Source organism: Diuraphis noxia, unplaced genomic scaffold, assembly GCF_037042655.1.
Source record: "Diuraphis noxia isolate RWA-SAM2 unplaced genomic scaffold, SU_Dnox_SAM2 contig0001, whole genome shotgun sequence".
NCBI classification, from domain to species: Eukaryota; Metazoa; Arthropoda; class Insecta; order Hemiptera; family Aphididae; genus Diuraphis; species Diuraphis noxia.
Window position 1 is genome coordinate 59,486,818 of NW_028301711.1, and position 138,145 is coordinate 59,624,962.

The following is a 138,145-nucleotide window of genomic DNA, read 5'->3' on the forward strand; positions in this document are numbered from 1 at the left end:
TATACATATATATAGTTTTTTTTTCTACATTATTATTCAATATGAATCATTTACATGACCATAATTATGTTTTACTTCTTCCCAATCTTCCAGAAGAAATTGTTGTAGATGTGGATGTAGATGAAGAAGTTAACAGTAAGTACTAAGTTATATGCATATATTTATATAAAAGGTAAATATTACTTATATTTAGCAATAGCCATAAATTAAATGTTAATTTATTTACAGTTCAAGAACATGCGACAACATACACAATAATTCCTGGTGTTAGACTTAAGTCACAAATATTTGTGGACAATTTAAGCTACAGGTATTCTAAAAGTAGAAGTCGAAATAAAAATATGTGAGTAGAAATAATATTATTATTATTTTAGGATTTGGTTTTTTTGGCTAGCTAGTAAAATCTTAATTTATAACTATTTTGATACGTAGTGTGTGAAAATCAAAAAAATCGAACAGCATTTTGTCCTGCAACTGCGAATGTTAATACAAATATAAATGACAATACAATAACAGTACCTATTAGGATTGCACAACCATGCACCTAGGTTAGGTAGTCGATGTTCCTATGGTTCATTTAAGAAGAGCTATTGGTACAGCTGGAACAAAACCCAGAACTAATTCCACCTCATTTAGAGAAATTTATAACAGAGAAATAGTTGAGTAAGTAATAGAAAATCAATAACCTAACCTAAGACCAATACAAAAGTAATATAATAGTAATAATAAAAAATATGCATAACTATTGTAACTACCCTAACCTAATTAAGTAAGAATGTTTCATTACTGCCTTAGAAATCCAGAAGGTGCAACAAACTACACCTATTTACAATCTCAAATGTGTGTAAAAAAAATGCGTCGGCGCCGTCATCCCGACAATCCATTTACAATCGAAGAACTGATAGATACCTTAACTATTATACTACTTTAAAAATCGGTATCTAGTCACTTAATGTTTAAACAAATTTATATTGTTTTAAAGTAGTATATCAATTCCAGAAAGTAAATAAGTAATGCTTTCTTTAAATATCCAAATTATATCTACAACTGTTTCTGTAGTACTTACCTATATCAACCTCTATGCATCCATTACTAAAGAGTAAAGGTGTTAGAACTTGTATCTCAAGATGAAATAAACATAGATGATATTAATTTTATGGAAATTGAACCTCTTGAGGGTATAAATAATACTATGTACTGATATACTGATATACTACTTTAAAACAATTTAAATTTGTTTAAACATTAAGTGACTAGATACCGATTTTTGGTATCAATAGGTATCTTGATAATACCTACCTTCATTTAAATTGATCAATGCCTCACATCTGTCTACCCCTTCATCTATACATTTGTTTAAGCCAATTATAAATAGATGATTTGTAAAATATATGAATTTATATGAATTAAAAATTATAAATTAACAGTAAGTTATAAACTTATAACTTACTGTAGTATAAAACTGAGATCAGAGCTACGGTAAGGTTACCTACTAATATAATATGTAGATATGCATCATATATATATTATAAATTTTAAAAAAACTTTTCATTGTTTGTGTAGTGGTATTTTATTTTTTATAGTAGAATAGGTACTTAATTAATTTTAAATTTATAATAAATAGATAAAGTTGTCTATAATAACTAAAAACATACCTATTAATTTTTAATTTTGGTTGATAATAGAAGGTACCTAGTACAAATGCTGTACTAATATCTAATAAATGTTAATAGATTTATTGTGTATAATTAAATAAATATACATATATTAACAATCAATGTAATGATTTAAAGTAGTTATCTATTAATTAGGTAGGTAATATTAAGCTTTTACTATTTACTGCCAAAGACAAAATGTAGGAGCTATGTTAACTATTATAGTAATATGTAGGTACCACAAATGCTCATAAAAATCATAATATAAAAACATACATGTACAAAATGCATATATTAATTAATAATGCAGATCATAAAAAACAATAATTTTAAACTTTTTAAAATTTAATATAAGTGGGTAAACAATATACAGGTAACAGAATACCTACCTTCAAATGTTTCAATCAGCATCCCTATATTGGCCATATTCCATTCATGTAATATTTATTTATTTTTTTGTGAATTAGTCTATCATGGTCTATACATATAAAATAATAAATTATACCTATCATTCTTAACAATGAATATACAATATGTATATCCTATACAATTTTTTTTAAATAGTAAGCATAATTACTTACTTAACATTGAAATTGAAAATTCACAATAATTTAAAATAGGGGTGATAACAATGTACACCACTGCTATAGACAGTAATAATGTATTTAAAATTTTTGAGGCTCAAGCTACTAATTTTTCCCGCTCCCATCCCTGCAATATCAACCTATTGCGCCATTAATTATTAGAATAGTATTTGTATAAGTAAAATTTATAAAAGAATACAGTAACGTAGGTATATCATTAATAATACTCTTTATAAAAAAAAAAAATCACAATTAAAATTTAAAATATCCGAAATATTTATAACTGGTCATAAAAATATGACAAAATTTAATTGTACAAAAATCTAACAATATATCAAATATTAGTACTTTTTTTATGGCGGAAATGCGGAATTTTGTACAAGCAAATTTATTAATTATATCATTGGTTATAAATATTTATAGTATTGTATCTTTATGATCAATTTTTCTGTAATTTTCTTTTTCGGTGTTGAGTAAAAAATGCCAAAAGTGTTAAAACAATCCTGTTAATCGCGATAGCGATTTTTAATCCTTATTAATGTTGAGAAGGACCTTTAATCAGAACAGTTTGAGAGATTGGAAAATGGTTATAACCAATTTAATAGGAATTCGGATATAAAATTCCTATAAAAATTGTCTATTTATATATTGTGTAGATATTCGATATGATTATAATTTTAAATTTCTGTAATAAGAACAATATAAAAGAAACCTATTTCAATTTCAAGCCGTAGCTATTAAAATTGAAAATAATTGTATGAATTGTTAACTACAATATAATTGTGTTTTTTTGACGAACTGTGTCAAAATTTGAACTTTTAAACTTTATGATCGGGAAAAATGTTTGCCACTAAGTCCAAAATTATTAACAAAAAATTAAGGAGCACAGTTTTTCTACAAATTCGAATTATTCAATTTATTTTTAATTGTAGATACCTACCTACCTATAAGTCCTATACATATAAGCTAAGATGATCAGTGAAAAACTACACTACCATGTTATACATTGGTTTTAAATGTTTTGATTAATCATTTATGAAAATCTTTGGGAAAACATATTTTGAAATTTTAAATTTCAGTCGGCGAAACGGTGGCGGCGAGATGTCCGTCGGCGAAACGGTGGTGGCGAGATGTCCGTCGGCGAAACGGGTGGTGGCGAGAATGCTCGGCGGCGAGGCGGGTGGCGGCGAGAATGCTCGGTGGCGAAAAGGTGGCGGCGAGAAGAGCAGGTTCGTAGGGCCAGACACAACTAGCGCTTTAGTTCACGCGGCCACCACCCTTGGTCGTTCTGTTGTTCAGTACAGTATAGCACGAGTTACAACCTGTGTAGATAACCGTGACAAAGACAGAAGAGTAGCTCTTCTTAAATGTCGTATTCCATCTACGGCAAATCGTAAATCAGAGTGTAATTTGGTTGTAAATAAACAGCATAATATTGAAAAAATAATACAGAATATATTGTCTAAAAAACAATTGAGTTCTAAAAGAGCAAAATTAATTATTTCTAATGAATCGAAAGATCAACATGTTAAAAAAAAGCAGAGTAAACTGTCTAAAAAACAATTGAGGTCTAATAGCATAAAAATATACCTCTCCTCTCCCAAACAAATACATTTCATCACCACTTGAAATTAATTACATATATCTAAAATCGTAATTAAAAAATGAGTGATATCTAATCAAAAACACTCCATGTAAAAACATCGCTAAGTAAAAAAAATCGCTTAAATTACAAAAGTTGTGATATCAAAAATTGGCGAGGTAATTTCATAAATTTCATTAATATAAAAGTATTTATAACTGTTTGTATTTATTGTACCTTGTGAATTTATTTAGTGCAAATAATTTTACTTAGCTTGGCGGCTACTAGAAGAATGTATTTAAATAGAAATGAGAATGAATATAAAATACCTTCATATTACATTAGGAATAATAGGAATGATATTAATCATTTTTTTTTATTTGGTATCTAAATAAATGTTAATTTTCAAGAACAAAACAAGTGTTTGTAAAATCAACGACACTTATAATAGACTGTAAAAGAAACTAAAATGATGGTTCACTTTTAGTACCAATGAAAAATGAAAAATACATTCCTTGTTCTATGACTAAAAGATATTTACAAAATATAATTTTAAATAAATCATCATATTTACAGATTTTCAATGAATTAATTGATGTGAATATAACAACTAAAAATAACAAAAATCAAGGAAATGAAGATAATGGGCCAATGAACATCTATGTGAAGACAGTAGGTTCTCGTTGTATTGAGAATTGGGCATCATAATTAGCAGATGATTGTCTAACTGAAGTTGAAAAACTTTAAGGCGAGTTTAACATTATACAGCTGAATTAGCTCCTTTGGTGATTATAAATATATGAAGTTGTATCCTTGTGCATTTGGAATTATGACAAAATGGTTTGGGTATGAAGAATAAGCTACTGTTTCAACTAATTAAGTTGAAATCAATTTTAACCAGGTTAAAAATAAATTATTTAAATTGGAAAATTTATCTGTTAGAGTCTACTTAGTACAAAAATTAATATTATATAATTACAAAGGAGATAATTCACTGTACAAATTCCGTAAATGATAATAAAATCAAAAATAATGAAGATATTAATTTTATAGAATGTTGAAGATATTTATTTTGAATTCGATTTGGATGATAATGATGATTTACATTACAAAATAGATAAAGTGAATAATTTTGAAATTCATACAGAAACAAGTATATAAGGAAATAAAGAAATACATACAGACAGACATGGATATAAATGAAGACATATAGAAAGAGAGTTTTAAAAGGGTAGAGAAGATATTCATATAGAAATAGAATTAGAAGATAATAATAAGCTTTGTTTAGAATGTAAAAATGGGAATTTTCTGGCAAGAATACATAGGTGTATTATATATCAAGAATCTGTACATTTATTTGGCTGTTCAGTCAAAATAAACACAACAAAGAAGGTAATGGAAATTCGCTTGTATGTTTATTGTGTGCTGAAAAAGATTATGAGAATGTGGCTAGAAAACATTGACAAAAACGAAGAAAATTTTCTTCATTATCTTACTGAAAATCTTATCTGGTTTTGCTACATGAATTAAATTTGAATCAAAAAGATCAAGGAAAAAACATTTAAAAGAAATAAAAATGTACTTCAATATAAACTTTATAGTTTACCCAAAGTTAGAAAAGTCTTACTAAGTAATTATGTAAGACTTATTGGGGGTAATATTGATCAATGCAATGGATATAATAATTTTAACAACAAAGAAACTTTTACATCAGATACCATCAAATGAATCTTTGCACCAATTCTCCATTCCCAGAATTTGTGATTTAAAACAGCTGTTAAATAATAACCTTAAGTGCTTTAAATGGATGAATCAACAATCAAATGGAAATTAATATTTTACAAAAAAAGAAACAATAAAATGTCCCAAGGGTGACTTAAATAGAATAATCACAATAATAATGAAATCACATTTATTTTAATTTAGTAGGTTTTTACACCAAAGTTTTATCAAGGTAAATCTATCTTTTTTTTTATCACTTTAAAAGCATAAAAATAAAAAAAGGTCTTTTTTATGATTTGGTTTATCTACCACTGTCTGCAATATCAATAATATAGATCTAGTATAATAAAATTATACTGGTGAAGTTATATTGGCCAATATACCTAAGATATCTTATCTAACATGTGATATAAAATATAAATGGCCTAATTATTACTCCTTAATTCCTTATATAACATGGTTCGTTCCAGGCTCCTTAATTAACTTCATATTAATATAATAGGTACTATGTATATACAATATTTTATCAACTATTATTTAATGAATATGGTAAATTAACCAAAAACAGCATATTCTATAACATAAAAACAGTTATTAATATAAATATGATTAAAAATTTATAATTTTAAAAATTTTTCTCATGTTACTGCATCTCTTGGTATAGAATTATCTTCATCAAGGTTCAGTTATGGCATTACAGAATAACCTTAAAATTATTTTTAAAAAAATTAAATCAACTATTTGTTTCTATAACTATTTATTTCTTACTTAAAAAATCAGGTTCGTTATTATCATCATCAATTTCACAGTCGATATCTGGTCCAAAACCTTATAAAATAAAAAATAAATATTTGAAAGTAAAAAAAAATAACTATAAATGTCATCTTACCATATGGCAAAAAAATTTTGTTCACCAGGAGATAATCTTGATTTATTGGTCTTTTTACAACATGTCCTATAAAATAAATCAAAATCATTTAGTGTAAATAGTTATAATGACTATATAATAACTTAATTATACGTGGTACATTCTACATACAGTAGTCACTCGATAATTCTAAATTCAAGGGACTGAGTTAAAAATTTTATTTACCGAATGTTTGAATAATCGATGGAAAAAAAGGTGAAAAATTGTATGTATGTACATATTACATTTATTTGTTTATTTATTCTAAATACATATTATTATATTTTACATATTAAAGAGATCTGTTTTTTTTTTTTTTTTTTTTGAGTGAATATTATAGGCCATTATCTGGTTTACAGCATTCTCTAACTTACTGATAGCAAGATTTTGATTGGATTTATAGAGTGTGTTCCACCGACAGATATTTTTAATTATCGGGGGGATCAGAATACATGTATTTTCTTCTAATTATAGAGGTTTTCTCAGGGGACTTTGTGTTTAGTTTGATTTATGAAGTTTTTCGAATTATTGAATGACTACCGTATCTTAATTTGTCTCAAATTACAAAAGCAAGTTATATTAAATAATTATACATGAGATATTTGAACTTATTACAATTTTTTTCTTACTTGAATTATTGACTTCATCACTGTCATTATTAATTTTATTGTCAATAACTGCTCGTACACCTTGCAAAAAAAAAAAATATATATCAATCAATTTAGTTATATTATGTCATAAATTAATAACAAAAATATTATTATATATTATATTATTGATACTATACATTATTATGCTTAATTATATTATCTTAAATTACAAACAAAAAAATTATTGTTTAATTTCTAATTGTTTATACAAAAATAACAAGAGTAATGGTATATTTGAATTATAAGCTTTTAAAAGCTATAATCAATTTCAGATCTTTGTGAATTTCTTATATAATAGCGAATAATTTAAAAGTTGAAATTTAATTACTATTCCTATGAGCTTGCATCAATTCTGCTAAAATTATATATTTTACTCATTTTTATTAAGCTTATCAGTTATATTGAGCAATATACAATACTTAACCTCAACATAAATATTGATTATGGTTTTATAAAGAGTACAGACAATTTAAGCAGCATTATGAATGAGAATAATTTTGAGTTATTGCAATACAATTATTATTATTATTAAATTTCAAAAAATTTGGAGTAGTAAATATTAAAAAACATAGTTTAACTACTAATGGATCTGATGCAACTTATAAATTAGGAAGTTTTTGCTATTGGATGATTAGTTTTACTAAAGATACCCCTATTACGTGCAGGAGTTGTCACCCTCTTGCATAAGTTTTTAATCCTATTCAATTTCAAAGTAAGTTATGAGTATTTTAAAATTGTAATATTTTACATTGGTAACACAAAACAAACACATCCCCCTAATGTAAATAAAAATAACAAAATAGTTATTTAGCTCGTTGAATAGTAAATTTATCATGATTAAAATAATAAATGTTACATAATTGGAAAATACTGATGTTAATAATAAAATTTGGTAAAACACTTGGTAAAATGAAGCATACATGTGCAAATATTAAAAAAAAATGTTTAGTTAGAATATTTTACTTTAGCAAAGACTTTGTGCAAGGTTAAAGATAAAACAAAACTATTTTTGAACTCATATACTTAATGATGCGAATAGTTAACATTGTGTTAAGTAATCAAAAATCAAAAGTAGATGAACTTGCAAAAGTGGTTCACAACAATAATTTTTTTTTTATGCATATCCAATGAGTTTTTAGAATATAAGCCAAATAAAATATGAATACAAATGTTACCTTTTTTAATTTGACAGAAACATAGATGAACCATTGGCCCCAAATAAAATATTTAAATTAAATTTTTAATCCTGGATATAATTAATTAGGTACCTAACTCGATTACTAATTTATTTAAATTGTAATTTTTTTGCAAACAATTACCTGGAAATCCAACTTTTTGTTCATCAATTTCTGGAGCAGAATCCCAACTGGATTTACAACTTTCTTCTTCCATAATTATCTTTATACAAATAATAGCCCAATTAAAAGAAATTAATTAAAACAAAACATTATAAAATAACTACATAACACTTATTTTTATGTAAAATACCCATATAAACAATAAAACAACAAAGATTATATAAGAATGTTTTATATGTATTTTATACTCTCAACATACTATTTTAAAGGAAAATATGAAAGCTTAAAGTACATATAATGACCTTTGACAAATGCACTATTTAAACAAAATAAACATACATTGATCTTATATAACAGCATAAAAACCTCCTTCAAATACATAACTTATAATAAGTGTTATTCATACAAGTTAAATTAATTATTTATTTATTTTTTAACTATATCTTACAGTACATTTATTAAATTATCTTTTATCTAGAGGCGAATGCTAACACTGGTGCACAGGTATAATACTTATTTATTATATTATTTTATAATATTATTCATTGTATTACACATTTAGATATACCAACATAAAGGATTAAAAACAGTTTACAATTTACTTACACATTCAGTTTCTATGAAACCCATAAATATTATATAAAATAATATATTAATATTTAGAACTAAATAGTAATAAAATAAAATAATGAAAAACAGATTTAAAAAAAAGTTTTACTTTTATGCATTGTACAGTTGAATATTAAAAATGTTAATCAATGAACAATTGTTCAAGTGCAACAGAGAGTGCACACACAAAGTGCTTAGTAGTTTAGTACCGCGGTCACTACCTAGTTAAAAAGGGCTCTCATTACAACTGGTATTTCTTTGTGACAGTTAACTTATAGATAAATTACACTACAGCTACCATCAACATATACTCAATATGATGAAAAAACTACTAAGAATTTATGCAAAATATTAACAGGTTAAGCGTCACAAAAAAAAAAAATGAGATTTTGCATATATATCGTCACGTAGGATTTATTGACCCTGCTGTGTGAGTTGTCAAAAGCGCTACAAAAGCTTTGTCTTTAACGCCACATAGTTTCAAAACCTTAATTTTACGTGTTATTCTGTAGAATTCAAATAGAGCGTTCCTTGTAAGGCAAGTTAAATTTTAGAAAACCTGCTGAATCTGATAAGAAACATTTTGACATGTAGTATGTTGGGTTAAACCAACGTAGGGACCCTACGTAGCTAAACCTGTTAACCCAAGCACCTGAAAAAGTTAATTTGAATATTGCCATCATACTTGTAAGTTTATATTGGAAAGAAATTAAGCAAATTAAAAATATTATAATAATTGATGATAAAAATACGAAACTTTTTATGACTAGTTTAGTTTCTACTATGCTAAAACATACTTCAATTTATACAAGTACAGTATACCTAATTTAAGACTATTAGAACTACGCTAATGCTGTGTTTGATATACGATGTTATTTACTTACCAGCTAAATGGTTAAGAGGACACTACACCCGCATGTGTTGTCTCCGTCTTACAAGTGTGTAACTTTGCAAAAATTGTTTCGCGCGGGAAAGAACCGAGAAAGTTACAGTTATAACTAAGAAACGAAATTTTCACCACATAAAAAGGAGTATTTTGTCTGTGCAATATCATTTGTATTTTTTCGATATCAGAACTACAAACAAAGTTATTCAAGCTTAAAAAACACAAAATTAATATATTATAATACAATAAGAATTTTTTTTGTATAAGCGATATCAAAAAAATAAAAACGATATTTCACAGATAAAATTCTCCTTTTTATGTGGTGAAAATTTCGTTTCTTAGTTGTAACTGTATCTTTCTCGGTTCTTTCCCGCGCGAAACAGTTTCAGCAATGTTACGCACTTGTAAGACGGAGACAACACGTGCGGGTGTAGCGTCCTCTTAAACAACTATAAAATATGACTTATAATTTGTTGTGGCTTATTGGGAGTGGTACTCACGCACCCTCACACATTGTTCATAAAATTTAGATCAAATACCATATACTTACAAATCAATCGCCGGCGATGTACGAAACTATGAACCACGACAAATCGTTAAGCCCTCTTATTGACAAGCGAAACGAAACAACCCTGAATTCAATTGAAAATTAATAATTATTAATTTACCTTCAAAAAATTAATCAGAAATCGACAATACTAACCGAAAGTTTATTTACAAGCGTAATAATATTTGGGCATAATTACACTAATACACTAACACTGATTTATCAACACAATTTAAGATAGTAGTACTATCTAGAATCATGGACTCTTAACTTAACCTAACCTATAGACGCCGTGCAGCCACCGGAAAACAGCGCGCTCTGGTAGTTAATAGTTTAAATTGTCACAGGATACAAATATTCGAATGAAATAGGACTAATACTTTTAAAACTTTAATACTGGTAAAACTTTTAAAAAATTTTACTTCTACTTACATATTTTAGAATGATTAATATTTAAACTTATATGTTATTTATTGACATATTTATATTTGTTGTATAATATTTTATACCTAGTTAACTATAACAAACTGGTAAATAAAATGAATAATAAAAATGTTCTAATTTTGGTATTGTATCTGATAAAAATTGTTCATCCTTTTTAATCAACAATAATTCTGGTTTAAAATTGTTGTAAATAAATAAATCACATTCATTTAACCCTGTAGTGAACATTAATATCTGGCATTGTGTGTAGTATATATGACTTTTTTTCAGACTGACTTGTCCATCAATCATTTTTAAATAGCTTAAATTAGGTATATTAGTAATGGGATCAATAATGTCCTTATCTTTAAATGAAATTGGACATTTAATTTCTAGAACATTTTGTGGTGTACCATCAACTATTACTATACCATCTGGTGTAGCACAAATCCATGGTTTCTTTATATGAATGACTAGTCCACATTTTATTACCAATAAGTTAACAATCTTGGAATAGACTTCAAAAGCTATATCTTCAGTTTGTAGTCCATAAGTTACATTTACTGCAGCCTTTCCTGTTAATTGTTTGTTATTATATAAACTTTTTGCTAGAGCCAGTTTTTTTCATCTGTTGAGGTTTTTGAAGTCTTGATTTTATGAGCTTTATTACTTGCTGAAATCCTAAATTTTCTATTTTCTAACCAAACATGACCAGATTGTTCTAGAGTCTTATTAAAAATATATTTTATATCTTCTTCAGAAATATGAATGTAATTAAAAAAAATTCTGATGATTTGAAGTCTAAAGGGAAGTTACACTCTTCAAGTTTTAAAAAACAATTATCTTGGAATAATTTTTGCTTGCATATGATAAAATTTAAGTATGAATTATAAAAATCAAACTTAATTGATTCTTCAATGTGGTTAATGATGAATTGTATTGTATCTTCACACACTCTTTCTACTTGTGTTTGTGTTTCAATTTTCAAATTATAACTCAATGGACAAGACAATGACAACAGATTGGAATTTTTGATGAAATAATTTTTATCAACAGGAGCTACATCTAATCGAGGTTTTTTTGGATTAAATAACTCTGCAATTTGTTTGCCTTTTTATATTTTTCTTCACCAGCTTTAGACATGTTTGAGGTAAATCAGTTTTTGATGACGATTCTTCATTGTTAATATAGTAGTAAACAACACCAATGTGTTTACATTTTTCACCAGCCCCAGCAGCACATTCACAGTTTGCAGACTTGATAACCCTTGAACCATCAAGCTAATAAAATAAGCAAAGTAAACATTTGTTGACAACAATTCAAAATACAAGTATTAGTATTTAGTATCAACCTAGATACTTGTCTTAATTATAATTGTAATAAAATAGTTTTGGAATATTTTTAACTAATGTGTTTAAAATTGGTAGGTATGTTTATTTTGTTTATCTTTCATATTATGAGTTTATTTTAAAGTAAAAAAAATTGAAAACTTTAAATTAAAAATTAATAATATATTTATATACTAACATTTTTTAAATATATAGTATTAGGTACTTATTTCATAAGTAACACGCAGAACACTATTAATAAAAAAACAATTATTGTTGATCTTACTTCAATCTTTACTCTGTAAGGTGGAGAAGTAACAGAAGCTTGTCTTATAACTTGACCACTTATAAAACATGGACCCATAACAGTTTTGAGTTCTTGGACATTTATGACATGTCCACTTTTGAGTAAATTTAATGACTTATCTTTATTATATTTTTTATTAGAGAAAATAGTTTGAAAACCATAATGTAATATTAAATCACTCATTGTTTATTTCAGTTTTCACAAATAAGTACCAAATAATAACTATTTAAAAATATTAGTTGTTTGATACTTTCAGTTAGTATATGCAGAAGCAGAGTGCAGACATGCAGTACGCCAGTACCTATACTGTATAGGCAATATAGCTGATAACAACTTTAAGCATTGTTTTCAAAATATTGATTGAACTTATTACATTATTTGTGTTAAAATTTCAAATACGAATATCAAATAACAAATATTTTTTCTTAAAATACCATTGAAACGTGCGTAGTAATATCCTGTAAGTACTTAATAAATAGTCAACCCGGAGCGCTAGCTGTACTCCTGCACGGCGTCTATAGGACTGGAGACGACAGCTGGTAGAATGGTATGGGAAGGTTAATCACAAAATGTCATTGGTTGGGCGGAGTACCTACAGGCTACAAGGGAATATGACCTTCTTTTGATACGTCGTCTTAGTGGATACTTATGGAACTAGATCAAATTATCACAAATTTCCAATGCGCCACTAAAAAGTAATTTTTTATTGATTTGAATTTCAAATTACAAATAAAACTATACAAGTTATAACAAATTAGTATAACCACTAGTTACTATATTGATGTAAGTAAATCTGATAAGCTTGTTTAATATCATATTATCATATTGTACCTATTCATGTTAACTGTTAAGTGTGAAGTATTAAGGGCCAGTTGTACCGTCTACGGTTAAACTTCGATTACGCTTAACCAGCTGATAACAGATATTTAACCGTGCAAATTCGGCCGATTAAACTCCGGTTAACTTTAATCAGAGACGGTATAACTGGCCCTAAGACTTGGACTAAATATAAATTATAAAACTATTAAGTTAAAAGTAAAAAGTAAAAACCAACATGACTTCTGTAGTATGGAAATTTTTTACGAAGTGCTCTGATGATGTATCTAAAGCACAATGTTCTATTTGCAACAAGAAAATATCTAGGGGTGGACGTAATTCTCGGATTTTTACACCTCAAAACTTACTAAAGTTGCATCTTATGCTTGAGCATAAAAATGAATTTATGAAAGGTAACGCTAATAAGAAGAAAATAAAATTGCTACCTAAAAGTGATTTAGAAACTGTTGTACTTGACCTATCTAAATTAATCATTAATTCGGTGAACACTTATTAATTATTATTTAATATATTTTAATTAGTTTATTAGTAATAATGATTAATTTCTGTATAGTAGTTATAGGAACATAACATAATGGTTCTGAATGAAACTTGGTACTTTGTTAATTTGATATGTAATAAATAATAAGTAGTTAATTAATAATTACTTTTGTTGGAAGAAGTAGATTTAACTGTTGTACAAACAGCTAAAACATGTCAAGAAGTATCCAAGCCAAGTTCATTGCTAAATAAAACTTAACATTCAAAAGTACATCAGCCCACAATAAGTTTCATGTTGGAAAGCAAAACTCCATTAGCATAATTATAGCTCAAGATCCTTACATATTACTGATTTGATTGCCAAAATGATAGCTAAAAACCAGTTGCCTTTTCATCAGGTTGAAAAACAAGGTGATATCTTGGTTTGGTTTACCCTTAGTTTTACTTTACTATGATTAAAGTTGTAAACTTTAAACTTTAAACCACGGTTTGCAATTAAATTTTTTCCAATAATTTAAATTGTATGTTTCAAAAACTTAGTTAAATTCTTAGAACCTCGATACACCCCATACCTGATCGGACAACAATTTCAAGAAATATTATTCCTAAATTGTATTTAAAGGTATCTCGAAAATTTGTGACGTCATTGAAAATATGGAATTTACATCATTTACAACAGATCTATGGTCTTCAAACAATAATACAGATTATCTGTCATTAACTTGCCACTTTATAGACAACTTAAACAACAATTTTATCAGAGAGAATATATTATTAAAAACCATTCCTTTTAAGCCTATATATCACCTGGGGGAAGATATTTATACATTTACTACCTATTGAAACATTGGAAAAGTGGGGAATTAAGAAAAACAAATCCATGTTTTTTACGAGACAATGCTCCAAATATTGTGAAGGCTTTTTTTCTATTTTTTCTATAATATATATTAGATATTTACTATTTAGATCATAGAAAATTGGGAAAGGACTACCGAAAAATAATTTTATAAATAATAATAATAATATAATTAATATATTTATATATTTATATATAATTTATTATTTTTTTCAAAATTGTCAATTCAATCAAATGATATATAATTTATTAATTATTTGTGATATTATTATTTTAATTTACAGGTAATAACTGATGTTTTATGGAAGCAAAAAGATCATGAAGAATTATTAAAAAAGTTAGACAAATAGTTGGCCATTTTAAACATAGCATTTCAGCTAACAAATTAATCAATAGTTATCAAAAACAAGAAAAACGGCTTGAACGAAAATTTTTTCAAGATGTTACAACCCGCTGGAACAGTACTTATCTTATGATCACTAGGTTTCTAGAGCAAAAAAAGCCTGTCGAAATTTCTCGAAAACCAAATTGTGAGCTAGATAGTAAATTATTTTTATTTAAGAAATTTGTTATTCTTGTATAAATACACTTTTCAAAGATTTTAGCAATATTAGATATTAAGGATATTGGTCGATAATTATTAGGATCTAACTTGCTTCCAACATTTTTATATATAGATACAATATCAGCGTGTTTAAATTCACTCAGAAAACAATTTTTTTCTACAAAAAAATTAAACATACACGATAAAGGAACAGATATAGATTTTTGTTTGGATTTTAATAATTCTACACTAATTTTATCGGAACCTGGAGCTATATTATTTTTGAGAGAATTAATTTTGAGTATTATTTCATCTGGAGTTATTGATTCGAAAAATATAGAATTAACAGAATAATTGCATTTAGTTTTAAATTTGGCTTCCACAGAAGGTATTTTAGAAGCAAGATTAGGACCTATATTTACATAATGATTATTTAATATATTACAATCAATGTCGATAACAGTTTTCTTTTTATTAATTTTTAAATAATTGCAGAGTAACTCCCATTGTATTTTAGGATTTTTTTTGTGTCTTGATTATATATTTTAATATATTACGAAATATTATGAAAAATATAAATTTATTACCTAATACCTACTATAACTGTGTGAAGATGGTAGCTATATTATGTATAAGAGACACAATTTCACTCAAAGGAGTTATACTGTTCTTCAAGCTCTTGAAAACAGTCTATATGTTATTATTGTTCTTAACCCAGTGTTTATTACCTATCAGTCAAAATGTTCAATTGTGATGTTTGTGAGAAAATTTTCACTGTGAAATCTAATATGTTAAGACATGCGAAATCTCACAAACTTATTAAATTTATATGTGTCAAATGCAAACAAATTTTCAGTCGTCGGGATGACCTTGTAAATCATGTACAGAAAAAACATGGTATGTATTATATTCAATATTATGTAATTTAAAAATATTTTAAAACAGATATAATCATTAATATACATTTGTTGAAGTACACCAGATACACAGAAGCTAAAGGTAAATAATAATAAGATCGGATATATGTAATAATACAATAATATGTATAATTGATACGAATAACTATAGTGCTCCGAGGCGTAATATAAAACAACGACTAATCGTCCTACAGGCTACTACATAGAACGAATATGCTAGTAATACAAAATGCCTATTCAGCGTCTGCTGTACTACAGTGTGAATAATTTTACTTATAATCTACATACTATAGGGTGTGTTGTTTACATTCAACAACATTTCTATAAAATAGTATAATAATATATGAATGTAAAATTGTATAACGAAAAAAAAAATTAATATTTATATACATATTATGTATGGTATAGAAATATAGAATATAATTTTTATAATAATATTATAATTAGTTTATATTACCGATTAAGAATTATTCTATAAAAAAAGTATAATATTATAATATAATGAATACAGTTAAATATTAAGGGATAAATAATTGAATATTACTATACATAAGTTATAATTGACAAGAACCTTCGATTCTGCAATTATTATTATCCTTTATTAGGTCTCATTAAATATAGAGATGAATACAATTTCGCGCGCTATGGGTTTCCCAGTCAGACAGCAGTCATTAAGTGAGTAGTACTAATATTATTAAAATTTATTAACATCAATAATAATAATAATTATTTTTTATAAGGTACAGGTGTCGTAGATAGTAGTGTAGCATCCTCCTCAAACAATAATACAGATTATCTGTCATTAACTTGCCACTTTATAGACAACTTAAACAACAATTTTATCAGAGAGAATATATTATTAAAAACCATTCCTTTTAAGCCTATATATCACCTGGGTGAAGATATTTATACATTTACTACCTATTGAAACATTGGAAAAGTGGGGAATTAAGAAAAACAAATCCATGTTTTTTACGAGACAATGCTCCAAATATTGTGAAGGCTTTTTTTCTATTTTTTCTATAATATATATTAGATATTTACTATTTAGATCATAGAAAATTGGGAAAGGACTACCGAAAAATAATTTTATAAATAATAATAATAATATAATTAATATATTTATATATTTATATATAATTTATTATTTTTTTCAAAATTGTCAATTCAATCAAATGATATATAATTTATTAATTATTTGTGATATTATTATTTTAATTTACAGGTAATAACTGATGTTTTATGGAAGCAAAAAGATCATGAAGAATTATTAAAAAAGTTAGACAAATAGTTGGCCATTTTAAACATAGCATTTCAGCTAACAAATTAATCAATAGTTATCAAAAACAAGAAAAACGGCTTGAACGAAAATTTTTTCAAGATGTTACAACCCGCTGGAACAGTACTTATCTTATGATCACTAGGTTTCTAGAGCAAAAAAAGCCTGTCATTGATTTTGCTCATTACATACATATTATGTATGGTATAGAAATATAGAATATAATTTTTATAATAATATTATAATTAGTTTATATTACCGATTAAGAATTATTCTATAAAAAAAGTATAATATTATAATATAATGAATACAGTTAAATATTAAGGGATAAATAATTGAATATTACTATACATAAGTTATAATTGACAAGAACAACCTTCGATTCTGCAATTATTATTATACTTTATTAGGTCTCATTAAATATAGAGATGAATACAATTTCGCGCGCTATGGGTTTCCCAGTCAGACAGCAGTCATTAAGTGAGTAGTACTAATATTATTAAAATTTATTAACATCAATAATAATAATAATTATTTTTTATAAGGTACAGGTGTCGTAGATAGTAGTGTAGCATCCTCCTCAAATGTGAATGTTATCATTCCACCGCAACAACCCCACCGCTCTCACCCCTTCAGTAAACGAAATAAAACCTACTCGGTGCATAATATAGTAAAATTTAAAAAAGCTCGCATAGGAATGGTTAATACGCAGTGTTTTATCGAGCTAGACTCTTCGCTAGATAGGGCTGTAGTATGGTATTATAGGGGTAATACCGTGTTATGGTATTTTACGCACAACACAAAATAAAGCGTACGCACCAATTTAATTTTGAAATAATTAATGTATTTTGCAATTTATTGTAGTAATAAGTAAACATCATACCGTTCATAACCCTAAAATGGTTTAATCCTAAAATTTCCACTTATCTCTTTGTATGTATTAGATAAATATTGTCTAGTGTTCAGTTGGGAGTAATTTATTTTATACATACGAAGAGATAAGTGGTAATTTTAGGTTAAAACCATTTTAGGAATTTCCCAATTTAAAATTTTTTTTATGTATAAGTTGTATTACTTCAGCAAATTGCAAAATATAGGTTAATTTATTTATAAGTTTTTTCGATAATTTTCATTTCCCGATGAAAACGATGATGTAACCGTATGTTGTACATCCGCAGGGGCGTCATTTGGTGGGTGGCAGTGTGTGCGGTTGCACCCCTTACTTTTAGAATGTTACAATTAGCCTGCGCCTTGCTGAAGCCTAACATAATGCACCAGCCTCGAATGCACAATTATTTATATGATTAAAATCAAATTGTAATAACCGGTCTATAATGTATGGAAATAATTGAATGCATGATAATATACATATACGTATGTATATCTATTTTTATATGGCCTGGTGAAATTTCAAAATGGCCTGCTTGAAACTTCGCACACCCGAAAAAAAACCTGAAATGACGTCCCTGTGTACATCACAAACAACGGGGAATAATGACGGATTACTACATGGTTACGTGTAGGCTTACGGTTTTGTCTGTCTTTCCTCGGGAAATTGTCAAATTTTTATGTAAAATTGACGTATTAGGTGTAACAAGGTGAATCCATAGACATATAAAATAACTAGTTGGCCGACTAAGGTAATATTGAAATCAGCCGCCATAATATGCCTACAGGGTAATTTTTACAAAATCACATGGTTGTTATGAATATTTAATAATGATAACAAAATTAATATCAAAAAGTCAAAATGAATTGTGTAATTACTAATTATTTTATATTTTAACTATTTAAAACATTTTTTTATACAAATTGTGAAAATAAATACATACAAGATATTAATAAATACATTATACATTGCAATATAAATTATAATAAATATTATAATAATATTACATAAAACAGTAAATAATGTAACAAAATTTTAAAACAATACTGTTATACTAATTAGAGACTACCTACTGATTTGAAAATTAAATTAGTTTAGAAAGTTTATGTCTTTGGTGTAATGGATTCATAATACCTGAAGAATAAATTTTTAAGGATGATTTTAAACTTAGTGTTAAAAATTTTTTTGTTGATAATGTAATTAATAGAATCTTATAGGGCCTATTAGAATAGATATATTTTCACAATTTAGATATTTAAATATATTTTTATCTGTCTGTTTTTTTCAGTATTTTTTAAAGGGAATCTAAAATTCATATTATAACAATGAACAATTATTAGATTATTAAAAATGCTTTATATAGAGTATATTTAGTATACTCAGCAGTGTCTCCTTGGCGCCGATAGTTCTAAACAAAGTACCTACATAGAATATATTAAAATTATAACTATTATGTGGTACCCATACATGTAAATTCTAGTTTTAAAAAATGGGTATTACTTTGCCTTCGATTATAATCCAGCCACAAGAGATTATTACCGATATTTGACCAAAACTCGTCTGATTCTGTGCATCTTCCACGACTACACACCACGATTCCATCACTACCGGTTGTTCTGCATGCATGTGACGGCACTGATCTCTCGTGGACCGAAGTATAGTACAGGTGTGGCGGAACAAAAAACTGGCATCTTACTCACTTGGTACCGTAGTATATTTTATACTTATTACTACTTAATGTAATTTAATTTGTATTTGATTATAGAATATGAAAATAAATTCGTTTTTTCATCATTTAAATTATTATTTATTAGCAGTATAGGTATCTATTGATTAATTATGTAAGCATTGTCCTATTGGCATATGTTGGTCCGACTACAATGTTCCTATGGGAATTTAATATTATACAGTCGGCTATCTATTTTATATATATCTGGGTGAATCTGATAATGTTTTTGAGTAATATAACACTGTCCATTAACGCAAGTTGGGCATGGGCCATGGGGTAACGGATTGGTAACCGGTGGCATCGCTCCTTTGTCACCATATTATGACGAAGCGTGGCCAACTCAAAGCCTCGCCTATTCACTTGAAGGACACGTTCACCAATGCTCCTACTGTCATATTTTAATTAATTAAATTACCAAAAAAAAAAAAAAAAACAAACTAATAATTCCTTTTCGATGTTTACGAAACGTGACATCTTTATTTCTACCACTAACTTTTCTATTTCGGGTGGCATATATTATGGATGAAGCCTCTTTTAATGCTTACGACACTATCGTAATTGTGAATTATTTTATTTATCTATTTGAATAATTAAGTTTCCATTAATATCGGTAACTATTACGAGCCATAAAAATGGGGGTTGTTTATTTGACATTTGGTTTACGGCCTATATAACTGTTGTAACTTGTTAGAAATAAATGAAATTCCATTTAATATGGATTGCTATGACTCTAAACGAACCAGCGTTAACAGATAAAATCACAGTATAAATATAAAAACTGTAATATGAAATAAAATTAATGTTCATTATTACATATGAAAATTTTATTAAAATTTTTAAAACTGAATACGAACGATTTAAAAATTATAATAATAATTTTAGGGTTTAATTTTAATAGTCCTAATCTAATGTTTCTTCATTTTAAAACCGGTTCCTTGGGCATATGTGGTACAATATTGTGATAGCCCCCACTTATTTTCAACCACTCGCCACAAGGTGCGCTGTTAGCTCCCAAACACGTTCTGGAATCGTGACATATTGACAGTGTATAGTTGTTAGCGAAACGTCGTCTGCATTGTCTCTTATTCGAGATACACTCATCTTGTGTCATGGCGAGAAATAATGATTTTTCAACTGACTTTACAAAGTTTATGATGGGTACCTATGAGACGACTCCAACACCACCAGAGACACCGTTGCCGACAGTGGATGATGCCTCACACCAAGACTCCATGATGAAAAAATATATGGATGAATTCGAAAACCAGGACCTGTTCGGGAGCAAGAATGTTGACATGAAATACACATTTTTGATCAAAATTGGCCAAGGAACTTACGGGTAAATATAATATAATTTTTTTTGCTTTTTATTGCCATCATTATTATTTTTAAATGTGCATGATTTAAATTTCTGACTTACGATTAATTTAAAAAAAATTGTTTATTGATTATTAATATTGTTATTAAACGTTATAATCTACAACACCGTCAAAATTCAAATTTATCGCATGACAAAAATTGACGCTCTATATTTGGTATTCTTCTTAATCTTAAATAAATATAACCATGTATGCATTAATCAAATAAATATTTTTAAAAGTTAATTATTCAAATACCAATAAGTATAACAAAAAACAGACAAAATATAGGTAGGTATGTGAGTTTGAAGTTTGGAACCACCTTTTTTTCACCAGGTCATAAATTATCGTGTCCCAATTTATCTACCGCATCTATACATATTTGTTTGAGCGTCTTCGAAATTTCCATTTGTTTTACTAACAGGTGTAAGTGAAATAGATCCATTTAGGGGTTTCGATAATTAATAGACGACTACAATAAAAAAATGACTGGGTAATTGATCATTATATTCGTATCTTTCCAAATAGTTCGGTCATTAAGTTCTACATTATGTACTTACTACTAATCATTTGATAATTTTACATAATCTTTCGATAACACGGTAATTCGGTAACCCTATATTAAGCATCATTGTTCCATCGAAGCTGATTTTCTCGTAAATTGTACAATTATAATTTTAAATTATTAGAAAAATCAATGTTCCATTTACACGTTTTGACCGAATTTAATACTTTAAAAAGAATCATGTTTCTAGTTGATACAATTTATTGTTTTAGAATAATTCAATTTGAAAAACGATTGTTCCTGAGTAAAATTAAGATAAATGTATTATTCATTTTGATTTTCGATTCCAAATTTTCAATCATGAAATTGTTTTAAGATTTTATACATTTTATTTTAAAATCAAATGAAGATAAAACATAGGCTCATCGTTGTAATTGATCAGCTCAGAATGGAATACCTTTTATTATCATCAAAAGTATATTAACAGTTTAAGATCAGTTTCTAATGTAAAATACCTACTATAGTCATAACTCATAACATTTCATATGACAGTAGGTACTAGTATTGTAAATAATTAAGAAGGCTTCCATTTAAATTTGTAAAAAATTTCACTCAGACTCAGACAACACTATTGAATATTGATACCTAGGCTAAGCAGGGCCGGATTTAAGGGGGTCCCGCGGGGCCCCAACAAAATGATAACCTTTTTTTTTTAAATTTTTCTAGTTATTTGCAAAAAAAATATTCTATTTTAGATAAGAAATTAATAGCATGATAAGGGAATAATCCATCAGTTAAATATAATTTTAAAGTTAAAGTGTTAAAGCATGTAGATTAACTAAAAATTCTTATATTTCAATCTTATGTTGGCCCTGGGGTCACCAAAACCTTAAATCAGGTCCTGATGCTATGTGTTTTTCTGTACGATCTAGGTATACATGTTAAAGTACAGCATTTAGTGCATACTGCATACGATGATGAGTTTATTACGAATTAAATTGAAATTTTATGCTCATAATAAACGGATACCAAAATTAAAATTTGTTTAATTTCGTTAAATATTTGGTCACACTTTGATGTCCATTTTCATTTACATCCATTGCATGAATGTATGTGTAATGCTTTTGAAATATTTTCAGTGATTGGAATACATTTTAAGTAATACGTAACCAAACCTAAAAATGATTTTAGAACCGTTTTATTTTCTGAAACAATAATGAGTAATGACTTTTATCATACTATCAGTGTGATTCGTATAGTTTATTCGATAATGAGTTCAAACAATTGTTATCTAGCCTGTGATCCAAATACTCAATTGATTTTTGTAAAAATGTACTCTTTTACTCTAACGATGAGACAGATGCTTATCTCGAATGATGTATGTCAGGTTAAGGTGATTTAATCTAAAAAATTATTAAAATTTACATAATATTTATAAATATCATAATACATTTTAAAATTATTTATATTTGAAACCTGTGAATTTGTTACTCTGAACAACCAGTTTTTAAACAATATTTTCGAAGTACCTATAACCTTCAAAGATTATCCGAAAGAATATTTTCAAAACGATAAATTCATCTGTCCTTAACTTTTGAAATTAGGTACTTATGTGTATTCTTGCAGTAATTTGTCGATTAATAATTTAACGGTGCTGGGACAATTTGCAATTTTTATACTTCTAGAAAGACAAAAATATGGCAAATTCTAAATATCACATATACCTTCTCATTAAAAATCAACTGAGTAGAATATAATATTATAATCCGAGTTTGATCATTTACGGCTTGTTCCATAATCTATGTTTTCCTATAATTGTACAGAAATACAATTTACCACATAAAATGTACAATTAAAAACTATACAATATAAAATATACATAATATATTAATATATGATATACAATACACATAAATATTAATTTGTGACTTGTGTGTATTATATTTGAAATATTAAAAACTGCACTTATTGACCTCTATGGCTTTATAGGTTCCTACTTATAACTTATAAGAACATCACACAATGATTTATTGGATTCAATTGTGTCAGAAAAACCATATCTGAGGTAGTTTAGTATTTATATAGCTTATGTTTTTATATTGGTATTTCAGGATAATATTTATACATTTTATAAGTAGCTGTTAATTTAATTATGAAATTATATTATAAAATAATGCAAAATATTACCTGCTTGCTAATTAACATTAAGTTCATAATTCAATAATAAAATATTATTAACTGTAAAAATTTTGGATATACTTTAATCAATAAAATAAATTTGATATTTTGTGTATGTCATTTTTGATTGGTATATCTAATAAAATTCATACATATTTCTAACTACACATACAATTTTACTAACATAATAGGCAATAGTTCTATACACTGTAGGTACCTTCTTTGTCCTAGTCTACTACCTACCTACATTATATACCTACACATTAAATTGACCAATATCAATGTGCTATTATCATATTATATTATTTACATATCTAAATAAATAACATTTACTGTTGAGGTTACTAATTAGGTGAAGTTTTACTTAGTTTATTATGTTTACCTACAATTAATAATTATTTATACTATTTATTAATTTAAGTAAATATTGAAATGCATAAATGTATAATATTTTATATTATTTTCAGTGAAGTGCACAAAGGACAACATAAAATAAATAAAAATTTTGTGGCTCTCAAAAAAATTATTACTGAGCGTGAAACACAAGGAGTAAGTTAATGTCTGTTTGTATTTCATAATATATAATCTAAATTCTTAAGTATACCTAATAAAAGAAAATAATTTCAGGAGTCAATAATCTTTTTGTTATGTATAAGTCACAAAAATAACAGTTACTTTGACTTAAATAAACTTACCTACATTTTAGTGAGTTATTAAATAAATTCAATTACATCCAATTAATATTTAAATATTAACAAAGAAAAAATTGAAATCGATAGGTTAAAATTTAAGTAGAAAAATAATACTAAATTAACTCAGCTAAAAAGAAGTTAATTTTTTTTTAGCTACAATATTTAAAATCAGTATCATAAAATGCCCTATTTTTGAATTTACATTAACATTTTCCAAGACATTTAATACTACAAATATCATAGTATTATGATATATTTTAAGAAAATAAATTACCAATATCTAAAATAAGTCAAATAATCAATAAATATTGTCTGTTGTTTCTGCTTGATATAAAAATAAAAATATTTTAGTTGAGAAATAATAGTTATTTATAAATATTTAAATATATTTATTTTATTCTAGTAATCTAGTCTTATGAGAATCCATTATGTTTAGGAAGCAATCTGTCTTAATTTGTTCTAATTTTATTAAATTCAGTTCATTATGGTCAACAAACCAATTACATTGAAATATTATAAAATATATAATCTACTAGTTACGTAATAAAAACAAACCAATATAATAAATAAAAAATATAATTAATTTCACATAAATTTGTCAATAAGTATGTTCCTAAAATAATTGACTGTTAAACTTATTTTAGTCAAAAACATGTTTATTTTCAATGAATATTAATTCTCTGAAATTTTATATTTTGAACAATTTAATAAAAAATATTTTATCATGAAGTAAATAAAAGTAAGTATACAAATTTAGAATCTAAATAAAACAAAACACAATAGATATATTTTTAGTGATACCTATTGAATATTTTGTAATATTAATTATGAGTGTTATATATTTTTAACTTCAGTTTCCAATCACTGCTTTGAGAGAATCTCGAATCCTACAACGTTTAAAAAATGAAAATGTTGTCGAATTGATTGAAATTTGTCATAGAAAAGGTAAATGTTATTAGAGATTGATAAAATGTTATACTTATTTGAAATTAATGTAATACAATTAATGTTTAATAGCATGTAAAGAAAATGAATATCGATCATCATTTTTTTTTGTATTTGAATTTTGTGAACACGATCTAGCTGGGTTACTAAGAAATACTACTGTACGATTCAACTTATCTGAAATTAAGGATATTACCCGTCAAATATTCAATGGCCTGTTCTATATACACACGAATAAGGTGAATTTATTGTCCAGATAATGAAAATTATATAAATTTATATAAAATTAAACTAATAATGTATACCTACCTAAATAGATTTTACACCGTGACTTGAAAACATCAAACATATTGGTTACAAAACAAGGAATTCTGAAATTGGCAGACTTTGGTCTAGCCCGTGAATTTAATGAACCTACAACAGATAAGCCCAATAAGTGAGTAAAAAATCATTCATTTAATATTAGATAATATAGGTACTCATTCATCCAAAGCAGGATAATATTCATTATACAACAAACAACCAAGCGGTGGTATACATTACCGTTATACTATATTGTCATATTACATACCTATACCTTTTTAGTTTTTTACCCAAAGATAGAATATATTTCCAATGTTTAATAAATAATGGCACAATTATTATTTTCCAATTTTATCAAAAACTCGTTATTTGTACAATTTATCATTATTATTTCTATGCTGGTTTACCAATTATGTCAATCTATATTCCATGTAGTTATACTAATCGCGTAGTAACACTCTGGTATCGCCCTCCCGAGTTACTGCTCGGCGAACGTAATTACGGACCAGCTATTGATATGTGGGGAGCTGGATGCATTATAGCTGAACTTTGGACTCGTTGTCCAATAATGCAGGGTTCGTCGGAGGTGGATCAATTAAAATGGATATCATTTTTACGTGGAAAAATCACGCCAGAAGTTTGGCCAAGTGTTGTGAAGTACGATTTGTATAGAAATATAGTACTACCAGAAAATCCTCAACCGGGAATAGTAAATATTTTAAATCATTTAAACTTTGTTTCTTAGACTTAGACCACTTAACGTTTATTTACAGATGTGGAATCGTCTTATGCGTCGTATTTCTAACCCTCAAGGATGCAACCTCCTTGAACAATTACTTTTTTTAGACCCGGAAAAGAGATGTACTGCCAACTTAGCTTTAGACCATGATTTTCTTTGGACAGATCCCATGCCAGATAAATTAACAAATGTCATGTCCAGAATTCAAACATCTAATTTTGAGTACACATCTCAACGTGCTAACAATAATCGGCCAATTGTCAAACAGACAGGAGGTATCAACGACGGTGCGTCAACTTCAGGTTTTCCCGATCGTATTTTCTAATTTTTAAATTAAAATCAAAAGATTCAGTTTTATAAAAAATTTTAAATAGGTTTAATGTTATTAGTAGAGTTTATTCGCATGATTTTACTAATGACAATTATTAATTTCTTTACAGTTTATTATATTATGATTTGTATGTGATACATTTATGATTTATAATTGTTTTACATATGTTTTTTTTTTTTTTTAGTCTAATGTAACTATTAGAATTAAGATAATTCTATTGAAGAAATATGTTAAAAATGTTAGATTTAAGCATATTTATCATAATTTAGTATACATTTTTGACAATACATGGTAATATTTTTAAGCTTTTAATGTACCTATTTATTTTATTAGTTAGGATCTTAAACACTTCCATAGAGTTTTGAAAAATAAAAACTAAAAAATGTGTACTACTATTAATTGCCTCTAAGCGTACAATACATAGGTCACATACATACATATTCGCATTGCAATCGTGAAATTTGCGGTGCCAGCCAGATGGTAACATATAAATATAACAAATATAAATATTCAACAATACATTTTACCTATGTCAAAGTAAATGTATTGTTGCTTAACGTACCTACCCACACACATAGTCGTATAGATTAGGGTAAAAGGAAGTCGGACACAATTTTACCGCCACAGAGGCGACACCGCTAATACAAAAGAATTCTTCTGCCTGCTGCAGCAGTGTGTGGCCACGGTAACCTAACCTTTAGGCGTGCATATCAGGGTTCCTATACGGATTACAGTGACACCAATGACCACAGTATATAAATGTCTTTATATACAGGGTGAAACAGAAATATATAACATGAAACATATAAAAACATATAAAAGATATGACATTCGGTTAGGTATATCTTTCTGTTTCACAATGTATATTGTATACTTTATATGATACACCATATACGTATACGACAAACATGTGATATTATATGTATTGTAGGTTAGTCAGTACGGATGATATAATTAAAGTAAAAAAATAGCAGTAAAACACATAGAAGAAAAATATAGCATAATCAATTTAGTAGGAATTTACAGTAATAACAATCTAATCGCAATTATATTTTTTTATGGGCAATCAGCTTAGGCACCTATGTTAATTAATGAATTCAATAAAAATATTGAGAACTGAGTAAAAACAATATTAATGAAATTTAAAAATCAACAGGATGAGTATCAGATGACTTAAAGTTTAAAATTATTAGTATTAGCCAATAAGTAGGTACACTCGATTGCCCCATTCCACTGAGGCATAAAAAACAATGTATCAAAAGTACATAATATTATAAATACGGGACTGATATTATATTTGCCCGATACTCGAATAACAAGACACTTTATATGTGGTATAGGTTGTAAGTACAAATTTAGTACAAATTCTACTTCTTTCTTTAAATTTTTAAAAATACTATAATTTTGATTTCATTCCGTTTGTTTCTATTTTAATAATTTTTCTAATATAAATCGGTAGATGACACAAATTCGTGAAACTATATCATCAAATAGTGATTAAATATTAGATTGTAAATTTTATAAAGAACCTATTTATTTAATTAAATATGTAAATATAAAAATAATCTAGTAGGTACAGTAAAGATATCAGATATCTATGCATTTATTAAAGACCTAGCCAATAGCTGCAGAAGGGGCGTATCCCCCTTGCGAATGACTATGATTGTATTTTATAATCATAGGTGCTAATAGGGGGGCTTAGGGGGTATAGCATTCCCAATCACCCTTAAATAATGTCCGTGTTTATGTATCAAAAACATATTTAAAAAAAAAAAACTAAGATGAGAAAATACATAATAGCTTAAGCACATTATTATACTATTCTAAATATTGTAATTTAATAACATTTATATTATTATACAGCAGAAACCACTTTGGGACCAAGGTGAAATGTGTCAAATAACCGATTGTTTCTAATATGCGGTTTCTACAGAATTATAGTATTATTATACATATTGTATGCATATTTTGTATATTTAAATGCACTTATTAATACTTAAAAACAATATAAAACGGTAAGAAATTATTTAAAAAAATGGACAAACGAAAATGGTTCAACGAAAAAACAAATACAACTATTTTTTTTTTTATCGTAACGGTACCAATAAATAATAATAACATAAAAATGTGTACTTTGAAACGGTAATTAAATCATAAACATACCACATGTTTATATGTTTAAACTTTGAATAAACATTTGTTTTTTATCTGTCAACTTATTAGTCCATGCGAGTTAATTGAGTATTTCGATATATTTAATAAGACATCGATCATCCAAATAAACGGAATAATCATTCTACATGTGTGCAATGATGGCAATAAATACACGTCATATACAATATAATATAAAATCATGTTTAAATATTCACATGAGAGCTCAAATCACGATGGGTACCTATTGTACCTATTGTTTAATCTATCCATCATTAATGCTCAATCCCACATTCTAAACATTGGGTTTACAAATACAAAATGTATTTACTAAATCGTTTGATTAACAAATTTGATGTATCATATTATGTTTATTCGTAAATATTGGTTATTCTATAATAGGTATTGGTCGCCCGAAGTTCAAACATTATACACAATTAATAAATTCTATTCTATAAAAAGGGCGTAGGCACGTATTTCATGACTCATCATTAGTCATAACTCATAAGACATGAGTGAAAACCAAGATAGTTAATGATTTATATATATATGTAACATAGTAATTAGGTACCTATTATCAATTATCATAGAAATTATTTCCAATTAAAGTGCCATTAAAAAAATATTTTTCTTTAAGAAAAATTCTTTAAATTCATTTGGCGAACAATAAGTATTTAGTTTATATAATTAAAATATTTGGCTTCAGACAAATTCTGATCGACTGCCACTAATTGCATTTCGATTTTTTTTTCGTGTAGGTACCGCCTACTTCATATTTGTGTATAAACTGTCAGTTGCAATTATTGTGATTTATTAATTAGTTACTATCATAATTAAATTAAAATATTAAAGCATACCTACATACAAATGTAAACGAGAACTGTTTAATGAATTGGAATCTGCTAATTTGTTTAGATTGAAAATCTGTCACTATACCTGTTTTAAAAATTGTCTTTATTTAATTGAGTTGTTGCACATTTGAATAGTTATTTAAATTAGGGTTTCATTGTATAGTATAATTATAAGTTTGTAACCACCAGATGATTGGTTGGGATACAATTCGGACGTGCTGAATAAAACCCTAGGACCTCATAAGTGGGGAATTGTAAGTTCCTACATGAAAAAAAGGTACGTGTGTTAGTTCCTACGCGGTAAAAAAGTTACATATGTAAGTTCTAACACAGTGGAAAACAAGTACATACCTATCTAAAAAAAATATTCTATATTTTGTATATAGTATTATAAGTTTTATTATATATTTTACTTTCATAAATTTTAATAGTAAGAAAAAAAATATATATTTCAGTTTTATAATATTATAACTATAATAAGTCATCAAATTGATGATATTAAAATTATATTTAGAAAAATATAGGTAATAATGTGGGGTAAGTGATGAAATGATATAATCACATTTGTTTCAATCGCTATACATAATGGTGCCTATAAAATTATAAAAGTATAAAATCTATGAATATAGATTATCGATAAAGCTGACAAGATAACTTTTACATTGAAAACTTATAATTATAGATTATATTATTATTACCTATATTAAAATGTATGCCGATATCGTATGATAAATTATAACCGATGTCTGATATTAGATTGATAACTTATAAATTATGTATAATATTTTATAATATAATATATTAATATATTATAATTATAAAAATAATATACGCAGTATGGGAACTTACATACGTACCTATTTGATATATAGTGTTGGAAATTACATAAGTCTCTTTTTTAACTGTTAAATCTCATTTAAGAATTTACATTCGCCCTCATAAGTATTATACCTTTTTATTCCTTTTTATTTGGGTTGCAATAAAAACGCAGCATAATCATTTGGTTAAAGATTTACTTATTAAAATATTATATTAATTATACTCACTAGACACTTGTTAGCTAGTGGAATACAATTAATGTGGGTAATGTTACATATAATATTACATTTATATTAAAAAGACGACACACCAGCATATGCGCTGTCTTCGTCTTACAACCGTAAAACTGTAGATACCTAATAATAGATAACAACTATGTATCTGTCATAGCGTTGTTATATTTTTGATAATATGAATATAACTAAAGTTATCAGCTTTAGAAAATACATTTATTTTTTATTTTTTCATATTTTAATTATTAAAAATTATTGGCTTGTGCCATCAACAAACTAACATATAAAGCTTTTACCTATGTGTTGTGGAATTCTGATAATGCTACCATAAATACTGAGGGAGAAAAGTTGTCATGCGCAAATACAGTTCTTAAGTAGATAGGTATATAAAATGTTGTATTTTATTTAATATTATAAAAGTGTATTCTTAAGGTGTTTGTGTGCATCCGTGCAGAATACTAACTTTTGTCCATTGTGTGACACATGTATAGAGCATGTTATTATACACAATATATATATATATATATATATATATATTCTAAAATGTATATACCTCAGGGATTCAAACAGATCCTACAAAAATATTTTTTCCACCGATACAATATAAATGCCCATCACAATAAATTATACACACCTAAGACATATGTATAGACGTTTGAGATGTTTTGTTAAGTGAAAGGTCAAAACGAATTATTTTGTTATATTTCATTATTTGGTTTTAATCAGCGGGGGGTGAATTCGGGTCGTTTGGGATTATAGTACATTGATATACAATATAATAAAGACACGAAAAAATAGTGCGCAGTGTCTTATCGTATCGGCATGCATCGGTACAGGCAGTAGGTACAGTCTATTATAAAATACTGAAACGGAAATGGACGTCATGCCGTTACCTAAATGTATACAAACGAGAAAAAGTAGAAAACCTATAAAAGGTGCCATTCACTTGTATTTTGTAATTCATGGCAATTTGGAATTATGTTGTTTATTATTCTGGTCTGTCTACGGATAAATTTCGGCCAGACGTATTGTTTACGTGGAAGACCGATATATTTCGGTTCTATAATCCACTGCATACGAATTCTGTCACGTATAATAAAAAGGTATAAAAAGGTATAAAAAGATATAAATGTATAATACTACTACTATTGTCTACTGATGGGTTTTTCTTAGCCATACACTCTGTGTATACGACTCCAAAAAAAAAATTATAAATAAATGCTGGCTTAGTTTTGATACTTAACGGAATATCAGAAAATACCATGAAAATAAAATATCAAGAAAAAAAGTTATTCACTTATAATATTCAAAATGTTGATATTCAAAATTATTCATAGTTACAACTATCAAATGAGCTATTTATTTCGGAACTATTATTTTCCTGCTCAACTATTCAGTTAACATTCTATTCACCGGAGTAGAAGCAAAAAACGATTTTGTTTGAAATGTGAAGTTATTATTGTATGAAGATTCTGCAGCGTTTAAATCGATAGTATTATTCCTATGCACAAATAAAAAATCAAAAAAAATTAAATCTAAACCTGCTATTTCATAACCTTTAATATTTTTTGTATCAAAATAAGTAATATGTGTCTTTTGCAGTAATTGGAAATAATTGGCTGAAATTCGAATAATATAATGTTATTCTATACTTATCTTTATTTATTTATTGTAGCTTTTTATATAATATATGACTAATAGCCTAATTCTACCTTTTACTATTAAATAAAAAATATTTTAGGCATTTTTTAAAATGCTATGATTTAAAATTATAGTTTAAATATAAGATTTTTAACTACAAAAAATTGGTAATGTTTTGACAATTTTGACAAATTTCGGAAATATTTCAAACCCTTATAAAAAAAATTTTGCGTATTTTCTAAATTCTTAATTTTCTATAAGACTCACTTTTGTGGAACCTTGTATTACATTTTCAAGTACTTTGACTTAAAGTATTTTAATATTAATAATTATACATTATTTTATAATTTGTGATAAATAATATTAATCACTTGATAAATTAATGCAAACTAAGGACAAACATATCATCATGGCTAGTTTAGATATAAATTAGTAAGTAGGTGAGAAAGTGTAAAAAAAATAGCGCATACTACTTGAAGATTTAAATATATATTGATTAAGGTAAAATGAAAAGGGGTAAGCTCAAATAGTTTCATAAAAGTAGAGGTTACTCTATTCCCCACATCCCCTCATAACAGAAGTACTGCTTTAGACTGACAAGCAGGCTTGTATAAACGGGGGGTTTGCAGTTTTGGGGGTTCGACCCCTCCTACATTTATAATTGTTTAATTTATTCATATATAAAGACTATGACCCCCCCCCCCCTCCCGGAAAACTACTATGAACCACCCCGCACCAGATTTTTTTTTGTATACGTGCCTGGACGCAAGTGATACAAAACATGTGCCATAGCAGACTCAAATATAATAAATTACGAACAAAAAATTAAATATTTTATAAGTTACATCTTTTTTGTCTGTTATTATAATCGTCGATAAAAATAATATAGGTATATAGAATATTAGTATATATAACTACTACCTATGTTCTACAACGGTCGTCTGTCATTTTACAATGAATAATATCCATAATAAATGTTTTACTTACCGAGTCCCAGTAGTAAGTTCTATATTGTTATCTGTCAAAACATTTTCAGATTCTGGTAAATGTGTATTTTCCTGTTGCAAATAAAATATAAGAATACAGTCTGAATAATCTTCAATTTTTAGAATATTATTCTAAATTTTATATTTTATAATTACCTGATCACTGCAGTTATTATGTATATCACTTTTTTTATTCTGTAAATTTTGCAATCGATGTTTTTTTATTTTAGGTGCACTTAACTTACGTCTAGCTTTTCTCCCATAACGCCAATCTTTACCCATTTTGTAAAAATAAAAATTAAAAAGAACACAAAACTTACAGACAACCTTACTGATCGGCGTGCTGTGTTGGAATCAAGTGATTCTTAAATCATAGGTAGTGTTATTATACTTTGTATTTCCTTGAAATTTAAATATATGTGGGTTGTATTAAATTTGGAAAAATATAATTATTATTGTCGCCCATTAGTAATGTTCTATACCTATCCAATAATCTTTATCGGCTAATTGTTTCCGACTTCCGAGAATCTATGACGGCCGGTCGGCAGCCGCGAGCAGCCGCAGAAATAAACTCTCGCACGCGCAGGAACATGTCAATACTTTACGAAAAGTGAAATATAATATTCATGTTTGCAATGCTATAAAAACTACTAAAAGCGGTAGTAAATTAAACATACTTCCTGAAGGCCGATTGTAATTTTGAAAAAATGGTTGAATTTATAAACTTCTAGACTATGCTCTTTAGGAATCACTTTTTCGATTTAAAATTAGATGTGCCAAAAATAAATACAAATGTAACGTAATTATTTCACGGAATTTTTGAAAAAAAAATCGTTATTTTAAGGTCTTTTAAAATTGAAAATTGAAAATCGACTTCCTAAATAACCTAGATATTTTGTCAAAGAGTTCATACATGTATAAAAAATTAAAATCGGACATTCCAAAGTATGTGTAATTTACTACCGCTTATTGGTCTAAAACGCTTGAAAAATTCGTCTGCTGCGACCCCCTTAATAATGATAAAATGTGATAAGAGGGAACTATTATGTAACAACTTTATAAGGAGTGATACTTAGGCAATATGTATGACATATACATTTGGGCTATGTGTGTGTGTGAGTAGTACATGAACATCAATGTGTGTTTTCTATAAAAACTACTAAAAGTAAATTTTAAACATACTTCCTGAAGTTTAGTTTTAATTTCGAAAAATTTGTTGTATTTAATAATATATGCTTTTTATAGAATATTTTATGGACCAGCAGCTTTTAAACTTTTTTGTTCGTGGAGCCCTTGGGGCTTAGGGCTCCGCGGAGTGCACAGTTTGATCACTGATCTAGATTATTCTCTTTTGGAATCGCTTTTATTATTTAAAATCAGATGTGCCTGAAATATAACAAATATAATGCAAGTATTTCATGGGATTTTCAAAAGTAATTTCTTAACTTTAAAGTCCTTTAAAATTGAAGATTGAAAATCGACTTCTTAAAAAGCATAGATATACATTTTTAAATTTTTATTCATAAATATACTAAAAATTAAATCAAAAATTTCGAGGTATGAATAATTTATCACCAGTAATTCGTCTAAAACGTATGAAAAATATGTATGCTTTGATTCAACTAATCAAATTGGTAGAAAAAAATATGCTTTAATTGTTTCAAAGCAACAATAAATTGACACTAATTCTGAATTAACTTATTATGAAATAAAATATACAGACATAAATACACTTATAGTATATGTGTATCTATACTTAAATCTGCAGCATATAAAATTAAGCAGCCCATTTTTTAACAATCGGCCAAATAAATGTTGAATAGTCAAAATTATAATTATTGATCATATTATACACAGTCAGTGTTATTGTTACCTAAGTGGTTATAATAATATCATTTTTTTTTTAACAATTAACAAATGTTCACATACAAAATTTAAGAAAACATTTGTTCACACTACTTTTGAAAACACCAAGTTACAATTACTATCAGACTTAATTAGTTATAATATAAAATAATTATATTATTTATGGTTCACATCAATTTTATTTACTTATTAATTATTATAATTTATATTAAATAATTAAATAATGAATTGCCCCGACCGGGCCGGTACACTAATCAATCGGCCCAAAAAATGTGGCAGATGCAGCATATGAACCTTCTGCTGCACCCGTGCGCACGCCTATGCTCCACTTCAACCAAAAGAGATAATTGTATATTTTGGTACAATTAAATGTAAAGTGTTCACTAAGTGCATACTAATGCCCGGTTGCACAAACGATCAATAAAAACAGTTCAATAAACTGTGATAACGGTTCAATAAACAGTCGGATAAATAACTTTATTGGTTCCTTAAAGTGTTGGACTGTTGCACAGAAAATTCTTTAACATTTTGATGGTTAGTGCTCTAACCATAGTTTAGATACCATAGTTACAAAAAATTATCATTCCATCATATATTTTTAATGTTATCAGTGTTAATTGTTATCTGTTTTATACTTTAAAATTAAGTTGAACTGGTATCAAAAATATTTGATTAAATGATAAATAATAATTTACCTTATCACAAAATAATTCGATATTATCAGATCAATAAAGTTATAGAACTCTTTTGAATATTTATCGAGCCGAATTCGGGTCTACAACTTATCGAACCGATAACACAATATTTATTGGATTGATAAAACTTATTGATCCTTTGTGCAACCTGTCAAATTGTTATCGATTCGATAATCCAGTTATTGGTCCGATAGCTAGTTATTGGTCGTTTGTGCAACCGGGCATAAGAGCTATAGATGTGTGTTTTAAGATTATACATATTACATTTATTTAATTTAGAGTACCCAATTGAATCATGTGCTGTATGGCAATTTATACAAAAATATTTGTATAATATTAAAACTATATTTGATAAATCCCACCTCAGTTTAAATCAATTTTTAATTTATCTTATTAATAAAATATTTTATTGTATTGATCAGATATTTTGTTAAAATAGTGTTAGCCATGCTTTTTTTCCAAAAGATGATTTCTTAAAAATGTTGCAATCACTCTCCTTGCCATATGACCCCACATCTATAATCGTGAAGCAATAGTTTGCATCACAGATTGCCATGAGTATTATGGAGAAGAAATTCTTATAGTTGTAATATAAAGTACCACTTTTAGGGGGGCATTCTATTCGAATGTGTTTCCCGTCTACGGCCCCCACACAGTTTGGAAATTGAGTTTGACTATAAAACCCCTCTGCTATGTCTAACCAATCTTGCATTGTTGGCACTATCATTTCTTTAGGCTGGAGAATTGTCCACAATAATTCACATGTCTCACGTACAATTTTTCCAATGGTGGAAACGCCCATTAGGAAATCAAAATGGAGAGCAGAAAAATTAATTCCAGTTGCCAAATACCTGAATAATAAAATACACATTGCTTTAAAAGTATATTTTAACTAACAGTAGTACAGTTAATTATTATATTGTTATGAAGATGTTTGATTCTTATGCTCTACACTTATCAAACATTTTTAGTATTTCTTATCATCCGTCACCTGTTTCATGTATAATGATATAATTATAATAATTATTTACTACGAGTATAATTACATTTGCATACTTTTATTATAGTAGCTATAGGTTAGATATAAATAAATATAAATTTGTATATATTAAATTATTTCAAATCTATGTAAAAAAATGATTACATAAATATATAATTTTATTGTTCAATTGTTATTTATTATTTTTATAGTAGCAGAATTACACAAGAAATGGAAATCTTTGAGGGATAGTTACCGTCGTAAATGCATCACCAAATCTGGGCAAGCAGCAACAACATCTAATAATTGCTTTTTAAAAAAAATTGTGCGTATGTATTTTTAATATTTTTCAGCTACTGTTGTAACAATAAATTAAGAGTCTTAATAGTCTTATATTAAATTTTAAGCTTTTTGACCCAAAGAATAATTTTTTATTTAACAAGATATTAAAATTAAATTTATGGTTTTTTTATGATAATTGATAATAAGTTATGACTATGAGTAATTGAATCAAGATACAAGGGCGCGAGGCGTCATTGGGCACATTTCATTCTAATTGCCTATCTTATACGTGTAAAATTTTCTTGTTTCACACAACGATTTACCAACCTAAACATTTAATTTTTGAAATTTAATTTACGTCTAAATGTGTGGTTTTATGTGCTTAAGACAATACAAGTATCAGAATTTTAATATAACGTTTATTTTTTTTAATATTAAAAGAAATATTTTTGAGTTTTTCTTTTATATTTAAATCACCATGAAGGTGACGTTTAAAAATTATAGCACTGTATATTTATATATATTAGTATTAAACACAATACAATTAACTAAATTATGAATTATATAAAATTATATTTGTATAGGACTGAAAGTAATGTACAGTCAAGCGATGACGAGGTATCTGTGGGTGAAGGTGGGGAGACTGAAGATATGGATTTAGTTGTTGGGAAAAATATTACTGCAGAAGAGATCATGGACGACTCCGATGCAGAGGAGCCAAAACAGCCAAATTAAAAAATTAAAAAAAATCCAAAGAAGACTGCGACATCAAATTTTGGATCCTCTTTATTAAAAATTTTAGAAAACCGCCAAAAAGTACCAGAAGATCCGGAAAAATCTTTTTTGATGTCATTACTACCTCAAATTAAATCGTTGGACGAAGACCAAAAAACTCGGCTATATGTTGAATTTCTAAATGCCATACAACGAGTAAAAAACTGTTCTGTAACCCCTACTTATCCTAATAATACACCAAATTATCAACCTTACTCCCCATTCCTCCCTCAGCATCATTACACCACAAATCATAATCCTCAAAGTGTATCTTCATACATTTCCCATCAAACACCACTATCATACATGCCACATTTTAATGTTACTCCTCAACAATATGCTTCCCAAAATGTGCCCACAACTATGATAAACAACTCTACTATTAATTCTCCACAAAATGTTAATGATGAATCAAACTATTTTCCACAGTCACCCCCTACTGAAATTCATTCTGCTCAAAAACAAAACTATTACCATAATTATTAAAAATAAAGTGTTCCTGTACCTAGTACCTATTTAAGACATAATTTAATAAATTAAAAAATACTAATATCTACATTCTTAATATTTATTTAAAAATTATGTACCTCAGTGTCACGGTCAATCGCTCTTCCGGTGATATTGGCACACGCAAACCAGTATGCTGTTTTGACAGTTTCGGTCCTACCAGAGATATCTTAAATAACAATTTAATTATTATTATATTTTGTTGAGGACGCTACACAGATATTTGTTGTCTCCGTCATTTTACTATATGTTACGCATTTGTATGACGGGGACAACCAATATCTGTGTGGCGTCCTCTTAAATGTAAATATACAATTAACTAAGGAATGTTTAGTTTTTAGTAAACACTGTACAATGTACATCATATATCACATTTAATATCATACTTTTGTATAGATACTGTATACATTTTGAACAAATATTATACTATTATTATTATCGCCTATTATATATAGACGAAACACAAGGTATTCAAAAGTGGTAAGTAATGTTAATAATGAGTATTTGTAACATAATATCATAAAACATTAAATTAATTTTAAAAAAAAATTTTATTTTTGCTTTTACTTAATAATGATTTATTTATACTTACCAACTCATCAAACGAGGTTATCGACATACGATAATACTTCATGAACTCTTCTGGATAGCTACGCAGAGTCATAAATGTAACCTGAAACTGGCCATTTTCTGGTCTTTTCAGATTAAGTGGATGGACCCAATGTCGTCTTTTAATTTTATTTGATTTCTGTTTTTTACTTTCATGTTCCTCATATAATGCAAACATAACGCATGCAGCTTCTATATCGTCTAACACTTCCATATTAAAAAAAATTCAACGAAAAGTTAAATACGAAATTAACTGCAGTCATACACGGTGAACGGTAACAACAGTACTAACCTAGCCTACAATTAAGTAAAAGTAATTGAATAGTTCAAATAACATTTGGCACGCTTTTAATTTTTGAAAAACGGTCACAAATCATCCAGTGTGAAAGCGCAGCGCGATTTTAAAACGCTGACGAACGCGTCGACACGCTTCTAATGTGTAAGGAACGCGCGTTCGCGTCTTAAAATCGCGACGTTCGAAACGCGCGTTCGAATCGCCTAGTGTGTTATCTGCTTTATGGAACTAGATCAAATTATCACAAATTTCCAATGCGCCACTAAAAAGTAATTTTTTATTGATTTGAATTTCAAATTACAAATAAAACTATACAAGTTATAACAAATTAGTATAACCACTAGTTACTATATTGATGTAAGTAAATCTGATAAGCTTGTTTAATATCATATTATCATATTGTACCTATTCATGTTAACTGTTAAGTGTGAAGTATTAAGGGCCAGTTGTACCGTCTACGGTTAAACTTCGATTACGCTTAACCAGCTGATAACAGATATTTAACCGTGCAAATTCGGCCGATTAAACTCCGGTTAACTTTAATCAGAGACGGTATAACTGGCCCTAAGACTTGGACTAAATATAAATTATAAAACTATTAAGTTAAAAGTAAAAAGTAAAAACCAACATGACTTCTGTAGTATGGAAATTTTTTACGAAGTGCTCTGATGATGTATCTAAAGCACAATGTTCTATTTGCAACAAGAAAATATCTAGGGGTGGACGTAATTCTCGGACTTTTACACCTCAAAACTTACTAAAGTTGCATCTTATGCTTGAGCATAAAAATGAATTTATGAAAGGTAACGCTAATAAGAAGAAAATAAAATTGCTACCTAAAAGTGATTTAGAAACTGTTGTACTTGACCTATCTAAATTAATCATTAATTCGGTGAACACTTATTAATTATTATTTAATATATTTTAATTAGTTTATTAGTAATAATGATTAATTTCTGTATAGTAGTTATAGGAACATAACATAATGGTTCTGAATGAAACTTGGTACTTTGTTAATTTGATATGTAATAAATAATAAGTAGTTAATTAATAATTACTTTTGTTGGAAGAAGTAGATTTAACTGTTGTACAAACAGCTAAAACATGTCAAGAAGTATCCAAGCCAAGTTCATTGCTAAATAAAACTTAACATTCAAAAGTACATCAGCCCACAATAAGTTTCATGTTGGAAAGCAAAACTCCATTAGCATAATTATAGCTCAAGATCCTTACATATTACTGATTTGATTGCCAAAATGATAGCTAAAAACCAGTTGCCTTTTCATCAGGTTGAAAAACAAGGTGATATCTTGGTTTGGTTTACCCTTAGTTTTACTTTACTATGATTAAAGTTGTAAACTTTAAACTTTAAACCACGGTTTGCAATTAAATTTTTTCCAATAATTTAAATTGTATGTTTCAAAAACTTAGTTAAATTCTTAGAACCTCGATACACCCCATACCTGATCGGACAACAATTTCAAGAAATATTATTCCTAAATTGTATTTAAAGGTATCTCGAAAATTTGTGACGTCATTGAAAATATGGAATTTACATCATTTACAACAGATCTATGGTCTTCAAACAATAATACAGATTATCTGTCATTAACTTGCCACTTTATAGACAACTTAAACAACAATTTTATCAGAGAGAATATATTATTAAAAACCATTCCTTTTAAGCCTATATATCACCTGGGTGAAGATATTTATACATTTACTACCTATTGAAACATTGGAAAAGTGGGGAATTAAGAAAAACAAATCCATGTTTTTTACGAGACAATGCTCCAAATATTGTGAAGGCTTTTTTTCTATTTTTTCTATAATATATATTAGATATTTACTATTTAGATCATAGAAAATTGGGAAAGGACTACCGAAAAATAATTTTATAAATAATAATAATAATATAATTAATATATTTATATATTTATATATAATTTATTATTTTTTTCAAAATTGTCAATTCAATCAAATGATATATAATTTATTAATTATTTGTGATATTATTATTTTAATTTACAGGTAATAACTGATGTTTTATGGAAGCAAAAAGATCATGAAGAATTATTAAAAAAGTTAGACAAATAGTTGGCCATTTTAAACATAGCATTTCAGCTAACAAATTAATCAATAGTTATCAAAAACAAGAAAAACGGCTTGAACGAAAATTTTTTCAAGATGTTACAACCCGCTGGAACAGTACTTATCTTATGATCACTAGGTTTCTAGAGCAAAAAAAGCCTGTCGAAATTTCTCGAAAACCAAATTGTGAGCTAGATAGTAAATTATTTTTATTTAAGAAATTTGTTATTCTTGTATAAATACACTTTTCAAAGATTTTAGCAATATTAGATATTAAGGATATTGGTCGATAATTATTAGGATCTAACTTGCTTCCAACATTTTTATATATAGATACAATATCAGCGTGTTTAAATTCACTCAGAAAACAATTTTTTTCTACAAAAAAATTAAACATACACGATAAAGGAACAGATATAGATTTTTGTTTGGATTTTAATAATTCTACACTAATTTTATCGGAACCTGGAGCTATATTATTTTTGAGAGAATTAATTTTGAGTATTATTTCATCTGGAGTTATTGATTCGAAAAATATAGAATTAACAGAATAATTGCATTTAGTTTTAAATTTGGCTTCCACAGAAGGTATTTTAGAAGCAAGATTAGGACCTATATTTACATAATGATTATTTAATATATTACAATCAATGTCGATAACAGTTTTCTTTTTATTAATTTTTAAATAATTGCAGAGTAACTCCCATTGTATTTTAGGATTTTTTTTGTGTCTTGATTATATATTTTAATATATTACGAAATATTATGAAAAATATAAATTTATTACCTAATACCTACTATAACTGTGTGAAGATGGTAGCTATATTATGTATAAGAGACACAATTTCACTCAAAGGAGTTATACTGTTCTTCAAGCTCTTGAAAACAGTCTATATGTTATTATTGTTCTTAACCCAGTGTTTATTACCTATCAGTCAAAATGTTCAATTGTGATGTTTGTGAGAAAATTTTCACTGTGAAATCTAATATGTTAAGACATGCGAAATCTCACAAACTTATTAAATTTATATGTGTCAAATGCAAACAAATTTTCAGTCGTCGGGATGACCTTGTAAATCATGTACAGAAAAAACATGGTATGTATTATATTCAATATTATGTAATTTAAAAATATTTTAAAACAGATATAATCATTAATATACATTTGTTGAAGTACACCAGATACACAGAAGCTAAAGGTAAATAATAATAAGATCGGATATATGTAATAATACAATAATATGTATAATTGATACGAATAACTATAGTGCTCCGAGGCGTAATATAAAACAACGACTAATCGTCCTACAGGCTACTACATAGAACGAATATGCTAGTAATACAAAATGCCTATTCAGCGTCTGCTGTACTACAGTGTGAATAATTTTACTTATAATCTACATACTATAGGGTGTGTTGTTTACATTCAACAACATTTCTATAAAATAGTATAATAATATATGAATGTAAAATTGTATAACGAAAAAAAAAATTAATATTTATATACATATTATGTATGGTATAGAAATATAGAATATAATTTTTATAATAATATTATAATTAGTTTATATTACCGATTAAGAATTATTCTATAAAAAAAGTATAATATTATAATATAATGAATACAGTTAAATATTAAGGGATAAATAATTGAATATTACTATACATAAGTTATAATTGACAAGAACCTTCGATTCTGCAATTATTATTATCCTTTATTAGGTCTCATTAAATATAGAGATGAATACAATTTCGCGCGCTATGGGTTTCCCAGTCAGACAGCAGTCATTAAGTGAGTAGTACTAATATTATTAAAATTTATTAACATCAATAATAATAATAATTATTTTTTATAAGGTACAGGTGTCGTAGATAGTAGTGTAGCATCCTCCTCAAACAATAATACAGATTATCTGTCATTAACTTGCCACTTTATAGACAACTTAAACAACAATTTTATCAGAGAGAATATATTATTAAAAACCATTCCTTTTAAGCCTATATATCACCTGGGTGAAGATATTTATACATTTACTACCTATTGAAACATTGGAAAAGTGGGGAATTAAGAAAAACAAATCCATGTTTTTTACGAGACAATGCTCCAAATATTGTGAAGGCTTTTTTTCTATTTTTTCTATAATATATATTAGATATTTACTATTTAGATCATAGAAAATTGGGAAAGGACTACCGAAAAATAATTTTATAAATAATAATAATAATATAATTAATATATTTATATATTTATATATAATTTATTATTTTTTTCAAAATTGTCAATTCAATCAAATGATATATAATTTATTAATTATTTGTGATATTATTATTTTAATTTACAGGTAATAACTGATGTTTTATGGAAGCAAAAAGATCATGAAGAATTATTAAAAAAGTTAGACAAATAGTTGGCCATTTTAAACATAGCATTTCAGCTAACAAATTAATCAATAGTTATCAAAAACAAGAAAAACGGCTTGAACGAAAATTTTTTCAAGATGTTACAACCCGCTGGAACAGTACTTATCTTATGATCACTAGGTTTCTAGAGCAAAAAAAGCCTGTCATTGATTTTGCTCATTACATACATATTATGTATGGTATAGAAATATAGAATATAATTTTTATAATAATATTATAATTAGTTTATATTACCGATTAAGAATTATTCTATAAAAAAAGTATAATATTATAATATAATGAATACAGTTAAATATTAAGGGATAAATAATTGAATATTACTATACATAAGTTATAATTGACAAGAACAACCTTCGATTCTGCAATTATTATTATCCTTTATTAGGTCTCATTAAATATAGAGATGAATACAATTTCGCGCGCTATGGGTTTCCCAGTCAGACAGCAGTCATTAAGTGAGTAGTACTAATATTATTAAAATTTATTAACATCAATAATAATAATAATTATTTTTTATAAGGTACAGGTGTCGTAGATAGTAGTGTAGCATCCTCCTCAAATGTGAATGTTATCATTCCACCGCAACAACCCCACCGCTCTCACCCCTTCAGTAAACGAAATAAAACCTACTCGGTGCATAATATAGTAAAATTTAAAAAAGCTCGCATAGGAATGGTTAATACGCAGTGTTTTATCGAGCTAGACTCTTCGCTAGATAGGGCTGTAGTATGGTATTATAGGGGTAATACCGTGTTATGGTATTTTACGCACAACACAAAATAAAGCGTACGCACCAATTTAATTTTGAAATAATTAATGTATTTTGCAATTTATTGTAGTAATAAGTAAACATCATACCGTTCATAACCCTAAAATGGTTTAATCCTAAAATTTCCACTTATCTCTTTGTATGTATTAGATAAATATTGTCTAGTGTTCAGTTGGGAGTAATTTATTTTATACATACGAAGAGATAAGTGGTAATTTTAGGTTAAAACCATTTTAGGAATTTCCCAATTTAAAATTTTTTTTATGTATAAGTTGTATTACTTCAGCAAATTGCAAAATATAGGTTAATTTATTTATAAGTTTTTTCGATAATTTTCATTTCCCGATGAAAACGATGATGTAACCGTATGTTGTACATCCGCAGGGGCGTCATTTGGTGGGTGGCAGTGTGTGCGGTTGCACCCCTTACTTTTAGAATGTTACAATTAGCCTGCGCCTTGCTGAAGCCTAACATAATGCACCAGCCTCGAATGCACAATTATTTATATGATTAAAATCAAATTGTAATAACCGGTCTATAATGTATGGAAATAATTGAATGCATGATAATATACATATACGTATGTATATCTATTTTTATATGGCCTGGTGAAATTTCAAAATGGCCTGCTTGAAACTTCGCACACCCGAAAAAAAACCTGAAATGACGTCCCTGTGTACATCACAAACAACGGAGAATAATGACGGATTACTACATGGTTACGTGTAGGCTTACGGTTTTGTCTGTCTTTCCTCGGGAAATTGTCAAATTTTTATGTAAAATTGACGTATTAGGTGTAACAAGGTGAATCCATAGACATATAAAATAACTAGTTGGCCGACTAAGGTAATATTGAAATCAGCCGCCATAATATGCCTACAGGGTAATTTTTACAAAATCACATGGTTGTTATGAATATTTAATAATGATAACAAAATTAATATCAAAAAGTCAAAATGAATTGTGTAATTACTAATTATTTTATATTTTAACTATTTAAAACATTTTTTTATACAAATTGTGAAAATAAATACATACAAGATATTAATAAATACATTATACATTGCAATATAAATTATAATAAATATTATAATAATATTACATAAAACAGTAAATAATGTAACAAAATTTTAAAACAATACTGTTATACTAATTAGAGACTACCTACTGATTTGAAAATTAAATTAGTTTAGAAAGTTTATGTCTTTGGTGTAATGGATTCATAATACCTGAAGAATAAATTTTTAAGGATGATTTTAAACTTAGTGTTAAAAATTTTTTTGTTGATAATGTAATTAATAGAATCTTATAGGGCCTATTAGAATAGATATATTTTCACAATTTAGATATTTAAATATATTTTTATCTGTCTGTTTTTTTCAGTATTTTTTAAAGGGAATCTAAAATTCATATTATAACAATGAACAATTATTAGATTATTAAAAATGCTTTATATAGAGTATATTTAGTATACTCAGCAGTGTCTCCTTGGCGCCGATAGTTCTAAACAAAGTACCTACATAGAATATATTAAAATTATAACTATTATGTGGTACCCATACATGTAAATTCTAGTTTTAAAAAATGGGTATTACTTTGCCTTCGATTATAATCCAGCCACAAGAGATTATTACCGATATTTGACCAAAACTCGTCTGATTCTGTGCATCTTCCACGACTACACACCACGATTCCATCACTACCGGTTGTTCTGCATGCATGTGACGGCACTGATCTCTCGTGGACCGAAGTATAGTACAGGTGTGGCGGAACAAAAAACTGGCATCTTACTCACTTGGTACCGTAGTATATTTTATACTTATTACTACTTAATGTAATTTAATTTGTATTTGATTATAGAATATGAAAATAAATTCGTTTTTTCATCATTTAAATTATTATTTATTAGCAGTATAGGTATCTATTGATTAATTATGTAAGCATTGTCCTATTGGCATATGTTGGTCCGACTACAATGTTCCTATGGGAATTTAATATTATACAGTCGGCTATCTATTTTATATATATCTGGGTGAATCTGATAATGTTTTTGAGTAATATAACACTGTCCATTAACGCAAGTTGGGCATGGGCCATGGGGTAACGGATTGGTAACCGGTGGCATCGCTCCTTTGTCACCATATTATGACGAAGCGTGGCCAACTCAAAGCCTCGCCTATTCACTTGAAGGACACGTTCACCAATGCTCCTACTGTCATATTTTAATTAATTAAATTACCAAAAAAAAAAAAAAAAACAAACTAATAATTCCTTTTCGATGTTTACGAAACGTGACATCTTTATTTCTACCACTAACTTTTCTATTTCGGGTGGCATATATTATGGATGAAGCCTCTTTTAATGCTTACGACACTATCGTAATTGTGAATTATTTTATTTATCTATTTGAATAATTAAGTTTCCATTAATATCGGTAACTATTACGAGCCATAAAAATGGGGGTTGTTTATTTGACATTTGGTTTACGGCCTATATAACTGTTGTAACTTGTTAGAAATAAATGAAATTCCATTTAATATGGATTGCTATGACTCTAAACGAACCAGCGTTAACAGATAAAATCACAGTATAAATATAAAAACTGTAATATGAAATAAAATTAATGTTCATTATTACATATGAAAATTTTATTAAAATTTTTAAAACTGAATACGAACGATTTAAAAATTATAATAATAATTTTAGGGTTTAATTTTAATAGTCCTAATCTAATGTTTCTTCATTTTAAAACCGGTTCCTTGGGCATATGTGGTACAATATTGTGATAGCCCCCACTTATTTTCAACCACTCGCCACAAGGTGCGCTGTTAGCTCCCAAACACGTTCTGGAATCGTGACATATTGACAGTGTATAGTTGTTAGCGAAACGTCGTCTGCATTGTCTCTTATTCGAGATACACTCATCTTGTGTCATGGCGAGAAATAATGATTTTTCAACTGACTTTACAAAGTTTATGATGGGTACCTATGAGACGACTCCAACACCACCAGAGACACCGTTGCCGACAGTGGATGATGCCTCACACCAAGACTCCATGATGAAAAAATATATGGATGAATTCGAAAACCAGGACCTGTTCGGGAGCAAGAATGTTGACATGAAATACACATTTTTGATCAAAATTGGCCAAGGAACTTACGGGTAAATATAATATAATTTTTTTTGCTTTTTATTGCCATCATTATTATTTTTAAATGTGCATGATTTAAATTTCTGACTTACGATTAATTTAAAAAAAATTGTTTATTGATTATTAATATTGTTATTAAACGTTATAATCTACAACACCGTCAAAATTCAAATTTATCGCATGACAAAAATTGACGCTCTATATTTGGTATTCTTCTTAATCTTAAATAAATATAACCATGTATGCATTAATCAAATAAATATTTTTAAAAGTTAATTATTCAAATACCAATAAGTATAACAAAAAACAGACAAAATATAGGTAGGTATGTGAGTTTGAAGTTTGGAACCACCTTTTTTTCACCAGGTCATAAATTATCGTGTCCCAATTTATCTACCGCATCTATACATATTTGTTTGAGCGTCTTCGAAATTTCCATTTGTTTTACTAACAGGTGTAAGTGAAATAGATCCATTTAGGGGTTTCGATAATTAATAGACGACTACAATAAAAAAATGACTGGGTAATTGATCATTATATTCGTATCTTTCCAAATAGTTCGGTCATTAAGTTCTACATTATGTACTTACTACTAATCATTTGATAATTTTACCCTTTTTATCAAATTTATTGCCTACACCAAACGATATTATCCTATTACTACCATTGTTTATCTACGATAATTGTGATTCAATAACTACTTCACTTGTATTTGGTAGTTATATGTCAACTTGTAAATGAGCCGAATGGCTTAAAATTAGCTGAAGTGGCGTTTCTAGTGTTGTTTAATAAACTGTACTCGTATTATGATACATCAAAAGAAATTTATTTACCTAATTGATATTGTGCTGTTGAACATTTCAAGTTTAACTGCTGATTCAGCATAACCATGCGATTTTGGGTTAGATAGTGCCCCTGTCTTATACCATGAGTATTAAAATACAATTGAAATTCAAAACCAGTTTATCATTTTACGACATCTGATTTCATCTACTTCGGAAATGACAAATCGTATTATCGTTTTGATAAACTGAAATAACGAATTCATATGTTTATTAAAAATAATTCTAATCATTTTGTAGTTGCAATAATTACGATTAAAAAAGTGCTTATTCTGAAGAGGTAAAAACCTGAATGCACTCTAGTCCGTGTTTTTTTTTAAGTGAGATTTATTCCATTATGGAATTTCTATAATAGATTTTAATAAATATTGCCTTACATTCTGACAATTCTAGTATGCTATGTAATATTTTAAATTTCTATATCTATAAGTATAATTCTTGGCCACCAAAATTAAAATCTAACTAATTTATAGTAAAAGAACCCGTATAACATGAATGAAGTTTATTTATACTGTTTCAAAATTTCTGAGTTCGATAACACGGTAATTCGGTAACCCTATATTAAGCATCATTGTTCCATCGAAGCTGATTTTCTCGTAAATTGTACAATTATAATTTTAAATTATTAGAAAAATCAATGTTCCATTTACACGTTTTGACCGAATTTAATACTTTAAAAAGAATCATGTTTCTAGTTGATACAATTTATTGTTTTAGAATAATTCAATTTGAAAAACGATTGTTCCTGAGTAAAATTAAGATAAATGTATTATTCATTTTGATTTTCGATTCCAAATTTTCAATCATGAAATTGTTTTAAGATTTTATACATTTTATTTTAAAATCAAATGAAGATAAAACATAGGCTCATCGTTGTAATTGATCAGCTCAGAATGGAATACCTTTTATTATCATCAAAAGTATATTAACAGTTTAAGATCAGTTTCTAATGTAAAATACCTACTATAGTCATAACTCCTAACATTTCATATGACAGTAGGTACTAGTATTGTAAATAATTAAGAAGGCTTCCATTTAAATTTGTAAAAAATTTCACTCAGACTCAGACAACACTATTGAATATTGATACCTAGGCTAAGCAGGGCCGGATTTAAGGGGGTCCCGCGGGGCCCCAACAAAATGATAACCTTTTTTTTTAAAATTTTTCTAGTTATTTGCAAAAAAAATATTCTATTTTAGATAAGAAATTAATAGCATGATAAGGGAATAATCCATCAGTAATATAATTTTAAAGTTAAAGTGTTAAAGCATGTAGATTAACTAAAAATTCTTATATTTCAATCTTATGTTGGCCCTGGGGTCACCAAAACCTTAAATCAGGTCCTGATGCTATGTGTTTTTCTGTACGATCTAGGTATACATGTTAAAGTACAGCATTTAATGCATACTGCATACGATGATGAGTTTATTACGAATTAAATTGAAATTTTATGCTCATAATAAACGGATACCAAAATTAAAATTTGTTTAATTTCGTTAAATATTTGGTCACACTTTGATGTCCATTTTCATTTACATCCATTGCATGAAAGTATGTGTAATGCTTTTGAAATATTTTCAGTGATTGGAATACATTTTAAGTAATACGTAACCAAACCTAAAAATGATTTTAGAACCGTTTTATTTTCTGAAACAATAATGAGTAATGACTTTTATCATACTATCAGTGTGATTCGTATAGTTTATTCGATAATGAGTTCAAACAATTGTTATCTAGCCTGTGATCCAAATACTCAATTGATTTTTGTAAAAATGTACTCTTTTACTCTAACGATGAGACAGATGCTTATCTCGAATGATGTATGTCAGGTTAAGGTGATTTAATCTAAAAAATTATTAAAATTTACATAATATTTATAAATATCATAATACATTTTAAAATTATTTATATTTGAAACCTGTGAATTTGTTACTCTGAACAACCAGTTTTTAAACAATATTTTCGAAGTACCTATAACCTTCAAAGATTATCCGAAAGAATATTTTCAAAACGATAAATTCATCTGTCCTTAACTTTTGAAATTAGGTACTTATGTGTATTCTTGCAGTAATTTGTCGATTAATAATTTAACGGTGCTGGGACAATTTGCAATTTTTATACTTCTAGAAAGACAAAAATATGGCAAATTCTAAATATCACATATACCTTCTCATTAAAAATCAACTGAGTAGAATATAATATTATAATCCGAGTTTGATCATTTACGGCTTGTTCCATAATCTATGTTTTCCTATAATTGTACAGAAATACAATTTACCACATACAATGTACAATTAAAAACTATACAATATAAAATATACATAATATATTAATATATGATATACAATACACATAAATATTAATTTGTGACTTGTGTGTATTATATTTGAAATATTAAAAACTGCACTTATTGACCTCTATGGCTTTATAGGTTCCTACTTATAACTTATAAGAACATCACACAATGATTTATTGGATTCAATTGTGTCAGAAAAACCATATCTGAGGTAGTTTAGTATTTATATAGCTTATGTTTTTATATTGGTATTTCAGGATAATATTTATACATTTTATAAGTAGCTGTTAATTTAATTATGAAATTATATTATAAAATAATGCAAAATATTACCTGCTTGCTAATTAACATTAAGTTCATAATTCAATAATAAAATATTATTAACTGTAAAAATTTTGGATATACTTTAATCAATAAAATAAATTTGATATTTTGTGTATGTCATTTTTGATTGGTATATCTAATAAAATTCATACATATTTCTAACTACACATACAATTTTACTAACATAATAGGCAATAGTTCTATACACTGTAGGTACCTTCTTTGTCCTAGTCTACTACCTACCTACATTATATACCTACACATTAAATTGACCAATATCAATGTGCTATTATCATATTATATTATTTACATATCTAAATAAATAACATTTACTGTTGAGGTTACTAATTAGGTGAAGTTTTACTTAGTTTATTATGTTTACCTACAATTAATAATTATTTATACTATTTATTAATTTAAGTAAATATTGAAATGCATAAATGTATAATATTTTATATTATTTTCAGTGAAGTGCACAAAGGACAACATAAAATAAATAAAAATTTTGTGGCTCTCAAAAAAATTATTACTGAGCGTGAAACACAAGGAGTAAGTTAATGTCTGTTTGTATTTCATAATATATAATCTAAATTCTTAAGTATACCTAATAAAAGAAAATAATTTCAGGAGTCAATAATCTTTTTGTTATGTATAAGTCACAAAAATAACAGTTACTTTGACTTAAATAAACTTACCTACATTTTAGTGAGTTATTAAATAAATTCAATTACATCCAATTAATATTTAAATATTAACAAAGAAAAAATTGAAATCGATAGGTTAAAATTTAAGTAGAAAAATAATACTAAATTAACTCAGCTAAAAAGAAGTTAATTTTTTTTTAGCTACAATATTTAAAATCAGTATCATAAAATGCCCTATTTTTGAATTTACATTAACATTTTCCAAGACATTTAATACTACAAATATCATAGTATTATGATATATTTTAAGAAAATAAATTACCAATATCTAAAATAAGTCAAATAATCAATAAATATTGTCTGTTGTTTCTGCTTGATATAAAAATAAAAATATTTTAGTTGAGAAATAATAGTTATTTATAAATATTTAAATATATTTATTTTATTCTAGTAATCTAGTCTTATGAGAATCCATTATGTTTAGGAAGCAATCTGTCTTAATTTGTTCTAATTTTATTAAATTCAGTTCATTATGGTCAACAAACCAATTACATTGAAATATTATAAAATATATAATCTACTAGTTACGTAATAAAAACAAACCAATATAATAAATAAAAAATATAATTAATTTCACATAAATTTGTCAATAAGTATGTTCCTAAAATAATTGACTGTTAAACTTATTTTAGTCAAAAACATGTTTATTTTCAATGAATATTAATTCTCTGAAATTTTATATTTTGAACAATTTAATAAAAAATATTTTATCATGAAGTAAATAAAAGTAAGTATACAAATTTAGAATCTAAATAAAACAAAACACAATAGATATATTTTTAGTGATACCTATTGAATATTTTGTAATATTAATTATGAGTGTTATATATTTTTAACTTCAGTTTCCAATCACTGCTTTGAGAGAATCTCGAATCCTACAACGTTTAAAAAATGAAAATGTTGTCGAATTGATTGAAATTTGTCATAGAAAAGGTAAATGTTATTAGAGATTGATAAAATGTTATACTTATTTGAAATTAATGTAATACAATTAATGTTTAATAGCATGTAAAGAAAATGAATATCGATCATCATTTTTTTTTGTATTTGAATTTTGTGAACACGATCTAGCTGGGTTACTAAGAAATACTACTGTACGATTCAACTTATCTGAAATTAAGGATATTACCCGTCAAATATTCAATGGCCTGTTCTATATACACACGAATAAGGTGAATTTATTGTCCAGATAATGAAAATTATATAAATTTATATAAAATTAAACTAATAATGTATACCTACCTAAATAGATTTTACACCGTGACTTGAAAACATCAAACATATTGGTTACAAAACAAGGAATTCTGAAATTGGCAGACTTTGGTCTAGCCCGTGAATTTAATGAACCTACAACAGATAAGCCCAATAAGTGAGTAAAAAATCATTCATTTAATATTAGATAATATAGGTACTCATTCATCCAAAGCAGGATAATATTCATTATACAACAAACAACCAAGCGGTGGTATACATTACCGTTATACTATATTGTCATATTACATACCTATACCTTTTTAGTTTTTTACCCAAAGATAGAATATATTTCCAATGTTTAATAAATAATGGCACAATTATTATTTTCCAATTTTATCAAAAACTCGTTATTTGTACAATTTATCATTATTATTTCTATGCTGGTTTACCAATTATGTCAATCTATATTCCATGTAGTTATACTAATCGCGTAGTAACACTCTGGTATCGCCCTCCCGAGTTACTGCTCGGCGAACGTAATTACGGACCAGCTATTGATATGTGGGGAGCTGGATGCATTATAGCTGAACTTTGGACTCGTTGTCCAATAATGCAGGGTTCGTCGGAGGTGGATCAATTAAAATGGATATCATTTTTACGTGGAAAAATCACGCCAGAAGTTTGGCCAAGTGTTGTGAAGTACGATTTGTATAGAAATATAGTACTACCAGAAAATCCTCAACCGGGAATAGTAAATATTTTAAATCATTTAAACTTTGTTTCTTAGACTTAGACCACTTAACGTTTATTTACAGATGTGGAATCGTCTTATGCGTCGTATTTCTAACCCTCAAGGATGCAACCTCCTTGAACAATTACTTTTTTTAGACCCGGAAAAGAGATGTACTGCCAACTTAGCTTTAGACCATGATTTTCTTTGGACAGATCCCATGCCAGATAAATTAACAAATGTCATGTCCAGAATTCAAACATCTAATTTTGAGTACACATCTCAACGTGCTAACAATAATCGGCCAATTGTCAAACAGACAGGAGGTATCAACGACGGTGCGTCAACTTCAGGTTTTCCCGATCGTATTTTCTAATTTTTAAATTAAAATCAAAAGATTCAGTTTTATAAAAAATTTTAAATAGGTTTAATGTTATTAGTAGAGTTTATTCGCATGATTTTACTAATGACAATTATTAATTTCTTTACAGTTTATTATATTATGATTTGTATGTGATACATTTATGATTTATAATTGTTTTACATATGTTTTTTTTTTTTTTTTAGTCTAATGTAACTATTAGAATTAAGATAATTCTATTGAAGAAATATGTTAAAAATGTTAGATTTAAGCATATTTATCATAATTTAGTATACATTTTTGACAATACATGGTAATATTTTTAAGCTTTTAATGTACCTATTTATTTTATTAGTTAGGATCTTAAACACTTCCATAGAGTTTTGAAAAATAAAAACTAAAAAATGTGTACTACTATTAATTGCCTCTAAGCGTACAATACATAGGTCACATACATACATATTCGCATTGCAATCGTGAAATTTGCGGTGCCAGCCAGATGGTAACATATAAATATAACAAATATAAATATTCAACAATACATTTTACCTATGTCAAAGTAAATGTATTGTTGCTTAACGTACCTACCCACACACATAGTCGTATAGATTAGGGTAAAAGGAAGTCGGACACAATTTTACCGCCACAGAGGCGACACCGCTAATACAAAAGAATTCTTCTGCCTGCTGCAGCAGTGTGTGGCCACGGTAACCTAACCTTTAGGCGTGCATATCAGGGTTCCTATACGGATTACAGTGACACCAATGACCACAGTATATAAATGTCTTTATATACAGGGTGAAACAGAAATATATAACATGAAACATATAAAAACATATAAAAGATATGACATTCGGTTAGGTATATCTTTCTGTTTCACAATGTATATTGTATACTTTATATGATACACCATATACGTATACGACAAACATGTGATATTATATGTATTGTAGGTTAGTCAGTACGGATGATATAATTAAAGTAAAAAAATAGCAGTAAAACACATAGAAGAAAAATATAGCATAATCAATTTAGTAGGAATTTACAGTAATAACAATCTAATCGCAATTATATTTTTTTATGGGCAATCAGCTTAGGCACCTATGTTAATTAATGAATTCAATAAAAATATTGAGAACTGAGTAAAAACAATATTAATGAAATTTAAAAATCAACAGGATGAGTATCAGATGACTTAAAGTTTAAAATTATTAGTATTAGCCAATAAGTAGGTACACTCGATTGCCCCATTCCACTGAGGCATAAAAAACAATGTATCAAAAGTACATAATATTATAAATACGGGACTGATATTATATTTGCCCGATACTCGAATAACAAGACACTTTATATGTGGTATAGGTTGTAAGTACAAATTTAGTACAAATTCTACTTCTTTCTTTAAATTTTTAAAAATACTATAATTTTGATTTCATTCCGTTTGTTTCTATTTTAATAATTTTTCTAATATAAATCGGTAGATGACACAAATTCGTGAAACTATATCATCAAATAGTGATTAAATATTAGATTGTAAATTTTATAAAGAACCTATTTATTTAATTAAATATGTAAATATAAAAATAATCTAGTAGGTACAGTAAAGATATCAGATATCTATGCATTTATTAAAGACCTAGCCAATAGCTGCAGAAGGGGCGTATCCCCCTTGCGAATGACTATGATTGTATTTTATAATCATAGGTGCTAATAGGGGGGCTTAGGGGGTATAGCATTCCCAATCACCCTTAAATAATGTCCGTGTTTATGTATCAAAAACATATTTAAAAAAAAAAAACTAAGATGAGAAAATACATAATAGCTTAAGCACATTATTATACTATTCTAAATATTGTAATTTAATAACATTTATATTATTATACAGCAGAAACCACTTTGGGACCAAGGTGAAATGTGTCAAATAACCGATTGTTTCTAATATGCGGTTTCTACAGAATTATAGTATTATTATACATATTGTATGCATATTTTGTATATTTAAATGCACTTATTAATACTTAAAAACAATATAAAACGGTAAGAAATTATTTAAAAAAATGGACAAACGAAAATGGTTCAACGAAAAAACAAATACAACTATTTTTTTTTTTATCGTAACGGTACCAATAAATAATAATAACATAAAAATGTGTACTTTGAAACGGTAATTAAATCATAAACATACCACATGTTTATATGTTTAAACTTTGAATAAACATTTGTTTTTTATCTGTCAACTTATTAGTCCATGCGAGTTAATTGAGTATTTCGATATATTTAATAAGACATCGATCATCCAAATAAACGGAATAATCATTCTACATGTGTGCAATGATGGCAATAAATACACGTCATATACAATATAATATAAAATCATGTTTAAATATTCACATGAGAGCTCAAATCACGATGGGTACCTATTGTACCTATTGTTTAATCTATCCATCATTAATGCTCAATCCCACATTCTAAACATTGGGTTTACAAATACAAAATGTATTTACTAAATCGTTTGATTAACAAATTTGATGTATCATATTATGTTTATTCGTAAATATTGGTTATTCTATAATAGGTATTGGTCGCCCGAAGTTCAAACATTATACACAATTAATAAATTCTATTCTATAAAAAGGGCGTAGGCACGTATTTCATGACTCATCATTAGTCATAACTCATAAGACATGAGTGAAAACCAAGATAGTTAATGATTTATATATATATGTAACATAGTAATTAGGTACCTATTATCAATTATCATAGAAATTATTTCCAATTAAAGTGCCATTAAAAAAATATTTTTCTTTAAGAAAAATTCTTTAAATTCATTTGGCGAACAATAAGTATTTAGTTTATATAATTAAAATATTTGGCTTCAGACAAATTCTGATCGACTGCCACTAATTGCATTTCGATTTTTTTTTCGTGTAGGTACCGCCTACTTCATATTTGTGTATAAACTGTCAGTTGCAATTATTGTGATTTATTAATTAGTTACTATCATAATTAAATTAAAATATTAAAGCATACCTACATACAAATGTAAACGAGAACTGTTTAATGAATTGGAATCTGCTAATTTGTTTAGATTGAAAATCTGTCACTATACCTGTTTTAAAAATTGTCTTTATTTAATTGAGTTGTTGCACATTTGAATAGTTATTTAAATTAGGGTTTCATTGTATAGTATAATTATAAGTTTGTAACCACCAGATGATTGGTTGGGATACAATTCGGACGTGCTGAATAAAACCCTAGGACCTCATAAGTGGGGAATTGTAAGTTCCTACATGAAAAAAAGGTACGTGTGTTAGTTCCTACGCGGTAAAAAAGTTACATATGTAAGTTCTAACACAGTGGAAAACAAGTACATACCTATCTAAAAAAAATATTCTATATTTTGTATATAGTATTATAAGTTTTATTATATATTTTACTTTCATAAATTTTAATAGTAAGAAAAAAAATATATATTTCAGTTTTATAATATTATAACTATAATAAGTCATCAAATTGATGATATTAAAATTATATTTAGAAAAATATAGGTAATAATGTGGGGTAAGTGATGAAATGATATAATCACATTTGTTTCAATCGCTATACATAATGGTGCCTATAAAATTATAAAAGTATAAAATCTATGAATATAGATTATCGATAAAGCTGACAAGATAACTTTTACATTGAAAACTTATAATTATAGATTATATTATTATTACCTATATTAAAATGTATGCCGATATCGTATGATAAATTATAACCGATGTCTGATATTAGATTGATAACTTATAAATTATGTATAATATTTTATAATATAATATATTAATATATTATAATTATAAAAATAATATACGCAGTATGGGAACTTACATACGTACCTATTTGATATATAGTGTTGGAAATTACATAAGTCTCTTTTTTAACTGTTAAATCTCATTTAAGAATTTACATTCGCCCTCATAATTATTATGGGTGTGGTACAATCGGCCGACAGACATTTGGTCGACAGACATTTGGCTGACACGCAATAGGCCGACATACTAAATGGCCGACAAATTTATAGGCCGACATATTAAATGGCCGATTAAGTAATTTTATGTTGAGATAGGTAAATTATGCACACACACAGATATATATATATATAGGTGATACTTATTCTTAAAAATAAAATTTAGTGTATTGTTAATAATTATAAGTACATTTTATATTCCTAATATGTTTTAAAAATTAAAAAATTTGATATTTATACATAAAAATAAAAAATACTAATAAATTATTATTGAGTACATTGTATATTCCTAATATATTTTAAAAATTAAAAAATTTGATATTTATACATAAAAAATACTAATAAATTATAATTGATAATTATGTTATATAGTTAAATGTTAATAAATAAAAATTAATAGTGCAAATTGTATGCAATACCTCTTATTGTCTCGAGGGTTGTTCTGTTTTCTTTATCATTTAGAATAGTTTGAATTTGGTTTTGACGTTTTACGTACTTTGAACTTTGTTTTGGCCTTGCTTGTCCGGATAAAATAATTTGAATTTGCCCTGGAATCAAAATGTATGTATAAATAAATTATATTTTATTGTAATATTAGTAGAATATTTTTATTCGTGAACTTATCTTACCCACAACGTGTTGTTGCTCTTTTCTCATTTCCTCAATTATACGATACACCCCAACGTGATCAGCTCCTACTAATACTTTCCATCTTTTGTGCCATGCTTCGACTTTGTTTTGTGTCCTTGGAATATTGTTTTCATGATTGAAATGTATTGACCAAAATGATGGTGGAAACAATGGCTCATATCGAGATACTATTCCATTTCTAAATTTCCTTCGTACTTTTCCATGCACGTAATTTTCTTCAAAGTAATTTTGAATGTCATAGGGTAATGAATCTTTCAATTGATCAAAAGCATTAGGTATATCTGATGGGTGTAAAAATGCAAGTGACCACATACATCGAAGTTGTAAACTAAATTCTTCATTTTCTCCATATTTAGTAGCCAATCCACTAGACTGGATTTTTCGCCAAATATTTTGGCCTAAATGAAAAAAACACCCTTTTTGTTGGCATTCTGGAAATACTTTAAATGCAGCATTAATTGCAGCTTTTTCGAAATCTGTTATAATACATTTTGGTGAAACATCGAAACCGAAATCATCACAAATTGATATTAGGTCTTCGAATAAACGTTCGTAACAACATTGTTGTTTACTGGTCATTAAAACATATACTAATGGCAAAATTCTAGAATTATTTCCACCAACAGGTGCATGTATAGTGTACATTTGTAAAAATATACTTGGCACAGTTTTAAATGTACCATCCATAACCCAATAATTGGCATTGACAAGTTTTGATATTTCATCTTTAGTAGAAAAAATATATATTTTGTGACTCTCAATAGTACTTTCTTTTAGTAAAAATGTTTGACCATTAAAAGACTTACATAAGTTAAGAGGAATGTCTATTTGTGAAAGACTTGTTGGTTCTGGTGGTTTCTGATGTTTTCTACACCGTGAAATAATTTTTCGCGTTGCTTCAACTGATGGCATGTATGGCCGAGAATTGACGGGGATGCGACTCGTTGCTTCCTGTATTATTTGCGAAGGTTTATCTCTCGAAGACAGAGCTTTTGAAACAATATATTTTATGTTTTTCTTTACCAACAATCGGCATGGGTCAGGCCCATGGTTGTGATTTAAAAAAGAATTATCTTTAACAATATGATTACCATCAACAAGAATTGTATTCATATTTGTGTATAAACTGTCAGTTGCAATTATTGTGATTTATTAATTAGTTACTATCATAATTAAATTAAAATATTAAAGCATACCTACATACAAATGTAAACGAGAACTGTTTAATGAATTGGAATCTGCTAATTTGTTTAGATTGAAAATCTGTCACTATACCTGTTTTAAAAATTGTCTTTATTTAATTGAGTTGTTGCACATTTGAATAGTTATTTAAATTAGGGTTTCATTGTATAGTATAATTATAAGTTTGTAACCACCAGATGATTGGTAGGGATACAATTCGGACGTGCTGAATAAAACCCTAGGACCTCATAAGTGGGGAATTGTAAATTCCTACATGAAAAAAAGGTACGTGTGTTAGTTCCTACGCGGTAAAAAAGTTACATATGTAAGTTCTAACACAGTGGAAAACAAGTACATACCTATCTAAAAAAAATATTCTATATTTTGTATATAGTATTATAAGTTTTGTTATATATTTTACTTTCATAAATTTTAATAGTAAGAAAAAAAATATATATTTCAGTTTTATAATATTATAACTATAATAAGTCATCAAATTGATGATATTAAAATTATATTTAGAAAAATATAGGTAATAATGTGGGGTAAGTGATGAAATGATATAATCACATTTGTTTCAATCGCTATACATAATGGTGCCTATAAAATTATAAAAGTATAAAATCTATGAATATAGATTATCGATAAGGCTGACAAGATAACTTTAACATTGAAAACTTATAATTATAGATTATATTATTATTACCTATATTAAAATGTATGCCGATATCGTATGATAAATTATAACCGATGTCTGATATTAGATTGATAACTTATAAATTATGTATAATATTTTATAATATAATATATTAATATATTATAATTATAAAAATAATATACGCAGTATGGGAACTTACATACGTACCTATTTGTTATATAGTGTTGGAAATTACATATGTCTCATTTTACCTGTTAGGTCTCATTTAAGAACTTACATTCGCCCTCATAAGTATTATACCTTTTTATTCCTTTTTATTTGGGTTGCAATAAAAACGCAGCATAATCATTTGGTTAAAGATTTACTTATTAAAATATTATATTAATTATACTCACTAGACACTTGTTAGCTAGTGGAATACAATTAATGTGGGTAATGTTACATATAATATTACATTTATATTAAAAAGACGACACACCAGCATATGCGCTGTCTTCGTCTTACAACCGTAAAACTGTAGATACCTAATAATAGATAACAACTATGTATCTGTCATAGCGTTGTTATATTTTTGATAATATGAATATAACTAAAGTTATCAGCTTTAGAAAATACATTTATTTTTTATTTTTTCATATTTTAATTATTAAAAATTATTGGCTTGTGCCATCAACAAACTAACATATAAAGCTTTTACCTATGTGTTGTGGAATTCTGATAATGCTACCATAAATACTGAGGGAGAAAAGTTGTCATGCGCAAATACAGTTCTTAAGTAGATAGGTATATAAAATGTTGTATTTTATTTAATATTATAAAAGTGTATTCTTAAGGTGTTTGTGTGCATCCGTGCAGAATACTAACTTTTGTCCATTGTGTGACACATGTATAGAGCATGTTATTATACACAATATATATATATATATATATATATATTCTAAAATGTATATACCTCAGGGATTCAAACAGATCCTACAAAAATATTTTTTCCACCGATACAATATAAATGCCCATCACAATAAATTATACACACCTAAGACATATGTATAGACGTTTGAGATGTTTTGTTAAGTGAAAGGTCAAAACGAATTATTTTGTTATATTTCATTATTTGGTTTTAATCAGCGGGGGGTGAATTCGGGTCGTTTGGGATTATAGTACATTGATATACAATATAATAAAGACACGAAAAAATAGTGCGCAGTGTCTTATCGTATCGGCATGCATCGGTACAGGCAGTAGGTACAGTCTATTATAAAATACTGAAACGGAAATGGACGTCATGCCGTTACCTAAATGTATACAAACGAGAAAAAGTAGAAAACCTATAAAAGGTGCCATTCACTTGTATTTTGTAATTCATGGCAATTTGGAATTATGTTGTTTATTATTCTGGTCTGTCTACGGATAAATTTCGGCCAGACGTATTGTTTACGTGGAAGACCGATATATTTCGGTTCTATAATCCACTGCATACGAATTCTGTCACGTATAATAAAAAGGTATAAAAAGGTATAAAAAGATATAAATGTATAATACTACTACTATTGTCTACTGATGGGTTTTTCTTAGCCATACACTCTGTGTATACGACTCCAAAAAAAAAATTATAAATAAATGCTGGCTTAGTTTTGATACTTAACGGAATATCAGAAAATACCATGAAAATAAAATATCAAGAAAAAAAGTTATTCACTTATAATATTCAAAATGTTGATATTCAAAATTATTCATAGTTACAACTATCAAATGAGCTATTTATTTCGGAACTATTATTTTCCTGCTCAACTATTCAGTTAACATTCTATTCACCGGAGTAGAAGCAAAAAACGATTTTGTTTGAAATGTGAAGTTATTATTGTATGAAGATTCTGCAGCGTTTAAATCGATAGTATTATTCCTATGCACAAATAAAAAATCAAAAAAAATTAAATCTAAACCTGCTATTTCATAACCTTTAATATTTTTTGTATCAAAATAAGTAATATGTGTCTTTTGCAGTAATTGGAAATAATTGGCTGAAATTCGAATAATATAATGTTATTCTATACTTATCTTTATTTATTTATTGTAGCTTTTTATATAATATATGACTAATAGCCTAATTCTACCTTTTACTATTAAATAAAAAATATTTTAGGCATTTTTTAAAATGCTATGATTTAAAATTATAGTTTAAATATAAGATTTTTAACTACAAAAAATTGGTAATGTTTTGACAATTTTGACAAATTTCGGAAATATTTCAAACCCTTATAAAAAAAATTTTGCGTATTTTCTAAATTCTTAATTTTCTATAAGACTCACTTTTGTGGAACCTTGTATTACATTTTCAAGTACTTTGACTTAAAGTATTTTAATATTAATAATTATACATTATTTTATAATTTGTGATAAATAATATTAATCACTTGATAAATTAATGCAAACTAAGGACAAACATATCATCATGGCTAGTTTAGATATAAATTAGTAAGTAGGTGAGAAAGTGTAAAAAAAATAGCGCATACTACTTGAAGATTTAAATATATATTGATTAAGGTAAAATGAAAAGGGGTAAGCTCAAATAGTTTCATAAAAGTAGAGGTTACTCTATTCCCCACATCCCCTCATAACAGAAGTACTGCTTTAGACTGACAAGCAGGCTTGTATAAACGGGGGGTTTGCAGTTTTGGGGGTTCGACCCCTCCTACATTTATAATTGTTTAATTTATTCATATATAAAGACTATGACCCCCCCCCCCCTCCCGGAAAACTACTATGAACCACCCCGCACCAGATTTTTTTTTGTATACGTGCCTGGACGCAAGTGATACAAAACATGTGCCATAGCAGACTCAAATATAATAAATTACGAACAAAAAATTAAATATTTTATAAGTTACATCTTTTTTGTCTGTTATTATAATCGTCGATAAAAATAATATAGGTATATAGAATATTAGTATATATAACTACTACCTATGTTCTACAACGGTCGTCTGTCATTTTACAATGAATAATATCCATAATAAATGTTTTACTTACCGAGTCCCAGTAGTAAGTTCTATATTGTTATCTGTCAAAACATTTTCAGATTCTGGTAAATGTGTATTTTCCTGTTGCAAATAAAATATAAGAATACAGTCTGAATAATCTTCAATTTTTAGAATATTATTCTAAATTTTATATTTTATAATTACCTGATCACTGCAGTTATTATGTATATCACTTTTTTTATTCTGTAAATTTTGCAATCGATGTTTTTTTATTTTAGGTGCACTTAACTTACGTCTAGCTTTTCTCCCATAACGCCAATCTTTACCCATTTTGTAAAAATAAAAATTAAAAAGAACACAAAACTTACAGACAACCTTACTGATCGGCGTGCTGTGTTGGAATCAAGTGATTCTTAAATCATAGGTAGTGTTATTATACTTTGTATTTCCTTGAAATTTAAATATATGTGGGTTGTATTAAATTTGGAAAAATATAATTATTATTGTCGCCCATTAGTAATGTTCTATACCTATCCAATAATCTTTATCGGCTAATTGTTTCCGACTTCCGAGAATCTATGACGGCCGGTCGGCAGCCGCGAGCAGCCGCAGAAATAAACTCTCGCACGCGCAGGAACATGTCAATACTTTACGAAAAGTGAAATATAATATTCATGTTTGCAATGCTATAAAAACTACTAAAAGCGGTAGTAAATTAAACATACTTCCTGAAGGCCGATTGTAATTTTGAAAAAATGGTTGAATTTATAAACTTCTAGACTATGCTCTTTAGGAATCACTTTTTCGATTTAAAATTAGATGTGCCAAAAATAAATACAAATGTAACGTAATTATTTCACGGAATTTTTGAAAAAAAAATCGTTATTTTAAGGTCTTTTAAAATTGAAAATTGAAAATCGACTTCCTAAATAACCTAGATATTTTGTCAAAGAGTTCATACATGTATAAAAAATTAAAATCGGACATTCCAAAGTATGTGTAATTTACTACCGCTTATTGGTCTAAAACGCTTGAAAAATTCGTCTGCTGCGACCCCCTTAATAATGATAAAATGTGATAAGAGGGAACTATTATGTAACAACTTTATAAGGAGTGATACTTAGGCAATATGTATGACATATACATTTGGGCTATGTGTGTGTGTGAGTAGTACATGAACATCAATGTGTGTTTTCTATAAAAACTACTAAAAGTAAATTTTAAACATACTTCCTGAAGTTTAGTTTTAATTTCGAAAAATTTGTTGTATTTAATAATATATGCTTTTTATAGAATATTTTATGGACCAGCAGCTTTTAAACTTTTTTGTTCGTGGAGCCCTTGGGGCTTAGGGCTCCGCGGAGTGCACAGTTTGATCACTGATCTAGATTATTCTCTTTTGGAATCGCTTTTATTATTTAAAATCAGATGTGCCTGAAATATAACAAATATAATGCAAGTATTTCATGGGATTTTCAAAAGTAATTTCTTAACTTTAAAGTCCTTTAAAATTGAAGATTGAAAATCGACTTCTTAAAAAGCATAGATATACATTTTTAAATTTTTATTCATAAATATACTAAAAATTAAATCAAAAATTTCGAGGTATGAATAATTTATCACCAGTAATTCGTCTAAAACGTATGAAAAATATGTATGCTTTGATTCAACTAATCAAATTGGTAGAAAAAAATATGCTTTAATTGTTTCAAAGCAACAATAAATTGACACTAATTCTGAATTAACTTATTATGAAATAAAATATACAGACATAAATACACTTATAGTATATGTGTATCTATACTTAAATCTGCAGCATATAAAATTAAGCAGCCCATTTTTTAACAATCGGCCAAATAAATGTTGAATAGTCAAAATTATAATTATTGATCATATTATACACAGTCAGTGTTATTGTTACCTAAGTGGTTATAATAATATCATTTTTTTTTTAACAATTAACAAATGTTCACATACAAAATTTAAGAAAACATTTGTTCACACTACTTTTGAAAACACCAAGTTACAATTACTATCAGACTTAATTAGTTATAATATAAAATAATTATATTATTTATGGTTCACATCAATTTTATTTACTTATTAATTATTATAATTTATATTAAATAATTAAATAATGAATTGCCCCGACCGGGCCGGTACACTAATCAATCGGCCCAAAAAATGTGGCAGATGCAGCATATGAACCTTCTGCTGCACCCGTGCGCACGCCTATGCTCCACTTCAACCAAAAGAGATAATTGTATATTTTGGTACAATTAAATGTAAAGTGTTCACTAAGTGCATACTAATGCCCGGTTGCACAAACGATCAATAAAAACAGTTCAATAAACTGTGATAACGGTTCAATAAACAGTCGGATAAATAACTTTATTGGTTCCTTAAAGTGTTGGACTGTTGCACAGAAAATTCTTTAACATTTTGATGGTTAGTGCTCTAACCATAGTTTAGATACCATAGTTACAAAAAATTATCATTCCATCATATATTTTTAATGTTATCAGTGTTAATTGTTATCTGTTTTATACTTTAAAATTAAGTTGAACTGGTATCAAAAATATTTGATTAAATGATAAATAATAATTTACCTTATCACAAAATAATTCGATATTATCAGATCAATAAAGTTATAGAACTCTTTTGAATATTTATCGAGCCGAATTCGGGTCTACAACTTATCGAACCGATAACACAATATTTATTGGATTGATAAAACTTATTGATCCTTTGTGCAACCTGTCAAATTGTTATCGATTCGATAATCCAGTTATTGGTCCGATAGCTAGTTATTGGTCGTTTGTGCAACCGGGCATAAGAGCTATAGATGTGTGTTTTAAGATTATACATATTACATTTATTTAATTTAGAGTACCCAATTGAATCATGTGCTGTATGGCAATTTATACAAAAATATTTGTATAATATTAAAACTATATTTGATAAATCCCACCTCAGTTTAAATCAATTTTTAATTTATCTTATTAATAAAATATTTTATTGTATTGATCAGATATTTTGTTAAAATAGTGTTAGCCATGCTTTTTTTCCAAAAGATGATTTCTTAAAAATGTTGCAATCACTCTCCTTGCCATATGACCCCACATCTATAATCGTGAAGCAATAGTTTGCATCACAGATTGCCATGAGTATTATGGAGAAGAAATTCTTATAGTTGTAATATAAAGTACCACTTTTAGGGGGGCATTCTATTCGAATGTGTTTCCCGTCTACGGCCCCCACACAGTTTGGAAATTGAGTTTGACTATAAAACCCCTCTGCTATGTCTAACCAATCTTGCATTGTTGGCACTATCATTTCTTTAGGCTGGAGAATTGTCCACAATAATTCACATGTCTCACGTACAATTTTTCCAATGGTGGAAACGCCCATTAGGAAATCAAAATGGAGAGCAGAAAAATTAATTCCAGTTGCCAAATACCTGAATAATAAAATACACATTGCTTTAAAAGTATATTTTAACTAACAGTAGTACAGTTAATTATTATATTGTTATGAAGATGTTTGATTCTTATGCTCTACACTTATCAAACATTTTTAGTATTTCTTATCATCCGTCACCTGTTTCATGTATAATGATATAATTATAATAATTATTTACTACGAGTATAATTACATTTGCATACTTTTATTATAGTAGCTATAGGTTAGATATAAATAAATATAAATTTGTATATATTAAATTATTTCAAATCTATGTAAAAAAATGATTACATAAATATATAATTTTATTGTTCAATTGTTATTTATTATTTTTATAGTAGCAGAATTACACAAGAAATGGAAATCTTTGAGGGATAGTTACCGTCGTAAATGCATCACCAAATCTGGGCAAGCAGCAACAACATCTAATAATTGCTTTTTAAAAAAAATTGTGCGTATGTATTTTTAATATTTTTCAGCTACTGTTGTAACAATAAATTAAGAGTCTTAATAGTCTTATATTAAATTTTAAGCTTTTTGACCCAAAGAATAATTTTTTATTTAACAAGATATTAAAATTAAATTTATGGTTTTTTTATGATAATTGATAATAAGTTATGACTATGAGTAATTGAATCAAGATACAAGGGCGCGAGGCGTCATTGGGCACATTTCATTCTAATTGCCTATCTTATACGTGTAAAATTTTCTTGTTTCACACAACGATTTACCAACCTAAACATTTAATTTTTGAAATTTAATTTACGTCTAAATGTGTGGTTTTATGTGCTTAAGTCAATACAAGTATCAGAATTTTAATATAACGTTTATTTTTTTTAATATTAAAAGAAATATTTTTGAGTTTTTCTTTTATATTTAAATCACCATGAAGGTGACGTTTAAAAATTATAGCACTGTATATTTATATATATTAGTATTAAACACAATACAATTAACTAAATTATGAATTATATAAAATTATATTTGTATAGGACTGAAAGTAATGTACAGTCAAGCGATGACGAGGTATCTGTGGGTGAAGGTGGGGAGACTGAAGATATGGATTTAGTTGTTGGGAAAAATATTACTGCAGAAGAGATCATGGACGACTCCGATGCAGAGGAGCCAAAACAGCCAAATTAAAAAATTAAAAAAAATCCAAAGAAGACTGCGACATCAAATTTTGGATCCTCTTTATTAAAAATTTTAGAAAACCGCCAAAAAGTACCAGAAGATCCGGAAAAATCTTTTTTGATGTCATTACTACCTCAAATTAAATCGTTGGACGAAGACCAAAAAACTCGGCTATATGTTGAATTTCTAAATGCCATACAACGAGTAAAAAACTGTTCTGTAACCCCTACTTATCCTAATAATACACCAAATTATCAACCTTACTCCCCATTCCTCCCTCAGCATCATTACACCACAAATCATAATCCTCAAAGTGTATCTTCATACATTTCCCATCAAACACCACTATCATACATGCCACATTTTAATGTTACTCCTCAACAATATGCTTCCCAAAATGTGCCCACAACTATGATAAACAACTCTACTATTAATTCTCCACAAAATGTTAATGATGAATCAAACTATTTTCCACAGTCACCCCCTACTGAAATTCATTCTGCTCAAAAACAAAACTATTACCATAATTATTAAAAATAAAGTGTTCCTGTACCTAGTACCTATTTAAGACATAATTTAATAAATTAAAAAATACTAATATCTACATTCTTAATATTTATTTAAAAATTATGTACCTCAGTGTCACGGTCAATCGCTCTTCCGGTGATATTGGCACACGCAAACCAGTATGCTGTTTTGACAGTTTCGGTCCTACCAGAGATATCTTAAATAACAATTTAATTATTATTATATTTTGTTGAGGACGCTACACAGATATTTGTTGTCTCCGTCATTTTACTATATGTTACGCATTTGTATGACGGGGACAACCAATATCTGTGTGGCGTCCTCTTAAATGTAAATATACAATTAACTAAGGAATGTTTAGTTTTTAGTAAACACTGTACAATGTACATCATATATCACATTTAATATCATACTTTAGTATAGATACTGTATACATTTTGAACAAATATTATACTATTATTATTATCGCCTATTATATATAGACGAAACACAAGGTATTCAAAAGTGGTAAGTAATGTTAATAATGAGTATTTGTAACATAATATCATAAAACATTAAATTAATTTTAAAAAAAAATTTTATTTTTGCTTTTACTTAATAATGATTTATTTATACTTACCAACTCATCAAACGAGGTTATCGACATACGATAATACTTCATGAACTCTTCTGGATAGCTACGCAGAGTCATAAATGTAACCTGAAACTGGCCATTTTCTGGTCTTTTCAGATTAAGTGGATGGACCCAATGTCGTCTTTTAATTTTATTTGATTTCTGTTTTTTACTTTCATGTTCCTCATATAATGCAAACATAACGCATGCAGCTTCTATATCGTCTAACACTTCCATATTAAAAAAAATTCAACGAAAAGTTAAATACGAAATTAACTGCAGTCATACACGGTGAACGGTAACAACAGTACTAACCTAGCCTACAATTAAGTAAAAGTAATTGAATGGTTCAAATAACATTTGGCACGCTTTTAATTTTTGAAAAACGGTCACAAATCATCCAGTGTGAAAGCGCAGCGCGATTTTAAAACGCTGACGAACGCGTCGACACGCTTCTAATGTGTAAGGAACGCGCGTTCGCGTCTTAAAATCGCGACGTTCGAAACGCGCGTTCGAATCGCCTAGTGTGTTATCTGCTTTATGGAACTAGATCAAATTATCACAAATTTCCAATGCGCCACTAAAAAGTAATTTTTTATTGATTTGAATTTCAAATTACAAATAAAACTATACAAGTTATAACAAATTAGTATAACCACTAGTTACTATATTGATGTAAGTAAATCTGATAAGCTTGTTTAATATCATATTATCATATTGTACCTATTCATGTTAACTGTTAAGTGTGAAGTATTAAGGGCCAGTTGTACCGTCTACGGTTAAACTTCGATTACGCTTAACCAGCTGATAACAGATATTTAACCGTGCAAATTCGGCCGATTAAACTCCGGTTAACTTTAATCAGAGACGGTATAACTGGCCCTAAGACTTGGACTAAATATAAATTATAAAACTATTAAGTTAAAAGTAAAAAGTAAAAACCAACATGACTTCTGTAGTATGGAAATTTTTTACGAAGTGCTCTGATGATGTATCTAAAGCACAATGTTCTATTTGCAACAAGAAAATATCTAGGGGTGGACGTAATTCTCGGACTTTTACACCTCAAAACTTACTAAAGTTGCATCTTATGCTTGAGCATAAAAATGAATTTATGAAAGGTAACGCTAATAAGAAGAAAATAAAATTGCTACCTAAAAGTGATTTAGAAACTGTTGTACTTGACCTATCTAAATTAATCATTAATTCGGTGAACACTTATTAATTATTATTTAATATATTTTAATTAGTTTATTAGTAATAATGATTAATTTCTGTATAGTAGTTATAGGAACATAACATAATGGTTCTGAATGAAACTTGGTACTTTGTTAATTTGATATGTAATAAATAATAAGTAGTTAATTAATAATTACTTTTGTTGGAAGAAGTAGATTTAACTGTTGTACAAACAGCTAAAACATGTCAAGAAGTATCCAAGCCAAGTTCATTGCTAAATAAAACTTAACATTCAAAAGTACATCAGCCCACAATAAGTTTCATGTTGGAAAGCAAAACTCCATTAGCATAATTATAGCTCAAGATCCTTACATATTACTGATTTGATTGCCAAAATGATAGCTAAAAACCAGTTGCCTTTTCATCAGGTTGAAAAACAAGGTGATATCTTGGTTTGGTTTACCCTTAGTTTTACTTTACTATGATTAAAGTTGTAAACTTTAAACTTTAAACCACGGTTTGCAATTAAATTTTTTCCAATAATTTAAATTGTATGTTTCAAAAACTTAGTTAAATTCTTAGAACCTCGATACACCCCATACCTGATCGGACAACAATTTCAAGAAATATTATTCCTAAATTGTATTTAAAGGTATCTCGAAAATTTGTGACGTCATTGAAAATATGGAATTTACATCATTTACAACAGATCTATGGTCTTCAAACAATAATACAGATTATCTGTCATTAACTTGCCACTTTATAGACAACTTAAACAACAATTTTATCAGAGAGAATATATTATTAAAAACCATTCCTTTTAAGCCTATATATCACCTGGGTGAAGATATTTATACATTTACTACCTATTGAAACATTGGAAAAGTGGGGAATTAAGAAAAACAAATCCGTGTTTTTTACGAGACAATGCTCCAAATATTGTGAAGGCTTTTTTTCTATTTTTTCTATAATATATATTAGATATTTACTATTTAGATCATAGAAAATTGGGAAAGGACTACCGAAAAATAATTTTATAAATAATAATAATAATATAATTAATATATTTATATATTTATATATAATTTATTATTTTTTTCAAAATTGTCAATTCAATCAAATGATATATAATTTATTAATTATTTGTGATATTATTATTTTAATTTACAGGTAATAACTGATGTTTTATGGAAGCAAAAAGATCATGAAGAATTATTAAAAAAGTTAGACAAATAGTTGGCCATTTTAAACATAGCATTTCAGCTAACAAATTAATCAATAGTTATCAAAAATAAGAAAAACGGCTTGAACGAAAATTTTTTCAAGATGTTACAACCCGCTGGAACAGTACTTATCTTATGATCACTAGGTTTCTAGAGCAAAAAAAGCCTGTCATTGATTTTGCTCATTACATACATATTATGTATGGTATAGAAATATAGAATATAATTTTTATAATAATATTATAATTAGTTTATATTACCGATTAAGAATTATTCTATAAAAAAAGTATAATATTATAATATAATGAATACAGTTAAATATTAAGGGATAAATAATTGAATATTACTATACATAAGTTATAATTGACAAGAACAACCTTCGATTCTGCAATTATTATTATCCTTTATTAGGTCTCATTAAATATAGAGATGAATACAATTTCGCGCGCTATGGGTTTCCCAGTCAGACAGCAGTCATTAAGTGAGTAGTACTAATATTATTAAAATTTATTAACATCAATAATAATAATAATTATTTTTTATAAGGTACAGGTGTCGTAGATAGTAGTGTAGCATCCTCCTCAAATGTGAATGTTATCATTCCACCGCAACAACCCCACCGCTCTCACCCCTTCAGTAAACGAAATAAAACCTACTCGGTGCATAATATAGTAAAATTTAAAAAAGCTCGCATAGGAATGGTTAATACGCAGTGTTTTATCGAGCTAGACTCTTCGCTAGATAGGGCTGTAGTATGGTATTATAGGGGTAATACCGTGTTATGGTATTTTACGCACAACACAAAATAAAGCGTACGCACCAATTTAATTTTGAAATAATTAATGTATTTTGCAATTTATTGTAGTAATAAGTAAACATCATACCGTTCATAACCCTAAAATGGTTTAATCCTAAAATTTCCACTTATCTCTTTGTATGTATTAGATAAATATTGTCTAGTGTTCAGTTGGGAGTAATTTATTTTATACATACGAAGCATAGACATAATAATATATGGACTGCGCTTTCCTCACCCCCAGTCTATCATGTCAGGTCGTCGAAATTGTTTGAGAGAGATGGTGATAGTTGGGGGCAGTCATGGAAGAAATACGTCTATATTTTATACACCATGAATATGTTTATTATTAATAAATGTGTAATAATAGTAAATATTATAATTATTATATTGGTATTATAATAGTTATAAATTATAATAGTCACTCCATGTTTTTACATCGACTGACGATTATATAATCCATATATATACGCGAACAAGCGACTTATTGTGTTATTATAGTGTTATTTACTGTTATTTAACTTAAAAAATAATAATTATTATTTTTTAAACAATATTTTAAAAATAATAATGAAAACTTGTTCTTGCCGTTCTTACTTTTTAGTTTATACTTGTTGACACTTGACTGTTGTTTTGGACATTGGTGATACTAGAAACTAGATAATGATTATTTCATGGCTTAAATAAAAATATTCAATAGTTTCTTCCATGCTTGCCCCCAACAATCGCTATCTCTCTCAGTTTATATCGGTCCCGGTTTTCTCTCTCTGAGCGCAGTCCATATATTATTATGTCTATGATACGAAGAGATAAGTGGTAATTTTAGGTTAAAACCATTTTAGGAATTTCCCAATTTAAAATTTTTTTTATGTATAAGTTGTATTACTTCAGCAAATTGCAAAATATAGGTTAATTTATTTATAAGTTTTTTCGATAATTTTCATTTCCCGATGAAAACGATGATGTAACCGTATGTTGTACATCCGCAGGGGCGTCATTTGGTGGGTGGCAGTGTGTGCGGTTGCACCCCTTACTTTTAGAATGTTACAATTAGCCTGCGCCTTGCTGAAGCCTAACATAATGCACCAGCCTCGAATGCACAATTATTTATATGATTAAAATCAAATTGTAATAACCGGTCTATAATGTATGGAAATAATTGAATGCATGATAATATACATATACGTATGTATATCTATTTTTATATGGCCTGGTGAAATTTCAAAATGGCCTGCTTGAAACTTCGCACACCCGAAAAAAAACCTGAAATGACGTCCCTGTGTACATCACAAACAACGGGGAATAATGACGGATTACTACATGGTTACGTGTAGGCTTACGGTTTTGTCTGTCTTTCCTCGGGAAATTGTCAAATTTTTATGTAAAATTGACGTATTAGGTGTAACAAGGTGAATCCATAGACATATAAAATAACTAGTTGGCCGACTAAGGTAATATTGAAATCAGCCGCCATAATATGCCTACAGGGTAATTTTTACAAAATCACATGGTTGTTATGAATATTTAATAATGATAACAAAATTAATATCAAAAAGTCAAAATGAATTGTGTAATTACTAATTATTTTATATTTTAACTATTTAAAACATTTTTTTATACAAATTGTGAAAATAAATACATACAAGATATTAATAAATACATTATACATTGCAATATAAATTATAATAAATATTATAATAATATTACATAAAACAGTAAATAATGTAACAAAATTTTAAAACAATACTGTTATACTAATTAGAGACTACCTACTGATTTGAAAATTAAATTAGTTTAGAAAGTTTATGTCTTTGGTGTAATGGATTCATAATACCTGAAGAATAAATTTTTAAGGATGATTTTAAACTTAGTGTTAAAAATTTTTTTGTTGATAATGTAATTAATAGAATCTTATAGGGCCTATTAGAATAGATATATTTTCACAATTTAGACATTTAAATATATTTTTATCTGTCTGTTTTTTTCAGTATTTTTTAAAGGGAATCTAAAATTCATATTATAACAATGAACAATTATTAGATTATTAAAAATGCTTTATATAGAGTATATTTAGTATACTCAGCAGTGTCTCCTTGGCGCCGATAGTTCTAAACAAAGTACCTACATAGAATATATTAAAATTATAACTATTATGTGGTACCCATACATGTAAATTCTAGTTTTAAAAAATGGGTATTACTTTGCCTTCGATTATAATCCAGCCACAAGAGATTATTACCGATATTTGACCAAAACTCGTCTGATTCTGTGCATCTTCCACGACTACACACCACGATTCCATCACTACCGGTTGTTCTGCATGCATGTGACGGCACTGATCTCTCGTGGACCGAAGTATAGTACAGGTGTGGCGGAACAAAAAACTGGCATCTTACTCACTTGGTACCGTAGTATATTTTATACTTATTACTACTTAATGTAATTTAATTTGTATTTGATTATAGAATATGAAAATAAATTCGTTTTTTCATCATTTAAATTATTATTTATTAGCAGTATAGGTATCTATTGATTAATTATGTAAGCATTGTCCTATTGGCATATGTTGGTCCGACTACAATGTTCCTATGGGAATTTAATATTATACAGTCGGCTATCTATTTTATATATATCTGGGTGAATCTGATAATGTTTTTGAGTAATATAACACTGTCCATTAACGCAAGTTGGGCATGGGCCATGGGGTAACGGATTGGTAACCGGTGGCATCGCTCCTTTGTCACCATATTATGACGAAGCGTGGCCAACTCAAAGCCTCGCCTATTCACTTGAAGGACACGTTCACCAATGCTCCTACTGTCATATTTTAATTAATTAAATTACCAAAAAAAAAAAAAAAAAACAAACTAATAATTCCTTTTCGATGTTTACGAAACGTGACATCTTTATTTCTACCACTAACTTTTCTATTTCGGGTGGCATATATTATGGATGAAGCCTCTTTTAATGCTTACGACACTATCGTAATTGTGAATTATTTTATTTATCTATTTGAATAATTAAGTTTCCATTAATATCGGTAACTATTACGAGCCATAAAAATGGGGGTTGTTTATTTGACATTTGGTTTACGGCCTATATAACTGTTGTAACTTGTTAGAAATAAATGAAATTCCATTTAATATGGATTGCTATGACTCTAAACGAACCAGCGTTAACAGATAAAATCACAGTATAAATATAAAAACTGTAATATGAAATAAAATTAATGTTCATTATTACATATGAAAATTTTATTAAAATTTTTAAAACTGAATACGAACGATTTAAAAATTATAATAATAATTTTAGGGTTTAATTTTAATAGTCCTAATCTAATGTTTCTTCATTTTAAAACCGGTTCCTTGGGCATATGTGGTACAATATTGTGATAGCCCCCACTTATTTTCAACCACTCGCCACAAGGTGCGCTGTTAGCTCCCAAACACGTTCTGGAATCGTGACATATTGACAGTGTATAGTTGTTAGCGAAACGTCGTCTGCATTGTCTCTTATTCGAGATACACTCATCTTGTGTCATGGCGAGAAATAATGATTTTTCAACTGACTTTACAAAGTTTATGATGGGTACCTATGAGACGACTCCAACACCACCAGAGACACCGTTGCCGACAGTGGATGATGCCTCACACCAAGACTCCATGATGAAAAAATATATGGATGAATTCGAAAACCAGGACCTGTTCGGGAGCAAGAATGTTGACATGAAATACACATTTTTGATCAAAATTGGCCAAGGAACTTACGGGTAAATATAATATAATTTTTTTTGCTTTTTATTGCCATCATTATTATTTTTAAATGTGCATGATTTAAATTTCTGACTTACGATTAATTTAAAAAAAATTGTTTATTGATTATTAATATTGTTATTAAACGTTATAATCTACAACACCGTCAAAATTCAAATTTATCGCATGACAAAAATTGACGCTCTATATTTGGTATTCTTCTTAATCTTAAATAAATATAACCATGTATGCATTAATCAAATAAATATTTTTAAAAGTTAATTATTCAAATACCAATAAGTATAACAAAAAACAGACAAAATATAGGTAGGTATGTGAGTTTGAAGTTTGGAACCACCTTTTTTTCACCAGGTCATAAATTATCGTGTCCCAATTTATCTACCGCATCTATACATATTTGTTTGAGCGTCTTCGAAATTTCCATTTGTTTTACTAACAGGTGTAAGTGAAATAGATCCATTTAGGGGTTTCGATAATTAATAGACGACTACAATAAAAAAATGACTGGGTAATTGATCATTATATTCGTATCTTTCCAAATAGTTCGGTCATTAAGTTCTACATTATGTACTTACTACTAATCATTTGATAATTTTACCCTTTTTATCAAATTTATTGCCTACACCAAACGATATTATCCTATTACTACCATTGTTTATCTACGATAATTGTGATTCAATAACTACTTCACTTGTATTTGGTAGTTATATGTCAACTTGTAAATGAGCCGAATGGCTTAAAATTAGCTGAAGTGGCGTTTCTAGTGTTGTTTAATAAACTGTACTCGTATTATGATACATCAAAAGAAATTTATTTACCTAATTGATATTGTGCTGTTGAACATTTCAAGTTTAACTGCTGATTCAGCATAACCATGCGATTTTGGGTTAGATAGTGCCCCTGTCTTATACCATGAGTATTAAAATACAATTGAAATTCAAAACCAGTTTATCATTTTACGACATCTGATTTCATCTACTTCGGAAATGACAAATCGTATTATCGTTTTGATAAACTGAAATAACGAATTCATATGTTTATTAAAAATAATTCTAATCATTTTGTAGTTGCAATAATTACGATTAAAAAAGTGCTTATTCTGAAGAGGTAAAAACCTGAATGCACTCTAGTCCGTGTTTTTTTTTAAGTGAGATTTATTCCATTATGGAATTTCTATAATAGATTTTAATAAATATTGCCTTACATTCTGACAATTCTAGTATGCTATGTAATATTTTAAATTTCTATATCTATAAGTATAATTCTTGGCCACCAAAATTAAAATCTAACTAATTTATAGTAAAAGAACCCGTATAACATGAATGAAGTTTATTTATACTGTTTCAAAATTTCTGAGTTCGATAACACGGTAATTCGGTAACCCTATATTAAGCATCATTGTTCCATCGAAGCTGATTTTCTCGTAAATTGTACAATTATAATTTTAAATTATTAGAAAAATCAATGTTCCATTTACACGTTTTGACCGAATTTAATACTTTAAAAAGAATCATGTTTCTAGTTGATACAATTTATTGTTTTAGAATAATTCAATTTGAAAAACGATTGTTCCTGAGTAAAATTAAGATAAATGTATTATTCATTTTGATTTTCGATTCCAAATTTTCAATCATGAAATTGTTTTAAGATTTTATACATTTTATTTTAAAATCAAATGAAGATAAAACATAGGCTCATCGTTGTAATTGATCAGCTCAGAATGGAATACCTTTTATTATCATCAAAAGTATATTAACAGTTTAAGATCAGTTTCTAATGTAAAATACCTACTATAGTCATAACTCCTAACATTTCATATGACAGTAGGTACTAGTATTGTAAATAATTAAGAAGGCTTCCATTTAAATTTGTAAAAAATTTCACTCAGACTCAGACAACACTATTGAATATTGATACCTAGGCTAAGCAGGGCCGGATTTAAGGGGGTCCCGCGGGGCCCCAACAAAATGATAACCTTTTTTTTTAAAATTTTTCTAGTTATTTGCAAAAAAAATATTCTATTTTAGATAAGAAATTAATAGCATGATAAGGGAATAATCCATCAGTAATATAATTTTAAAGTTAAAGTGTTAAAGCATGTAGATTAACTAAAAATTCTTATATTTCAATCTTATGTTGGCCCTGGGGTCACCAAAACCTTAAATCAGGTCCTGATGCTATGTGTTTTTCTGTACGATCTAGGTATACATGTTAAAGTACAGCATTTAATGCATACTGCATACGATGATGAGTTTATTACGAATTAAATTGAAATTTTATGCTCATAATAAACGGATACCAAAATTAAAATTTGTTTAATTTCGTTAAATATTTGGTCACACTTTGATGTCCATTTTCATTTACATCCATTGCATGAAAGTATGTGTAATGCTTTTGAAATATTTTCAGTGATTGGAATACATTTTAAGTAATACGTAACCAAACCTAAAAATGATTTTAGAACCGTTTTATTTTCTGAAACAATAATGAGTAATGACTTTTATCATACTATCAGTGTGATTCGTATAGTTTATTCGATAATGAGTTCAAACAATTGTTATCTAGCCTGTGATCCAAATACTCAATTGATTTTTGTAAAAATGTACTCTTTTACTCTAACGATGAGACAGATGCTTATCTCGAATGATGTATGTCAGGTTAAGGTGATTTAATCTAAAAAATTATTAAAATTTACATAATATTTATAAATATCATAATACATTTTAAAATTATTTATATTTGAAACCTGTGAATTTGTTACTCTGAACAACCAGTTTTTAAACAATATTTTCGAAGTACCTATAACCTTCAAAGATTATCCGAAAGAATATTTTCAAAACGATAAATTCATCTGTCCTTAACTTTTGAAATTAGGTACTTATGTGTATTCTTGCAGTAATTTGTCGATTAATAATTTAACGGTGCTGGGACAATTTGCAATTTTTATACTTCTAGAAAGACAAAAATATGGCAAATTCTAAATATCACATATACCTTCTCATTAAAAATCAACTGAGTAGAATATAATATTATAATCCGAGTTTGATCATTTACGGCTTGTTCCATAATCTATGTTTTCCTATAATTGTACAGAAATACAATTTACCACATACAATGTACAATTAAAAACTATACAATATAAAATATACATAATATATTAATATATGATATACAATACACATAAATATTAATTTGTGACTTGTGTGTATTATATTTGAAATATTAAAAACTGCACTTATTGACCTCTATGGCTTTATAGGTTCCTACTTATAACTTATAAGAACATCACACAATGATTTATTGGATTCAATTGTGTCAGAAAAACCATATCTGAGGTAGTTTAGTATTTATATAGCTTATGTTTTTATATTGGTATTTCAGGATAATATTTATACATTTTATAAGTAGCTGTTAATTTAATTATGAAATTATATTATAAAATAATGCAAAATATTACCTGCTTGCTAATTAACATTAAGTTCATAATTCAATAATAAAATATTATTAACTGTAAAAATTTTGGATATACTTTAATCAATAAAATAAATTTGATATTTTGTGTATGTCATTTTTGATTGGTATATCTAATAAAATTCATACATATTTCTAACTACACATACAATTTTACTAACATAATAGGCAATAGTTCTATACACTGTAGGTACCTTCTTTGTCCTAGTCTACTACCTACCTACATTATATACCTACACATTAAATTGACCAATATCAATGTGCTATTATCATATTATATTATTTACATATCTAAATAAATAACATTTACTGTTGAGGTTACTAATTAGGTGAAGTTTTACTTAGTTTATTATGTTTACCTACAATTAATAATTATTTATACTATTTATTAATTTAAGTAAATATTGAAATGCATAAATGTATAATATTTTATATTATTTTCAGTGAAGTGCACAAAGGACAACATAAAATAAATAAAAATTTTGTGGCTCTCAAAAAAATTATTACTGAGCGTGAAACACAAGGAGTAAGTTAATGTCTGTTTGTATTTCATAATATATAATCTAAATTCTTAAGTATACCTAATAAAAGAAAATAATTTCAGGAGTCAATAATCTTTTTGTTATGTATAAGTCACAAAAATAACAGTTACTTTGACTTAAATAAACTTACCTACATTTTAGTGAGTTATTAAATAAATTCAATTACATCCAATTAATATTTAAATATTAACAAAGAAAAAATTGAAATCGATAGGTTAAAATTTAAGTAGAAAAATAATACTAAATTAACTCAGCTAAAAAGAAGTTAATTTTTTTTTAGCTACAATATTTAAAATCAGTATCATAAAATGCCCTATTTTTGAATTTACATTAACATTTTCCAAGACATTTAATACTACAAATATCATAGTATTATGATATATTTTAAGAAAATAAATTACCAATATCTAAAATAAGTCAAATAATCAATAAATATTGTCTGTTGTTTCTGCTTGATATAAAAATAAAAATATTTTAGTTGAGAAATAATAGTTATTTATAAATATTTAAATATATTTATTTTATTCTAGTAATCTAGTCTTATGAGAATCCATTATGTTTAGGAAGCAATCTGTCTTAATTTGTTCTAATTTTATTAAATTCAGTTCATTATGGTCAACAAACCAATTACATTGAAATATTATAAAATATATAATCTACTAGTTACGTAATAAAAACAAACCAATATAATAAATAAAAAATATAATTAATTTCACATAAATTTGTCAATAAGTATGTTCCTAAAATAATTGACTGTTAAACTTATTTTAGTCAAAAACATGTTTATTTTCAATGATTAATTCTCTGAAATTTTATATTTTGAACAATTTAATAAAAAATATTTTATCATGAAGTAAATAAAAGTAAGTATACAAATTTAGAATCTAAATAAAACAAAACACAATAGATATATTTTTAGTGATACCTATTGAATATTTTGTAATATTAATTATGAGTGTTATATATTTTTAACTTCAGTTTCCAATCACTGCTTTGAGAGAATCTCGAATCCTACAACGTTTAAAAAATGAAAATGTTGTCGAATTGATTGAAATTTGTCATAGAAAAGGTAAATGTTATTAGAGATTGATAAAATGTTATACTTATTTGAAATTAATGTAATACAATTAATGTTTAATAGCATGTAAAGAAAATGAATATCGATCATCATTTTTTTTTTGTATTTGAATTTTGTGAACACGATCTAGCTGGGTTACTAAGAAATACTACTGTACGATTCAACTTATCTGAAATTAAGGATATTACCCGTCAAATATTCAATGGCCTGTTCTATATACACACGAATAAGGTGAATTTATTGTCCAGATAATGAAAATTATATAAATTTATATAAAATTAAACTAATAATGTATACCTACCTAAATAGATTTTACACCGTGACTTGAAAACATCAAACATATTGGTTACAAAACAAGGAATTCTGAAATTGGCAGACTTTGGTCTAGCCCGTGAATTTAATGAACCTACAACAGATAAGCCCAATAAGTGAGTAAAAAATCATTCATTTAATATTAGATAATATAGGTACTCATTCATCCAAAGCAGGATAATATTCATTATACAACAAACAACCAAGCGGTGGTATACATTACCGTTATACTATATTGTCATATTACATACCTATACCTTTTTAGTTTTTTACCCAAAGATAGAATATATTTCCAATGTTTAATAAATAATGGCACAATTATTATTTTCCAATTTTATCAAAAACTCGTTATTTGTACAATTTATCATTATTATTTCTATGCTGGTTTACCAATTATGTCAATCTATATTCCATGTAGTTATACTAATCGCGTAGTAACACTCTGGTATCGCCCTCCCGAGTTACTGCTCGGCGAACGTAATTACGGACCAGCTATTGATATGTGGGGAGCTGGATGCATTATAGCTGAACTTTGGACTCGTTGTCCAATAATGCAGGGTTCGTCGGAGGTGGATCAATTAAAATGGATATCATTTTTACGTGGAAAAATCACGCCAGAAGTTTGGCCAAGTGTTGTGAAGTACGATTTGTATAGAAATATAGTACTACCAGAAAATCCTCAACCGGGAATAGTAAATATTTTAAATCATTTAAACTTTGTTTCTTAGACTTAGACCACTTAACGTTTATTTACAGATGTGGAATCGTCTTATGCGTCGTATTTCTAACCCTCAAGGATGCAACCTCCTTGAACAATTACTTTTTTTAGACCCGGAAAAGAGATGTACTGCCAACTTAGCTTTAGACCATGATTTTCTTTGGACAGATCCCATGCCAGATAAATTAACAAATGTCATGTCCAGAATTCAAACATCTAATTTTGAGTACACATCTCAACGTGCTAACAATAATCGGCCAATTGTCAAACAGACAGGAGGTATCAACGACGGTGCGTCAACTTCAGGTTTTCCCGATCGTATTTTCTAATTTTTAAATTAAAATCAAAAGATTCAGTTTTATAAAAAATTTTAAATAGGTTTAATGTTATTAGTAGAGTTTATTCGCATGATTTTACTAATGACAATTATTAATTTCTTTACAGTTTATTATATTATGATTTGTATGTGATACATTTATGATTTATAATTGTTTTACATATGTTTTTTTTTTTTTAGTCTAATGTAACTATTAGAATTAAGATAATTCTATTGAAGAAATATGTTAAAAATGTTAGATTTAAGCATATTTATCATAATTTAGTATACATTTTTGACAATACATGGTAATATTTTTAAGCTTTTAATGTACCTATTTATTTTATTAGTTAGGATCTGAAACACTTCCATAGAGTTTTGAAAAATAAAAACTAAAAAATGTGTACTACTATTAATTGCCTCTAAGCGTACAATACATAGGTCACATACATACATATTCGCATTGCAATCGTGAAATTTGCGGTGCCAGCCAGATGGTAACATATAAATATAACAAATATAAATATTCAACAATACATTTTACCTATGTCAAAGTAAATGTATTGTTGCTTAACGTACCTACCCACACACATAGTCGTATAGATTAGGGTAAAAGGAAGTCGGACACAATTTTACCGCCACAGAGGCGACACCGCTAATACAAAAGAATTCTTCTGCCTGCTGCAGCAGTGTGTGGCCACGGTAACCTAACCTTTAGGCGTGCATATCAGGGTTCCTATACGGATTACAGTGACACCAATGACCACAGTATATAAATGTCTTTATATACAGGGTGAAACAGAAATATATAACATGAAACATATAAAAACATATAAAAGATATGACATTCGGTTAGGTATATCTTTCTGTTTCACAATGTATATTGTATACTTTATATGATACACCATATACGTATACGACAAACATGTGATATTATAGGTATTGTAGGTTAGTCAGTACGGATGATATAATTAAAGTAAAAAAATAGCAGTAAAACACATAGAAGAAAAATATAGCATAATCAATTTAGTAGGAATTTACAGTAATAACAATCTAATCGCAATTATATTTTTTTATGGGCAATCAGCTTAGGCACCTATGTTAATTAATGAATTCAATAAAAATATTGAGAACTGAGTAAAAACAATATTAATGAAATTTAAAAATCAACAGGATGAGTATCAGATGACTTAAAGTTTAAAATTATTAGTATTAGCCAATAAGTAGGTACACTCGATTGCCCCATTCCACTGAGGCATAAAAAACAATGTATCAAAAGTACATAATATTATAAATACGGGACTGATATTATATTTGGCCGATACTCGAATAACAAGACACTTTATATGTGGTATAGGTTGTAAGTACAAATTTAGTACAAATTCTACTTCTTTCTTTAAATTTTTAAAAATACTATAATTTTGATTTCATTCCGTTTGTTTCTATTTTAATAATTTTTCTAATATAAATCGGTAGATGACACAAATTCGTGAAACTATATCATCAAATAGTGATTAAATATTAGATTGTAAATTTTATAAAGAACCTATTTATTTAATTAAATATGTAAATATAAAAATAATCTAGTAGGTACAGTAAAGATATCAGATATCTATGCATTTATTAAAGACCTAGCCAATAGCTGCAGAAGGGGCGTATCCCCCTTGCGAATGACTATGATTGTATTTTATAATCATAGGTGCTAATAGGGGGGCTTAGGGGGTATAGCATTCCCAATCACCCTTAAATAATGTCCGTGTTTATGTATCAAAAACATATTTAAAAAAAAAAAACTAAGATGAGAAAATACATAATAGCTTAAGCACATTATTATACTATTCTAAATATTGTAATTTAATAACATTTATATTATTATACAGCAGAAACCACTTTGGGACCAAGGTGAAATGTGTCAAATAACCGATTGTTTCTAATATGCGGTTTCTACAGAATTATAGTATTATTATACATATTGTATGCATATTTTGTATATTTAAATGCACTTATTAATACTTAAAAACAATATAAAACGGTAAGATATAAAATCACGCCAGAAGTTTGGCCAAGTGTTGTGAAGTACGATTTGTATAGAAATATAGTACTACCAGAAAATCCTCAACCGGGAATAGTAAATATTTTAAATCATTTAAACTTTGTTTCTTAGACTTAGACCACTTAACGTTTATTTACAGATGTGGAATCGTCTTATGCGTCGTATTTCTAACCCTCAAGGATGCAACCTCCTTGAACAATTACTTTTTTTAGACCCGGAAAAGAGATGTACTGCCAACTTAGCTTTAGACCATGATTTTCTTTGGACAGATCCCATGCCAGATAAATTAACAAATGTCATGTCCAGAATTCAAACATCTAATTTTGAGTACACATCTCAACGTGCTAACAATAATCGGCCAATTGTCAAACAGACAGGAGGTATCAACGACGGTGCGTCAACTTCAGGTTTTCCCGATCGTATTTTCTAATTTTTAAATTAAAATCAAAAGATTCAGTTTTATAAAAAATTTTAAATAGGTTTAATGTTATTAGTAGAGTTAGATAACTTTCTTGGGGGATAAATATTTTTTAACTCCGACGTTATATTTATATATTTTTTAGCCAGTAGTTAGTAATTATACATAGTTCACGTTCTTTTACATTTAAAAATGTATACATAATGTGTATGGTATAATTAATAATTTTTAATATTTATAAAATTACAATATTAGTTGAAAATGTTTAATTATTAAAAACCACTTGAGAGAATTCATATTGTAAAATAATTTTTATTAAACACTATGTGCCCATTACAAAAAACAAATGTTTTTCGATTAACGTTAATTTAATCATTAATACATTTGTAGTCAATACAAAACCCAAAAGAACCTGCTATTCTTTTCCTAAAAAATATATTATATAAAATGTTTTATTCGCATGATTTTACTAATGACAATTATTAATTTCTTTACAGTTAATTATATTATGCTTTGTATGTGATACATTTATGATTTATAATTGTTTTACATATGTTTTTTTTTTTTTTTAGTCTAATGTAACTATTAGAATTAAGATAATTCTATTGAAGAAATATGTTAAAAATGTTAGATTTAAGCATATTTATCATAATTTAGTATACATTTTTGACAATACATGGTAATATTTTTAAGCTTTTAATGTACCTATTTATTTTATTAGTTAGGATCTTAAACACTTCCATAGAGTTTTGAAAAATAAAAACTAAAAAATGTGTACTACTATTAATTGCCTCTAAGCGTACAATACATAGGTCACATACATACATATTCGCATTGCAATCGTGAAATTTGCGGTGCCAGCCAGATGGTAACATATAAATATAACAAATATAAATATTCAACAATACATTTTACCTATGTCAAAGTAAATGTATTGTTGCTTAACGTACCTACCCACACACATAGTCGTATAGATTAGGGTAAAAGGAAGTCGGACACAATTTTACCGCCACAGAGGCGACACCGCTAATACAAAAGAATTCTTCTGCCTGCTGCAGCAGTGTGTGGCCACGGTAACCTAACCTTTAGGCGTGCATATCAGGGTTCCTATACGGATTACAGTGACACCAATGACCACAGTATATAAATGTCTTTATATACAGGGTGAAACAGAAATATATAACATGAAACATATAAAAACATATAAAAGATATGACATTCGGTTAGGTATATCTTTCTGTTTCACAATGTATATTGTATACTTTATATGATACACCATATACGTATACGACAAACATGTGATATTATAGGTATTGTAGGTTAGTCAGTACGGATGATATAATTAAAGTAAAAAAATAGCAGTAAAACACATAGAAGAAAAATATAGCATAATCAATTTAGTAGGAATTTACAGTAATAACAATCTAATCGCAATTATATTTTTTTATGGGCAATCAGCTTAGGCACCTATGTTAATTAATGAATTCAATAAAAATATTGAGAACTGAGTAAAAACAATATTAATGAAATTTAAAAATCAACAGGATGAGTATCAGATGACTTAAAGTTTAAAATTATTAGTATTAGCCAATAAGTAGGTACACTCGATTGCCCCATTCCACTGAGGCATAAAAAACAATGTATCAAAAGTACATAATATTATAAATACGGGACTGATATTATATTTGCCCGATACTCGAATAACAAGACACTTTATATGTGGTATAGGTTGTAAGTACAAATTTAGTACAAATTCTACTTCTTTCTTTAAATTTTTAAAAATACTATAATTTTGATTTCATTCCGTTTGTTTCTATTTTAATAATTTTTCTAATATAAATCGGTAGATGACACAAATTCGTGAAACTATATCATCAAATAGTGATTAAATATTAGATTGTAAATTTTATAAAGAACCTATTTATTTAATTAAATATGTAAATATAAAAATAATCTAGTAGGTACAGTAAAGATATCAGATATCTATGCATTTATTAAAGACCTAGCCAATAGCTGCAGAAGGGGCGTATCCCCCTTGCGAATGACTATGATTGTATTTTATAATCATAGGTGCTAATAGGGGGGCTTAGGGGGTATAGCATTCCCAATCACCCTTAAATAATGTCCGTGTTTATGTATCAAAAACATATTTAAAAAAAAAAAACTAAGATGAGAAAATACATAATAGCTTAAGCACATTATTATACTATTCTAAATATTGTTATTTAATAACATTTATATTATTATACAGCAGAAACCACTTTGGGACCAAGGTGAAATGTGTCAAATAACCGATTGTTTCTAATATGCGGTTTCTACAGAATTATAGTATTATTATACATATTGTATGCATATTTTGTATATTTAAATGCACTTATTAATACTTAAAAACAATATAAAACGGTAAGAAATTATTTAAAAAAATGGACAAACGAAAATGGTTCAACGAAAAAACAAATACAACTATTTTTTTTTTTATCGTAACGGTACCAATAAATAATAATAACATAAAAATGTGTACTTTGAAACGGTAATTAAATCATAAACATACCACATGTTTATATGTTTAAACTTTGAATAAACATTTGTTTTTTATCTGTCAACTTATTAGTCCATGCGAGTTAATTGAGTATTTCGATATATTTAATAAGACATCGATCATCCAAATAAACGGAATAATCATTCTACATGTGTGCAATGATGGCAATAAATACACGTCATATACAATATAATATAAAATCATGTTTAAATATTCACATGAGAGCTCAAATCACGATGGGTACCTATTGTACCTATTGTTTAATCTATCCATCATTAATGCTCAATCCCACATTCTAAACATTGGGTTTACAAATACAAAATGTATTTACTAAATCGTTTGATTAACAAATTTGATGTATCATATTATGTTTATTCGTAAATATTGGTTATTCTATAATAGGTATTGGTCGCCCGAAGTTCAAACATTATACACAATTAATAAATTCTATTCTATAAAAAGGGCGTAGGCACGTATTTCATGACTCATCATTAGTCATAACTCATAAGACATGAGTGAAAACCAAGATAGTTAATGATTTATATATATATGTAACATAGTAATTAGGTACCTATTATCAATTATCATAGAAATTATTTCCAATTAAAGTGCCATTAAAAAAATATTTTTCTTTAAGAAAAATTCTTTAAATTCATTTGGCGAACAATAAGTATTTAGTTTATATAATTAAAATATTTGGCTTCAGACAAATTCTGATCGACTGCCACTAATTGCATTTCGATTTTTTTTTCGTGTAGGTACCGCCTACTTCATATTTGTGTATAAACTGTCAGTTGCAATTATTGTGATTTATTAATTAGTTACTATCATAATTAAATTAAAATATTAAAGCATACCTACATACAAATGTAAACGAGAACTGTTTAATGAATTGGAATCTGCTAATTTGTTTAGATTGAAAATCTGTCACTATACCTGTTTTAAAAATTGTCTTTATTTAATTGAGTTGTTGCACATTTGAATAGTTATTTAAATTAGGGTTTCATTGTATAGTATAATTATAAGTTTGTAACCACCAGATGATTGGTTGGGATACAATTCGGACGTGCTGAATAAAACCCTAGGACCTCATAAGTGGGGAATTGTAAGTTCCTACATGAAAAAAAGGTACGTGTGTTAGTTCCTACGCGGTAAAAAAGTTACATATGTAAGTTCTAACACAGTGGAAAACAAGTACATACCTATCTAAAAAAAATATTCTATATTTTGTATATAGTATTATAAGTTTTATTATATATTTTACTTTCATAAATTTTAATAGTAAGAAAAAAAATATATATTTCAGTTTTATAATATTATAACTATAATAAGTCATCAAATTGATGATATTAAAATTATATTTAGAAAAATATAGGTAATAATGTGGGGTAAGTGATGAAATGATATAATCACATTTGTTTCAATCGCTATACATAATGGTGCCTATAAAATTATAAAAGTATAAAATCTATGAATATAGATTATCGATAAAGCTGACAAGATAACTTTTACATTGAAAACTTATAATTATAGATTATATTATTATTACCTATATTAAAATGTATGCCGATATCGTATGATAAATTATAACCGATGTCTGATATTAGATTGATAACTTATAAATTATGTATAATATTTTATAATATAATATATTAATATATTATAATTATAAAAATAATATACGCAGTATGGGAACTTACATACGTACCTATTTGATATATAGTGTTGGAAATTACATAAGTCTCTTTTTTAACTGTTAAATCTCATTTAAGAATTTACATTCGCCCTCATAATTATTATGGGTGTGGTACAATCGGCCGACAGACATTTGGTCGACAGACATTTGGCTGACACGCAATAGGCCGACATACTAAATGGCCGACAAATTTATAGGCCGACATATTAAATGGCCGATTAAGTAATTTTATGTTGAGATAGGTAAATTATGCACACACACAGATATATATATATATAGGTGATACTTATTCTTAAAAATAAAATTTAGTGTATTGTTAATAATTATAAGTACATTTTATATTCCTAATATGTTTTAAAAATTAAAAAATTTGATATTTATACATAAAAATAAAAAATACTAATAAATTATTATTGAGTACATTGTATATTCCTAATATATTTTAAAAATTAAAAAATTTGATATTTATACATAAAAAATACTAATAAATTATAATTGATAATTATGTTATATAGTTAAATGTTAATAAATAAAAATTAATAGTGCAAATTGTATGCAATACCTCTTATTGTCTCGAGGGTTGTTCTGTTTTCTTTATCATTTAGAATAGTTTGAATTTGGTTTTGACGTTTTACGTACTTTGAACTTTGTTTTGGCCTTGCTTGTCCGGATAAAATAATTTGAATTTGCCCTGGAATCAAAATGTATGTATAAATAAATTATATTTTATTGTAATATTAGTAGAATATTTTTATTCGTGAACTTATCTTACCCACAACGTGTTGTTGCTCTTTTCTCATTTCCTCAATTATACGATACACCCCAACGTGATCAGCTCCTACTAATACTTTCCATCTTTTGTGCCATGCTTCGACTTTGTTTTGTGTCCTTGGAATATTGTTTTCATGATTGAAATGTATTGACCAAAATGATGGTGGAAACAATGGCTCATATCGAGATACTATTCCATTTCTAAATTTCCTTCGTACTTTTCCATGCACGTAATTTTCTTCAAAGTAATTTTGAATGTCATAGGGTAATGAATCTTTCAATTGATCAAAAGCATTAGGTATATCTGATGGGTGTAAAAATGCAAGTGACCACATACATCGAAGTTGTAAACTAAATTCTTCATTTTCTCCATATTTAGTAGCCAATCCACTAGACTGGATTTTTCGCCAAATATTTTGGCCTAAATGAAAAAAACACCCTTTTTGTTGGCATTCTGGAAATACTTTAAATGCAGCATTAATTGCAGCTTTTTCGAAATCTGTTATAATACATTTTGGTGAAACATCGAAACCGAAATCATCACAAATTGATATTAGGTCTTCGAATAAACGTTCGTAACAACATTGTTGTTTACTGGTCATTAAAACATATACTAATGGCAAAATTCTAGAATTATTTCCACCAACAGGTGCATGTATAGTGTACATTTGTAAAAATATACTTGGCACAGTTTTAAATGTACCATCCATAACCCAATAATTGGCATTGACAAGTTTTGATATTTCATCTTTAGTAGAAAAAATATATATTTTGTGACTCTCAATAGTACTTTCTTTTAGTAAAAATGTTTGACCATTAAAAGACTTACATAAGTTAAGAGGAATGTCTATTTGTGAAAGACTTGTTGGTTCTGGTGGTTTCTGATGTTTTCTACACCGTGAAATAATTTTTCGCGTTGCTTCAACTGATGGCATTGTATGGCCGAGAATTGACGGGGATGCGACTCGTTGCTTCCTGTATTATTTGCGAAGGTTTATCTCTCGAAGACAGAGCTTTTGAAACAATATATTTTATGTTTTTCTTTACCAACAATCGGCATGGGTCAGGCCCATGGTTGTGATTTAAAAAAGAATTATCTTTAACAATATGATTACCATCAACAAGAATTGTATTCATATTTGTGTATAAACTGTCAGTTGCAATTATTGTGATTTATTAATTAGTTACTATCATAATTAAATTAAAATATTAAAGCATACCTACATACAAATGTAAACGAGAACTGTTTAATGAATTGGAATCTGCTAATTTGTTTAGATTGAAAATCTGTCACTATACCTGTTTTAAAAATTGTCTTTATTTAATTGAGTTGTTGCACATTTGAATAGTTATTTAAATTAGGGTTTCATTGTATAGTATAATTATAAGTTTGTAACCACCAGATGATTGGTAGGGATACAATTCGGACGTGCTGAATAAAACCCTAGGACCTCATAAGTGGGGAATTGTAAATTCCTACATGAAAAAAAGGTACGTGTGTTAGTTCCTACGCGGTAAAAAAGTTACATATGTAAGTTCTAACACAGTGGAAAACAAGTACATACCTATCTAAAAAAAATATTCTATATTTTGTATATAGTATTATAAGTTTTGTTATATATTTTACTTTCATAAATTTTAATAGTAAGAAAAAAAATATATATTTCAGTTTTATAATATTATAACTATAATAAGTCATCAAATTGATGATATTAAAATTATATTTAGAAAAATATAGGTAATAATGTGGGGTAAGTGATGAAATGATATAATCACATTTGTTTCAATCGCTATACATAATGGTGCCTATAAAATTATAAAAGTATAAAATCTATGAATATAGATTATCGATAAGGCTGACAAGATAACTTTAACATTGAAAACTTATAATTATAGATTATATTATTATTACCTATATTAAAATGTATGCCGATATCGTATGATAAATTATAACCGATGTCTGATATTAGATTGATAACTTATAAATTATGTATAATATTTTATAATATAATATATTAATATATTATAATTATAAAAATAATATACGCAGTATGGGAACTTACATACGTACCTATTTGTTATATAGTGTTGGAAATTACATATGTCTCATTTTACCTGTTAGGTCTCATTTAAGAACTTACATTCGCCCTCATAAGTATTATACCTTTTTATTCCTTTTTATTTGGGTTGCAATAAAAACGCAGCATAATCATTTGGTTAAAGATTTACTTATTAAAATATTATATTAATTATACTCACTAGACACTTGTTAGCTAGTGGAATACAATTAATGTGGGTAATGTTACATATAATATTACATTTATATTAAAAAGACGACACACCAGCATATGCGCTGTCTTCGTCTTACAACCGTAAAACTGTAGATACCTAATAATAGATAACAACTATGTATCTGTCATAGCGTTGTTATATTTTTGATAATATGAATATAACTAAAGTTATCAGCTTTAGAAAATACATTTATTTTTTATTTTTTCATATTTTAATTATTAAAAATTATTGGCTTGTGCCATCAACAAACTAACATATAAAGCTTTTACCTATGTGTTGTGGAATTCTGATAATGCTACCATAAATACTGAGGGAGAAAAGTTGTCATGCGCAAATACAGTTCTTAAGTAGATAGGTATATAAAATGTTGTATTTTATTTAATATTATAAAAGTGTATTCTTAAGGTGTTTGTGTGCATCCGTGCAGAATACTAACTTTTGTCCATTGTGTGACACATGTATAGAGCATGTTATTATACACAATATATATATATATATATATATATATATTCTAAAATGTATATACCTCAGGGATTCAAACAGATCCTACAAAAATATTTTTTCCACCGATACAATATAAATGCCCATCACAATAAATTATACACACCTAAGACATATGTATAGACGTTTGAGATGTTTTGTTAAGTGAAAGGTCAAAACGAATTATTTTGTTATATTTCATTATTTGGTTTTAATCAGCGGGGGGTGAATTCGGGTCGTTTGGGATTATAGTACATTGATATACAATATAATAAAGACACGAAAAAATAGTGCGCAGTGTCTTATCGTATCGGCATGCATCGGTACAGGCAGTAGGTACAGTCTATTATAAAATACTGAAACGGAAATGGACGTCATGCCGTTACCTAAATGTATACAAACGAGAAAAAGTAGAAAACCTATAAAAGGTGCCATTCACTTGTATTTTGTAATTCATGGCAATTTGGAATTATGTTGTTTATTATTCTGGTCTGTCTACGGATAAATTTCGGCCAGACGTATTGTTTACGTGGAAGACCGATATATTTCGGTTCTATAATCCACTGCATACGAATTCTGTCACGTATAATAAAAAGGTATAAAAAGGTATAAAAAGATATAAATGTATAATACTACTACTATTGTCTACTGATGGGTTTTTCTTAGCCATACACTCTGTGTATACGACTCCAAAAAAAAAATTATAAATAAATGCTGGCTTAGTTTTGATACTTAACGGAATATCAGAAAATACCATGAAAATAAAATATCAAGAAAAAAAGTTATTCACTTATAATATTCAAAATGTTGATATTCAAAATTATTCATAGTTACAACTATCAAATGAGCTATTTATTTCGGAACTATTATTTTCCTGCTCAACTATTCAGTTAACATTCTATTCACCGGAGTAGAAGCAAAAAACGATTTTGTTTGAAATGTGAAGTTATTATTGTATGAAGATTCTGCAGCGTTTAAATCGATAGTATTATTCCTATGCACAAATAAAAAATCAAAAAAAATTAAATCTAAACCTGCTATTTCATAACCTTTAATATTTTTTGTATCAAAATAAGTAATATGTGTCTTTTGCAGTAATTGGAAATAATTGGCTGAAATTCGAATAATATAATGTTATTCTATACTTATCTTTATTTATTTATTGTAGCTTTTTATATAATATATGACTAATAGCCTAATTCTACCTTTTACTATTAAATAAAAAATATTTTAGGCATTTTTTAAAATGCTATGATTTAAAATTATAGTTTAAATATAAGATTTTTAACTACAAAAAATTGGTAATGTTTTGACAATTTTGACAAATTTCGGAAATATTTCAAACCCTTATAAAAAAAATTTTGCGTATTTTCTAAATTCTTAATTTTCTATAAGACTCACTTTTGTGGAACCTTGTATTACATTTTCAAGTACTTTGACTTAAAGTATTTTAATATTAATAATTATACATTATTTTATAATTTGTGATAAATAATATTAATCACTTGATAAATTAATGCAAACTAAGGACAAACATATCATCATGGCTAGTTTAGATATAAATTAGTAAGTAGGTGAGAAAGTGTAAAAAAAATAGCGCATACTACTTGAAGATTTAAATATATATTGATTAAGGTAAAATGAAAAGGGGTAAGCTCAAATAGTTTCATAAAAGTAGAGGTTACTCTATTCCCCACATCCCCTCATAACAGAAGTACTGCTTTAGACTGACAAGCAGGCTTGTATAAACGGGGGGTTTGCAGTTTTGGGGGTTCGACCCCTCCTACATTTATAATTGTTTAATTTATTCATATATAAAGACTATGACCCCCCCCCCCCTCCCGGAAAACTACTATGAACCACCCCGCACCAGATTTTTTTTTGTATACGTGCCTGGACGCAAGTGATACAAAACATGTGCCATAGCAGACTCAAATATAATAAATTACGAACAAAAAATTAAATATTTTATAAGTTACATCTTTTTTGTCTGTTATTATAATCGTCGATAAAAATAATATAGGTATATAGAATATTAGTATATATAACTACTACCTATGTTCTACAACGGTCGTCTGTCATTTTACAATGAATAATATCCATAATAAATGTTTTACTTACCGAGTCCCAGTAGTAAGTTCTATATTGTTATCTGTCAAAACATTTTCAGATTCTGGTAAATGTGTATTTTCCTGTTGCAAATAAAATATAAGAATACAGTCTGAATAATCTTCAATTTTTAGAATATTATTCTAAATTTTATATTTTATAATTACCTGATCACTGCAGTTATTATGTATATCACTTTTTTTATTCTGTAAATTTTGCAATCGATGTTTTTTTATTTTAGGTGCACTTAACTTACGTCTAGCTTTTCTCCCATAACGCCAATCTTTACCCATTTTGTAAAAATAAAAATTAAAAAGAACACAAAACTTACAGACAACCTTACTGATCGGCGTGCTGTGTTGGAATCAAGTGATTCTTAAATCATAGGTAGTGTTATTATACTTTGTATTTCCTTGAAATTTAAATATATGTGGGTTGTATTAAATTTGGAAAAATATAATTATTATTGTCGCCCATTAGTAATGTTCTATACCTATCCAATAATCTTTATCGGCTAATTGTTTCCGACTTCCGAGAATCTATGACGGCCGGTCGGCAGCCGCGAGCAGCCGCAGAAATAAACTCTCGCACGCGCAGGAACATGTCAATACTTTACGAAAAGTGAAATATAATATTCATGTTTGCAATGCTATAAAAACTACTAAAAGCGGTAGTAAATTAAACATACTTCCTGAAGGCCGATTGTAATTTTGAAAAAATGGTTGAATTTATAAACTTCTAGACTATGCTCTTTAGGAATCACTTTTTCGATTTAAAATTAGATGTGCCAAAAATAAATACAAATGTAACGTAATTATTTCACGGAATTTTTGAAAAAAAAATCGTTATTTTAAGGTCTTTTAAAATTGAAAATTGAAAATCGACTTCCTAAATAACCTAGATATTTTGTCAAAGAGTTCATACATGTATAAAAAATTAAAATCGGACATTCCAAAGTATGTGTAATTTACTACCGCTTATTGGTCTAAAACGCTTGAAAAATTCGTCTGCTGCGACCCCCTTAATAATGATAAAATGTGATAAGAGGGAACTATTATGTAACAACTTTATAAGGAGTGATACTTAGGCAATATGTATGACATATACATTTGGGCTATGTGTGTGTGTGAGTAGTACATGAACATCAATGTGTGTTTTCTATAAAAACTACTAAAAGTAAATTTTAAACATACTTCCTGAAGTTTAGTTTTAATTTCGAAAAATTTGTTGTATTTAATAATATATGCTTTTTATAGAATATTTTATGGACCAGCAGCTTTTAAACTTTTTTGTTCGTGGAGCCCTTGGGGCTTAGGGCTCCGCGGAGTGCACAGTTTGATCACTGATCTAGATTATTCTCTTTTGGAATCGCTTTTATTATTTAAAATCAGATGTGCCTGAAATATAACAAATATAATGCAAGTATTTCATGGGATTTTCAAAAGTAATTTCTTAACTTTAAAGTCCTTTAAAATTGAAGATTGAAAATCGACTTCTTAAAAAGCATAGATATACATTTTTAAATTTTTATTCATAAATATACTAAAAATTAAATCAAAAATTTCGAGGTATGAATAATTTATCACCAGTAATTCGTCTAAAACGTATGAAAAATATGTATGCTTTGATTCAACTAATCAAATTGGTAGAAAAAAATATGCTTTAATTGTTTCAAAGCAACAATAAATTGACACTAATTCTGAATTAACTTATTATGAAATAAAATATACAGACATAAATACACTTATAGTATATGTGTATCTATACTTAAATCTGCAGCATATAAAATTAAGCAGCCCATTTTTTAACAATCGGCCAAATAAATGTTGAATAGTCAAAATTATAATTATTGATCATATTATACACAGTCAGTGTTATTGTTACCTAAGTGGTTATAATAATATCATTTTTTTTTTAACAATTAACAAATGTTCACATACAAAATTTAAGAAAACATTTGTTCACACTACTTTTGAAAACACCAAGTTACAATTACTATCAGACTTAATTAGTTATAATATAAAATAATTATATTATTTATGGTTCACATCAATTTTATTTACTTATTAATTATTATAATTTATATTAAATAATTAAATAATGAATTGCCCCGACCGGGCCGGTACACTAATCAATCGGCCCAAAAAATGTGGCAGATGCAGCATATGAACCTTCTGCTGCACCCGTGCGCACGCCTATGCTCCACTTCAACCAAAAGAGATAATTGTATATTTTGGTACAATTAAATGTAAAGTGTTCACTAAGTGCATACTAATGCCCGGTTGCACAAACGATCAATAAAAACAGTTCAATAAACTGTGATAACGGTTCAATAAACAGTCGGATAAATAACTTTATTGGTTCCTTAAAGTGTTGGACTGTTGCACAGAAAATTCTTTAACATTTTGATGGTTAGTGCTCTAACCATAGTTTAGATACCATAGTTACAAAAAATTATCATTCCATCATATATTTTTAATGTTATCAGTGTTAATTGTTATCTGTTTTATACTTTAAAATTAAGTTGAACTGGTATCAAAAATATTTGATTAAATGATAAATAATAATTTACCTTATCACAAAATAATTCGATATTATCAGATCAATAAAGTTATAGAACTCTTTTGAATATTTATCGAGCCGAATTCGGGTCTACAACTTATCGAACCGATAACACAATATTTATTGGATTGATAAAACTTATTGATCCTTTGTGCAACCTGTCAAATTGTTATCGATTCGATAATCCAGTTATTGGTCCGATAGCTAGTTATTGGTCGTTTGTGCAACCGGGCATAAGAGCTATAGATGTGTGTTTTAAGATTATACATATTACATTTATTTAATTTAGAGTACCCAATTGAATCATGTGCTGTATGGCAATTTATACAAAAATATTTGTATAATATTAAAACTATATTTGATAAATCCCACCTCAGTTTAAATCAATTTTTAATTTATCTTATTAATAAAATATTTTATTGTATTGATCAGATATTTTGTTAAAATAGTGTTAGCCATGCTTTTTTTCCAAAAGATGATTTCTTAAAAATGTTGCAATCACTCTCCTTGCCATATGACCCCACATCTATAATCGTGAAGCAATAGTTTGCATCACAGATTGCCATGAGTATTATGGAGAAGAAATTCTTATAGTTGTAATATAAAGTACCACTTTTAGGGGGGCATTCTATTCGAATGTGTTTCCCGTCTACGGCCCCCACACAGTTTGGAAATTGAGTTTGACTATAAAACCCCTCTGCTATGTCTAACCAATCTTGCATTGTTGGCACTATCATTTCTTTAGGCTGGAGAATTGTCCACAATAATTCACATGTCTCACGTACAATTTTTCCAATGGTGGAAACGCCCATTAGGAAATCAAAATGGAGAGCAGAAAAATTAATTCCAGTTGCCAAATACCTGAATAATAAAATACACATTGCTTTAAAAGTATATTTTAACTAACAGTAGTACAGTTAATTATTATATTGTTATGAAGATGTTTGATTCTTATGCTCTACACTTATCAAACATTTTTAGTATTTCTTATCATCCGTCACCTGTTTCATGTATAATGATATAATTATAATAATTATTTACTACGAGTATAATTACATTTGCATACTTTTATTATAGTAGCTATAGGTTAGATATAAATAAATATAAATTTGTATATATTAAATTATTTCAAATCTATGTAAAAAAATGATTACATAAATATATAATTTTATTGTTCAATTGTTATTTATTATTTTTATAGTAGCAGAATTACACAAGAAATGGAAATCTTTGAGGGATAGTTACCGTCGTAAATGCATCACCAAATCTGGGCAAGCAGCAACAACATCTAATAATTGCTTTTTAAAAAAAATTGTGCGTATGTATTTTTAATATTTTTCAGCTACTGTTGTAACAATAAATTAAGAGTCTTAATAGTCTTATATTAAATTTTAAGCTTTTTGACCCAAAGAATAATTTTTTATTTAACAAGATATTAAAATTAAATTTATGGTTTTTTTATGATAATTGATAATAAGTTATGACTATGAGTAATTGAATCAAGATACAAGGGCGCGAGGCGTCATTGGGCACATTTCATTCTAATTGCCTATCTTATACGTGTAAAATTTTCTTGTTTCACACAACGATTTACCAACCTAAACATTTAATTTTTGAAATTTAATTTACGTCTAAATGTGTGGTTTTATGTGCTTAAGTCAATACAAGTATCAGAATTTTAATATAACGTTTATTTTTTTTAATATTAAAAGAAATATTTTTGAGTTTTTCTTTTATATTTAAATCACCATGAAGGTGACGTTTAAAAATTATAGCACTGTATATTTATATATATTAGTATTAAACACAATACAATTAACTAAATTATGAATTATATAAAATTATATTTGTATAGGACTGAAAGTAATGTACAGTCAAGCGATGACGAGGTATCTGTGGGTGAAGGTGGGGAGACTGAAGATATGGATTTAGTTGTTGGGAAAAATATTACTGCAGAAGAGATCATGGACGACTCCGATGCAGAGGAGCCAAAACAGCCAAATTAAAAAATTAAAAAAAATCCAAAGAAGACTGCGACATCAAATTTTGGATCCTCTTTATTAAAAATTTTAGAAAACCGCCAAAAAGTACCAGAAGATCCGGAAAAATCTTTTTTGATGTCATTACTACCTCAAATTAAATCGTTGGACGAAGACCAAAAAACTCGGCTATATGTTGAATTTCTAAATGCCATACAACGAGTAAAAAACTGTTCTGTAACCCCTACTTATCCTAATAATACACCAAATTATCAACCTTACTCCCCATTCCTCCCTCAGCATCATTACACCACAAATCATAATCCTCAAAGTGTATCTTCATACATTTCCCATCAAACACCACTATCATACATGCCACATTTTAATGTTACTCCTCAACAATATGCTTCCCAAAATGTGCCCACAACTATGATAAACAACTCTACTATTAATTCTCCACAAAATGTTAATGATGAATCAAACTATTTTCCACAGTCACCCCCTACTGAAATTCATTCTGCTCAAAAACAAAACTATTACCATAATTATTAAAAATAAAGTGTTCCTGTACCTAGTACCTATTTAAGACATAATTTAATAAATTAAAAAATACTAATATCTACATTCTTAATATTTATTTAAAAATTATGTACCTCAGTGTCACGGTCAATCGCTCTTCCGGTGATATTGGCACACGCAAACCAGTATGCTGTTTTGACAGTTTCGGTCCTACCAGAGATATCTTAAATAACAATTTAATTATTATTATATTTTGTTGAGGACGCTACACAGATATTTGTTGTCTCCGTCATTTTACTATATGTTACGCATTTGTATGACGGGGACAACCAATATCTGTGTGGCGTCCTCTTAAATGTAAATATACAATTAACTAAGGAATGTTTAGTTTTTAGTAAACACTGTACAATGTACATCATATATCACATTTAATATCATACTTTAGTATAGATACTGTATACATTTTGAACAAATATTATACTATTATTATTATCGCCTATTATATATAGACGAAACACAAGGTATTCAAAAGTGGTAAGTAATGTTAATAATGAGTATTTGTAACATAATATCATAAAACATTAAATTAATTTTAAAAAAAAATTTTATTTTTGCTTTTACTTAATAATGATTTATTTATACTTACCAACTCATCAAACGAGGTTATCGACATACGATAATACTTCATGAACTCTTCTGGATAGCTACGCAGAGTCATAAATGTAACCTGAAACTGGCCATTTTCTGGTCTTTTCAGATTAAGTGGATGGACCCAATGTCGTCTTTTAATTTTATTTGATTTCTGTTTTTTACTTTCATGTTCCTCATATAATGCAAACATAACGCATGCAGCTTCTATATCGTCTAACACTTCCATATTAAAAAAAATTCAACGAAAAGTTAAATACGAAATTAACTGCAGTCATACACGGTGAACGGTAACAACAGTACTAACCTAGCCTACAATTAAGTAAAAGTAATTGAATGGTTCAAATAACATTTGGCACGCTTTTAATTTTTGAAAAACGGTCACAAATCATCCAGTGTGAAAGCGCAGCGCGATTTTAAAACGCTGACGAACGCGTCGACACGCTTCTAATGTGTAAGGAACGCGCGTTCGCGTCTTAAAATCGCGACGTTCGAAACGCGCGTTCGAATCGCCTAGTGTGTTATCTGCTTTATGGAACTAGATCAAATTATCACAAATTTCCAATGCGCCACTAAAAAGTAATTTTTTATTGATTTGAATTTCAAATTACAAATAAAACTATACAAGTTATAACAAATTAGTATAACCACTAGTTACTATATTGATGTAAGTAAATCTGATAAGCTTGTTTAATATCATATTATCATATTGTACCTATTCATGTTAACTGTTAAGTGTGAAGTATTAAGGGCCAGTTGTACCGTCTACGGTTAAACTTCGATTACGCTTAACCAGCTGATAACAGATATTTAACCGTGCAAATTCGGCCGATTAAACTCCGGTTAACTTTAATCAGAGACGGTATAACTGGCCCTAAGACTTGGACTAAATATAAATTATAAAACTATTAAGTTAAAAGTAAAAAGTAAAAACCAACATGACTTCTGTAGTATGGAAATTTTTTACGAAGTGCTCTGATGATGTATCTAAAGCACAATGTTCTATTTGCAACAAGAAAATATCTAGGGGTGGACGTAATTCTCGGACTTTTACACCTCAAAACTTACTAAAGTTGCATCTTATGCTTGAGCATAAAAATGAATTTATGAAAGGTAACGCTAATAAGAAGAAAATAAAATTGCTACCTAAAAGTGATTTAGAAACTGTTGTACTTGACCTATCTAAATTAATCATTAATTCGGTGAACACTTATTAATTATTATTTAATATATTTTAATTAGTTTATTAGTAATAATGATTAATTTCTGTATAGTAGTTATAGGAACATAACATAATGGTTCTGAATGAAACTTGGTACTTTGTTAATTTGATATGTAATAAATAATAAGTAGTTAATTAATAATTACTTTTGTTGGAAGAAGTAGATTTAACTGTTGTACAAACAGCTAAAACATGTCAAGAAGTATCCAAGCCAAGTTCATTGCTAAATAAAACTTAACATTCAAAAGTACATCAGCCCACAATAAGTTTCATGTTGGAAAGCAAAACTCCATTAGCATAATTATAGCTCAAGATCCTTACATATTACTGATTTGATTGCCAAAATGATAGCTAAAAACCAGTTGCCTTTTCATCAGGTTGAAAAACAAGGTGATATCTTGGTTTGGTTTACCCTTAGTTTTACTTTACTATGATTAAAGTTGTAAACTTTAAACTTTAAACCACGGTTTGCAATTAAATTTTTTCCAATAATTTAAATTGTATGTTTCAAAAACTTAGTTAAATTCTTAGAACCTCGATACACCCCATACCTGATCGGACAACAATTTCAAGAAATATTATTCCTAAATTGTATTTAAAGGTATCTCGAAAATTTGTGACGTCATTGAAAATATGGAATTTACATCATTTACAACAGATCTATGGTCTTCAAACAATAATACAGATTATCTGTCATTAACTTGCCACTTTATAGACAACTTAAACAACAATTTTATCAGAGAGAATATATTATTAAAAACCATTCCTTTTAAGCCTATATATCACCTGGGTGAAGATATTTATACATTTACTACCTATTGAAACATTGGAAAAGTGGGGAATTAAGAAAAACAAATCCGTGTTTTTTACGAGACAATGCTCCAAATATTGTGAAGGCTTTTTTTCTATTTTTTCTATAATATATATTAGATATTTACTATTTAGATCATAGAAAATTGGGAAAGGACTACCGAAAAATAATTTTATAAATAATAATAATAATATAATTAATATATTTATATATTTATATATAATTTATTATTTTTTTCAAAATTGTCAATTCAATCAAATGATATATAATTTATTAATTATTTGTGATATTATTATTTTAATTTACAGGTAATAACTGATGTTTTATGGAAGCAAAAAGATCATGAAGAATTATTAAAAAAGTTAGACAAATAGTTGGCCATTTTAAACATAGCATTTCAGCTAACAAATTAATCAATAGTTATCAAAAATAAGAAAAACGGCTTGAACGAAAATTTTTTCAAGATGTTACAACCCGCTGGAACAGTACTTATCTTATGATCACTAGGTTTCTAGAGCAAAAAAAGCCTGTCATTGATTTTGCTCATTACATACATATTATGTATGGTATAGAAATATAGAATATAATTTTTATAATAATATTATAATTAGTTTATATTACCGATTAAGAATTATTCTATAAAAAAAGTATAATATTATAATATAATGAATACAGTTAAATATTAAGGGATAAATAATTGAATATTACTATACATAAGTTATAATTGACAAGAACAACCTTCGATTCTGCAATTATTATTATCCTTTATTAGGTCTCATTAAATATAGAGATGAATACAATTTCGCGCGCTATGGGTTTCCCAGTCAGACAGCAGTCATTAAGTGAGTAGTACTAATATTATTAAAATTTATTAACATCAATAATAATAATAATTATTTTTTATAAGGTACAGGTGTCGTAGATAGTAGTGTAGCATCCTCCTCAAATGTGAATGTTATCATTCCACCGCAACAACCCCACCGCTCTCACCCCTTCAGTAAACGAAATAAAACCTACTCGGTGCATAATATAGTAAAATTTAAAAAAGCTCGCATAGGAATGGTTAATACGCAGTGTTTTATCGAGCTAGACTCTTCGCTAGATAGGGCTGTAGTATGGTATTATAGGGGTAATACCGTGTTATGGTATTTTACGCACAACACAAAATAAAGCGTACGCACCAATTTAATTTTGAAATAATTAATGTATTTTGCAATTTATTGTAGTAATAAGTAAACATCATACCGTTCATAACCCTAAAATGGTTTAATCCTAAAATTTCCACTTATCTCTTTGTATGTATTAGATAAATATTGTCTAGTGTTCAGTTGGGAGTAATTTATTTTATACATACGAAGCATAGACATAATAATATATGGACTGCGCTTTCCTCACCCCCAGTCTATCATGTCAGGTCGTCGAAATTGTTTGAGAGAGATGGTGATAGTTGGGGGCAGTCATGGAAGAAATACGTCTATATTTTATACACCATGAATATGTTTATTATTAATAAATGTGTAATAATAGTAAATATTATAATTATTATATTGGTATTATAATAGTTATAAATTATAATAGTCACTCCATGTTTTTACATCGACTGACGATTATATAATCCATATATATACGCGAACAAGCGACTTATTGTGTTATTATAGTGTTATTTACTGTTATTTAACTTAAAAAATAATAATTATTATTTTTTAAACAATATTTTAAAAATAATAATGAAAACTTGTTCTTGCCGTTCTTACTTTTTAGTTTATACTTGTTGACACTTGACTGTTGTTTTGGACATTGGTGATACTAGAAACTAGATAATGATTATTTCATGGCTTAAATAAAAATATTCAATAGTTTCTTCCATGCTTGCCCCCAACAATCGCTATCTCTCTCAGTTTATATCGGTCCCGGTTTTCTCTCTCTGAGCGCAGTCCATATATTATTATGTCTATGATACGAAGAGATAAGTGGTAATTTTAGGTTAAAACCATTTTAGGAATTTCCCAATTTAAAATTTTTTTTATGTATAAGTTGTATTACTTCAGCAAATTGCAAAATATAGGTTAATTTATTTATAAGTTTTTTCGATAATTTTCATTTCCCGATGAAAACGATGATGTAACCGTATGTTGTACATCCGCAGGGGCGTCATTTGGTGGGTGGCAGTGTGTGCGGTTGCACCCCTTACTTTTAGAATGTTACAATTAGCCTGCGCCTTGCTGAAGCCTAACATAATGCACCAGCCTCGAATGCACAATTATTTATATGATTAAAATCAAATTGTAATAACCGGTCTATAATGTATGGAAATAATTGAATGCATGATAATATACATATACGTATGTATATCTATTTTTATATGGCCTGGTGAAATTTCAAAATGGCCTGCTTGAAACTTCGCACACCCGAAAAAAAACCTGAAATGACGTCCCTGTGTACATCACAAACAACGGGGAATAATGACGGATTACTACATGGTTACGTGTAGGCTTACGGTTTTGTCTGTCTTTCCTCGGGAAATTGTCAAATTTTTATGTAAAATTGACGTATTAGGTGTAACAAGGTGAATCCATAGACATATAAAATAACTAGTTGGCCGACTAAGGTAATATTGAAATCAGCCGCCATAATATGCCTACAGGGTAATTTTTACAAAATCACATGGTTGTTATGAATATTTAATAATGATAACAAAATTAATATCAAAAAGTCAAAATGAATTGTGTAATTACTAATTATTTTATATTTTAACTATTTAAAACATTTTTTTATACAAATTGTGAAAATAAATACATACAAGATATTAATAAATACATTATACATTGCAATATAAATTATAATAAATATTATAATAATATTACATAAAACAGTAAATAATGTAACAAAATTTTAAAACAATACTGTTATACTAATTAGAGACTACCTACTGATTTGAAAATTAAATTAGTTTAGAAAGTTTATGTCTTTGGTGTAATGGATTCATAATACCTGAAGAATAAATTTTTAAGGATGATTTTAAACTTAGTGTTAAAAATTTTTTTGTTGATAATGTAATTAATAGAATCTTATAGGGCCTATTAGAATAGATATATTTTCACAATTTAGACATTTAAATATATTTTTATCTGTCTGTTTTTTTCAGTATTTTTTAAAGGGAATCTAAAATTCATATTATAACAATGAACAATTATTAGATTATTAAAAATGCTTTATATAGAGTATATTTAGTATACTCAGCAGTGTCTCCTTGGCGCCGATAGTTCTAAACAAAGTACCTACATAGAATATATTAAAATTATAACTATTATGTGGTACCCATACATGTAAATTCTAGTTTTAAAAAATGGGTATTACTTTGCCTTCGATTATAATCCAGCCACAAGAGATTATTACCGATATTTGACCAAAACTCGTCTGATTCTGTGCATCTTCCACGACTACACACCACGATTCCATCACTACCGGTTGTTCTGCATGCATGTGACGGCACTGATCTCTCGTGGACCGAAGTATAGTACAGGTGTGGCGGAACAAAAAACTGGCATCTTACTCACTTGGTACCGTAGTATATTTTATACTTATTACTACTTAATGTAATTTAATTTGTATTTGATTATAGAATATGAAAATAAATTCGTTTTTTCATCATTTAAATTATTATTTATTAGCAGTATAGGTATCTATTGATTAATTATGTAAGCATTGTCCTATTGGCATATGTTGGTCCGACTACAATGTTCCTATGGGAATTTAATATTATACAGTCGGCTATCTATTTTATATATATCTGGGTGAATCTGATAATGTTTTTGAGTAATATAACACTGTCCATTAACGCAAGTTGGGCATGGGCCATGGGGTAACGGATTGGTAACCGGTGGCATCGCTCCTTTGTCACCATATTATGACGAAGCGTGGCCAACTCAAAGCCTCGCCTATTCACTTGAAGGACACGTTCACCAATGCTCCTACTGTCATATTTTAATTAATTAAATTACCAAAAAAAAAAAAAAAAAACAAACTAATAATTCCTTTTCGATGTTTACGAAACGTGACATCTTTATTTCTACCACTAACTTTTCTATTTCGGGTGGCATATATTATGGATGAAGCCTCTTTTAATGCTTACGACACTATCGTAATTGTGAATTATTTTATTTATCTATTTGAATAATTAAGTTTCCATTAATATCGGTAACTATTACGAGCCATAAAAATGGGGGTTGTTTATTTGACATTTGGTTTACGGCCTATATAACTGTTGTAACTTGTTAGAAATAAATGAAATTCCATTTAATATGGATTGCTATGACTCTAAACGAACCAGCGTTAACAGATAAAATCACAGTATAAATATAAAAACTGTAATATGAAATAAAATTAATGTTCATTATTACATATGAAAATTTTATTAAAATTTTTAAAACTGAATACGAACGATTTAAAAATTATAATAATAATTTTAGGGTTTAATTTTAATAGTCCTAATCTAATGTTTCTTCATTTTAAAACCGGTTCCTTGGGCATATGTGGTACAATATTGTGATAGCCCCCACTTATTTTCAACCACTCGCCACAAGGTGCGCTGTTAGCTCCCAAACACGTTCTGGAATCGTGACATATTGACAGTGTATAGTTGTTAGCGAAACGTCGTCTGCATTGTCTCTTATTCGAGATACACTCATCTTGTGTCATGGCGAGAAATAATGATTTTTCAACTGACTTTACAAAGTTTATGATGGGTACCTATGAGACGACTCCAACACCACCAGAGACACCGTTGCCGACAGTGGATGATGCCTCACACCAAGACTCCATGATGAAAAAATATATGGATGAATTCGAAAACCAGGACCTGTTCGGGAGCAAGAATGTTGACATGAAATACACATTTTTGATCAAAATTGGCCAAGGAACTTACGGGTAAATATAATATAATTTTTTTTGCTTTTTATTGCCATCATTATTATTTTTAAATGTGCATGATTTAAATTTCTGACTTACGATTAATTTAAAAAAAATTGTTTATTGATTATTAATATTGTTATTAAACGTTATAATCTACAACACCGTCAAAATTCAAATTTATCGCATGACAAAAATTGACGCTCTATATTTGGTATTCTTCTTAATCTTAAATAAATATAACCATGTATGCATTAATCAAATAAATATTTTTAAAAGTTAATTATTCAAATACCAATAAGTATAACAAAAAACAGACAAAATATAGGTAGGTATGTGAGTTTGAAGTTTGGAACCACCTTTTTTTCACCAGGTCATAAATTATCGTGTCCCAATTTATCTACCGCATCTATACATATTTGTTTGAGCGTCTTCGAAATTTCCATTTGTTTTACTAACAGGTGTAAGTGAAATAGATCCATTTAGGGGTTTCGATAATTAATAGACGACTACAATAAAAAAATGACTGGGTAATTGATCATTATATTCGTATCTTTCCAAATAGTTCGGTCATTAAGTTCTACATTATGTACTTACTACTAATCATTTGATAATTTTACCCTTTTTATCAAATTTATTGCCTACACCAAACGATATTATCCTATTACTACCATTGTTTATCTACGATAATTGTGATTCAATAACTACTTCACTTGTATTTGGTAGTTATATGTCAACTTGTAAATGAGCCGAATGGCTTAAAATTAGCTGAAGTGGCGTTTCTAGTGTTGTTTAATAAACTGTACTCGTATTATGATACATCAAAAGAAATTTATTTACCTAATTGATATTGTGCTGTTGAACATTTCAAGTTTAACTGCTGATTCAGCATAACCATGCGATTTTGGGTTAGATAGTGCCCCTGTCTTATACCATGAGTATTAAAATACAATTGAAATTCAAAACCAGTTTATCATTTTACGACATCTGATTTCATCTACTTCGGAAATGACAAATCGTATTATCGTTTTGATAAACTGAAATAACGAATTCATATGTTTATTAAAAATAATTCTAATCATTTTGTAGTTGCAATAATTACGATTAAAAAAGTGCTTATTCTGAAGAGGTAAAAACCTGAATGCACTCTAGTCCGTGTTTTTTTTTAAGTGAGATTTATTCCATTATGGAATTTCTATAATAGATTTTAATAAATATTGCCTTACATTCTGACAATTCTAGTATGCTATGTAATATTTTAAATTTCTATATCTATAAGTATAATTCTTGGCCACCAAAATTAAAATCTAACTAATTTATAGTAAAAGAACCCGTATAACATGAATGAAGTTTATTTATACTGTTTCAAAATTTCTGAGTTCGATAACACGGTAATTCGGTAACCCTATATTAAGCATCATTGTTCCATCGAAGCTGATTTTCTCGTAAATTGTACAATTATAATTTTAAATTATTAGAAAAATCAATGTTCCATTTACACGTTTTGACCGAATTTAATACTTTAAAAAGAATCATGTTTCTAGTTGATACAATTTATTGTTTTAGAATAATTCAATTTGAAAAACGATTGTTCCTGAGTAAAATTAAGATAAATGTATTATTCATTTTGATTTTCGATTCCAAATTTTCAATCATGAAATTGTTTTAAGATTTTATACATTTTATTTTAAAATCAAATGAAGATAAAACATAGGCTCATCGTTGTAATTGATCAGCTCAGAATGGAATACCTTTTATTATCATCAAAAGTATATTAACAGTTTAAGATCAGTTTCTAATGTAAAATACCTACTATAGTCATAACTCCTAACATTTCATATGACAGTAGGTACTAGTATTGTAAATAATTAAGAAGGCTTCCATTTAAATTTGTAAAAAATTTCACTCAGACTCAGACAACACTATTGAATATTGATACCTAGGCTAAGCAGGGCCGGATTTAAGGGGGTCCCGCGGGGCCCCAACAAAATGATAACCTTTTTTTTTAAAATTTTTCTAGTTATTTGCAAAAAAAATATTCTATTTTAGATAAGAAATTAATAGCATGATAAGGGAATAATCCATCAGTAATATAATTTTAAAGTTAAAGTGTTAAAGCATGTAGATTAACTAAAAATTCTTATATTTCAATCTTATGTTGGCCCTGGGGTCACCAAAACCTTAAATCAGGTCCTGATGCTATGTGTTTTTCTGTACGATCTAGGTATACATGTTAAAGTACAGCATTTAATGCATACTGCATACGATGATGAGTTTATTACGAATTAAATTGAAATTTTATGCTCATAATAAACGGATACCAAAATTAAAATTTGTTTAATTTCGTTAAATATTTGGTCACACTTTGATGTCCATTTTCATTTACATCCATTGCATGAAAGTATGTGTAATGCTTTTGAAATATTTTCAGTGATTGGAATACATTTTAAGTAATACGTAACCAAACCTAAAAATGATTTTAGAACCGTTTTATTTTCTGAAACAATAATGAGTAATGACTTTTATCATACTATCAGTGTGATTCGTATAGTTTATTCGATAATGAGTTCAAACAATTGTTATCTAGCCTGTGATCCAAATACTCAATTGATTTTTGTAAAAATGTACTCTTTTACTCTAACGATGAGACAGATGCTTATCTCGAATGATGTATGTCAGGTTAAGGTGATTTAATCTAAAAAATTATTAAAATTTACATAATATTTATAAATATCATAATACATTTTAAAATTATTTATATTTGAAACCTGTGAATTTGTTACTCTGAACAACCAGTTTTTAAACAATATTTTCGAAGTACCTATAACCTTCAAAGATTATCCGAAAGAATATTTTCAAAACGATAAATTCATCTGTCCTTAACTTTTGAAATTAGGTACTTATGTGTATTCTTGCAGTAATTTGTCGATTAATAATTTAACGGTGCTGGGACAATTTGCAATTTTTATACTTCTAGAAAGACAAAAATATGGCAAATTCTAAATATCACATATACCTTCTCATTAAAAATCAACTGAGTAGAATATAATATTATAATCCGAGTTTGATCATTTACGGCTTGTTCCATAATCTATGTTTTCCTATAATTGTACAGAAATACAATTTACCACATACAATGTACAATTAAAAACTATACAATATAAAATATACATAATATATTAATATATGATATACAATACACATAAATATTAATTTGTGACTTGTGTGTATTATATTTGAAATATTAAAAACTGCACTTATTGACCTCTATGGCTTTATAGGTTCCTACTTATAACTTATAAGAACATCACACAATGATTTATTGGATTCAATTGTGTCAGAAAAACCATATCTGAGGTAGTTTAGTATTTATATAGCTTATGTTTTTATATTGGTATTTCAGGATAATATTTATACATTTTATAAGTAGCTGTTAATTTAATTATGAAATTATATTATAAAATAATGCAAAATATTACCTGCTTGCTAATTAACATTAAGTTCATAATTCAATAATAAAATATTATTAACTGTAAAAATTTTGGATATACTTTAATCAATAAAATAAATTTGATATTTTGTGTATGTCATTTTTGATTGGTATATCTAATAAAATTCATACATATTTCTAACTACACATACAATTTTACTAACATAATAGGCAATAGTTCTATACACTGTAGGTACCTTCTTTGTCCTAGTCTACTACCTACCTACATTATATACCTACACATTAAATTGACCAATATCAATGTGCTATTATCATATTATATTATTTACATATCTAAATAAATAACATTTACTGTTGAGGTTACTAATTAGGTGAAGTTTTACTTAGTTTATTATGTTTACCTACAATTAATAATTATTTATACTATTTATTAATTTAAGTAAATATTGAAATGCATAAATGTATAATATTTTATATTATTTTCAGTGAAGTGCACAAAGGACAACATAAAATAAATAAAAATTTTGTGGCTCTCAAAAAAATTATTACTGAGCGTGAAACACAAGGAGTAAGTTAATGTCTGTTTGTATTTCATAATATATAATCTAAATTCTTAAGTATACCTAATAAAAGAAAATAATTTCAGGAGTCAATAATCTTTTTGTTATGTATAAGTCACAAAAATAACAGTTACTTTGACTTAAATAAACTTACCTACATTTTAGTGAGTTATTAAATAAATTCAATTACATCCAATTAATATTTAAATATTAACAAAGAAAAAATTGAAATCGATAGGTTAAAATTTAAGTAGAAAAATAATACTAAATTAACTCAGCTAAAAAGAAGTTAATTTTTTTTTAGCTACAATATTTAAAATCAGTATCATAAAATGCCCTATTTTTGAATTTACATTAACATTTTCCAAGACATTTAATACTACAAATATCATAGTATTATGATATATTTTAAGAAAATAAATTACCAATATCTAAAATAAGTCAAATAATCAATAAATATTGTCTGTTGTTTCTGCTTGATATAAAAATAAAAATATTTTAGTTGAGAAATAATAGTTATTTATAAATATTTAAATATATTTATTTTATTCTAGTAATCTAGTCTTATGAGAATCCATTATGTTTAGGAAGCAATCTGTCTTAATTTGTTCTAATTTTATTAAATTCAGTTCATTATGGTCAACAAACCAATTACATTGAAATATTATAAAATATATAATCTACTAGTTACGTAATAAAAACAAACCAATATAATAAATAAAAAATATAATTAATTTCACATAAATTTGTCAATAAGTATGTTCCTAAAATAATTGACTGTTAAACTTATTTTAGTCAAAAACATGTTTATTTTCAATGATTAATTCTCTGAAATTTTATATTTTGAACAATTTAATAAAAAATATTTTATCATGAAGTAAATAAAAGTAAGTATACAAATTTAGAATCTAAATAAAACAAAACACAATAGATATATTTTTAGTGATACCTATTGAATATTTTGTAATATTAATTATGAGTGTTATATATTTTTAACTTCAGTTTCCAATCACTGCTTTGAGAGAATCTCGAATCCTACAACGTTTAAAAAATGAAAATGTTGTCGAATTGATTGAAATTTGTCATAGAAAAGGTAAATGTTATTAGAGATTGATAAAATGTTATACTTATTTGAAATTAATGTAATACAATTAATGTTTAATAGCATGTAAAGAAAATGAATATCGATCATCATTTTTTTTTTGTATTTGAATTTTGTGAACACGATCTAGCTGGGTTACTAAGAAATACTACTGTACGATTCAACTTATCTGAAATTAAGGATATTACCCGTCAAATATTCAATGGCCTGTTCTATATACACACGAATAAGGTGAATTTATTGTCCAGATAATGAAAATTATATAAATTTATATAAAATTAAACTAATAATGTATACCTACCTAAATAGATTTTACACCGTGACTTGAAAACATCAAACATATTGGTTACAAAACAAGGAATTCTGAAATTGGCAGACTTTGGTCTAGCCCGTGAATTTAATGAACCTACAACAGATAAGCCCAATAAGTGAGTAAAAAATCATTCATTTAATATTAGATAATATAGGTACTCATTCATCCAAAGCAGGATAATATTCATTATACAACAAACAACCAAGCGGTGGTATACATTACCGTTATACTATATTGTCATATTACATACCTATACCTTTTTAGTTTTTTACCCAAAGATAGAATATATTTCCAATGTTTAATAAATAATGGCACAATTATTATTTTCCAATTTTATCAAAAACTCGTTATTTGTACAATTTATCATTATTATTTCTATGCTGGTTTACCAATTATGTCAATCTATATTCCATGTAGTTATACTAATCGCGTAGTAACACTCTGGTATCGCCCTCCCGAGTTACTGCTCGGCGAACGTAATTACGGACCAGCTATTGATATGTGGGGAGCTGGATGCATTATAGCTGAACTTTGGACTCGTTGTCCAATAATGCAGGGTTCGTCGGAGGTGGATCAATTAAAATGGATATCATTTTTACGTGGAAAAATCACGCCAGAAGTTTGGCCAAGTGTTGTGAAGTACGATTTGTATAGAAATATAGTACTACCAGAAAATCCTCAACCGGGAATAGTAAATATTTTAAATCATTTAAACTTTGTTTCTTAGACTTAGACCACTTAACGTTTATTTACAGATGTGGAATCGTCTTATGCGTCGTATTTCTAACCCTCAAGGATGCAACCTCCTTGAACAATTACTTTTTTTAGACCCGGAAAAGAGATGTACTGCCAACTTAGCTTTAGACCATGATTTTCTTTGGACAGATCCCATGCCAGATAAATTAACAAATGTCATGTCCAGAATTCAAACATCTAATTTTGAGTACACATCTCAACGTGCTAACAATAATCGGCCAATTGTCAAACAGACAGGAGGTATCAACGACGGTGCGTCAACTTCAGGTTTTCCCGATCGTATTTTCTAATTTTTAAATTAAAATCAAAAGATTCAGTTTTATAAAAAATTTTAAATAGGTTTAATGTTATTAGTAGAGTTAGATAACTTTCTTGGGGGATAAATATTTTTTAACTCCGACGTTATATTTATATATTTTTTAGCCAGTAGTTAGTAATTATACATAGTTCACGTTCTTTTACATTTAAAAATGTATACATAATGTGTATGGTATAATTAATAATTTTTAATATTTATAAAATTACAATATTAGTTGAAAATGTTTAATTATTAAAAACCACTTGAGAGAATTCATATTGTAAAATAATTTTTATTAAACACTATGTGCCCATTACAAAAAACAAATGTTTTTCGATTAACGTTAATTTAATCATTAATACATTTGTAGTCAATACAAAACCCAAAAGAACCTGCTATTCTTTTCCTAAAAAATATATTATATAAAATGTTTTATTCGCATGATTTTACTAATGACAATTATTAATTTCTTTACAGTTAATTATATTATGCTTTGTATGTGATACATTTATGATTTATAATTGTTTTACATATGTTTTTTTTTTTTTTTAGTCTAATGTAACTATTAGAATTAAGATAATTCTATTGAAGAAATATGTTAAAAATGTTAGATTTAAGCATATTTATCATAATTTAGTATACATTTTTGACAATACATGGTAATATTTTTAAGCTTTTAATGTACCTATTTATTTTATTAGTTAGGATCTTAAACACTTCCATAGAGTTTTGAAAAATAAAAACTAAAAAATGTGTACTACTATTAATTGCCTCTAAGCGTACAATACATAGGTCACATACATACATATTCGCATTGCAATCGTGAAATTTGCGGTGCCAGCCAGATGGTAACATATAAATATAACAAATATAAATATTCAACAATACATTTTACCTATGTCAAAGTAAATGTATTGTTGCTTAACGTACCTACCCACACACATAGTCGTATAGATTAGGGTAAAAGGAAGTCGGACACAATTTTACCGCCACAGAGGCGACACCGCTAATACAAAAGAATTCTTCTGCCTGCTGCAGCAGTGTGTGGCCACGGTAACCTAACCTTTAGGCGTGCATATCAGGGTTCCTATACGGATTACAGTGACACCAATGACCACAGTATATAAATGTCTTTATATACAGGGTGAAACAGAAATATATAACATGAAACATATAAAAACATATAAAAGATATGACATTCGGTTAGGTATATCTTTCTGTTTCACAATGTATATTGTATACTTTATATGATACACCATATACGTATACGACAAACATGTGATATTATAGGTATTGTAGGTTAGTCAGTACGGATGATATAATTAAAGTAAAAAAATAGCAGTAAAACACATAGAAGAAAAATATAGCATAATCAATTTAGTAGGAATTTACAGTAATAACAATCTAATCGCAATTATATTTTTTTATGGGCAATCAGCTTAGGCACCTATGTTAATTAATGAATTCAATAAAAATATTGAGAACTGAGTAAAAACAATATTAATGAAATTTAAAAATCAACAGGATGAGTATCAGATGACTTAAAGTTTAAAATTATTAGTATTAGCCAATAAGTAGGTACACTCGATTGCCCCATTCCACTGAGGCATAAAAAACAATGTATCAAAAGTACATAATATTATAAATACGGGACTGATATTATATTTGCCCGATACTCGAATAACAAGACACTTTATATGTGGTATAGGTTGTAAGTACAAATTTAGTACAAATTCTACTTCTTTCTTTAAATTTTTAAAAATACTATAATTTTGATTTCATTCCGTTTGTTTCTATTTTAATAATTTTTCTAATATAAATCGGTAGATGACACAAATTCGTGAAACTATATCATCAAATAGTGATTAAATATTAGATTGTAAATTTTATAAAGAACCTATTTATTTAATTAAATATGTAAATATAAAAATAATCTAGTAGGTACAGTAAAGATATCAGATATCTATGCATTTATTAAAGACCTAGCCAATAGCTGCAGAAGGGGCGTATCCCCCTTGCGAATGACTATGATTGTATTTTATAATCATAGGTGCTAATAGGGGGGCTTAGGGGGTATAGCATTCCCAATCACCCTTAAATAATGTCCGTGTTTATGTATCAAAAACATATTTAAAAAAAAAAAACTAAGATGAGAAAATACATAATAGCTTAAGCACATTATTATACTATTCTAAATATTGTTATTTAATAACATTTATATTATTATACAGCAGAAACCACTTTGGGACCAAGGTGAAATGTGTCAAATAACCGATTGTTTCTAATATGCGGTTTCTACAGAATTATAGTATTATTATACATATTGTATGCATATTTTGTATATTTAAATGCACTTATTAATACTTAAAAACAATATAAAACGGTAAGAAATTATTTAAAAAAATGGACAAACGAAAATGGTTCAACGAAAAAACAAATACAACTATTTTTTTTTTTATCGTAACGGTACCAATAAATAATAATAACATAAAAATGTGTACTTTGAAACGGTAATTAAATCATAAACATACCACATGTTTATATGTTTAAACTTTGAATAAACATTTGTTTTTTATCTGTCAACTTATTAGTCCATGCGAGTTAATTGAGTATTTCGATATATTTAATAAGACATCGATCATCCAAATAAACGGAATAATCATTCTACATGTGTGCAATGATGGCAATAAATACACGTCATATACAATATAATATAAAATCATGTTTAAATATTCACATGAGAGCTCAAATCACGATGGGTACCTATTGTACCTATTGTTTAATCTATCCATCATTAATGCTCAATCCCACATTCTAAACATTGGGTTTACAAATACAAAATGTATTTACTAAATCGTTTGATTAACAAATTTGATGTATCATATTATGTTTATTCGTAAATATTGGTTATTCTATAATAGGTATTGGTCGCCCGAAGTTCAAACATTATACACAATTAATAAATTCTATTCTATAAAAAGGGCGTAGGCACGTATTTCATGACTCATCATTAGTCATAACTCATAAGACATGAGTGAAAACCAAGATAGTTAATGATTTATATATATATGTAACATAGTAATTAGGTACCTATTATCAATTATCATAGAAATTATTTCCAATTAAAGTGCCATTAAAAAAATATTTTTCTTTAAGAAAAATTCTTTAAATTCATTTGGCGAACAATAAGTATTTAGTTTATATAATTAAAATATTTGGCTTCAGACAAATTCTGATCGACTGCCACTAATTGCATTTCGATTTTTTTTTCGTGTAGGTACCGCCTACTTCATATTTGTGTATAAACTGTCAGTTGCAATTATTGTGATTTATTAATTAGTTACTATCATAATTAAATTAAAATATTAAAGCATACCTACATACAAATGTAAACGAGAACTGTTTAATGAATTGGAATCTGCTAATTTGTTTAGATTGAAAATCTGTCACTATACCTGTTTTAAAAATTGTCTTTATTTAATTGAGTTGTTGCACATTTGAATAGTTATTTAAATTAGGGTTTCATTGTATAGTATAATTATAAGTTTGTAACCACCAGATGATTGGTTGGGATACAATTCGGACGTGCTGAATAAAACCCTAGGACCTCATAAGTGGGGAATTGTAAGTTCCTACATGAAAAAAAGGTACGTGTGTTAGTTCCTACGCGGTAAAAAAGTTACATATGTAAGTTCTAACACAGTGGAAAACAAGTACATACCTATCTAAAAAAAATATTCTATATTTTGTATATAGTATTATAAGTTTTATTATATATTTTACTTTCATAAATTTTAATAGTAAGAAAAAAAATATATATTTCAGTTTTATAATATTATAACTATAATAAGTCATCAAATTGATGATATTAAAATTATATTTAGAAAAATATAGGTAATAATGTGGGGTAAGTGATGAAATGATATAATCACATTTGTTTCAATCGCTATACATAATGGTGCCTATAAAATTATAAAAGTATAAAATCTATGAATATAGATTATCGATAAAGCTGACAAGATAACTTTTACATTGAAAACTTATAATTATAGATTATATTATTATTACCTATATTAAAATGTATGCCGATATCGTATGATAAATTATAACCGATGTCTGATATTAGATTGATAACTTATAAATTATGTATAATATTTTATAATATAATATATTAATATATTATAATTATAAAAATAATATACGCAGTATGGGAACTTACATACGTACCTATTTGATATATAGTGTTGGAAATTACATAAGTCTCTTTTTTAACTGTTAAATCTCATTTAAGAATTTACATTCGCCCTCATAATTATTATGGGTGTGGTACAATCGGCCGACAGACATTTGGTCGACAGACATTTGGCTGACACGCAATAGGCCGACATACTAAATGGCCGACAAATTTATAGGCCGACATATTAAATGGCCGATTAAGTAATTTTATGTTGAGATAGGTAAATTATGCACACACACAGATATATATATATATAGGTGATACTTATTCTTAAAAATAAAATTTAGTGTATTGTTAATAATTATAAGTACATTTTATATTCCTAATATGTTTTAAAAATTAAAAAATTTGATATTTATACATAAAAATAAAAAATACTAATAAATTATTATTGAGTACATTGTATATTCCTAATATATTTTAAAAATTAAAAAATTTGATATTTATACATAAAAAATACTAATAAAAAATACTAATAAATTATAATTGATAATTATGTTATATAGTTAAATGTTAATAAATAAAAATTAATAGTGCAAATTGTATGCAATACCTCTTATTGTCTCGAGGGTTGTTCTGTTTTCTTTATCATTTAGAATAGTTTGAATTTGGTTTTGACGTTTTACGTACTTTGAACTTTGTTTTGGCCTTGCTTGTCCGGATAAAATAATTTGAATTTGCCCTGGAATCAAAATGTATGTATAAATAAATTATATTTTATTGTAATATTAGTAGAATATTTTTATTCGTGAACTTATCTTACCCACAACGTGTTGTTGCTCTTTTCTCATTTCCTCAATTATACGATACACCCCAACGTGATCAGCTCCTACTAATACTTTCCATCTTTTGTGCCATGCTTCGACTTTGTTTTGTGTCCTTGGAATATTGTTTTCATGATTGAAATGTATTGACCAAAATGATGGTGGAAACAATGGCTCATATCGAGATACTATTCCATTTCTAAATTTCCTTCGTACTTTTCCATGCACGTAATTTTCTTCAAAGTAATTTTGAATGTCATAGGGTAATGAATCTTTCAATTGATCAAAAGCATTAGGTATATCTGATGGGTGTAAAAATGCAAGTGACCACATACATCGAAGTTGTAAACTAAATTCTTCATTTTCTCCATATTTAGTAGCCAATCCACTAGACTGGATTTTTCGCCAAATATTTTGGCCTAAATGAAAAAAACACCCTTTTTGTTGGCATTCTGGAAATACTTTAAATGCAGCATTAATTGCAGCTTTTTCGAAATCTGTTATAATACATTTTGGTGAAACATCGAAACCGAAATCATCACAAATTGATATTAGGTCTTCGAATAAACGTTCGTAACAACATTGTTGTTTACTGGTCATTAAAACATATACTAATGGCAAAATTCTAGAATTATTTCCACCAACAGGTGCATGTATAGTGTACATTTGTAAAAATATACTTGGCACAGTTTTAAATGTACCATCCATAACCCAATAATTGGCATTGACAAGTTTTGATATTTCATCTTTAGTAGAAAAAATATATATTTTGTGACTCTCAATAGTACTTTCTTTTAGTAAAAATGTTTGACCATTAAAAGACTTACATAAGTTAAGAGGAATGTCTATTTGTGAAAGACTTGTTGGTTCTGGTGGTTTCTGATGTTTTCTACACCGTGAAATAATTTTTCGCGTTGCTTCAACTGATGGCATGTATGGCTGAGAATTGACGGGGATGCGACTCGTTGCTTCCTGTATTATTTGCGAAGGTTTATCTCTCGAAGACAGAGCTTTTGAAACAATATATTTTATGTTTTTCTTTACCAACAATCGGCATGGGTCAGGCCCATGGTTGTGATTTAAAAAAGAATTATCTTTAACAATATGATTACCATCAACAAGAATTGTTACTGCTCTTGCATTACAATATTTATTATTACTATTATGCCGTTTAGTATGTTTCCTCTTTTCACATTCCCAATAATATTTATTGTTACGGTTTTTGTTTTTAATCATGATAAAATTGTCAATTAATAATTTTGTACCAAAAATTTCAATTTTATATTCCATAATTATTTAATGCAAATACATAAATTAAATTAAACAACGACACAAAAATGAATGCAAAGACGCGGCGTGGTTACGAATCAACTGAAACAGTATTTATGAACATGCAATAGCAATACCCACTGTAGATTACAGGCTATAGGTATTAGGTATCGTTAAATTTCGATAAGTTATCGATAACATTATTACAACAAAAGACAACACTACGTTATCGAATTGAAAATGTATAGCTTATACTTAATTTATTTTAGTGTCGGCTTTTCGTAGTGTCGGCCTTTTGACCTTGTCGGCTAAAATAGTTTCAGCTATCTGACTGTCGGCCTATATAGCCGTCGGCCGTTTGGATTCGGCCGGATGTCCGGATCCCAATTATTATACCATTATACCCTTTTATTCCTTTTTATTTGGGTTGCAATAAAAACGCAGCATAATCATTTGGTTAAAGATTTACTTATTAAAATATTATATTAATTATACTCACTAGACACTTGTTAGCTAGTGGAATACAATTAATGTGGGTAATGTTACATATAATATTACATTTATATTAAAAAGACGACACACCAGCATATGCGCTGTCTTCGTCTTACAACCGTAAAACTGTAGATACCTAATAATAGATAACAACTATGTATCTGTCATAGCGTTGTTATATTTTTGATAATATGAATATAACTAAAGTTATCAGCTTTAGAAAATACATTTATTTTTTCATATTTTAATTATTAAAAATTATTGGCTTGTGCCATCAACAAACTAACATATAAAGCTTTTACCTATGTGTTGTGGAATTCTGATAATGCTACCATAAATACTGAGGGAGAAAAGTTGTCATGCGCAAATACAGTTCTTAAGTAGATAGGTATATAAAATGTTGTATTTTATTTAATATTATAAAAGTGTATTCTTTAGGTGTTTGTGTGCATCCGTGCAGAATACTAACTGTTGTCCATTGTGTGACACATGTATAGAGCATGTTATTATACACAATATATATATATATATATATTCTAAAATATATATACCTCAGGGGTTCAAACAGATCCTAAAAAAATATTTTTTCCACCGATACAATATAAATGCCCATCACAATAAATTATACACACCTAAGACATATGTATAGACGTTTGAGATGTTTTGTTAAGTGAAAGGTCAAAACGAATTATTTTGTTATATTTCATTATTTGGTTTTAATCAGCGGGGGGTGAATTCGGGTCGTTTGGGATTATAGTACATTGATATACAATAATATAATAAAGACACGAAAAAATAGTGCGCAGTGTCTTATCGTATCGGCACATCGGTACAGGCGGTAGGTACAGTCTATTATAAAATACTGAAACGGAAATGGACGTCATGCCGTTACCTAAATGTATACAAACGAGAAAAAGAAGAAAACCTATAAGAGGTGCCATTCACTTGTATTTTGTAATTCATGGAAATTTGGAATTATGTTGTTTATTATTCTGGTCTGTCTACGGATAAATTTCGGCCAGACGTATTGTTTACGTGGGCGACCGATATATTTCGGTTCGATAATCCACTGCATACGAATTCTGTCACGTATAATAAAAAGGTATAAAAAGATATAAATGTATAATACTACTACAATTGTCTCCTAATGGGTTTTTCTTAGCCATACACACTGTGTATATGACCCCCAAAAAAAAATTATAAATAAATGCTGGCTTAGTTTTGATACTTAATGGAATATCAGAAAATACCATGAAAATAAAACATCAAGAACAAAAGTTATTCACTTATAATATTCAAAATGTTGATATTCAAAAATATTCATAGTTACCTACAACGCGTAATTTTGACTAAAATTTTTCTGTACCGTGCAAAATTAATCTTTTTTCTTTTAATATGTCGTAAGGAGCCTGGTTATATTTAAACTCGTTTTAGCCACCAGGGACTAGTGTAAGAAGAATTAAATGCCACTCTCCTACGCACATGCACTTATCAAAACCGCGATAACAATATAAAATTCATCATAATATGAATTTTACTGAAACTTACTCATTTTATTGTTTGACAAAATTCAAATTTCAACTTAATTGACGTTGTCTGATTTTGAAAAAATATTTGAATCCAGCATAAAAATTTCAGTGAGTTGAATAATACATTTTTAAAAAATTCACATTTTCAAGTTTTCATTTCAGAATTAAAATAGGATAAAGTAAATTAAGTTTTGTCAGAACTATACATATTTTGAGCTAAAATTAACGCCAATAACGAGTATCATCAACTATGACCATGTAATAATTAATTTGTCATATGAATGGAATATTTTATGTGTGTCCGTGGATTTGTTTTATTGAAAATGCAGTTTTAGGTACCTACAAAAATGTCTAAAATTAAAATAATTGAAGTACTAACTTAGTATATATATTATTAGTTAAAAAATATAATATTTTATATTCAATTATTAGATGGAAAATAAAAAGCGAGAAAAAATACTTTTGTATCAACTCTAAAGTAGTAGTCATAAGCTGATAAATATACATTGGCCTGCTTAAAATTATTTTGGCTTGCCTAGTTGTTAGGATTAGCTCACATTAAAAAAGTTTAAATTACTTACCTGTTCTCGTCTCCTGTTGATTGTTAAATATATTATAATGTGCATTTAATATTGATTATTTGTGTATATTTTTAATATAGCTACGATATTGATAATATCCAATATAAACTACTGAATAATGCATATTATTGTATTCCAGTACAACTTACTGTTCTTGGCATTTTCAATCGTGAAAAACGATTTTAAGTGAAACCGTTTTATCTTTGTTGCGTGTGAGGCTGAGAAACAAAACAAATTTTGGTAAGACATTCTCTGAATATTATTTAATTGGAAAATCCGAAAATGGGTTATCGTTAATGACGATTAATGACAGTACGAATTAAACCTATCTATATATAACAATATAAGACCTTAAGACTATTACCATTGAGTATACCACGGTGTTTTTTGAATAAAAAACAGCATTAATTGCCGATTAATCATCCTAAATTTGTGTTTCAATTCCAGCATTTCTATAGTGCCGTCTGCCATAGAATAATATAAGGATGCATCCTAAGTCGTTATATATACTCCATACCAGTGATGCTCAACCCGTGATCTGTAGGTCACTTACGGTCCATTTTTTTCTAATAAAACAAAATATCCAAAAAAAATTAAAATCATTACAAAATATGATTTTTTTTGTAATGTATGAATTCTTTTAAATATTCCAAAAATTCAGTAATCATCGTTGTATTCGTGCTTTTTTCTGATAGACATTTTAAGATAAAAATGTTGTCATTTAATATCGATATCATCTGTTTATTTAAAAGAGCGTCGTGGTATTGATCAAACTAAATCTAATGCGTACCTTGTACCTTCAATGTCAATGTGTAGGTACCTATCTCAATTCGTAATCTTTTCTGCAATAGTGAACAGTCAATAAATGATGAAAAGAGCAAGTTCAATATTTACCTTTATGTATAATACTCTATCATGTGTTACAAAATTAGATTAAGTTTGAGATTATTTGTACTTTTATAATAGATGTCCCGTTCAAAGATAATAATTGTTTACCAAAGTGGCCAGCTGAAGAAAACAAGGTTCAAGGTTGCACATCACTGCTCTATACTCTGTTCGTTAGTTCGTTTTCGTTACATTTAACCCGTGTGGAAGTCGTGTTAAAAATTAAATTCCTGCCTTACCTATAGATGTCACCAAGAGTTTCAGATAATTTTTCGTATCATAGAACCACTTCCGGCCACATTTATCTTTTCATTAGTAGCACAACTATTTTACACTCTTATTAGTAGGAGCACCACCAAAAATTCCCCAAAAAGTAACCCGATGGAGCTTTGTTCTCACATCAATATTAATAAAAGTAATTATTTTTACTGCGTTTAATCTTTTTATTGGGTACTGTTGAAATATTAATTTTAATCTTAAAATATAATTTAATTGATACCCTGTAGAATTTTCACAGTATTGCCATACTGTAGATTAGCTATATATAGTCAATAGTCATACATTTATAAAGAAAGCAATAATACAGAGGTGTCAGGTGACCTATTTTCAATATTGTGAGTATATATGACAGTTAGAAATATTAGGTATAGTATAATACAGCGTCCTCACTAGGATTTTAGAAAGAGCTAAATGTTATTTTTGAAAATCACTTGCAAGCCGCTTATATATATATTTTTTCATATTTATATTTATATTTACAATCTATATAAAATATGTTAACAATTAGTACAATAAATGGAGTGAAGGAGTGATACATAAGAGGGCTTGGTTGGTTTGATTAAAGAAACTGTTCAATAATAGTATTTCATGCTTACGTTATTAATATTAATAATTAAAAATATAAAAATAATAATACTCTTTAATTCCCAAGTACCTACTTAATTAATAGATGTATGAAAATAAATGAAAATAGATGATCTGTAGTTCTTTTCATTTTTTCAAAATTAATATACCTATTTATTTTTGTCTACAATTTTCGTTCAGAAAAAAATGCAAATGCATTAATTAATAATGATAAAATGTGATAAGAGGGAACTACACTATATTATGTAACAACTTTATAAGGAGTGATAATTAGGCAATATGTATGACATATACATTTGGGCTATGTGTGTGTGTGAGTAGTACATGAACATCAATGTGTGTTTTCTATAAAAACTACTAAAAGTAAATTTTAAACATACTTCCTGAAGTTTAGTTGTAATTTCGAAAAAATTGTTGTATTTAATAATATATGCTTTTTATAGAATATTTTATGGACCAGCAGCTTTTAAACTTTTTTGTTCGTGGAGCCCTTGGGGCTTAGGGCTCCGCGGAGTGCATAGTTTGATCACTGATCTAGATTATTCTCTTTTGGAATCGCTTTTATTATTTAAAATCAGATGTGCCTGAAATATAACAAATATAATGCAAGTATTTCATGGGATTTTCAAAAGTAATTTCTTAACTTTAAAGTCCTTTAAAATTGAAGATTGAAAATCGACTTCTTAAAAAGCATAGATATACATTTTTAAATTTTTATTCATAAATATACTAAAAATTAAATCAAAAATTTCGAGGTATGAATAATTTATCACCAGTAATTCGTCTAAAACGTATGAAAAATATGTATGCTTTGATTCAACTAATCAAATTGGTAGAAAAAAATATGCTTTAATTGTTTCAAAGTAACAATAAATTGACACTAATTCTGAATTAACTTATTATGAAATAAAATATACAGACATAAATACACTTATAGTATATGTGTATCTATACTTAAATCTAACTTATTTTAATACACAATTTAGAAAAAATGTAATACTTTTAATATTAATAAAATTAGTTTTAAATAATAAATTTGATTTATTTTAAATAATCATGGTTACCTACAATAATTCTTCATTTGAATATTATGTTGTGCTTGAAAATAAGTCATAATGTATGTTAAATTAAATTATATATAATATATGGCGTGATTCCCCTTCAAGCATGCCCCCACAGAATTTTTTCATTTAATAATCAATTTATTGAAATTCTGATTTTTGAAATGTTAAAATATACTAGGACCATATCTTTGAATTTGTTTCTAGTAATTTTGTATAGTATTAGTAGGTATGTACCTAACTAATCTCATTGTGTATTTTCAGATGCTAAACAAGCGGTTACATTTTAATTACTACATTCATTATTTGTGCCAATTTCCAAAAATGTTACTATGGATGATGAAGGAAAGAAAAACATTGTCAAATTGTCTATAAAAGATTCACAAAACACTTTTTAGGTATTTTGTAATACTGTAATTCTGGCTAAAGAATTCATAGCTAACCGTTATAGTCTTAGACTGCCAATTCAGCCCATTATTTTGGTTGTTGGTACTCCACTTCATAGGCGTGCGCAGACTTTCATTGCAGATGCAGCATATAAAATTAAGCAGCCCATTTTTTAACAATCGGCCAAATAAATGTTGAATAGTCAAAATTATAATTATTGATCATATTATACACAGGCAGTGTTATTGTTACCTAAGTGGTTATAATAATATCATTTTTTTTTTTAACAATTAACAAATGTTCACATACAAAATTTAAGGAAACATTTGTTCACTGCTTTTGAAAACACCAAGTTACAATTACTATCAGACTTTATTAATTATAATATAAAATAATTATATTGTTTATGGTTCACATCAATTTATTTACTTATTAATTATTATAATTTATATTAAATTATTAAATAATGAATTGCCCCGACCGGCACATAGACTAATCAATCAGCCCAAAAAATGTGGCAGATGCAGCATATGAACCTTCTGCTGCACCCGTGCGCACGCCTATGGGTGATCCAATATTCATAACACGGTGAAGGGTACTTATTACAATCAAATTATGCTTTTCTGTTAATTTAAAATAAACCAATTTTAAACATTAAATATATTAAGAATGTGATACAATAAAATTCACATATACAGTCATATGCAAAAAGTAAAACATACATTTAGACTTTTTTACTGAATTCTATAGAACAACCATCAGTGAAATTCTATGGACTTTAAGCAATATGTGATAAAATAAAAAAAATAGTCAAAATATCATAGTCCAAAATTATACAATGGAAATTATGCATTTAAACAAATTTTTATCAAAATAAAATAGTCTATGTAAGAGTTCAACTAAATATGTATATATTACTTATCACATGATCTGGGAAGTTAAAATACTTTTAAAAGTACAAGATAAACATTGAAATTACAGTTAAATTGAGAAAAACAATATTTTATAAAAACTCCAGTTATTTCTTTACAACACCTTACAACTATCAATACAAAAATATGATTAAAAATAAAATAAATTTTGATATGGACAATAATATTCAGGGTAAATGTGAATGAATTTGAAGAGTAATTTACAGAAATTCTAACAAAGCTCATAATAATATTATTTCAAAAATCAACCTGTTTATTATGATTGTAATTGTACAAGAATTGAATCACATTTTATGTGCCATCAAACATATATAAAAATAATGATCAATATTGAGTTAATGTGATGGAAGTAACAATAAATCCAAAAGTTTCATCAAAATGTTGTTATTAGATTGAAAGCATTAAATGATTGCAAATAAATTTGAGAAATTATTTATTATTGAATAACACTCATTATCATTAATACCATGAATTCATCCGCTTTACATAATTGTTGTTGATCCAGCATTTCCATTCATGTTCTTAATTGAATATCAGATTTGTGATTGACATAAGCGATTGCACTAGAAAAATAATTGTTATATTATTTTGGTAACACACATGAGGGTAAATAATAATTAATACTGTGGTGATCCCATAGGCGTGCGCAGACTTTCATTGCAGATGCAGCATATAAAATTAAGCAGCCCATTTTTTAACAATCGGCCAAATAAATGTTGAATAGTCAAAATTATAATTATTGATCATATTATACACAGGCAGTGTTATTGTTACCTAAGTGGTTATAATAATATCATTTTTTTTTTAACAATTAACAAATGTTCACATACAAAATTTAAGGAAACATTTGTTCACACTACTTTTGAAAACACCAAGTTACAATTACTATCAGACTTAATTAGTTATAATATAAAATAATTATATGATTTATGGTTCACATCAATTTTATTTACTTATTAATTATTATAATTTATATTAAATAATTAAATAATGAATTGCCCCGACCGGCCCATACACTAATCAATCGGCCCAAAAAATGTGGCAGATGCAGCATATGAACCTTCTGCTGCACCCGTGCGCACGCCTATGCTCCACTTCAACCAAAAGAGATAATTGTATATTTTGGTACAATTAAATGTAAAGTGTTCACTAAGTGCATACTAAGAGCTATAGATGTGTGTTTTAAGATTATACATATTACATTTATTTAATTTAGAGTACCCAATTGAATCATGTGCTGTATGGCAATTTATACAAAAATATTTGTATAATATTAAAACTATATTTGATAAATCCCACCTCAGTTTAAATCAATTTTTAATTTATCTTATTAATAAAATATTTTATTGTATTGATCAGATATTTTGTTAAAATAGTGTTAGCCATGCTTTTTTTCCAAAAGATGATTTCTTAAAAATGTTGCAATCACTCTCCTTGCCATATGACCCCACATCTATAATCGTGAAGCAATAGTTTGCATCACAGATTGCCATGAGTATTATGGAGAAGAAATTCTTATAGTTGTAATATAAAGTACCACTTTTAGGGGGGCATTCTATTCGAATGTGTTTCCCGTCTACGGCCCCCACACAGTTTGGAAATTGAGTTTGACTATAAAACCCCTCTGCTATGTCTAACCAATCTTGCATTGTTGGCACTATCATTTCTTTAGGCTGGAGAATTGTCCACAATAATTCACATGTCTCACGTACAATTTTTCCAATGGTGGAAACGCCCATTAGGAAATCAAAATGGAGAGCAGAAAAATTAGTTCCAGTTGCCAAATACCTGAATAATAAAATACACATTGCTTTAAAAGTATATTTTAACTAACAGTAGTACAGTTAATTATTATATTGTTATGAAGATGTTTGATTCTTATGCTCTACACTTATCAAACATTTTTAGTATTTCTTATCATCCGTCACCTGTTTCATGTATAATAATATAATTATAATAATTATTTACTACGAGTATAATTACATTTGCATACTTTTATTATAGTAGCTATAGGTTAGATATAAATAAATATAAATTTGTATATATTAAATTATTTCAAATCTATGTAAAAAAATGATTACATAAATATATAATTTTATTGTTAAATTGTTATTTATTATTTTTATAGTAGCAGAATTACACAAGAAATGGAAATCTTTGAGGGATAGTTACCGTCGTAAATGCATCACCAAATCTGGGCAAGCAGCAACAACATCTAAGCCGTACATATATGCTAATATACTAGAATTTTTAAGACCAACCATGCAAAATCGAACGTAAGTAATATCAGAAAAAATAAATACATTTTTAACTCCAAATCATTTTTAAATTTTAAATTTCATAATTGTTGTCAAAATTCAAACTTTAATTGCTTTTTAAAAAAAATTGTGCGTATGTATATTTAATATTTTTCAGCTACTGTTGTAACAATAAATTAAGAGTCTTATATTAAATTTTAAGCTTTTTGTAATGTAAATTTAATCAATACGATAAAATATTTGTTATTTTTCAAGATGATCATAAATTGACACTTTAATGTTGTTAGTTGGACAAATCTGTTTGTTAACTGAACAGTGACAAATATTGTGTTGATCAAATCTATATTTTTATCAATAATACCAAGGTTTTTTTCCTGTGTGTATCAGGATCACTGTGTCTATTTCAAATGCGACCTTATATCCTAGTCCATTGTAAGGTTATGTATGGAGCTTCATCCAGTCAAACTAAGTGTAAGTAAAATATTAATAATTGTAAATTGACATAAATTTAAGTAAGCTCGTGAATTTTGACTGCAACATAAATATATTTTGTTAATTTAAAACGGTTATTAGTTATTAATTTCAAAAATGACACATGTTGTAAAGTCTAAAAATAAAGAACAAATTAGGGATACAATTTTTTGATTCACAAGATTTTCATATTAATGATTTTTTATGTTGTAAGTTATGAAAGTTTGACAATGGTCCTGCTTTATCATTGTTTTCATTTTTCTAAGTCCTTTTTCCAAGTTTTGATATGAAAAATCAAAGTATTGTAATGGTCTGTTGTGTTTTTGTTTGTGACGATAACAAATACATTAGCTTCCATGTGTTTGTAATGCAAACACTGACCAACTTCTTGATCCACCTGGCAGTCTTTATTGTGTCATGATTTGAAGCAGTATTTATTATCGACTGATAGAAAATGTTATATAATATATACATATTTATAAAGATTATAATTTATAAGTTATTTAATCAAATGAGTGCAGAATTTGAGCATAAAAGTTTGTATTTTCTTAGAAATAAATAATATTATCAAAAATGTTGTAATTGTACCCAGACTCCTCTACAGTATCTTTCTGTATTCATTTAATATAATACATAATTAATAATTATTTACATTTTACGCATGTATTTCAGAAACCATAAGAATTTTAAGAAATCACAAAAAATTATATTGATCAAGGTATATGAAATGTTATATGGCTGATGCCAAGTTTTGAGAAGAAAAAAAAACAAAAATATCAATTCTAAATTTATATCTTATAATGTATTGGTGTAATCATTTAGTTTATTTTATTTTACATAGTTAAAGTTAATATTTTAATTGTTTGTTTATATGGAGTAAAACTAAGTTCTAAATCACAATTTGGTGTTACATAACAGATTTATCCAATCTTACGCCTACCATCATTAAGACTTTAGGAAATAGAATTCAATCAGTGTCATTAAGATATGCATTATATATTACTTATGGAGCTAATTATTATTTGATCGTTTGATTATTTTATAATTTATTGTAAACATATTATAATATTATATTTATTTCAGTTACCTATATAAATAAATTATTTATTTATGTTTCATTAAAAAAAAAAAACAAAAAAAAATTGTAACCAATTAGAGATTTAAATCATTTACCTTTTACATAAAAATTAATAATGAATATATAAGTGTAGGTACACTTGCAAGTAATTTAACAAACTAAATTGTTGTTCCTATTTTCTTTGAAATTAGGTTTCATATAGGTATAATAAAAAATCAAGTTTTTGTTACAAATAGGTAACATTTATTTTTAAAATAATTACCTATTTTTTGACACTTTTTTCAGTTGTTTCTGGTTCATCTAAAACAGAAAATACTATTAATTTCTGATTTCAACAGTGTTGTATATTTGTGTACTAAAATGTATTTGAAACTTACAACATGAGGTCCTAAAGCAGCCCAATCTCCTGTTTTTTGGCCTGGGAGGCCTTATCCTTAACAGTGATTGTTGTTGCTCTGAAACATAGATTAATCAATGAATTAAAAGTACCTTTTTAGTGGTTTAACATAATGATAATACCTTTATTATTGTTTAGATTCACGGACAACAAGTATAAAATATAAAAATATATGTTTGCTAAGTAGTACTTATGTTTAATAATATGCTTATTTCAATTAATAAAATCAAAATCATTAAATATAACACCTAGGTATTAAGTGTAATGTATATATTAATTATTATTAATGTTATGTTTGGCGAAGTTAGAATTAATGTCATGGATATTTTATGAGATTAAAAATTTAAGTTTTATTTACTGAAAATATTTATTATTCAATATTCATGATAAAAATTAAAACATAATTTTTCTGAGAACCAAATACAATATTATTATTATTATTATTTTTTTTTTTTTTTGAGGCTTCAACAGCAATGGTCATTAGCTTGTGGAACTGTAGATTAATTCAATATTATTATTATTAAGAATTTGTTGTTTTACTTATTTGTCTCATTTATTTTATTATAATAACCTTAATGTATATTTAGTAAACGGAAGACAATTGGATTATGTTTTTGGCATTTATAATGGTGTTAAAGACATAACTCAGACCCATGAGTTATTGTTCAGTGACTTTGACACACTATCAATATATACACGTGAAAATATTAAAAAATGTGGTTGAGTAATTTTGTGATTAATATAGCACTGGGTGTAATGAGAGAAACATATTGCGAGTTTATAAATAAAATAAAAAAATATTGAGCTGTGATGTAACGGGTCATTTAAATGATCCTTCAAAAAAGATTTAAAATTTGGATACTATAGTTGTTCCAAAAGAGAGTTTACTTGTAATGCCATTACATGTAAATGGAAATCATTGGGTAATTATGTTTGCAGACTTTGATAATCAATTCTATTTCTTTGATCCATTCGAAACTACGGAATATAATAAATGTAGACATAATTTTGTGACCATACTAAGTGAACCGAAAAAAAATCATGTGTACGGGGAGGTAGGAAATGCGTGGCCTGAGATGAATTTTCAACTATTTTCTGATTGTTCTAAACTAACTGATGGTTATAACTTATAACTGTGGAGTTTATGTGTTGTACTATGCAGAGTGTGTGATGAAAAATAAGATTAACAACGTAAAATTCAATAAAGAATTCAGCCCAGGAAATGGTATTTAGAAAGGTGTTAAAAGATCTATTGTTGGAAAAATCTGATTTCATGAGAGATATTTGTTTGTATTGTGGGTTAGGAAACCCCTATAAAAAACCGCGCCAAAATGCAGTACCTCCAGTTTTGTTGAATACAATGCTAAGGTGGTGTGGAAATCCGTTAAAATGTTTAAATATACTGGTATATATTTAACTTAGATAACTGTCTAGATACTGTACGTGTAAGTTCTGAAAACCAGATTTCACTTGTCATCCAATCTAAATATATATATATATATATATAATATATGTACATAATATAGACATAAAAATTATATTCTTTTGGTTATCACCAACTAGTTATTGTTATTTCCATTACTACATAGAATTATGACACTTCATCAGTTACTTTTTCTAATTCACTGTTTAATACCCAATATGACGGCCAACTATTTGGATAGTAAAATTTTTGTGGTCCAACTAATACACATTGACATGATCCTTCAACAAACAAATTATGTTTCAATTATTTTGAGACATTATATCTAAAAATTAATAGGTCATATTCTCAAAAAATATACAAAAAATTGATTCTGGATAAACATGTTTTATGTATGTTGCGACTGGGCTAGAGATAAAACAAACAGTGCGGTAACATCCACTTAAGGATATTATAGTTTTATAAAATACATAAAAATTTAAGAAATATTCATTAATATCATATATATTATATACCTTATGTCCTTATGAGTATACATAAAAATCAAAAGATTAATTTTCCTCTTACATATTATATTCATTGAACTTGCACAATTATATGAATTTTGGCGATTTAATAAAAACATAATTTTTCTTTCTTGAATAATTCTATAAAAAAAATATTAATTGCAATTACCTAGTTAACTAATACCATTACGATTTAAGATTACCTTAACTCTTAAGTGTTATTCTTATTACATTTCTAGTGTGTTTTCTTGATTGAACTTCCATAATAAAATTAGGTAATTGCACGGATCACGGCTAATCATTACAAAAACAATTTTAAGTTAAATTGACTGTAAAACACTAAAATGTCACGGACCAAGATACTAAGACTAAATAGTAAATACCACTATAGAAGCACAGAATAGGTGAAATCAGAATGGACACTCTCTAAAATCGACGAAATGAGCTCAAGTGCTACCAGTGTAGCCACACAACAAAACTATTGTGAACTCTAGTTTTATGTAGCATACGGCTAGTCTGAGCTACAGATTTTTCGTTCGTTCGTTTGTTTTTGAGAATCACCAGTAACTATGAAATCAATCCTGGTCTTAATGATTTTCTTTTTAATTTTCTTTCATTTAAAGTTCATAACTTTAAAAGTGATTGGCTTGATTGTGTTTTGTGTGCTGACGAAATGGCATTAAAAACTAATCTGTATTATAGAGTTAATAGAGACAAAATAATTGGCTTTCATGAATCTTCTAACCGTAGAAAATATGAACCTGCTAAGTATGCTTTGGTCCTTATGCTGAGAAGTATAAATTATAACTGGAAACAACCAATTGCCTATTTTCTTGTTTCAAGTAGCTGTAATGGTATTGATCTGAAAGACATAATTTTGTCAACAATTTGTCGTCTCCAAAATATCAAACTCAATATTAAGGCATTTATTACAGACAAAGGCACTAATTTTATGCAGTTTTCTAAAAGCCTTTATGTTTCTCCTAGTAAGCCTTATTTTGATGTTGAAGGAAAATCAATTGTCTATATTTTTGATCCCCCTCATTTGATAAAGTCAACCCGCAATATGTTTTTTAAACATAACTTTCAAATTAACGATAATGTTGTCACTAAAGACCATCTTAATTCATTTTATAATTATGATTCCGGGTGTAATCTTCGATTAGCACCTAAATTAACTTATGCTCATATATACCCAGGGCCTTTCGAAAAAATGAGAGTTTATTTAGCTACCCAAGTATTTAGTGGTTCTGTGGCTGCTGGTATGTCAATTAGTTTAGTGTCTGGTATTTTACCACCGTGTGCCCAATTCACCATAGACTTTATAAATGATATGGATAAGTTATTCGACATTTTCAATTCTTCTAAGGTTCCTAAAAGAAAAGAATACAATCGTCCTTTTAAAAACACTGAAGCCCAAGTCACTCATTTGAATAAAATGGCTGATGTTTTTAAAAATTTAAAAGTTGTTCATAAATTCAAAGGTTCAGATGAAACTAAGCGTATGAACTTTATCAATGGTTGGTTAACTTCTATATCTGGTTTAAAAATGTTATGGAATTCTTTAAATGCACCTAAAAAAAAAGATTATGTCCTTTATACTGGTAGGATTAATCAAGACTGCCTGGAAAATTTATTCTGTACTTTTCGCCAAAGTCAAGGCAATAATTTTAATCCTACACCAATTCAATTTATATGGGCATTTAAAAAAATGCTTTATTTAAATTACTTTCAACATTCTCCTGGTGCAAATTGTATTAATGATTTTGACCAAATATTAAGCTCTGTTATGCCATCCACTGATAAAGCTCTTATTCTGGAAGAACCGAACCAAGAATTATTTATATTCAAAGGTATTCCTGTTGGTACAGTTGACTACAGACATTTAGAGATTCCTGAAAGGAACTCCTTTACCTATGTATGTGGGTATTTAATGAAAAAATGTCTGGAAAAACATACTTGTCAGGTTTGTGTTGACTATGCTCAGTATCAAAAACAACTGGATCAATCCTTTCTACTATCATTTATCAAAGCATATCCAACTAGTAACCATTCCACTTTTGGAAATTTGATGATGCCTGATGATGATTTTTATAATTATATCTATGAGCTAGAAAATATTTTCATCGATAACTTTCCCTGTATTGCCTATGAGGAAGGTGTTGGGGCTAAGTTAAAAATTGATTTTTGTAATGTACCTTATGATCATCCATGTAAAAATTTTGAAAAATCATATTTAATAAATTTATTTACATGCTTCAGAATTTTTACAGGTATCAAATTTTTGAATAAAGCTTTGGTGTCTGAGAAAAAATTGAAAAATAGAAAGTTGATTGTACTAAAACATTTGTAAAATTATTTTGCAGTGTGCTATTGCTTTCTATTTGCTTTCTTTTGTACAAGCTTGCTATACATGCAGTGCTATTTTATTTTAAAACAGTTCTTTTTAGAGCTATTAATTTAAAAACATCCACTATGTTTATATCATTGTTTATTCATATTTTATTAAAATAATATATATAACACCAAATAAAATTGTTCAAATAAAGATTTTTTATACACCTATATAGTTTATTTATTATTTATTTGCAATTGTTTTTGTAAATAAAATTATTTGTTATTAAATCATGTTTGTTTTTTTTAATTTTTCTTATTGATTTATTGGTTGATATCATCTACAATTACCTATATTGGTCCTATTGCATAATGAAGAAAATACATTTTTACATTAGGCTGCTACATTAAATATCAAATAAATAACCTATAATTTTATAGTAAGTTTGTTAATTAAATTTATTTTTATCAATTCTTGCAAATATTTATGTTTTTTAAAATATAAAATAAAAATTATTTATTACTAAAAAGTATATGAATCTAATTTATTTCCATTTCAAATCGAATATAGAATAGAAATATATGTAATATGTATGTATTTCGCGTACAGTTTTTTGGTAAAACTGATCTTTTTTTTTTTTTTTAATAGATACAATAAGATGTTCCTAGCCTTGGCTATCTACATCTATTGATATTACAAAGGATGGTACATTTTTAACAATTTTAACATGATTATTAATTTATATAAAATTTAAATAGTATGATGAATTTGCTATCTAGTATAATATGTACATTAGTGATAGTTACGCCGAGACGTAATTGACTATAATTAAGTAACAGTGAACTGATATAATAATGTTAACAATAAAAAGGTATAAACAGATGTAATATAATACATAACAAGTTATAAAACTTAATATTAGACGCTACGAGTAACAAATAGCTGCTGTATATTGTGTGGAGTTATTAAACCAGAAGGTCATGCGGACGTCCACGTTTTAATCTACGTTGAGGCGGATGTATGTGAAGTTGATAGTGAAGTGAGCCAGAGGAGTTGAGCAGTGAGGTATGGAAGTTTTTTGATGCGGTTTTAATATGGTCTGTGATTTCCTGGATCAGAAGGTCTTTGTGTAAGTTTGCGTTCCTTATAAACCAAGGTGCGTTGGCAATAATACGTAACACTTTATTTTGAAAAATAAAACTGATCTTAATTAACTGATATTGATGAAATATACTCTAAAATATAATAATATAACATAACCAAATTTCAAATAAACCGCCAACGTTGAATATGTTTCTATACAAAATTATTGCGTACAATATTTTTGTCATTGTACTTTTTGTGAACACTGGTGGCACTTTAGCTCAAATTACCGTACTCTCCATAAGAGCCAATGTAAAATAATTATCGGTGTCCATTCTTATTTCACCTATTCTGTGATAGAAGTCTGTGCTAAATACCTACCAAAATGTAGATCATACTATCATAGTATTTTAGTTCGTGATTAATATACTGAGTATAGATTACGATAATTCAGTTATCAAAATATAATGATTAAACAACTATTGAACAATGTAGCCGCAGAATTGATTGAAACCTAGTTTTATTCAAAACTAGCTGCCATCGGAAACTCGCTGTCCTGAAACTCGGTGTTGGCTGGAAACGATAATGTCGTAGTTTATTTTTTAACAAAAAAAATGAATTGTTGGTTGAAAAACAAAAATTGTCTATGTGATAAGGAGTTTTGATAAGACTCGGTGTTGGTGATCACGTTCCGAAGGCGGGAAGTTTGAATTTCGAGTTTGAGTGTCTAGATTTCTCACATTGCCCACGGAAGTCGGCGATTGAATAATACGGCCTCACGTCACATGTCCGGTGCTTTTTCGTATGTTAAAAAAAAAGTAATTTTG

At 27.4% G+C, this 138,145-nt stretch overlaps 8 protein-coding genes, 1 long non-coding RNA gene and 5 pseudogenes across 9 annotated transcripts; 7 read left to right on the forward strand and 7 right to left on the reverse strand.

Moving 5' to 3' along the window:
- Positions 1 to 5,716: 5,716 nt before the first annotated feature.
- LOC107171009 (uncharacterized) lies at positions 5,717 to 10,716 on the reverse strand. The gene is made up of 7 exons (XR_001506307.2): positions 10,597 to 10,716; positions 10,444 to 10,525; positions 8,420 to 8,498; positions 7,080 to 7,139; positions 6,433 to 6,498; positions 6,312 to 6,371; positions 5,717 to 6,249 (listed from the first exon to the last, which is right to left on the reverse strand). It is a non-coding gene; the product is annotated as an uncharacterized LOC107171009 (long non-coding RNA).
- Positions 10,717 to 20,993: 10,277 nt separating this feature from the next.
- Positions 20,994 to 27,117, forward strand: LOC149061050 (cyclin-dependent kinase 9-like). The gene is made up of 7 exons (XM_089216586.1): positions 20,994 to 21,368; positions 24,538 to 24,619; positions 25,617 to 25,707; positions 25,780 to 25,946; positions 26,025 to 26,143; positions 26,446 to 26,719; positions 26,784 to 27,117. The coding sequence occupies exons 1-7, from the start codon at positions 21,139 to 21,141 to the stop codon at positions 27,072 to 27,074; spliced, it is 1,254 nt and encodes a 417-aa protein (XP_089072712.1). The 5' UTR covers positions 20,994 to 21,138; the 3' UTR covers positions 27,075 to 27,117.
- Positions 27,118 to 36,752: 9,635 nt separating this feature from the next.
- On the reverse strand, positions 36,753 to 37,124 carry LOC149061051 (uncharacterized). Its single transcript, XM_089230815.1, has one exon. It carries the CDS (start codon positions 37,122 to 37,124, stop codon positions 36,753 to 36,755), a length of 372 nt encoding a protein of 123 aa, XP_089086941.1.
- Positions 37,125 to 37,252: 128 nt separating this feature from the next.
- Positions 37,253 to 38,843, forward strand: LOC149061052 (uncharacterized; annotated as a pseudogene).
- Positions 38,844 to 38,925: 82 nt separating this feature from the next.
- Positions 38,926 to 39,687, reverse strand: LOC149061053 (uncharacterized). Its single transcript, XM_089230817.1, has 2 exons — positions 39,457 to 39,687; positions 38,926 to 39,033 (listed from the first exon to the last, which is right to left on the reverse strand). The coding sequence occupies exons 1-2, from the start codon at positions 39,685 to 39,687 to the stop codon at positions 38,926 to 38,928; spliced, it is 339 nt and encodes a 112-aa protein (XP_089086943.1).
- Positions 39,688 to 47,837: 8,150 nt separating this feature from the next.
- LOC149061054 (cyclin-dependent kinase 9-like) lies at positions 47,838 to 54,711 on the forward strand. Its single transcript, XM_089216590.1, has 7 exons — positions 47,838 to 48,212; positions 52,132 to 52,213; positions 53,211 to 53,301; positions 53,374 to 53,540; positions 53,619 to 53,737; positions 54,040 to 54,313; positions 54,378 to 54,711. Exons 1-7 carry the CDS (start codon positions 47,983 to 47,985, stop codon positions 54,666 to 54,668), a joined length of 1,254 nt encoding a protein of 417 aa, XP_089072716.1. The 5' UTR covers positions 47,838 to 47,982; the 3' UTR covers positions 54,669 to 54,711.
- Positions 54,712 to 67,173: 12,462 nt separating this feature from the next.
- Positions 67,174 to 67,545, reverse strand: LOC149061055 (uncharacterized). The gene has a single exon (XM_089230818.1). The coding sequence runs from the start codon at positions 67,543 to 67,545 to the stop codon at positions 67,174 to 67,176; it is 372 nt and encodes a 123-aa protein (XP_089086944.1).
- A 128-nt stretch (positions 67,546 to 67,673) lies between these two features.
- LOC149061056 (uncharacterized) lies at positions 67,674 to 69,264 on the forward strand (annotated as a pseudogene).
- Positions 69,265 to 69,346: 82 nt separating this feature from the next.
- On the reverse strand, positions 69,347 to 70,108 carry LOC149061057 (uncharacterized). Its single transcript, XM_089230819.1, has 2 exons — positions 69,878 to 70,108; positions 69,347 to 69,454 (listed from the first exon to the last, which is right to left on the reverse strand). The coding sequence occupies exons 1-2, from the start codon at positions 70,106 to 70,108 to the stop codon at positions 69,347 to 69,349; spliced, it is 339 nt and encodes a 112-aa protein (XP_089086945.1).
- A 6,355-nt stretch (positions 70,109 to 76,463) lies between these two features.
- Positions 76,464 to 83,335, forward strand: LOC149061058 (cyclin-dependent kinase 9-like; annotated as a pseudogene).
- Positions 83,336 to 98,639: 15,304 nt separating this feature from the next.
- On the reverse strand, positions 98,640 to 99,011 carry LOC149061059 (uncharacterized). Its single transcript, XM_089230820.1, has one exon. The coding sequence runs from the start codon at positions 99,009 to 99,011 to the stop codon at positions 98,640 to 98,642; it is 372 nt and encodes a 123-aa protein (XP_089086946.1).
- Positions 99,012 to 99,139: 128 nt separating this feature from the next.
- On the forward strand, positions 99,140 to 100,730 carry LOC149061060 (uncharacterized; annotated as a pseudogene).
- Positions 100,731 to 100,812: 82 nt separating this feature from the next.
- LOC149061061 (uncharacterized) lies at positions 100,813 to 101,574 on the reverse strand. Its single transcript, XM_089230821.1, has 2 exons — positions 101,344 to 101,574; positions 100,813 to 100,920 (listed from the first exon to the last, which is right to left on the reverse strand). Exons 1-2 carry the CDS (start codon positions 101,572 to 101,574, stop codon positions 100,813 to 100,815), a joined length of 339 nt encoding a protein of 112 aa, XP_089086947.1.
- A 6,355-nt stretch (positions 101,575 to 107,929) lies between these two features.
- On the forward strand, positions 107,930 to 114,777 carry LOC149061062 (cyclin-dependent kinase 9-like; annotated as a pseudogene).
- Positions 114,778 to 138,145: the final 23,368 nt, after the last annotated feature.

Bases quoted from the DNA above. Each gene is read 5' to 3' on its own strand.
- LOC149061059 (XM_089230820.1), bottom strand. From the start codon at position 99,011: ATGGGCGTTTCCACCATTGGAAAAATTGTACGTGAGACATGTGAATTA.
- LOC149061055 (XM_089230818.1), bottom strand. From the start codon at position 67,545: ATGGGCGTTTCCACCATTGGAAAAATTGTACGTGAGACATGTGAATTA.
- LOC149061061 (XM_089230821.1), bottom strand. From the start codon at position 101,574: ATGGAAGTGTTAGACGATATAGAAGCTGCATGCGTTATGTTTGCATTA. The intron at 100,921-101,343 runs GTAAGTATAAAT...TTGTTATTTAAG, and splicing joins TAACCTCGTTTGATGAGTTG to ATATCTCTGGTAGGACCGAA.
- LOC149061050 (XM_089216586.1), top strand. From the start codon at position 21,139: ATGGCGAGAAATAATGATTTTTCAACTGACTTTACAAAGTTTATGATG. The intron at 21,369-24,537 runs GTAAATATAATA...TATTATTTTCAG, and splicing joins ATTGGCCAAGGAACTTACGG to TGAAGTGCACAAAGGACAAC. The intron at 26,720-26,783 runs GTAAATATTTTA...GTTTATTTACAG, and splicing joins AAAATCCTCAACCGGGAATA to ATGTGGAATCGTCTTATGCG.
- LOC149061054 (XM_089216590.1), top strand. From the start codon at position 47,983: ATGGCGAGAAATAATGATTTTTCAACTGACTTTACAAAGTTTATGATG. The intron at 52,214-53,210 runs GTAAGTTAATGT...TTTTAACTTCAG, and splicing joins CTGAGCGTGAAACACAAGGA to TTTCCAATCACTGCTTTGAG. The intron at 53,541-53,618 runs GTGAATTTATTG...CTACCTAAATAG, and splicing joins TCTATATACACACGAATAAG to ATTTTACACCGTGACTTGAA.
- LOC149061053 (XM_089230817.1), bottom strand. From the start codon at position 39,687: ATGGAAGTGTTAGACGATATAGAAGCTGCATGCGTTATGTTTGCATTA. The intron at 39,034-39,456 runs GTAAGTATAAAT...TTGTTATTTAAG, and splicing joins TAACCTCGTTTGATGAGTTG to ATATCTCTGGTAGGACCGAA.
- LOC149061057 (XM_089230819.1), bottom strand. From the start codon at position 70,108: ATGGAAGTGTTAGACGATATAGAAGCTGCATGCGTTATGTTTGCATTA. The intron at 69,455-69,877 runs GTAAGTATAAAT...TTGTTATTTAAG, and splicing joins TAACCTCGTTTGATGAGTTG to ATATCTCTGGTAGGACCGAA.
- LOC149061051 (XM_089230815.1), bottom strand. From the start codon at position 37,124: ATGGGCGTTTCCACCATTGGAAAAATTGTACGTGAGACATGTGAATTA.